The following is a 144,179-nucleotide window of genomic DNA, read 5'->3' on the forward strand; positions in this document are numbered from 1 at the left end:
TATAATAATAGCAAACTACTGATAGGGATATGGAGGTGCTGATCCATGGTCACACAACGAAGACACTATTTTGACTACAAACTCCGACAAGTCATGACGCTCTCTCTGCCCTGACTACCTTATTCATTGCCTTAACAGCATTTACAACATGCATAGGAAAGTCAAGTATTTATCCCCAGCTGAGGCCTTGCACTGGTCCTCGTAGTCACTCAATGAGGCAATGAACTCAGGGCAGCCAACAGGCTTTCCAGTATCACCTTGCCACTGGTTAAACCAGTGTGGATTCATGCAAGTCTCAGTTTCCTCTTCACACACCAGATATTAAACAGTGTGGTAAAATCTAAAAGTTATGTATATGTATAAATGCAAATACCTTATCTATTTGTGTCTAGGAATTTTTAATCTCATCAAATTCTATAATAAAACCTGTGAGTGTCTAATGCTTCCTCCCTCCTCCCTACCCTGTCACTTACCTCTATTATCCCTTTTGCTCCTTCAGATATCTGCTTAATTACCTGGCTACCATCGTAAAATATTCAATGATAAGGTCTGACACTTGATGGAATGAATGTGCACAGTATGCTGCAGATGGCCTGCTGCCCTAATTTAGGAAATAATTAGGAAATCTTATCTGTGATGGTCTGGATGGTCAGGGGTTAAAGATTAGCAATTTCTGTCTCCAAATGACAATACATTACTTGTCACTTCTTGAATCTGAGTCATTCATATCAGCCTGATAGTTGGCATTTTAAAGAATAAATCTTTCTCTGTGATTTTTTTTTCCCATCAGACACTTTCCGAGAAAAGTGTCACAGGAAAGCAATATGTGTGTACATCCTCTGAGTAACTGGGTTGTTAAGGTATTAATGGAATAGGATGTTGGCTTAGTAGACCTATGGGGAGGGGCAGAAGGCAGGGTCAGGGTAATTGAAGGAAAGAAGGAGAAAGAGACTTTGAACTCTTGGCAAAACAAAACAATATCATCAATGCTAAAAAAATTGAAGGCAATTTTTGCAAAAGAGTTAACCCTATCATGGGAAGAATTTTCAAGTTTTAACATTGTTTAACATCTTTCCTATAGTACAAAATTTTTGAATCTACATAGGCTTGAAGTGTTCTCATATGTAAAAGATTATGATTGCTTTGTGTGGAAGCAATCTAAATTAACATCAAGTAGGAAATAAATAAATTGTAGCCATAAAATAGGAGACTGTGTGTACAGATATAAAAAATAGTTGAGTAAAAAAAAAAAAGATAAAATAATGATTGAAAAATAATAAATGAGTGGATAAAATGCATATTCATTTAAATGAACCGTAAAATTCTATACTGTTTTAAGAGTTGCTTCTGAAAAATGGATTAGGCCATGCAACTGGTAATGGTGGGAAAAATATTTCCCTTTATTAACAAACAGGGTAAGCAAATATGACACTTTATTTTACAGTTAATTCTTGATGGTGGGGAAATGAGTGTTTTTAACTTTATTATCATTATTATTATAACTTTCTAAACTTTTAAAGCTATAAAATTTAAGTATAATAAATTTTTATAAATTTTAAATTTATATAAATTTTAAATCTATAAAATGTATTGCCAAAATAAAGATAAAATAAAAATATACTCAAAGAATGAGCTCAGGATCAACTTTTAGTAGTTTGCTTGGATGGGTGATGGAGATCCTGTCTCCATCACCCATCCAAGCAGATTCGAGTAGAGTGAATGTGACTCCTCGTGACCTGTCTCATTGAGCTGGGACCAGGAGGGATTTCAATGTATTCTGCAACCCAAAGTTCATGGAGCAGAAGCTGTTATGGCTGTAGGTGTAGGTATAACAAAACCGACATACTGCAGAGTACACTGTGAACCCCCAAGTAGAACCTAGCTGGGAGGATAAAAAAACATCTTAAAAGGACATTTCAGTGGCACAGTATGGAAGCACTCACGCAACTTACAAACCTGAACAGGACTCTTGGAAAGAAAAATCGAGGGAAGAAACAAGCTCCAATATTTTTTTCAGTCTACTTTTCAGTATTAACCAATGAAGACTTTGGACATAGAAAACTGAAACTTATTTAGAGAGACATAAAAGTGGGAAGGAAAAGAATAAAGGAAGCAAAGTCTTAGAGGTCAAAATAATAAGAGCAAAATAAATAGGGAAAAATATTTTTGAATATTCATGGTTTTTTGGAGATCTCCCTTTGAAGTTTAAACAAATCAAACAAATCACACATGACATTACTTAAACATTTTCACCCATTGATTGAAAGAACTACACAAAACTATTTTGAATTAGGCAACATTTCTAAATGAGTTGATTCAATTATTAATTCAAGATTATATTTTTATATTTTAAAACAGTAACATATAAGGCATATATGTGACTTAGAGGCAATTTTTGAAGTATCTCTGATTGCATAGCCCCCTTAAAGTAATTTTGTGAATCCCCACCCCCTTCGCATTAGATTGTATAAACAGTAACCTAGACAGAACCATTTTTTTTCCCATTTTTTATTTGTTCTTATTTGTTTTACATGATCTTAGGGTTCATTTTGAAATGATTATAAACACATGAAATATAATTTGCTCTATTTCTGTTCCCACTAATTCCCCTCTCCTCCTCTCCTCCCTCCGCCTGTGCTCTTTCCTCTCCTCTATTGATCTTTCTGCTATTAACATATAGCTTTTTTTTTTAAATTAATGTCTTATAGATATACATATGATAAGATTCACTGTGGTGTATTTTATATGTGCATAAGAAAGTTAGGTAACATTCATTCCACTGTTTTTCCCTTATCCCATCCCTCCTCTGCCTCCTCAATTCCCTTCCTCTACTCCACTGATCTTTATGCTATTTGGCTCAAATCCCACTCACTCCCATTTCTTTTCTCTCTCTCTCTCTCTCTCTCTTTTTTTTTTTTTTTCTTTTATTATGGACTAGCTTCTGCATATCAGAGAAAATATTCAACCTTTGACTTTCTGGCTCAGACTTATTTCAGTTAGCATGACAGACTCCAGTTCCATTCATTTACCAGCAAATGACATAATTTCATTCTTCTTCACAACTGAGTAATACTTCACTGCATATATATGTATACCATATTTTCTTTATCCATTCATCTGTTTAAGGGTACCTAGGTTGGTTCCATAGCTTGGCTATTATGAATTGTGCTGCTATAAACATATATGTGGCTGTGTCACTGTACTATGCTGATTTTAAATCTTTGGTATACATACCAAAAAGTAGTAAAGCTGAATCATACAGTGGTTCCATTCCTAATTTTTTTTGACGATCTGTGTATTTGTTTATTTAGTACCACATCTGGTAAATCATTTTCTTTTTTAATTATTTATTTATTTATTTTTTATTTTTTTTAAGACTGCATTTTGATTCACTGTACACAAATGGGGTAGATCATTTCATTTCTATGGTTGTACACGATGTAGATTCATATCATTCCTGTAATCATATATGTACCATGGATGTGGGGGAAGAGGCACACTTTTACATTGCTGGTGAAGTTGAAAATTGGTGCCAGCCACTCTGGAAAGAATGGAGAATCCTCAGAAAACTTGGAATGGACCCACCTTTTGACTCAGTTAACCCACTCCTTGCTTTATACCCAAAGGACTTAAAGTTAGCATACTACAGTAACACAGTAGCATTAATGTTTATAGCAGCTCAATTCACAATAGCTAGATTGTGGAACCTACCTGGATGCCCTTCAACAGATGAATGGATAAATAAACTGTGGTATATATACACAATGGAATATTATTCAGCCATAAAGAAGAATATTATGGCATTTGAAATAAATGGATGGAACTGGAGAATATCATCCTAAGTGAAATAAACCAATTCCAAAAATCCAAAGGTAAAATGTTTTCCCTGATAAGTGAATGATGACATATAATGGGGTTGGGGGTGGGAAGTGAGAGAAGAATGGAGGAAATTTATGTAGAGAGAAATGAGAGGGAGGGGGTATGAAAAATTGTGGAATGAGACAGACACCATTCCTAGTTTTTTGAGGATCTCCTTACTGCTTTCCAGAGTGGTTGCACTAATTTGCAGTCCCACCAACAACGTATGAATGTACTTTTTTCTCTATATCCTCCCCAAACTTATTATTTGTATTTTTGAAAATTGCCATTCTGACAGGAATGAGATGAAACAGTGTAGTTTAGATTTTCATTTCCCTAATTGCTAGAGATATTAAACATTTTTTTTCATGTATTTGTTGGCCATTTGTATTTCTTCTTCTGAGAGGTATCTTTAGTTCTTTTGCCCATTTATTATGTGGGGTGGGGTATTCTGGATATTAATACCCTATCCAAGGAGCATATGGCAAAGATCTCTCATTCTGTAGGTTCTAAAGAGACTTGACTTTGGATGTGAGATGATAAGAATGAATAAGAAAATAATAACTACAGAAATATGTAGCATGAGTTTAGGAAGTGTTTTATATAGGCCTGGAAAATGGATCAAGAAAGATTATTTTCCACATGCCAAATGACAGAGCTGGTACTCTAGTTAATATGGTTGATTCCAAAGTTTGCATCCTTCCACTAAACATACTAGATTGCTTTTTGAAAACTGCATTATGTACACAATGCTAGAATGAGTGAAACACAGTTAAAGCCAAACAGAACACAAGCCTTAAAATGAAGTCTTAAACTTTAGGTAACTCACTTGATGTATTTTTGTGATAGAAGGTTATTTTTCATTGTTTCAAGCAAGATTCTTCCTGTTAACATGAGGGTGAGTGTACATGTAAACACACACACACACACACACACACACACGCACAGTCATGCCTCCATATCCAGAAGGGATTAGTTCCAGGATCCTTCTCAAATACCCAAATCTGAGGATACTCACACTCTTATATAAAATGGTATAGTATTTTCATATAACCTATAACATTCTCCTATACACTTTAAATCATCTGTAGATTACTTTTAATACTTATTATAAATGCCACGTAAATAGTTGTTACGTTGTTTGGGGAATAATGACAAGAAAAAATGTGTGTACATGTTCAATACAGGTGTTTTTTTTTTTCAATATCTTCAATCTGCAGTTGAATATACAGGGCTCACACACATACACACACATATATACATATATATCCCTGTTTTGCCAAATTAAATGAAAAGACAGATCAGGGTATATGTGGTTCAGATGTACATTAATGTAACTGAAGAAAGGAAATCAATTAACCTGGTTCTTAATCTCTTGGTGTTCCCTACTAGGAACCTAAGCAGCTAAGTAAAGGAACTAGCATTCTTTTTCGTTTTTCTCAGACAATAAAGGCTGACCCCAAATCTATTTGGAGTTTTTTTGGTTAGGGTCTTGCATCTATATTGAAATGTAAGCACTATGGGAACAGAAGGCCCTCCATTATACTCACAACCGTATCTCCAGCACCTGATATATAGAGACTCACAAATAATTGTTGAACGAATGGATTCTGGTGGCTATGGAGGTTTCATTTATTTCCTGTTAGTACAATGTTCCTGTTAGTATAATTTACTTGGAATAATGATGCCTTAAAGAAGACCAAGATTCATCATAAGAAACCATAACTTCCCTAGATCATAGCAGACCTTCCACAGAATGCATGCTCTTACATTTCTCACCTAGTCCAGCGGGGCCTCACTCAGTGCTTTACCCAAGCCCACTGAGGCGCACCACTGTTAGCGTGCATTTACCTTACCTACACTCTCATTCAATCATCACAACACATTTTTAACCTAAAAAAAATCATGATTCCCATTTTACCACTTAAAAGACAAGACAGATTTTTTTTTTAAATACTTTACAAAGCATTTATTTCCAAAGCATTCTTTCCAGAACTTGAACTAGTCTAAATAGAACAAACCAGGTAAAAGAGAAATATGTTTGATCCCACATAACTAAATGTCCAAGGCTGGATCCAGGTTAGTTTAGACCCAGTGATTGAAAACGTTATCAGAGCTCTCAGGTGGGCTTCTTTCTCTCTAGTCCTGTAGGTTTCCCTGTCCATGAGCTGAAATGTATTCTTAAGTAAGTGTGTATCTGAAAACTCATAATTTGTGTCCACTAACTCATTTTTCGAGGAAGCTCCAGAAAATTTCCCAGATGAGCCCAGTTTGGATCATGTGTCCCACCTCACTGTGGCCATTTCAGTTAAGTACTTGCTTGGATTGCTCAGTCTGTCACATTATGGAGGAAGTAACATATTGACAATCTTATTAGGTAGGAGAGAAGTTGTTCCTAAAAGAAAATTGGTGCACAGACTAAATGTGAGGGATGTCCACAATACCAAAGTTCAGAAAAACTAAGTTCTGTACACAAAATTTCATAAACATTAGGAGACTGAACCCTTGAATACATAGCATATGAATTGTGCTGACTCAATAAACTTGAGCCTGTGTTCTAACTTCCAAAACCCATGTCTTTCCCATGATATACATATAGCTTCCCTATTTTTTGAGCAAAACACTGAACTACCAAAATTCTCAAAGTGAATGGGATTCACCATTGTAGACTGACATAGAAATTTGAAACATAAAATGGAAATTCTTGCTCCATGATACTTTTCTATTGTCCGCTGCTTTTTCTTACTCTTGGTAGTAAGGATTTGGTAATTGATCTTGCTAACTCTTTGAAAATAAAGCATCTTCAGTGCATTCAGTTCACCAACATCAGAGGCAGTTTAGCTCAATAAGAATGATAGAATATGTTTCCTTAAAACATGGGGACAGGACCATTTTGTGGTTACTATATCTGTCTGTGACTTTCATCTATTCTGTTTCATCTCCTCTCCTTTTCTCAGGTCCTACCCTATAAGGACTCTTGATTTGAATTAGTGAGAAAATGAGTGGTTTGTGAATGTAAAGTGCTTTTTTTTTAAATCTGTTTTATCTTTTAAAAATCAAAAGGATTTTTACTTTCTTTTCAAAGTGAGAGACAAATCTGAAAAGTATCAAGGATAGATGGAAGCATTTCCATTTATGTTACCAGGAGGCTAAGGTATTCTTCCAGTGTCAACAAATGGAGAGCTTTAGTTTAAATGTTGCCAGATTCTGCCTAGGCTCCATTATTCCATTCTGCTCCACTACAAAAAGGAAAGAAAGATAGATCTTTCTTTATAATCTAGGATTCCTGGGGGAAGAGTAAGGCATCCTTTCTGGCTTTGAGGTAAATGTGTGACTTTCATTAACATTAATAGGAGTGCTTCACACTGAAAGAACAGACTCCATGTTTTTAAATGCTTGAGTGACGATTCACACAAAGCTGGAAAAAGCCTTTTTGTTTTATGCAGCTATGCCCACTGCTGCAGTACTGGGATTACGAATCACAGTAGGCTGTCCTTTTAAGATAGTCTATACATCAAGTCACTTCAGAACGCTTGTGCAGAAAAAGATGTCACAGAAAAGCAGTACCATGCACCAGACACAGTTTATCACTCCAACATGAAGGCAGAAGGCTTTCTCGCAACTCTCTTTTTGGAACCTTTCTTGTAAAAAGAAAGATCTAGCTAATTGAAAAACTACTTGGGGCTCTATCTTTCCTCTGGTAGGTTCAAAGTAAAAGAAAAAAATAATAGTACTGCTTTTGCATTTGCAAAGACTGAAGAAAAACCACTGATACGTGGACACAACAAATTAATCCTGATATCTCTCTGCCTCCTGTATTTAACACACACATACTCTTTTTTCACGTTAACTTCTAAATAAGAAAAAAATTATAACTTCATAATGCTTAATAATTATGGAACAGGAAGAAAACAAATGTTTTTAAGATCCAATGAATCATAAAAACTAGTCTTTCAAAGTCATGTTTGTGAGTTACTAAAGATACAAAGAGAATAAATGACTGAAATTAATTCTGAAGACAAATCCCCATCAAAATAAGAAACAGCAATAATTTCCACTAAATGAAAGATCACTGGTGATGCATGAAATGGATAGAATGAATCAGTTTTTTAGAGGAATATAAATATTTAAAAGAGGTGCTTCCTAAAAAATAAAAGGAAAAGAACAACAGAAGATCTGAGGAGGTGGGTGACAGCCAACAGGACACCACATGTGTTTGCAGACTCGCTGGGCCTTGCTCTGGTCTTGCCAGAGTAGACAGCCCTCCACCAGTGGGTAGGTGCCTGTTTCCAGGAACTCCTGCAATCAGCTGCCATCCCAGTTAGGCAAGCATAGGCAAAGGAACACCAGGCACCCATTACCTGCTCTTTGCTTTGTAGATACCACCTCCAAAGACATTTTAGATTTGTTTTATACTTTCTGGATAAACCTGTGCAGTCCTGGAGAAAATGGAGACCCACAAGGCTATAAGGAATGTTCAGGAAGCGCTTAGGGGAGCACTGGGTGTGTTCTAGCTGACCCATGCATCCTCTTAGAGAACACTTTTAGAACTAGAAACAAGGCCAAAAACTGATAAGACAACCACACATCCGTTAGCTTGTATCAAGAAGACACTCCCATCCTGAATGTATGACCTGGAACAACTGTGCTGTCCTCAAGCTGAAAAGAATGGGTGATGTAGTTTTAGGATAACATTGAAGGTCAAGAACCTGCTGGATAATTTCCAGATTACAAAATATTCATAGTATGAAATGATGGATTCAGCAGTGATTGTCCAGGAAAGAGGGGGGAAACACACACACACACACATCATGTTTTACAGTTCCGAAAGATAAATAAGTTTGTATTTAGTTGTTTACTGGAATTTGTTTGTGTCTGGTCATAAGTTCAGAATCTTTTATCTCTTAGAAAATCTGCCAGGCAATAAAGGTGTATGGAGGAACAAGATTCTGTGAGAACTGTCAGAGATGGAAAACGTAATTCTTAGCTACCTTGAGGGGCTCCCAATGCCACCCGGGAAGATCAGACATGGACACAAAGTTTTCTTAAGGACAATTTACAATCAAGATCCAGGGTGGGGTGGGGAGACAGAGAACAAGAGAGAAAATTTTTATATATATTTCTTGAAGCCTGAGAGATTAAAAAAAAAAAAAAAAAAAAAAAAAAACTTCTTAGTATCAGAAGCAATGTAACAAAGTAGCAAAAAACTCTCCACAAAAGGGTAGGCTGAGAGTAAGCAGCTTCCTTACATCTGGACTTACCTATATGCCTGATGAGTCATTTATAAAGAGGAGAAAAGCATGGGATGAGGAGAAAGAGGAGCCTTGGACACTGGCTCAGGTCAGGAGGTAGAGGTTGTCTCCTATTCCATTTGCTTCTTGGCCCTGATCTCTCTCTACTGCCCAAACCTTTGGGAGAGAGAACTGTCCACCCTCAGTTTCTCTCCATTCTAGTTCACCTTGAATAAAGTGTGCAGCCAGTCTCTGGAAAACATCTACCCCCACTTGCAAACCTCTTCCAAGCCTTGTTACTGTTTCTAATTGGAGGAAGTCTTATATTTATCTTCCAATATCTCCAGCGTCCATTACTGTGTCTGCTACTTAAATGCCCATTAACTTGTAAAGTACCTTCATTATCCCCTGTAAATAGGTAAAGGTTCAATTTAAAAATGTAACTCTCAAAGTACTCGGTTTGATGCTTTCACCTTGTCATCTATTGTAACCTTTCTCCATTCTGTTGCATATATTTAGATTCAGATAACATGGTCCATTCACTGACTGCATCAGGCCTCCTGTTTCCCCCCTCACACCTTTCCTAGTACTGGCATGCACAACTTTTTTTTCTCCACACCTGCTTTTTTTAAGTTCCCTCTCTAATTCTCAAGTTTTAAGCCACCTCCTCCATGACGCCTTCCCTGATCACTTCAAGATGTTATCTTCTTCTTGAACACATAATTTATGCCACTCACATGCTCTTTAGAATATACTCTGGATTATAATTAGATGTGTGTAGGACAAGGATTGAGTTTTCTTCAGCATCAACACAGTAATTAACACACAGTAAGAACTCAGTGAGAATTTTCTGGAAGATAAGAAACTGAGAAAACTGATCTATCATAATACTAGGAATGGAAATTTGTGGCATAACTTTATAAAGGAACATAAAATAAGGCAGTAATCCAAAAGGGTGGGATAAATTAGGATTGCGAGGGAAAAGAATTAAAGGAACTATCATTAATTCACACTTCTATTCTAAACCACCTCCCACAAACTAACATCCTGTCCAAGGACTGACTTGTCCATTGTGTAAGGGAATGAGATTTTTAGTCCCTGAGTGACCCTTAAGTCACTTGTCACTTAATTCTGTACTCAATGTGCTGCTGCAAAGAGCCCAGCCCATTTCCTAACTATGTAATTCAATCATTTAGTAATTGTTGATTTTTTCAAGACATGAAAGCACCTTGTCTAAAATACAGTTAAAACAAAACTATTAAAACCTTAATGTACTGGAACTAGCTTGAATTCAGTAGCCTAAGGTTCATGTCATCAAAAAACCATCTATGTTAGCTTGCTAGAGTATTTTCAGGTGAAAACTTTGGGAAGTTCTGTTAGTGTTGTGTTGTATATTTGTGTGGCAACTGGGAAATAACTGAAAAATCTACCTCTGTGGGGGTTTCAGAGGTATTTTGCACACCCCAAGATGAAGCAAACAGTCCATGCATTGCATTCATTTACATTTACAACTCTGTCATGAAAACATCTGATTCATGATACAGGTGAACAGTAGAAGATCTTTCTGTCATTCATTTATCTGGCCCTAGGAAATGACTTATTAATGTGGGCAGTGAAAAGACCACATGATGTTCAAATGCTATTAGAAGTAAAAAGACAGCCAGGCACAGTGATGCACACCTGTAATCCCAGAGGCTCAGGAGGCTGATGCAGGAGGATCATGAGTTTAAAGCCAGCCTCAGCAACTTACTGAGGCCCTGAGCAACTTAGCAAGACCCTACCTCTAAATAAAATCTAAAAAAGTGCTGGATATGTGGCTCCATGGTTAAACACCACTGGGGGTACACTTCCTGGTACCAAAATAAAAAATGAAAACAAAATATGAATGTTGATAAAGGAAGTTCATAGCAGGAGTTCACTCACATTCACAGTGATGTGATTCTTTCATATCTAAATGTCTCTTAAGAACAAAATTATATTTCCATTTGTGGTAAGAAAACCTAGGAATTCTTGTCCTAAAAAATTATATAGCACACATAAAACTAGGAATTAATTGGTTAAAATATAATGCCCACATCACCCAGATTCCTTGTTATCAAACATAAGAAGTTTGGTGTGTTGAAAGGGAATGAGGGAGGTTATTCCAGTTGGATCTAAGAAGAAAATGATTCTTTCTGACCCAATAGGTGATACATGTGCCATTTGTCATTACGCTGTGGAGAATGTCAACATCACAAGAGAAAAGAAGCTACCACAGAGAAAGCTGTCGCAGTCTACAGGACAGATAGCAGCAGAGAGCTGAGGCCTCCTGCTGCCATTTTCATTAATAGGTCCCTGAGTCACCATCATGTCACAGAACATTTGAAAGGAGAGAGCATGCATGTGATAGAGAGAGAGAGAGAGAGAGAGAGAGAGAGAGAGAGAGAGAGAGAGAGAGAGAGAGAGAGAGAAATTGAAATGGGGGGAAATCTATTGAAAAAGACTAAAATCTGCACTTGAGCAAGTATTTTACAGAAAGAAACTAAGAACAATCTGAGGGGAAAATTATCATAAGGAAAAAAATAGAATCCCAAAACAGTTTTTTTAAGAAGAAAACAACCTGCAATAAAAAAGGAAGGGATCTAGAGAGAACTACATGCGTTCCCTGTGCCACATTGTTTAAGGGCTAATGACGCCTCTTCAGTGAGGAGAATTGGGGATTTGTAATCCAGTTCACTGTATCTTCTTTATAGTTTGTTGTAAATAATAGGTATGACTTTCTTTACGAGCTTGGGCTCTTATTTTACTGAAGGATTTGTACCTCTGTTAGTTAGACATAAGCAGAGGATAAGGAGTTTAAGAAAATACTTAGTGAAGGGCTAGGGAGATAGCTCAGCTGGTAGAGTGCTTGCCTCTCAAGCACAAGGCCCTGAGTTCGATCCCCAGCACCGCCAAAAAAAAAAAAAAATACTTAGTGAAAAACAAATCAGTTAATCAACAGTCCTGCCTCAGTATTACTGCAAGGTCTAACAAGATAGCTATTTCAGGACTGTTGTCTGATCTCAGTCCTATAAACTATTCCTCTTACAACAGAAGGAGGATAGATAAAATCAGGGGGTAAGAACCAAAGCTCAAGGATATATTTGCTCAAAAGGGCCTAATTGCTAAGACATCTTAAGCAAGACCCTGCAAAAACACAGACCAGAGATTTCCAAGTCAAGGAAAGTAGAATAATTAAGACTCGAGACATCAGTCACAAATTCTGTAAAACCAGTTTCAATTAGGACCTGTCAGTCAGGCCAAGATGATCAAGAGTTTCCCTTAGGTTGTTAGCTAATGTAGTCTGTCAATCCAGAGCAGAGAGGTGACACTTGGGTGGAACCTTCTAATAGTCTTCCTTCTACCCCAATAAAAGCTGGATTAAAGGAAATGAGTTGTCACTATTTCTGAGGGGACCAACTCTCTCCCTTGAAAGTATCTTTTTCCCTTTCTTCTTTTCCTTCTACTAAACTTTGCTATAATTTTACCGATCTCACGTCTTACTTGACATCCCTTCATACAGGAGCATAAGAGCCAAGAACACAACACAATTTCTGATATCACCTCAACATAAACCTATTTATAGGAAATCCAAGCACTTTACTGGGAAGGCTCTCGCTCTCTCTCTCCCTCTTCCCCCCCCCCCCCCCGAACTTGTTCAATCATCCAGAGTTTACTTCACAGGGAGCTGGGCCCTGAAAGTCACTCATATTCAGCATAGTCATTAAAGCTAGGAGGGACAGACAGACCCTGACAAGATTCCATCAAATTTGGTCAGTCCCCAAATGCTAGACCAGTCCTACCCAACAGCTCTTAGATTTTAGCATTTATCAGGGGCCAAGAGGTGGGTCTGGTCCTCCCTATGTGGTATATTGCTTTGCCAGCAGCAAACTCTTGTGGCTTCCCTTTAAATTTTAAAACTTGGTTAAGACTCTTAGTTCCTTCCCTCCCGGGAGAATTCTAGTTCCTTATGCAATAGCTTAGACCCCCCTCAACAAAAGCTATCTGCCAGAAAATAGGTGGCCTTAGTCAAGACCACACAAATTTCTGTTGCACCCTTTCCCCAAGCAACTATACCCTAGTCACCTCCATTTGCATCTTTAAGAGGGGTCCGTCTAAAGGAGGAGAGAAAATTGTACTTTTAAAAAAGTCTCTCTGCCTAGCTATAGAAGAATCAAGAATGGATAACTCTAAATTGTCTAAATCAGTCAACAATAGCATGCAAAATACAATCAATTGTATTTACTTCTCATTTCAGTTCTCTCATCCTGGATGGATCATTTCATTATCTTCCTTCAACAGCGTCCACACTCACCTGTTCTAGGTTGAACCTTCCTAAGGAAGACAGCTCCTTTTGGTGCTTAGTGTATGGGGAGGAAAAGAGTGAGAAGCAGCTGGAATGAATCTGCCTTGGGGAGCGGGAGTCCGCTCTCAGGGAGATGAGCATGCTCTAACACAACATGAACTATTGAAAGAGGTTCATGATGGTCTGTGCCAAAGTCCCTTGGTGGAACAGATTAGCCCTGTAATGTTTCTCCTGGCAAAAAGGAAAAAGTGAGTTAGAAAAGAGAAACAGTTTATGGCTGTCCTTGGGACCCTGAGCTCTGTATCACTAGTGTGCATGACAGGGCTTCCCTTATTGGTGAAGATGTGGGCCTACTGGTCATCACCAGAAGGGCATAGAACCACACAGCTCTATGCTCATGAGAGAATGAATACAAGCCATGCACTTAAAGCACCACGCAGTTCTTTAGTCTTCCCTATCTCACTCAATGGCACTAGAGTTTTCATGTTTGTTCTTTTGACATACTACTATTTTTGGGGGGGTGGGGGCAGGGCTGGGGTTCGAACCGCGGGCCTTGTGCTTGCGAGGCAAGCAATCTACCAACTGAGCTATTTTCCCAGCCCCCCAACATATTACTATTAATAGAGAAAAACTACCTCTTGGTATTGACCTAGGAATGAAAAGCTAATGTCATCACTGTTCATCAACTTGGATCTGAAATAAGATCTGGGAAGTTAAAAAAATAGGCTATTTTTGGCACTGGAGCCTGGGGTGCTGAGAAGCTGACCACAGGGTAATGTATACTACAGTTTCCACAAAAAGCAGGGAGTAGGTTGGCCAGCTGAGGTCACCCAAGCAGCCTGCCCACTTGTGGTCTCAACACCGCAATGGTAAGACTGATGCTCTTCTCATTCATTGCTATATTATGAATACAAAAATAAAAGAAAGGGGTCAGCAAACCCCTATCAGGCCTGGTGAACATGGGTTATGGGTCAGTGGTCATGCCCTACTGTATTCCCAATGGTTAGTTCTAACCTTTAACCTTCAGCTGAGTTCCTCGTATAGGTACTGACACTGTAGAGAAGAAAATGACTTGGAGAATGCCTTGTTTCTGCTTGTTGCAATTCTCCAAGGAATGTATAAGTGACCAACATAAGCAAATGTCCTGTGCTATTCCTGTCATCCAATGCAGTTTAACTTGGTTGCTGAGCCTCTTTTTTTTTTTTTTTTGCGGTACTGGGGATGGAACTCAGGGCCTTGCGCTTAAGAGGTAAGCACTCTATCAGCTGAGCTATCTCCCCAGTCCTCTTTTTTTTTTTTTTTTTTTAATTTATAAAACCAAGCCCCTCAGATGCCATTTATGGAACATTTATTCTGGGAAACTCAAACTTATTATGGGCAACTAGAACTTGAGCTTTTTTCCCACCAGGCATCCATCCTCAGTAAGGTTGAAATAAACTCTTTGTTCCATACTCAGTGTGCCTCAACTTGTCTTTCAGGTTGACAATTACTACTGCCTAAAACGGTGCCTGAAACGTTTGTGTGTTCAATAGACACTTGTAGAATGAGTGCATGAGCTCTTTTGTAAATTATTAAAACTGAACCATCTGGAAAAGGGGCTTCTCTTATGTTTTGGATATTCCTATGAGTGATGGAGTAATAACAGTAAATACTCAGACATGCCTGTGAGTGCTAAAATCAATCATTACCCTATGTATATGTATGATTACATGAATGGTATGAATCTACATCATGCACAACCACAGAAACGAAAAGTTGTACTCCCTTTGTGTACAGTGAATCAAAATTCAGTCTATAAAATAAAAACAATAAAATAACCAGCCCTGCCAAAAACAATAAAAAAGGACTTATTAATTTTTTTGTTTTATTGACAAAAAAAAAATCTTAAGATTCCTGTTTTATATTTAAAGATGAAGAAACTGAGACTCAATGAAATTAAGGACACATATCACTGGTTGGACTCAGAACCAGACCTCAAATCAAGGAGTTGGGCTCCAGTCCATACCTTGAACCTCTTTACACCTGACATATGACCTGTCTGGCATGATGTGACCAAACAACCATATTATCTGGAATTAGTCATAAGCCTATGTCCAGGGTACAGTATTACAAACACTACCCTGATTCTTCTAAGGCATTGACCTGTGTCTTCCACAATCCTTGCTCCACTGGGAGTCTGGCTGCAGTAAAACTGTCTGTTCCTTTTGTGAGGTCTCTATGTGTTCTCTCACTTCTCACAACAAAAGCACTCTTGTGTACATCATCTTCTGCTTAAAGGAGTTATTTGCCCTCCAGTAGGTCATGCTAAGGCACCATTTCCATGCTTCAGCTGGAGATGGATGCACCATGGCTCCCTATTACTTCCTTTCCAGCCTCACAAGGGGATGGTAGGAACTAATGGTGCTGGGCAAGTTCTGTTTTGTTAACACTACAACCTAGAAGGAAGATCCTACGGTAGTTCAAAATATAAACAGTTCTACAAACACATACATGCTTGACACATTTTTCTTTCTGGTCAGAAAAGAAAAAAAAAAAAAAAAGGAAAAGATTTCACTTAAATAAATCAGAGGGCAAAATGAAGAAATGACAGAAGTCCATTCTGTGATCCCATCTGGCCAGTTTTTAAAAGGTGATTTAGAAATAAAGAAGGGGGAGGGGAATGGGCTCAGAATTGCCTACCTCCTTTGAACTAATTTCATAATAGCATGATTATGATAAGAACATATTTGATAAATATAAATACACGGAGAGGTAAAAATAAGTATGGCCTATATAGCGAGTACTGAAAATATATTCACTTCCCAAATATCTATCAGTTGGTAATAATGGACCCAATAATCTTTTCACAGAGGCTCTGAGATCAAAGGAATGCAAGACTGGAGCCAAAGGGTCAAAATTGCATTGGGAAGTAACAGGCGTATTTGATGACCGTAAAATGCTTCAAATACATAGCCTGTGCAACACTACCAGTCATCACAGCCCTAATCTGTGTGAGATGTGCCCTTCCTCAGAGTTAACTGCTCACCTGTTACTTCTTTCTCCCAGCAGTGCCACTTAGTACGTTGGCTCACACTTATATAAGTAAGAAAATAATTTCCTTGTGTTCTACAAGCATGAATTCCTTCTCCTGGGGAGACCGGTCTACCCACAAGCTGACCTCTGTTCAGGAACTGTGGATTCAGAAAAAAAAAAAATCCATAGAATTAGACTTTTCTTACTCACCTTCTTTTTGTTTTTTCCCCAAACAACTACCTGTTTCCGAACATGCATGAGGTTGAACCTGGTCTTCGTGCCTACTGAGCCTGAAGGAGGCAGTTCCCTTTCTTCAAAATCATCCTAAGAGATTTCACTGGACTTGCATGTGAATTTTTTATTAGAATTCCAAATATATTTCTTTAATATTTGAGACTCTTTCATATGAAGATAATTTCTATAATTAAGTAGAAAAAGAAATCTTGTATATTATAGGGGGGTTATTAAGACTATTTCATTCAAATGAGATTTGCTCAAAAATGTATTTGCAAGGAAATTTATTTAATATGACTGAAATTGCATATTAAAGGGGTCAATTTTCATTGAAGTCTTGTGCTATAATAATAGCATAAATTTTCTGTATGCCAAAAAGAAACATCTTCCTGTTATCAAAGATAGTATGGTTTTTTTTTTCCCCCCTACAATGCATAGAGTTAGTTCCATCTGCATTTTGAAAAAAAAAAAAAATCCCTTTTGGCCAGATTCTAATATGATTTCACAGGGAAGTTCCTATTGAGGCTGACTGAATTCCAATATAATTTGAAAGCAATTAAACTTTATCAAAGGAATTATGCAATAGAATTATCCTGGAAACGAATCAGGCCCAAAGAAAGTAAAACAAGCAGATCTAAGTCTTTGGAGCAGCTCTAAGAATTTTGAGTTATATTGATTCACTTCAACTAGTACTCCAGTGGTGGGTAAATCATTGTGAGGCTTCATTCAACCTTCTGAAATGGAATAGTTTCTTCAAACTCAACAGTACATCTCTAAATGATCTTTCTTATATAACCTGAGGTTTAAAACCTCTAGTATGCTCTATTAAAACATAATCTAAATCTGATTCAGCACAAGAGTTCCCATTTAAAACCGTTTCTTCTGTGTTACTTTTGTCTTTCTGAAAAACCTTTGAAGGGTCAGCTTCAACTCTCTATCTCACTACTTTAGTGAGTGCCAGGTGTACTTTTATAAAAAAAGCACCACAGGAAATAACTCTAGACAAAGAGGAACACAGAAGAAAAGACAAGACTGTTTTTTTGTGTGTGCTTATCCTTAGGGTCACATTACATCATTGCTGTATAATGCCTTATCTTTTTCATAATACTCCATACTTTGACCCAAGACAGTGTACTTGCATTTAACTAAGAGAGGTTGCCTTTGATCATGTCAACATTTGCTTATATTAATATATTAACAGAAGTACATGAATAGCATTCTAAGGAAAGTGAGGTTTCCTGGGTGTCTGTCTTTGCATGCACCATCTTGTGATTGGTTGTGGAGTTAAGATCTAAACATCATTTACCATCGTGCACAACTTAATCACTTTTAGTTAATTAGGTAAAACAGAAATGAAATGGAAAAACAGAATTTCAGAGTAATTAATTCAATAAGAAAATGACTGATACTAAGTTTCATAAACTTTAAATGATCAAAACTATGTGAGCCTACCTTCAACTATAATGATGATGTTTGACAAATTTTTTAAAATACACACTTATTTAAGTGAAAATTTCAAAAGGAACCAATTAGTCTGACATTTTAAGTAACATACTATCTTAAATATCCAAGATTTACATCCAGGATGAAAGAATGGCAATGTGAGGAACTCAACAGACTGCTCCACAGTGAATCCTCCAAAACTGGTAGAAATTATTAAATGTGTGTGCAACGTGTGTATGTAGGTCTGGAAATTGTCCTAAGGGCACACAGAAAATGGAGAAAATTTATCCCAGAAAATCTGCTAAATATCAATAAGAACAGTGAGCATAATTTGACTTGAAACTTGATCCACAAACCCATTCCTTCCCTTCCCCTGCCACCCGTTTCCCTACCCCTACCTCCTTTCTTTTTTTTTTTTTTTCTGTGAACAAAAGACTTTATTCCAGACAAAAATTAGAATAGTTCTACAAACACATTTGCAACAAAATAAACTACTATTCAAAGACAAATTTAACCTATACACGAGACTAGAATTTAAATTAAATTCATATGAAATTATGTTCCAAATCTAGAAAGCAAGTGCTTTCTAGTTTTTTTTTTTTTTTTTTTTTTTTTCTTTCTCTTTCCTGTGGTGGAAGGGAGAAAACTGTTCCCTTGATTCTGGTTAAGTATTGTGAAACACTAAGAAAACTATCTTCAAATTGGCCATATTTATTGACTTGAAAAATCACTTAGCTTTACCCTTCTGTACTGGGTATAAGTAGAGAATTTTTCTTAAGTACCAAAAGTTTAATAGGAGATGTAGATGAACACAAATAATGGTTAAATCTTGCTTCCTCATGGGAGAAGTCTAACTTAAAAGCTAGATATAGTGTGATGACCACAGAGTAAGAGGACATATGTTAATTCTCCTGTCCTCATAAAGCTAGTCAAGGGTGGTTGTACATTCCCTGTCCTTGAGACAGCTTAAATCACAGAATTTGGGTGATATGGTTAAGTCTCAACATGCAAAGTGGAATATCATGGGGACTTAATCGCACTTTATTGGATCTTATGATGTATCAACATTGCACTAAAGAGAATTGTAAACTAAAGACAACTGTTATTTGTGATAAAGAACTGTTAGGAGACTGAAACGCTTATACATGACTCAATGACTGACTTAGGAACCTTGAATTTCCATCATGGTGTAATAAGTAACCAGAAAACAGTTTCACAATTTCCTCAATAGTTACCTTCATATGTAATTCAAAACAGAGTAGAGTTGTTAGAAGAGATGTAGAGAATATGAAAAATAACTGGTAGGTGATTAGTGTCATCTGTGTCCCAACTCCCAAATTCCCAAATCCTGGCATTCTTGCAGGGTGCAAGTAGAAGTTTTTTCAGAATCCCTGCAAAGCTTCAACCCTGGACAGCATCTTAATTGGGTCATCCTCCACCCAATGGACCTCTGATGACTGCACCCCAGGAAAATTGTCCACCTCTGATATAGCCCATCATCTCATAAACTGAAGTTTCCCTGCCCTCAGAAACGGCCCCCTACCTCCTTTCTTGGGCTGGCAGGGTATGACCAAGAAGGGGTGCCTCACTCTTTCCTCAGCTGCCAGTGAAGGGATACTAAGTTGTTGGAACTACTGGGGCTAAGTCTCCAGAGATAGTGGCCAAGAAGTCATGGGCCCCTTCCTTTACCTGGCCCCCACTCATGGAGCAGCGGCTCTACACAGCAGGCTGAAAATACTGGGGTCTGGAACACTCTTACCCTGACTCACTCATATGGTGGAGATTCCACATGGAGACAGCAAGTCACAAATTCCTGAGGCTACTAGCCCCACCCACTGCCCTGTTTGCTGAGAATGCCATTCCATGAAAAGCAAGCCACCATCCCCAACCATAGCTCTGGAGCTGTGGTTCAGAGACTTTTCACTGGGCAAAAGGCAGTAGATAGTAACAAGGAGCACCATGGCTCTATGCTAAAGCCCTGACTTTATGAGTAACAAAGTGTGACAAATTCAAGTTCAGGGATGCACTGAAAAACAATGAGGATCTTTGTGCTGATTAGGTGGAGGCTGTTAGCTATCCTAGAGCAACAAGGTAAGCTCTAGGCCAGCTAATTTATCAAGAGAGAGGCAGGGAAAAAGACCACTAAAAAGAGCCCTCAAGGGCCTGGGCTGTGGCTCAATGGTAGAGGCTTGCCTATCGTGTGTGCAGTACTGGGTTCAATCCTCAGCACCACATAAAAAATAAATAAAGAGCAAAAGGAGGAGGAGGAGGAGGAGGGGAGGAGGACAAGAAGAGGGGAGAAGAAGAAGAAGGAGGTGGAGGAGGAGGAGGAGGAAGAAGAAAGAAGAAGAGGAGGAGGAAGAGGAAGAGGAGAAGAACAACAACAAGATCAAGAAGAACAATAAGAACAACACCACTCAGGGTGCAACTAGGAATGCAGTCTTCCTTTAATCTGCCATGTTGTCAAACTATGAAACCAGCCTAGGTGTCCATCAATGAATGATTGGATAAAGATAATGTGGTATATATACACAGCCATAAAGAAAAATGAAATTACATCATTTGCAGGAAAATGGATGGAACTTGAGTCTATTATATTAAATGAAATAGGCCAAACTCAGAAGGTCAAGGGTCATAACTTTTCTCTCATATGTGCAAGTCAGAGAGGAAAAAGGAAAAGAAAGAGGCAGGGGGATTCCATGAAAATGGAGATCAGTAGAGGAAGAGGGACCAGGGGGTGAGAAGATGGGAAGGAGAGGGGAAATGCTGGGGAGTGTTATTGGACAAATTATATTGTTAATTTTGTGCATTTACAAATATATAACAACAAACCCCACCATTATATATGACTATAATGTGCCCAAAAAAAAAAAAGAAAGGGAGGAAAAAAGAAGACAGAAGAAGAAAAAGATGAAAGGAAGGAGAAAAAAGGAGGGAGGAGAAAGCAACAAGGAAGAGAGGAGGAGGAGGAAGAGAAGGGGGAGAAGAAATAAGAACAACCACCACTGCCACCACACACAACAACAAACCCCCCAAGGGACTAGAACAAACCTTAAAGATAGGCTTCAAAGCTACCCCTATGAAGGGGCTCAAACTGCATTCAATCAGATAGAGAGCAAGTTATGTCTCAGGGCATTGCAAAAAATAATTCAGCAACCAGCCAGCAACTGGCAGAACCTAATGGCTAGTTGTAATACCCGAGGAATAACACAACTTAAAATATCATCATCTCAGGGTGACTGTGAACGTGTCTAGGGATATGATCTCTGAGGAACCACGTCATAGGCTTCACATTGCGAGAGTAGTAGACTTGATAAAAATAGTGCAGCTAAGTCACTGAACAAATAAGCAAGCAAACAACAACAGATTAAAGAAAATAGAAGGAGCAGAAATGAATACAGAAGGTCAGAGAAATACGGGAGTCCATTAAGTGCAGAATGTGAGAAAAAGAGGGGGTGGTGGAAAAAAGCTATTCCAAAAAATAATGGTCCAAACTCCTCAAATTTGACCAAAAAAATTAATCTAAATCATCTAAAAAGTTCAGAAAACTCCAAGTACAAGAAACAGAATCATACACCAACCTATCATAGTAAGAATGCTGAGAGAAAAGGAAAATTCTGACCTTAGCAACAGAAAAATGATTGGTCACGTGCAAGGGAGCTCCATTAAGTTTAGAAGATGACATCTGATCAGACACAATGGAGGCCAGAAGGCAGAAGGATGTCATATCAAAAACAAAAGGTTGTTAACTGAGAATCTTACATCCCCCAGAACCATGTTTCACAAATAAAGGTAAAATGAAGACATTCCATGTAAACAGAAACTAAGAGGGCTTCCTGCTAGCAGATATGAGAAATACTGAAGGAAGACTTTGGTCTGAGGCAAAGTGATCACAGACACTAAGATGAATTCTTACCAAAAAAAAACAAAGTGTAGTGGTAAATGTAATTAGGTAACTATGAAAGAGTAGAAATGCACATTTCTTGCTTCTTATTTAAAAAGCAGTTGTATAAAGCAATATGATAAAATTGTACCCTTAGGCAAGAACGTATACAAATGTGATATACTTAACAATAACAGTACAAATGAGGTAGACAAGAGCCAAGCAGGAGCAAAGAAAAGACCAAATGAAAACAACCAGAAGTGATAAATAAGAAGGCTAATATAAGAAGCTGTATACTCAAAGACCCACTCTGTCCTTCCTTTGTGTAGCTTATTTAATATGCATATAATTATATAGAGTAATAATTATAACCATGCATTATTGATTTGATATATATATATATATACACACACACACACATACATATATGTGTAAAATGTTGTATGTGCATAACAATAATAGCACAAAAGGGAAAGAAAGGATAGAGCTGTTGAAAAGTAAATAGCTCACTGTAACCAACCTTGTACAAACTAGAAATAGATTCTGATATATTAACATGTCTATGATAAGCCCTACAGCAACCACTAAGAAAATAAACTCAAAAATGTAAAAAATATCATTAAAGTAACTGAAATATTATCCTTGAAAAATATTTATTTCATGTGAAAATTCAACAGAGGAGGAACAGAGGAATAACAAAAAGATATCAAAAGCAAAAAGCAAAATGGCAGACATAAATCCAACTATCTATGCAATTTACATTAAATGTAAATGGGTTAAATAACAATCAAAAAACAGAGAGACTGTAAGAGTGAATGTTTTTAAAAAGATCCAATTGTAAGCTGACTAAATGGACACAATTTAGATTCAAAAATATAAATTAATTGAATGTAAAAAAGATGAAAAAAATCATGTGACCAGCAACTATAAGAAAGCTGGTGGTCCTATAGTAATATATGATGAAGTATATATTAAAGCAAAAAATGTTACTAGAGAAAAGAAGGGTATTTTACGATAAAGATAATTCCATCAAAAAGATGTAACAATTGTAAATACACACACACACACACATATACACACACACAAACATATCTAACAAAAAAGACCCATAACCCAAAATACATGAAGAAAAATTTGTTGAATGATAATTCATCAATAATAGAGACTGCAATTCCCCACTTTCAATATTAAACAGAAATAGAAGACTAAAACAAGGAAAATAGAAGGCTTGAAGAACACTATCAAACAGCTAGATCTAACAGATATCTATAGAACATAACATCCAACAACAGATTATCACAATTAAAAAATATGTATAATCAATAAAAAACTTTGGGAATTCACAAATATGCAGAAATTAAAGACACTCCTAACACTGGGTCAAAAATAAGTTGTAAGTCAAATTAGAAAATGTTTGAATGAAAATGCAAAGATAACACACTGAACTATGGTTAAGAACCTGGGTAAAAAGGAAAAAAAAAAGAAGAAAACATATAAAAAATTATAGGATGCTTAAGGAAAATTTATAACTATAAATAACTTGATTAAAAAAAACTCTAATCAATAATCTAAACTTCTCCCTCAAGATATTGGAAAAACACACAAAATCCAAAGCAAACATTAAATAAGAAAAGAAAAATAAACATTAGTACAGAGATGAAGAAAACAGAATAGACAAATAATAGAGAAAATCAACCAAATCAAATTTTGGTTCTTTGGAAAGGTCAACAAAATTGGCACACCTTTAGCTAAGCTGACCAACAACAAAAATAAGATGACTCAGATTATCTTACCTGACAAAACTTCTGAGAACAATATTATTTAACACATGCAGATGCAGGTAATGTCTGCAAGTCATATGAAAAGGTACCTTTGTGGCTTTTGCTGTTTTATAAACAAGACCCACCCTAAATCAAATTTCAAGATGAATAAAATTTGTTATTTATCATTAGCTAACTCCCTCCCCTGTTTCAGTTCCCATTGTACAGCTTTTACTTTTCTTTCCCCACCTAGGATCAAAAATAAATAGAAATCAGTTATTTATGGTTTTGTTGATAAGACACATTGCTCTTTCAAATCCCTTCCTACAAACACTGGTGTTCTATACCTCTGCTGAGTAAAAGGTTTTCCATATTAAAGAATACTATCCATACAGTCTTGCACTCTTAAGTAGTTCATTTCAGAAATGCACAGAAAATAGATTTGATTGCTTCCCTCCTGCCAAAAAGAAAAGTAAAACAAAAACATTTTGGGGTATGAAATATGGGAAATTATATATCGCCATGGAGTCATTTATATTAGTTTTGTTGTTATATTTGTATGTATTGTATATTTCAAGAACAGATGACAGGAGACTGTAGGAGGCCTGAGAAGTTAAGTCCCAGAACAGACAGTGGCTGTTTAGGAGAAGAGACTGGCATCTCTGCACTGTTTTCTCCCAGGTCTTGAAGAGAGGGTCTACCAAAGGAGAACAAGGAACACCATGTGACTGGTCAGACAAGTAGGGCTTCAGATCTAATCTTCAGAAGTTAATTACAAATGAGGCTACCTCTACAGCCCAAGTTTGCACATGTGTGATAACCGTACTAGTCTATAAAGTATAAATGTTTATACCACAATTTTTTTCGACTACACTTGGTTATTTCCTCATTGGTGAATATCAGGAATTACAAAAAGCAAGTATCCAGGACCTCTCTCTGTCTTCACATGCTATCCTGCTGCTGCCCTACTGTGATCCAGGGCAACAGAGATATCCCAACCCTTTACAAGTTCTGCTTTCCTCGCTGCGGCTGCTCTAGTCCTTTCTCTTCCTGACCAGGACTCCCTGATGAACCTTTCTGCTTCCATTCTCAGTGAAATCTGGTTTTATTTGTTTTGTACCAGGGACTGAACACAGGATTGCTTAACCACTGAACCAGATACTCAGACCGTTTTTATATATCTTTTATTTTGAGACAGGGTCTCACTAAGTTGCTCAGGGCCTCACCAGGTTGCTGAGGCTGGCTTTAAACATATGATCATCCTGTCTCAGTCTCTTGAGCCACTGGAATTATAGGTGTGTGCCACCACACCCAGCTAGTATGATTTTTATTTGTATTAATGCTCCTATTAATACCACCTCTACCCAACACAACTAAAACCTCTTAACTCATTCTACCAATTTCTAACTTAGACATTTTACATCACCAAATGCCTTCAAATTGGAACTATGTTATTAAAGTCATTCGTTTTACAACAATTATAATTACAACAAATATTTATTAATTACTTGCTTTTTGTCAGGCACTCTACTTTACATAAATTACCTAATTCTGTAACATTAACTGCAACTAAGTATATACTTAAATTTGCTAGTAGTACTTAAATTAAAATAAGGATATTGTTGGTCATTTTCAAAAGAAATGTTTTTAACATACCAAAGAAGTCAAATCCATAGAACAAAACACTTTGAAGTTTTATGAAGTGTAGAGCACTAAATTAATACTGGATACTATTAAATTTATATTTCTGTTTGTGGAAAATAAAGCTATTCCTGGTACACTGTACCCACCTTTTATTAATCCCGTATGTTTCTTATACTTTTCTCAAATTCTTAGAAACCACAGCTTCAGATGTCAAATAAGTATGATTAGATTCACATATTCAATTAAATTCTTTAAGAATGTAATGTATAAGGTATTATGTTGTAATAATTCACAAAATGTTTTCCATGACAAACCAGCCTGACATTGTGGTATGGATATTGAAAAATAACATGAGACATGATTTGTACTAATCTTTCACAATGCATTTTGAAGCTCTAGGCTGTTCTTGATCAAAACTCTTATTTTATTACCAAGAATTACTCTAGTCTTGGAATAAGCAAATTTTCTGTTGGAGACAGGAAATGAATGACTGCTAATGCTGGTAATGTATTTTTCCTGTCTCAATATTAATACATAATATATATTCATATTAATAACAACTCTGAAAACTAGTTTCATTCCTTCTACACATTAGCAATAAACAGTATGTGCAAAAATATGAATACTAGCAGCAGTGATGTAGATATATAATATGGGATTTCTTTTGAATGTACAGCCATTTCTAATATTTCATTACAGCATTGTACAGGAAACTGTCCTAGAAGTCCATCAAAGCTGGGTTAGAGGAAGACAAACAATACAGGCTTTGAGAATAAACTGAAGCTGCAGTTCAAAAGTTTCCATTTCTCATCCAAGGGCACCATAGGACCATTGTCTTCCTCCTGGAGGCAAAAAGAATGAATCAATTATGTTAGTGACATTCCTCCACAGCAGACTGACAAGTCTTTATACAGTCCAACCACAGACAGTAAAAGCTAAACACTGTATAAGAAAATATAAAATTTTAAATCTTCATGTTCAAGTTCATTATCTCTGCATCTTTCCACAAAGTCTACCATGAATTCATTTCTATGACAGAAAATGGGTGCAATATTTCACAGAAACCAATAGTTTTAACTAAAAAATAAATAAATTAGTGCTTGAACTGTTTCATAAACAAAAATTTGCTTTTCGGGTCTAATAAATACAAATAAAGCTTTAAATTACTGCCATTATTTTCAGGTGTAAGAACCATGGATGGTAATCCAAGAGCACAAAGACCACTTCTTTAACCATAAATTTTACAATTCAATTAAATATGTGGACAAATAATAAATACAAATTAATATATGAGACAACAATACTTTTTAAGATAATGAATAACATGTTCCCCACTTAGGGAAAGGACATTGGCTAAGATTTTAGTTCAACAACATTCTACTTGAGTATCACCAGGGAGCAGGAACATCAACACTTCTACAGATGCCTCATATAAACTGGTCCAATTTTTTAGACAAAAAACACATACTGAAATTCAGAATGCATATACTTTTACACCTGGGATTATACTCCTAGCAACTTACAATACAGATAAAACCATCCAATCATACAAAGATTTTAAGTGAAAGGATATTCACAACAATAAAGAAGTGGAAACAAATTAAATGACTACTTTCCTTAGTAAATTACATTACAGTGAACTACTTTAGGGTGTGTATCTGTGGATGTGCTTATTCACATGAATATACATGTACCTAAGTATATATATGAACAATTTCTGAAATGGTCTATAAGAAAATATTTATAATCTTGGGCATATATTTATAAACTACATTTCAAATAAGATAGCAAGTCATGATGAAGTATTTTAAGAAATGTTAAAATTTTATTTTTTAATTAAAAAGTAAAATTATATATAATTATCATATACATTTTTTGAAACGTGTATGAATATTTCTGTGCACATAATGGAATGGCTAAATCAACCAAATTAAAGTATTACTTCACATCGTTGTCATTTTGTGGTAAGAACAATTAAAATCTACTTTCTTAGCATTTTTCAAGAATACAATATATTGTTTTTAACTATAGTCACTAAGATGTTCCTGGTCTCCTCCTAAATGAAAGTTTCTAAACTCTGACCAACCTCTTCCCAACTCTCTCTCCTGGAATCAAATCTGTACAGTTGAGCCTCAAAGAGATGCTTTCAAAGGGAAAATAGGACATTGTTTGTGAATATATTTTGACAAATCCACAAATTGTAAAATAATATAAAACTGACCATCAAATTGTAAAAATCACAGCATTTCAGAGGTAAATGTATTAATTTTCTGCAAAAGGAAATAATCCTGAGTCCAGTATTTCCCTAAAAAGCGTTCCACATAACACAAAAAGAGTTCATTCTCTCATTTATCATACGGTACCCAGTAACAGATTTATTTTACTGTTAACACTTTATTTTGCAATTAAAAATTCTATTAATTTTTTTTTTAAAAGCGTTGGTTGACAAAATGAATCCATGTCCAAAGAAACTGTGGAGACTCTGGGAAACCACTGCAGAGTCTATAATATGCTAATGTGCACTATAAATCTCCAAAAGAAGGATATTCTATCTAGAAATCTCCAGACACATGTGGACAGTCCCTCCTGATTTAACACATACCCAGTGGACCAGGGCACTACAGAGCTCACCTGGAAATGGCTGGTCTAAAGGTGCATTTTCTAATTTATGAAATATAATTTCATTTTTAATACTATATCCAAACTTTAGTACTATATCCAAAAAAATTAAGCTACCTGGATCCAAAATATCAATGAAGAGATACATGCAGTTACTCTAACCAATCAGGTCTTCCCAAAGAGGCATAAATTTAACATTTAGCATATACCTACAGGGTAAAAGACACACATACCCACCTGTGTCCCTTTCAATTTGAAGCTCAAAGGCATGATTCAGGGGGTTCCCAGCATATGCTGAATGAATTCTAATTTACCTGGGTGTATAATCTGCTGGTGAATGTAGGTACTTGCTGTGCTCAAATTTCTCTCACAGAGGAAACTAAAAAGAATACACTATGAGGTTGAGTTTTCGGCTTCTATATTGTTTAAACAGAGAAAATGACACCTCCCAATGGCAAGACTCTCTGATGATGATCTTTATATTAGCTCTCCTCCCAAAATGTACGCTTGATGTTGTTTACTGTAGGTATCAGGCTAACTGGAAATACATTTCCATCGGTCACATTCGAGGGTATGGATTTGGAACCAGGGAAACCCATGTTCAAATTTCAGATTCTCCACCAAATCGCTGTAAGATTTTAGGCAATGCATCTGACCCTTCTGATCCCCAAATAATAATACCTACTTTCTAGAGAATATGTGAGAATATGGTACCACAGTAGGTATAATATGCTGAGCACAGTACTTCGTGGACACATAAATGAGCTACTTAGAATGGTTTCAGTTGATTTTAAAGACATCTCTCTCACAGAAAAAAATATAAAACTTGTACCCCAACACGGACGTGAGATATGGCTCATTATTTCCCATGTCATTTGTCTGAAATTTACTTCCCAGTGTTTTACAATCAGTTTCCATGGGATAGGGACATGTGTGGTCTCATTGGCACCATTTTCCCAAAACCTGGCACAACATCAGATCCAAAGCAAACATTCCAAGGAAACTGTGTGTGTGTGTGTGTGTGTGTGTGTGTGTGTGTGTGTGTAGAAAAGTGGAAAACAGTAGCAACAGTAGCAACTGTTTTGAACTTTTGGTGTCAAATTTATACACACGTTTAGTTTTAAAGGTTTAAGTAGTTCTAACATTGTTACTATAAAAACTATCTTTCCCTATCCCATGTGTCCCCAATTTTATACTACTCGACTCTTTTCTTGGATTATTTTATTAATACCCTAGAGCTAATGGCATGATTGTATGACTACCATTCAATTTGTTTTCATATTATATACCGCCTTTCCCTGTGGAGGTTGAAGATCTGACCTCCTTCCCTCCTGTCAGCATCACTTATGGGTGTGCACACACCCATACACACACTCACTCCATCCCAGACACACATAAACCCCTCCTGTCACTCCATCCTCCAAACAGAGCCAAGCAGTAATTTTTGTTGGGTATTGTTTCTATTATTGTAATAACACAAATATTATTAGAACTGAACTACATGTCTTCAAAATCCATTTCCTGAACAATGTTTCATTTATGCCAGAATGAATAAGTATCTTGGGTTTTTAATATCTAGTATTCTGATTCAAACCAAAACTACTTACCAATTGCCTGACTCTCCTCTCCTGTTCAGACAAACCCAGCATCGTATAACTGGAGAAAACGAACTTCTAGAACCCTCTCCCTGGTTCACATATGAATGCCCCTGTGCCTATAGACTGCTCCAGAGTCGTCTTGGGCATTCCCCTTGCCTTTCTGCTTTGCTGGATTTCCTGTTTTCTAGAGCTCACATCTTTTTTCTTTACTCACTTCTTCACTTTGCTAAGAGACATCTAGCAAGAAGCTTCTTGCGAAATAAATTTTTGATGACCTTGATATCTGAAAATGACTTCTACTTACACACTTGGCTGGGAGTTTAAGTAAGGAATTCTTTAGGTGGTTTGGACTTTTCTGCAGAATTCTGTAGGTCATGCTCACTGACTTGCCTTCAGCTTTGCTGTTCAGCAGTCTGATACTAAAATTCTAGTTCCTTAACATTTATCTATTTCTCCCACTCCCTGTAACTTCTCCCTCAGTGTTCCGAAATATCACAATATTGGTGTCTTGATGTGGGTATATTTTGATCTACTTTGCTAGAGGGCCTCTGGGTCCTTTTAATGTGTAAATATATGTCCCCAAGTTCTGAAATGTTTGGAATGATTCTGTTGCTGTGTTCCTCACCCTCGTTTTGTTCTCTCTCTAGTTTCCCTATTATTTTAACAATGATTCACATTATTCACTAATCACATTAGTCCTCTCTTATCTTTTTCTCTATTTTCCATCATTTAGCCTTCACTATCCTGAGAAATTTCTTCATTTTTTTTAAATTCTGTAGCAAAATGCTTAAATGTGCTGCCATGTTTTCAATTTCCAAAAGCTTTTTGTTTCATGAGTATTTTTTAAGAGTATCCTGTTCTTGCCAGACACAGTGGTGCACTGCTGTAATCCCAGCAACTCAGGAGGCTGAGGCAGGAGAACCACAAGTTCAAGGCCAGCCTCAGCAACTTGGTGAGGCCCTAAGCAATTTAGAGAGACCCTATCTCAAAAAATAAGAGGCTGGAGATGTGGCTCAGTAGTTAAGTGCCCCTGGGTCCAATCCCTGGTACCCCCCGCTACCTCCAGAAAGCATCTTCTTCTTTTTACGTGGTTGCCATTTCTTTCCTCACCTCTCTGAAAATAGAACTTTTTGAGTCTTTCACTTCCTAATAAGTATTTATTTCTTTAAACTTGCCTTTTATCTGATTTGGGTATTTCATAGTACAAGCATTCTGCAAATAATCCTTAACTGCTCATATATAAGAGAGAACAACTACTACAATCAAGGGCATGGGGGAGGCCTGTCTATCATGAGCTCACCACAGGATGAATCTGGTAAGGCTGTTTTGGCCCTTTGGTCAGATCCTTCAAAGAAGATCCATCCAGCTTTCTGTCTGGGAAGTAGTATTAAAGGCTGGACAGAGAGGAAGGGAGCATGAATTCTGAGGATATTACCTATTCACCTTGTTTAGAGGGGCAGGGTAAGGTCTTCTGAGTCTCATTTGTGCCTTTGTCCCTTATTACAGAGATTGTTTTCATTCTCCCCAGAGGAAGTGCAACTCCGGGCACCTACCAGGCCTTGAGAGGGGATTTGAAGAAGTAATTGCTTCTCAAACAGCTCTCAACAAATGCAGATGATGAGAGCCTCCTTTCATTCCAATGTCCAGAGATACTCATTGCCAGTTCCTGGGACTCTGAGAGATCCTATCACAGAAACAGACCTGTTCCTCACATCTGCTACATCCATTACCGTACAACCATCTCCTTCCGGATTCCAAAATATGGTTACTATTGTCTCCCATCTTGCTATATCTATCCCTGTGGGTTTGTGCACCTAAAAATCTCTTTCCTGTTATTCTACTGCAGATTTTTAACAGAAACAAAATTAATAGTCTATATTCAATGGGTGATCATTATTTATACAAGAAGTTCCTTTTTATGCATTCTGTGTTATTTTCTAAAGTTTCTCCAATAATTGAAATATATGGAAACCAGAATAAAATCAATTAGGTAAAACAATCTAAAGAAATAACACTTTAGAGGCTGGGGATGTAGCTCAGTTGTATGGTACTTGCCTACTACGTATGAGGCCCTGGTTTGCTCCCCAGTACTGAAAGAAGGAGGGAGGAGGAATGGGGCGGGGGGAGAGGTTGAGGAAAACGAGGAAGAGAAAGAAAGGAAATGTCACTTTGAAAAACAAAGGCACTCAGGTTTACATTCATCACTTTGGGAATTCTTCCAAGTCCCCATTTATTTAAATCTAAACATGAAAATTTATATATAAAATGAAATTTTCTATTATGCAATGATCATTGTTCATAATGATGACCTTAAAGTAAGGCTATATCCTAAAGAGTCTTCTAAGTCATCTCAGTTATTTCAGTGTAATTATAACAGATGTTATCTGTCATATGACTATTTTGAACCTTAAATTATCTTCTATGAAGAGACCCTAGGGAATGAGTGCAAATCAAACCCCTACTGGGGAATTTCCTGAAAAGCTACTAAAAATAAAATAAATAAAATAAAAAACACATGTGCACACACATCCTACCCCCCAGAGGCTGCTGCAGGACACAGGCTGATGTCAAGTCTGGGAAGTCTGTATCAACTAACAACCCACTAAAAGCATTCCTCTTTAAGTACAATAATTCAGGGTCATAGTTCCAAAACAAGAGCCTTTTAGGATGGTAAAATGCCAGAAACAAGGGCTCTCTTTTAGAGTGTACTCTTTCTCCTCAACTATGAACATCTCCTTGGGGCAGTCTGCACATGCTGCCCAGGCGTGGATTTAGCTGTGAACTTGACTTGGCCCCAATACTAGAATGGAAGCTCCTTCAAGGGAGAGTCTATGTCTGCTTCTGTCTATATTCTCAGAGTCCCTAGAGTACTGCCATACACAACATAGAAGGTTAAAAATAAGTGCCCTCCTATTACAAGCAAGGGCAATGCAGTCACCTTTTTCAATAGACCTGCTAATAACAGCATCAGGACATAAGGAAGAAAAATAAAGAGAGACAGGAGAAAGAAAAAGGAAGAGATTAATAGTGCCAAGTGCTTTTGAAGATACAACGGAAAGAGTGGAAAACAAACCACTAAATTTGCAACTAGAAATCAAAGCCTATCAGAAACAGGAGAAGGATACCAGACATCACATTTAATTATTGAACATTATTCTGGAAGAACTCAGTAGTACAATGAAGTAAGTTATCCAAATTAGAAAGGAGGAGATAAAATTGCCATTATTTATAGATACTATCATGGTCTATCTAGAAAACTCAAAATAATCAACAGAAACCCACTGGCAAGCCAGAGACAAAAATGAAGAAAACATATTAACCAAAGAAAAACACAATGAGAAAGGACACTATCAAAGTCAACAATAACAATAACAGCAATTGTTCACAGTGAATGTTAACCCTCTGCCTAGCATTGTGCTGCACATTTTATCATATCTCATTTAATCCTTAAAACATCCATAGGAAGTTATGATTCTTAGTATCTACTCTTCATATGTAAGGAAACTAAGGCTGAAAGAATAGTTTTCCAAGTGGGGGAGCAGCAAGCAGAGGTTCTGTGTTCCTTGCCAAGACACACACCAGGCTGATTCTAGGGCCCAAACATGCTACCCAAAGTAAGTTCAATGAGAAAAAAGATAAAATGTATAAAGGACTTTAAAAACCTGTGGTAAACAAAGATCTATGCATTGTTCCTTTATAGAGTCAAAATTTAAAAAGATACTAATTCCCTTAAATTACAAGCAATGTAAATGACAAATGTTAGCAGGATTCTTTTTATTTCTTCTGTTTTACTTTAATTCTTTTTCTTACCTTCTTTTTCTTTTGTTCTTCTATCCATCTGATAAAAATGATTCTACACTTCGTCTGGAAAAATTAGTATGGGAAAATTCTGCACAAAATATTGTAGGTGTCTTGTCCAACCCAGCACTAAAATAAGCACTAACTGCCACAAACATTGTGTTTCATGCTCATGAGCGTACAGATTAATGGCAGAGAAGAGAAACCTCAGGAATACACCAGGACTTACAGTGAAAAGGAGTGATAATCAGGTTGGAATGATGGAAAGATTCAAATTACTAACACCAGTGAAAGTGAAGAGAATGGTTTGATGCTTGGTTAGCGGGAACTGATCAAATTTGTGAGGACAGCAATTTTTATATTTTACAATAAAACCTGGACCTGGCAATATTATTACTAACAATTTTTAGGGAAATAGGTGGATAATTAACTGAAGTATTATTGTTAATAACAATACACGGGAAATGACCTAAAAATGTACAATAATAGAGAACAGCCCTATATATTTTTATGTGTACTTTAACATACTGAATAGCTACTTAAAAGTATGACACAGTTACTCAATGACATAAAAGAATGTATCCTCACATCAACAGAAGAATAGCATGCATTGTATAATCTCATAAGGAACGTCATATATATTATATATACAGAACCATCTCTATCACACACACACATATGCACACATAGATCAAACACACAAAATAATATAAAAGTAACATTTAATGGATACTCACACTGCAGACCAAAATCACATTAAGCACTTTATTTGCTTTATATCATTGTATCTTCTCTGAGATAGACACTACTATGGTCTTCTTTTAGGAAGAGACTTAAAGACATTAGAAACTTTTCACAGCTCACGAGTGGTGGAATGAGAATGGAAGTGGAGACATTTACCCACCCCTGCCAGGGCTTCCATGTGCACCAGAACACTGGGTGCTGGTGATGGTCCTCCCTGAGAGGATTCATTCATTCATTTCATTCTGTACCATGGAGCGTTTTCCACCATAAACAGGTGTTATATTTGAAGCCAAGGGAACAAAGAACAAAGAAGAATCAAAGAAGACTTATACCACAGCAATTTCAATTGATGAACATGAATACATTTCAATAAGTGGAAGGGTAAGAAGGAAGCAATAAAGAGGTGGAAAGTATCCTGAGTCATCGACAAGAGTTGGCTCAAATGCTTTTTGCAAAATAATCAATGCTGCAAATGCAAATCAGTATACCCCTCACAGAGGTATCAGCAAATATTACTGGAAAGTGAAAGCATGTATAGTCTTTTGTTCCCAGAAGTCTTATTTCCAGAAACTTATCTAAAAGAAACAAGGAAGCAGAGATACACAAAGAAGTGCATATTTTTTGCCCTTTGTTATTTTTAAATGTGGTAGAGTAAGAAAGGTGCAGTGACTGGAGTTAGAGCTACTTAGGTTTGTGACCTTGATTTGCACTTTACTGGCTGTGACCATTAGCAAGTTAGTTGACCCTCTAAAATGAAAATAAAGTACAAGCCTTACAGTAGGACCACTGTGAGGATTAAATGAGATAAAGTACAGCACAGTGTCTCTTCCTTCTGATGCATATCACTCACTAGTTTATATACATAAACTGTGGCCCAATCTTTAGGGCCAAATCATGTAACTTAGTAATTTGTGTATTATTCTGTGCTAACATATTATAAAGCACTAAACTTAGCTTTTAAAGTTATTCAGAAGTAAGCCCATGTGATGCTCTGACACTTTCTCAATCTCAATTAGCACTAAACTAATTAACAAAACTGTTTTATACACTACAGCGAGTCACATTTTTCTTCCTTCTTTCCTAATCCCTGGTGTGTTGTAAGGGTGATTGAGTATCTAATTACTTCTTAATTGAATGCACATATTACACATTTTTCACTAGTTCAAGCTTAATGCTTTAGTCCAGAAATCAAAGTCAATGAAATTAAGTTGAATTGGGATTTGGGCAACTATTATAATGAGAGAAGGTTTGTATTGTGTCTAATTATAAGTAAATGTGGGTTTTATTCTTGTTTCCTATGGAAATATTTCAGGTACAGGAATGTGCCATAAATGACTAATTTCAATGATTAATAACATTGTTATTCTTACTTACAATCTTTATTCCCCATTACAGTGATTTTATTGCTGGGACCCACTAAATATAATCATTCTTGAAAGAAAGATACCATTAGAGAACTACTGGTTGTACTTATACTAAAATCAGAATGAACATTCATATCTGCAAAAAATTATGAGTTTCTCTATAGCATAAAGGTTAGTGGAATTTCCACATGTTGTTAACAAAAGGAAAAAAACTAATACTTAAATATAACCAATTATATTCATCAAAAATAGTTATCTATAGAAAATAAGAATATTACCATCAAAATGGCTTTCCAACACTGAATAGTAAAAGTATTTCATGAGGGTTTTATTAAAATCATTTTTTGTATTATGCACAAGTAAGGAAATACTGAAATAGTGATTCTCAGAGAACAAAGATTTTATTTGCTTCTCCCCCAACTACTCCCAGGTGTGGGGAGTAAACCTCTGGAATAATTTAGTTGAAGATCTCTTCAGGCAAAAGACTAGATTAAACAATTTCTTGAAATTCAACACCATGCCTCTAAGATGTTTCTGAAAATATTTTCTATAGACAAGCCCTAAAAACCTTTCTGAGTTTCAAATAAGACTCATAAAAGAATGAACAATAGGAATTCAGAGCAATAAGAAATGTTGAAGGGGTTGTCTTAAGAATCACTATAATGGAAAACAGACCCATACAAAATCAGAATGATTTTATCATCTTAACAAATAAGTTGTTTGGAGAAGGTATTATCCAATGGCAAATTTCTTGACTGGAGAAGCCTCCATATTGTCTAACAAATATTTCAGATTCTATCTAAAGAAATGGACATTAGCTAAATTATTTTATCTTTGTATATTATCAAAACATATTTTAACTAAAATATTTAAATAAAACTGAAATAGCTAAAAGAATGAAGCAGACTTATATGTGACTTACATAAAAATACCCCAAAACCCTATAGTTAAATAAAAAGTTTGATATGATTTTGTTAAAAAATATTTATAGCTGGAGATGTAGCTCACTAGTAGCATACTTGCCTAGCATGTAGGCCCTGAGTTTGATACTTAGCACTTTACTCATCTGAGGGTCATGTCATTGAGGTTTCTTCTCTAACTTTCTGGTATGGTCTGAATGTTTCTTTCCTCTCAAATTCATATGTTGAAATTTTAATCCTCAGGGTGATGGTTATCAGGAGCTAACAGCTTTGAGAGGTGATAAGATCATTAAAGTATAACTCTCCTGATTAGGATTAGTTCCCTGATAAAAGGGACCCCAGAGAACAAGCTAGCTCCTTACACCACACAAGGACACAGTGATTCTATGAACCAAGAAGTGGGCCCTCGCCAGGCACCGAATTGCTGCACCTTATCTTAAAGTTGACTTCCAAGCCTCCAAACTGGAGAAATACATTTTTCTTGTTTAGAAGCCAGGTGGTTTATTTTGTTATAGATGCACCAATGGAAGATACTTCACTCTTTCCCTTCTTTAGGAGAGGGCTTCCATCCCTAATAAAGGGATCTGGGTAAATTCCTCGACACTTATGCTATTTATTTTCCATTCTGAGATTTCAGGTTCTCCAAGGTTTGCTGTATGTAAGCAATCTGCTATACATAAACATGAGAATCATAACCTATACACAAATGAGAGAAAAAGACTGACAAGGCAGATTGGGGAACTTGAGTCATTTTTGCCATGTTTTTGTATTTCCTTGGGTAACTGCTTATGCCTGGCTATATATCACTAGATTTAAAGCAGATCAATTTTCCAAAATTCATGTTTCAAAAGACTCCACACTTCATAGCTAAAACATTTAAATCAGATGCCAACAAGACAGCCTCACATTGTTGATGACAATAACAATACCCCTCCCTACCAATGGCAGAGATTGCCTTTTGGTCACATCAGTCTTTCCTGCTGGGCTTACATGTGGATTCAGAATCCCTTTCAACATTCTGCAGAGAACTAATAGCAACTAATCAGAGCTGGCATATAAGTTTGAGTGCTGTATGTCATCTATGTCTTCTTAGAAATCTTTAACAGTCTCACATGGAAGACACGCAATCATCTAGATGAAATGATGCTAACTTTATGGGTTCTGAAAATGGAAAATGGAGACACACAGATGGCTTTGGGAGATCTCAGGAGGCAAATGTGCAGACATGGAAATGTTGAAGAAGTGAGCAAGCAAGGGGTCATGCCTGACTTAGATTTCAAAGTAAACTGAAAGAGAACCAGGTCTGTGAAAGAAGATCATAAATTCAATCTTGCATGTGTTAGGTTTGAGATGAATTTGACATATCCAAAAAGAAAGCTATACAGACATTTGGGCAGTCATTTCTAGAACTTAATTGAGATACCTCATTTAGGAATATAAAGGAGTGAGTCCCATGCATTTAGTAGTGACTAAAGTTGTGTGAATGGGTTCACCCACAGACATTAGGCCTGTGAGGTCCTGGACATTAAGTGACCTCCTAAAGGCCATTCATGTAGACCACAGGGGATGCAGAGGTGGTCTCCAGGTAGAAAAATAAAAAGAAAATCTGTGTTATGGACACAAGTATGGCAAGAAGGTAGTCAATGTCAGAGGCTTCTGAGAGAAGATGATGAGATCTGAAAATGTCCCTTGAAATTTACTGCCTTTAAGATACTCACCATGGGGACTACAAATTGGTGCAACCACTCTGGAAAGCAGTATAGAGATTCCTCAGAAAACTTGGAATGGAACAACCATTTGACCCAGTTATCCCACTCCTCAGCATATACCCAGAGGACTTCAAATCAGCATACTATAAGTGACACGACCACATATATGTTTATATAATAGCTCAATTCACAATAGTTAAATTATGAAACCAACCTAGGTACCCTTCAACAGATAAATGGATGAAGAAACTGTGGTATATATACACAATGGAATATTACTCGGCCATAATGAAGAATAGAATTATGGCATTTGCCAGTAAATGGATGTAACTGGAAACTATCATGCTAAGTAAAATAAGCCAAACCCCAAAAACCAAAGGCCAGATGTTCTTTCTGATATTTGGATCCTGACTCTCAATAGGTGGGGCAGTGGGGGGTTTCACCCTATTGGACAGGCTGGAGTAGGGAGAAGGGAAAGGCAATGCGAATGGGAAAGATGTACATATACTTTCAAGGGCTTCACTTTTCAGTGAGCATTTCTATCAATTTTATCAGTTGAAGACAATTTTCTGGATCTCAGTTACTTTATTGAAAAGACTTGAAAAGCAATGCCCATCCTAAAATGTTACCCCAAGGTGAAATGAGTCATAGGTGAGCCAGGGAGCATGGAGCCTGGCACAGTTACACTCCTGAAAACAAATTACTATTACTATTGGAAGGTCTTCATGAAGGGTTTGTTAGGCTTTAACTAAAGTGTAAAATAATCAAAAGTCTTTTCATTTACTCTTATCATCCTATGTCCAAATTAGTTTAGCCAGATCTCAAGATACATCCTGTATCTGCCCTTCCTTCCCTGAGCATCTGTCAAGGGTACTTATGGACTCTGATCCCCCTACATCTGCTCTGCCTATACCTCTCCACTTCAAGTCTTCCAAAATCACAACAGACCAAAACATTTACCAAAACATACTCTGCATCCTTGTGTAGCTCTCTAATTAAATAAATTCTTACAGTGCTGAATACCAGACTGTCTGGGAAACTGGCATATTAAAGGATCTCAGAAGTCTTACATTAAGAAAACCTGATACAGTACTTTACAAACTAATTGGAGTCTAGTACCGAGAAATTTATAGTTTAGTGGAGCAAGTAAGTAGCACAGTAGATGACCATAATTAAGAACTAAACTAATATGGTTAAAAAAGAAAAAAAGTAAAGACAGAAAGATTAGTAAAGTCAGTTAACTTGGAAAGCACTTCACGGAGAAAAAAACCTGGTCCTTCAAATATAAACGGCATTTAAATGGTCAAAAAAACAGGAGAACATTCTGTTCATTAGAATGGTAAATTCCTAGAGTGACCTAATCAGGCAGACAGTTAAGCAAATTCTGTGAAAATGCTAAGAAATCAGAGAAACAAAAAAGAACGAGAAGCTTAAAAACAGAAAATGAAGGTCAGGTAAAATAATACTAAAAGTTAAATAAAATTATAATTTCCCCAATAGTCACTAATCTTACATAACTGAAACAGCAGAAATTTCTGTTTAATCTTTTATAGTCTACTATAAACTCTTTATATTTGCCTAATAACAATATAATTTTTAATAGTCAATTCCTTAACTCCTTATCATAATCCGAGTTAGATTTCTAGGTACTTCTAAGCTTTTCTAATCGTAACAAGTATTAACCTAAGTAGTAATCTACTTTGATTACATTTTCCCTCTCATTTTTAAGGTTTTTTATCATAATGGAATACTGTCATATAAGGTTCTTTTTGTTAACTGTTGTTACTATAATATTCTACATTTTAAAAGGTACAGAATTAAAAAAAAAAACAGATTCATTCGGTATCTGAAAAGAACTATCTTCTTAAGCTCATATAAGTGTACATTACTTCCAATGATTTCTGCACTCATTTTTTAGCACTTTTTGGTAATTTCTTCAAATCAATCTTTTAGCTTTATCTTTCCCGGTTGGAGACTTACTAAGACAACCTTATTCATAAAGAAGCATTCATTTCATTTTCTTCCTCATTTGCCTGCTGCCTATTCTCTCTCGTTTTTCTTTTCCATGATAAAGTGAACAGAGACATAGAGAAGCATATTCATCACAAAAGCCAGCAGCCAAAGGCACCTTGGGAGGCTTCTCCAAGCATCCTCCTGTCCAGGCAGGCTCCCTCATAAACCATCCAGGAACTCAAAGCATTTAATGCCACAGTATTACTCGAAAACTGAATCTGAGGTTTAATCTATCTCTCTATTTTAAAAAGTCCTCCATGTAGCCTCTAAAAGTAATTTTTTCTATAGCTAAACCAGATCCCTTCGCTGATACTTGGGAGCCATTTTTTATATCAATACATACTTTTTGAGCCTCTACATCTGTAAAAACGTAATAGAACAATTTTAGATGACATTAACTGGCCACAGTGGTTTTATTATGGAAAATATATATATATACTCTTTAGGGATAAAATCATGAAATCTACCACATTTAAGGAATCAGAATATATTAATGCTCAACATATGCATTGGTACATGACTGCAGAATGTCCTCTTCTTCTTTCCAAACACAATTTTGTTTGAATTCATCAGGTAAGGAAAAGCTAACTCAATCTGGAATTTTCATCCATCATAAATACTCCTAAAACTAAAAAGGAAAAAAGACATATTTCAAAGCAGGAATCATTTTCCTTGTTCAATAAATTCTCAAGGGCTGGGGAGATAGCTCAGTTGGTAGAGTGCTTGCCTTGCAAGCACAAGGCCCTGGGTTTGATCCTGTAAATAGAAAACAGCTATATCAATAGAGCTTTCGATTCTCACCCTAATGTTACATGATTACACTGAGGAATGTCTAAGTTCTACTGACTGAAAATGTGCTTTGGGGCTTTTCATTTATCCTAGAAGGATAACAGCTTTTACCAACTATCCAGAATCAACATTCTCACTTTCCCCACACAGCCCCCTCCTTTTCCATAATGTTTTGTTCTTTTCTGACCTATAGGTCTTTTAGGTTGTAAAAGAAAACGTATGAAATTGAGCTAACTATAGCTTTATTCAAGCTTAGAAGACAGTATTATGAATTACAAAAGTACATGTAGGAAAGAGTTCAACACAGTCAAGGATGACTTCAAAGACCCAGAAAGAAAAGAGGGCAATTTTGACCAAGGGATATTCAGAGATACTTACACATCCTCCTCTATTTTCCTTCTTTTCACCTAATCTATTTGGGGCAAATTTATTTTTCCACTTTTAAGGCGGGGGGGAAGCAAACTAGAGAGCCTTATAGCATTGGCTTTTACAGAAAGTAAAAATTATAATTCAATATAGTTATTATAAGCATGTGACTGTTTAATGAAATTTGAGTCAGGATGAAACGGATTTTCAAACATCAGAATTGCCTGTAAAAATGGGCCAATACTTAATGAAATAAATAGGCCAAGAACCACTTTGTCACAATATTAGTACCAATATTATGAAATCAAGTATAACTTGTAAACCAGACCTAAAGTTTGGTCTTACTATTTGTTGTTATTAAAATTTGGTTTTTCTGCATCATATAAAAATTCATTGAATAAAGAATCATTTCATAGCAAGTGGCTCCCAAAAAATGGAACTACCTTGCTGAATTCAAGAATTTCTAGCACCTTGGCCAGCTACATGCTAATTCTTTAAGCAAGTACAAAACCATAGTTCATACTTCTTAAATGTTAAGTCTCAGATTGTTAGTAAATCTTGGTTATCAAAGCTCTCCAGATGTCCAGACATTTCATGCAAAAAATAAAATAAGCCCCGTCATTTTATGTCCAAAAATAAAAAGTTATTTCAGTAAAATATAGCTAAAATAAGTCTGAAATATTTTAAACATTGTTTTAGAGAATAGCTAACTACCATGGAAATTTTTTTTTGCCCTTTTTAGTTCCAAGAGCTTAAATGAAACATTCATGCATTAAATTCAAAGTCTGACTGTCAAATCACTTCACTTTAATAAAAATTTGAATTACCTGCCTTAGGGCATTATTAAATATCAAATAAAAAGCACATATCCATAAGTCTGATTTCCCAATATAAATTTTATGTAGAACTATACCTAGATTTGTATTACACATTTCAAGAAAAAAGAATAAAAACAATGTATTCATAAAAGGATCACTTCAGAATTAGAGCCCCCTTAGAAAGAATTCCTGTGCCATTCTTGCAAATCTGGGGGGAAATTACCCCTTTTAAGTAATCCCAGTCACTAAGATATGAAATTAAATCCATCCTTCTTTAAAAAATATATAAATCATAATTAATTTAAAAAATTGAAAACATTATACATTATTCCTCTCTCATAGAATGAAAATATCTGTAATACACATAATCTCATAAACAACATTTAAGTCTGTGTGTGTGCATGTGTGTGTGTGAAAGAGAGAAATTAAATGGTGTGGTTACTTCAATATTTAGAGAAGCAACTCCAGTATACGACCTGATATGGCTCAAACATTGAAGGCATAATCTTATTTTGTTGAAAGTATCATTTACAGTTACAGACATTCACAAAGAGATACCAACTGTAGACTGGAGAAATTCACAAGTTCACTAGTCACCAAGCCTGCTCACACCTCCCTGCGATCCTCTTATTGGGCCTGTCCAACCCCATCACTCTGTTCCCATCCCTACCTTCCTGGCTGCTCTCACCCTCCCTGCCACTATCCCATTTCTTATTGAAAAATAAAATCAAGTCATGGACACACTCAATCAATAAACCACCACTTCCTTCTTCCTTCTTGTTCCAGCCCATAATGTGTCTGTTCCTTCAATAAAATTCAGTCTTCCCATATGCTGAGACTCTCATTCCTTTCAGGCTTCCAGTGGCTTCACTGCTAGAGTTAGCCCTTCCAAGATAAAACTTCTCCCTTTCTACATGCTTCTTCTGCACCATGACAGACAAGTTCTGGTATTTCTTTTGTTTCCCTAAAATAATATGAAATAAGGAGGTCTCCCTCCCTCCCAGGCTGCAGCCTTCCACTAAATTGGCCGGGACATTGGGCCTTCAACACCTACCTACTATCACCTTCAGCCTGTGGCAGTATGCATCCTTCATTGTTATACTGTTCTGACCACCACTGAGGGGACCCTCTTTGACCTCTGCTCACATGGTGGTTAATAAAAATTGCCCTGCCAGTCAAGCCAAATGGGTCAGGTTCCCAGATTTCACTGCTCAAGAACTGCATTACTTTGGACAATGACCTGACTTCTGCATCTTGCTTAAATTAATGCCTCTGAAAAACCTCATTTAAGATTTTATGAACATTTAATGAGCTAATCCCATCAGATCTATTAGAATATCATATATACACACATATAAAGAGAGATCATCTCTATGCTAAATACATCCATATTTTAACCCAGATCACTTTTCTGATCGCTACTCTTAAAATTCCAATCACAACAAGCTCACTGTAGTGACACACAGGAATCTCTCTCAATGTGTTTCAACTCAATTCTTTAATCTTTCCAACCCTGAGAGAGCCTATTTCCCCAGGTTTCCAACTGTCACTCAATGGTTCTCTTAACTCACTCAATTCCTTAAGCTCCAAACTCAGCAGTTTTTTTTTGGCAGTTCTATTTCCTTGCACTCTCTCCCAATACCACCTGCAAGTTCTAGTTCCTATAAATTAACATCTCTCCACCTCTACTATTCCTCTTCTAGGGTCTCAGTCTCCATGTCTGTCACCTTGACTACTCAACAGACTTGTAAAGTATCTCTCTACTCCTGCCCCAGCGCACTGTAATGGAATGCATTCAATTCTCCAGGTAGGGCAAACTACTAAAAATATACATGGGATCAGGTCACTCCCATGAGCTCAAACACATCAATAATGAAATAAAGATGCCTTAATGTGACTGACAAGGCCCTCTGAGCTTTGGGCTTTGCTGCCTTCACGCCTTTGAATTCTACATGCCAGATTCACAGGGCTTTCTTTCAGATACCTCAATGGATCAAATTCTTACTTCTTCCCCACTGAGCACACCCTCTGGGTCTTTGTCAAAAAAGATATTCCTCCATCTGGCAGCTCTTTCCCCACATTGCTTTGTTATTCTCGTTCATGGAATTTATTGCAATTTACAATTTTTATTTATTCCTGTCAGGCTACCCACCTTGGATCCTGGGCATCATGAGAGCAGAGACCATGTCTGTCCTTTTCAGTTCTGTATACTCAAAACCAGTCATAACAATAGGTGCTCAATAATGACATCTGAATATCATTCATTATAAAGTTCAGCCTAACACACTCTCAGATTTTCTCATTGCCATATATGTATTGCTGAAAATTTCTTTTCATTCCTACCAAAGGTTAATTTGCCTGATCTTGATCATATCCAAAATTAGAAAGAGGAGATGAATGACACTAGCTAACTCGGAAAAATGAAAATGCAGTATGGGAAGGAGGTTAGCTTGGATACAACCTGCAGAGTACTAAGGAACTTCTAATTGGCCTGAATTCAGGCAAGGAACCACACACAGTGCGTCACGATGGATTCATAGTAAAATAAATGCATTTCGACCCTTAAGAAACTTGAAATAAGACAGAAAAATATAGCTGCATGGAAGAAAGAATACAAGAGGTGCAATTAGAGAGAGAAGCAGGGATATCTGGTGAGAACGGTATTGGAGCTGGGCCTTGGAGGAAGTCAGCTGGCAAAAGGATGAGAAGTTTGGGGTTAGCAAACCTCACTCACCAAAGGTAAAAGGCAGCGTGACTAAAGTACTATATAAGGATGATAGGTAAGAAAAATTGATGGGAAACATACAGAGGAAATGACCACCTTTGAAAATTCCCATGTGTTTTTGTCGAGCCTCCTTTTGTCTTACCTCCTTGAGGTAAGAGATTTCTACTCACGTATGACTTCCAAGTCCAAAGTTCCACTGGATGTGGTTTGGGGGTCTACACCTTCAATAGTTTATCACACTGTCCAAGTCCTATCCTGCCTCCCAGACACACCATTCCAGCAGATACCTTCTCTCATGGGAAGCAGAGGCCTGCAGCAATGTACCCTGATGCTTAGGCAACGAACAAGGTAAAGAAATAATCTAGCACATTGTCATCTTTGTGTATTTTCTTTTCCATGTTTGCGATGTTATTTTGTTAGCTCCTTATGGGTAAGGGAGATATACATATACTGAATTCAATACATTAACAATAGTAGATTATAAAACAATTTACCCTTTTCAGATAATTAATACATGTTTCCTGAACAGATAAAAAGAACTTAAACAGGACAATATTTCAAGAGGATCAATACAGAGGCTCACATGCTTTTCTAACCCCTTCCTTTGTGCTCTTTCATCATGGAGAGTACAGGGAAACTGCTACAGTTTCAGGAGGCAACATGGTAAATTGCTAAAGACCTCCTGGCATGGCCCTGTTCTTTGCCTCGTGCTTTTCCTCGTGAAAACCAATATTTAAAGTAAAATGGAATTAATGGCTGCTCTGGTGGGAAAATATGAGAATCATAGGTTTCAAGCACATTGCATGAAATTAAAATAACTACCTGATTTGTTATTAATGAGGCATGAGAATATGTCCTAAATTTTATTAAAACAGAGTACACTTGTTTTATTACTAAATTAGCAGGGTGATCATAAGAGTGACTTTGGGATGCTGGGTTTAAGTAACTGTGTACCTCATTTTCCCTACTTAATCTGCACATACCCTGATGAAGATGGGCTTGTTCCTGCTCTTTGGTTACTGAAATGCAGCTCTTATGACTCTGTCACTAAGTGGTTGAGTGGGTCGAAAGTTGTCTCCCAAAATCCCATCACAGCCTTCCACAAGTTCTGCACCTTTAACATGTGTCCTCAGCCTGCGGAATTCTTCTATCTGAAAACAAAAGCAGAACAAAACAGGTTCATCATATATCAGACATTAACAAAAGTGGGGTTTCATAAATGACCTAAAATATGCATAAATTACAATAATATAAGAGAAAATTCAACTTCAAAAAGAGAAAAACAGAATTAATTCTTCCAGACCTGAGACAGACATTAGACATAGTCCCTTATAAAAGACAATAGAATTAAAGATCAAGGTATTCAGACAACTCCAATAGCCATGGAAACACACTGCATTTGTGAATGTGAAAAGCATTTATGCCTGTCCATAACACAAAAGGGTGAACAAATGAATAAATATTCTTAAATGCTCCCCCAAGTATATTTTAAATTAACATATTCTGATGTAATTGCATGTAAACACTGATTGGATGCTAATTTATTAGATGAATTGAGGATTTCTTCACCAAAATACTTTGCTGCTTATCTAGTTCTTTAGAGGACACAGATCCAATGAGAATACTTTGATTATATAAAAGTTTAAGCCCAACTTCCTTTCTTAGCAACAGCAATTTTCAAGTTCATCTCCCTTTCTCTGGTTGCTTCTACAGGGCCTGTGGTTCACCTATGATTTGGTTCCCAGATACCTGAGGGAACCATCAGATGCACTACAGTTTCTTTGACTTGCCAAGTCTGAGCCTCCTAATAACCCACAGTTGACCAGCCAGAATTCTCTGAGAAGCATTTAACCAACAAAAATGTGATGCGCATTCCCCACACTCATTCCCACCCATTTGTTACCTGCAGGTCTCATCATTCATTACTTCATCAAAATGCTTTATGTCACATAAAAGAGCAATTCTTCATTCTTTACCCAGAATGGAGGAAGTGAGGCTACAGAGGTTAACAAGATCTCATAATCTACTAGTAGTGGAAGCCTGAACATTCATTCTAAGTCCACCTACTCTTATCCCAACTTCACTGCCATCTCTTTAGAAATCCTACTCAAATCAGTATAACCTATATTCTACACACATCCCAAATTTTTTCACTTGTTCTTTTTAGTAATGCATGACCACCCCAAGGTATTGAGCAAATACAATTTGAACAGTATCATAAACCAAAAGTTTATCAACTGTGTATCAAAAGATTATATCTACAAAGGTCCTTAATATGATAAAGCTCAAAGAATTATTCCATTCATAAAAAGAAAAGAAATAGAAAAGATCAACTAATTCAGGAGATCCAAAAAGAAGTCTAGAATTCAGGGATACCATAAAACCCTAAGTAATTAAAAAAAAAAAAATTGTATGTGTGCATTTTCTAAAGATGAGGTTCCCTGACTCCAAAAGAGTTGAATTCCACAAGATTCTAATTCAAGCTATTCACATACATGGTGGGACACAGATGTGAGAAAAAATTAGATCAGAAACCAGGTTACAAAGTTGGCTTCTGATTCCTTTTTCCATGTCTCCAACTCCTGACTGATTTCCTGAGGTGGGATAAGCCTGACCCAACTGGGACAGTGCTGTTTAGTTTTTTAATAATGCCTGAGGACTGTATTTACACAGCAGTGCCAGTCAGATAAGCAACTTCTATTTCAGCTACATAACATATTTTTCACTAGATCTTCTTAGGGTCTTCAAATAGAAATGTAGGTAGCATCTATTGCTTGTGGCAGCTGAGAAATTTCTAGAACTGAGGCATCATGAGAATCCCCTGTTATTTTCTACATTTACCTTAAAGTTTTCCTAAGTGTGGAGTAGAAAAGAACCTCCTTAGTCAGAGAATCCTATGTTATTTTGAAAAGAAGGTATAGGTTTTGCATTCAAAGGCTAGTTCTTGTTCTGGTTCTGCCACTTGTGACCCAAATGACCACATGGCATCAGCTTCTCAAGCCTCAGTTTTCACATACAAGCAATGGTGATGATAATTTTTTTTAAAAAATTCACAAGATAACCTAAGAAGCAAGAAAATTCATGAAAATCATTGGAATAGTTTCGAGCACATATAAAGTGTTTGATAAATATTAGCCCTCTTACCACACAACTTCTTTTAGAATCTAACCTTTAGCTACAATCGATAATAAACCAATTCACTGAGAAAACTTAAAGTCATCTCTTCTAGTATTCACTTCATACACAACCATAAGTAACACCTGCAGCTACAATCTACAGATCCGACCATAGCCATATTGATGAACAATATGGACTAGAAACCTAACTCCTTATGTGTGGTATGAAAGACTCCATTTTTATGGATTTTCAAGTTTATTTTAAAGCTAGGTGAGTTTCATATTTACATATTTTTAACTGAAGACACATTCTTCAAGCCCCAGGCCTCAGCCTGAGGCACACCCTGTGAAAACAACTTCAGGAAGAGCAGATCTAAATCAACAGTCAGCTTCAACTCACTGCTTGCTGGGAAAACGATTCCACAAGAAATGCTGTTCTCTGATCACAGCCACTTTGAAGGATTCAAACATCAACACAGATGGAGGCAAAAATGTGTATTTCTGAATTGGCAGTTTTTCTGAAGTAACCACCCCTCAAACCCCTTAGTCACTTCAAATGGTTTCAAGTGCATGCTGCATTAGCCCACAAAGAAAGGAGGTACTGTGCCGAATGAAGAGGATCATATCTCAGGATGAGAGTCTCCAATGAACTCAACTGTTAGGGCACTAAAGAAAACATCAGTATTATATGTATTTGAACATGCAATTGCATTGATTTTTTAAGGTTTCTCTACTTAAATACAGTATTTGTTTTTAACCAATTTTAGAGAGAGATTGGAGAGGTGTCCAACACTCCAAGAATAAGTCTTTTGAAGGTATTAAATTAAATAATTATTGTCTGAATTAAAGAGGCATTCCAATGGATCTAAGACATTTACTCAACCTTCACTGATTCACAAATCAGATTACTCACTAGTATTCAGCTTTAAAATTGCTTTCTTTGTGAATGCATTCAATAGGTTAATTTCCAGGGTTTACAGTTTGGCGCAAATTAACTTACAGGAGGTTCCAAATTGCTATAACCATATTTTATGTGTCGTCATATTAAAAAAGAAATAAAATACAGAAAGGCAGTGTCCTTCATGCATTCTTCTATCTGTGGACATTTGGCTATTTCCATGCCTTGTTGCAAGGAACAGGGATGGGCAGATACCTCTTTAAGATATGCCTTCAATTCATTTGCTTCTATACCCAGAAATAAGCCAGACACAGGAAGACAGATACTGTATGATCTCACCTATATGTGGAACCTAAAACAGTCAAACTCATAGAAGCAGAGGGTAGAATGGTGGTTTCCCGAGTTACGAGGAGATGGGGATGGGGAGGAAATGGCTAAAGGTACAAAGTTTCAGTTATGAAAAATACACAAATTTTGGAGATAAACTATACAACATAGTACCCCTAGCTAATGATACTGTATTATATATTTGAAAGGGGATAGATATATATTTGCTAAGGGGATAGATATTTCATTAAGTGATCTTACAGAAGAAACACATCATCATTGTTATCATCATCATCATCATCATCATCACCACCACCACCACAAAGAGTATAGAAGGAAACTTCAGGAGGTAACAGATATATCTATGACCTTAATGGTTTCATGGTATATATATATATATATATATATATATATATATATTCCCAAATTCATCTGATGTGTTTATATGCATAAAATTTATATTTAATATGTAGTTTTTATGTCAATCATACCAATAAAATGCTTTTTTTAACAAAAAGGTCAGTGCTCCCATTTTCCTTTACTAATAATGAAGACAAATGATTTAGAATAATATAGTTCCTTATATTATGCATGTTATGGTTTGAACATATCCCCCAAAGTTCATGTATTGAAAAATGAATCTCCAGTGCAACAGTGTTGGGAGGTAGGACCTAACAAGAGGTGATCAGGTCATAAGGGCTGTCCCTCAAGAATGGATTAATGCTATTATTATGGGAAAAGGTTAGTAATTGTGAGAGTGGGTTTCTTACAAAAGTGAGCTCAGTGCTCTCTTGCTCTCACCCTCCCTTGCCTTCTGCTCTCTTCCATTCCTTCTGGTCTCCACAAAGACCTTTGCCAGATGTGTGTGCCATACTCCTGGTCTTTATGACCTCCAGAATAACAAGTCAAACAAATTCATTATAAATTACCCGGTCTGTGATTGCTACAGTTCTGTTCTGAACGTTCCTGAAAGGCCCATGTGGTAAAGGCTTGGTCTCCAGTTTGATACTATTGGAAGGTGGAGGAAAATTTATAAGGTGAGGTTTAGTAGGAGGTTTTAGGTCACAGGGAGCAGGTCCCTGAAGGTGCTTGTAACTGACAAGATGTTCTCACCACACAATGCTGGATACATGGCTCAGCAGCATACACAAGGCCCTGGGTTGATCCCCAGCATCAATAATAAAATAATTTTTTAAAAAAATGAAAGAAGAAAAGAAGAGCTTTAGAGCCCATCCCACAGAATAGGAACACACATGCCCTAACTTGGTCATGAAAAGTCACATGTTTCAGACCATAGAATTATGAAATGGGGAAGGGATGAGAAGCCAAGACTAAAAAGAAAAAAAAATTAATTGGTTTCAAAGTTCCAAAAAATTCTGTGAAAAGCAGTAAACACACTCATGTTCCTTCCTTACACTGGTGTCACTTTAGAAAGAAAAAAGAAAAACCAGACAATTAATATGAGAATACAAATAAGCTAAGAAACTGAAATAGATAAGTAGGAGGGAAATGCAGAAAAAGGCAGGAAAAGGAGAATAAAGCTTAACAATGTTCTATCAATTCTAAGATGACTACTGGTTCACATTTCAATGGCTGTGAAATCAGGATGTCTTACAACTTCTATTGTCAGATTTGATGACATTTGGTATTTTTATTTTGATCTTGGAATCACATTTCCAAGCAACAATCCAGTTGAAAAAGAAAATATTTGTTTGTTTTTACTTTGATGTCCTAATCTTTAGGCCATTATTAATGTTGAAGTTATTTATTTAATGGTTATAGATCATAGAAAAAATAAAATTACATTCATTCAAATCCATCAAATCATGTTTTCCCCCCTAGTATATTGCATGCAAAGCAAGAATAATGAAAAACTCAACTAAGCAGCACTTCTAGTCCTGGATTCCAGACTCTCTACACTCAGGACAATGTAAATGCTTCACTCTGGCCTTAATTATCAACACTGTACTTCAGCAGAAGTCTCCTCCCCCTTGACCCCAAGCTACTGCACATTTAATAGGAAAGCATCATGACCCAGAGCACCCTCTTCAGTGTCATTAATACACACACTATTATCTTACAGCAGATGATGCATTTCAAGAGACCAACTGCCTCATAACAACATTCAGCAGCTTAATTACACACGTTAACCTTATGATACAGGAGAAGACATTTTCTTTTAATTCAATGCAAGGTTTTATATTTTCTCAATTTATTTAGCTATGTAGAGACTCTACCTATCATTCACTATTCCTTTTGTTAATGAATATATATAAACAAAATATAATATATATATATATATATATATATATATATATTCCCCCCTCTTATTCCCTATCTGCCTCTCCTCCCCCTTCAAGTATCTAGACCACTTTTCTTGGTTTAGATTCTAAAATCACATCCTTTCCCTTTGGTTTCTCTCATTTTACTGTCCTCTCTGGATCTCTTCTATTTGTGCCCTGCTTTCTCAGAAATTATATGAGCAGAACCAAGTGAAGCCTTCAAGTCAAGGACAGGAGGATTTACACTCTCCTGAGATCATATTGTTTTTCTAAATCACTCTAAATTGCATTTTACTATACCTCAACGTGTGTCTCTGTGGGTGTGCACATTTGTCTATATTTAACACTCTGGTCCTCTGAAGAGATGCTGCAACAGTGCCATGTGCTAAGAGCACCTAAATAATTTTTCTTGAATGATTACAGCTAATTGGAAAGTCATCCATTTTTAAGGGCAGTAGAGATTTTTCTTCTAATACACATTCCTTTGACTTTGGCTCCCCGAAAGGAAGATATGGTTAGAGTTAGGTTGCTGGCTTAACTCCGAAGGTCAATACAAACATATGTTCTCTTTGAAGCCAAAGGAGCAAAGGTTTATCCTTGATCTCAGCATAGCACATGGGTCAATAAGGTAGTAAAACATTATATTCTGTCCACAGGACTTCAGTTAAAATTCTCAAGAGTTCAGCATGAACATCCCCAGTGCTATAGCAGCAAGGAATTCTTCATAGAGGTCTAAGAGGAGAAAAGAATTTCCGTGGGCCTCCCCCCGCTGGAGCAGTGAACGCAGACAGCTGGGAGCGCCGTAAAGGAGGCCGCTGGGCACAGCGCTGGGACTCGGAGCAGCCACTGGGGCTCCGGCGGCTGCCCAGGGGAAGAGTGGCGAGGAGAACTGTGTGGACTCAGGACACCGGGGCCTGCCCTGAGGAGGAGGAGAGGAGCGTGGCCACTTGGATTCGGAGAGACTGCACCAGAGCTGCAGGCGGTTGCCAGAGGAGAAGCTCCGCGGCGAGCTGTTTGGAATCAGAACGACGCTTCTGAACACCGGGGCCTGCCCTGAGGACGAGGAGGAAGAGGAGCGGCCGCTTGGATTCGGGTGACTACACCAGAGCTACAGGCGGTTGCCAGAGAAGGGGCTGCGTGGCGAGCTGTTTGGACTCTGACCACTTCTGAACCCCGGGGCCTGCCCGGAGGAGTAGGAGAAGGAGGAGAAGGAGCGCGGCGGGTCCTTTGGACTCGCAGTGACTGCATTAGCGCTCCAGGCGGCTGCTCAGAGGAGAAGGCGAGTGGTGAGTTGTTTGGTCTTAAAGTGACAGCTCCTGAACACAGGGGGGCTGCCTGGAGGAGAAGCGTGGTGGGACGCTTGGTCTTGAGGGGCCGCACTTGAGCTCCGGGCGGTGCCCAGAGGACCCGTGCAGCGAGTCACGTAGATTCAGAGCCACTCAGAGGGACTGCTCCTGAACACCCGGGGGGTTATCTGGAGAAGGAGGAGGAACGGGGAGGGTCACTTCAACTCGGAGTGATTGATTGCCCCAGGCTACAGGTGGTTGGTGGGAGGAGGAGGCACGAAGTGAGTTTCTTGGACTCCTAGTGACCGCACCGGCATACTGGGCGGCTGTCTGGAGGAAGAGGCCTGTGGCGGGTCTCTGGGACTCAGAGCGATTGTTCGGGGCCACAGGTGGCTGCTCAGAGGAGGGGCCACGCAGCCAGGCGATTAGGTGCAGAACAGGGTCCCAGGATCTAGGAGGCTTCTGGGTAGAAGAGCCGCACAGAGATAGGCTTAGGGCGGAGCGAAGGTTCCAGGCCTGTGGGCAAATTCTCTGAGGAGGGGCAGCCTAAGGAGATTCATCTGCGAAGGGTGAGGCTCCCAGGCCCAGGAGGTAGGGCCAGGCCCCTGGAAACTTTGCAGAGGAAGGCAGCCCAGCCCAGGCAGTAGCTGTAAATTGAGGGGAACCTCTAGGAGGAAACTGACCAGCGAGACCTCCCCACTGGGTGAGTCTTCCCTGCCTGGTGAGGTTTCCCCACAAGGACGGTAAAACCAGAGACACAGGCCCAAACAGGCCTTGCCTCAGCCCACAGCCTAGGTCCGTGTTGGATGACCATTGGTCAACAAGTGGAGGCACCTCTGCCCACTAGCAGGGAATATACCCCACCTGAAGGCCACCACTCCTAGAGAGGCAGCTTCCTTGTGGATCACCGCATTATCAACTTCCTCCAAGACTTCAGCCTACTGAAGGCTAAGAGGGGATATATATAGAAATCTTCAGGGACATTGTAAATCAACAGAGGAAATCTGCAATATCTCAGCGGTCACTGATATCTGAACAATATGAGAAAACAAGGAAAGAAAATGCTGCAAACAAATCTAGATGTTACATCAATAAAACCCAATGACAGCATGGCAGAAGAAATGACAGAAAAGGAGTTCAGAATGTACATAATTAAAATGATCAGAGAAGCAAACGATGAGATGAAAGAGCAAATGCAAGCATTGAATGATCGCACCAATCGACAGTTAAAAGAGCAAATACAGGAAGCAAAAGATCATTTCAATAAAGAGTTAGAGATATTGAAAAAAAAAACCAAACAGAAATCCTTGACATGAAGGAAACAATAAACCAAATTAAGAACTCCATAGAAAGCATATCCAATAGGATAGAACACCTGGAAGACAGTACCTCAGACATTGAAGACAAAATATTTAACATTGAAAACAAAGTTGAACAAACAGAGAAGATGGTAAGAAATCATGAACAGAATCTACAAGAACTATGGGATATCATGAAAAGGCCAAATTTAAGAATTATTGGAATTGAGGAAGGTCTAGAGAAACAAGCCAAAGGAATGAACAACCTATTCAATGAAATAATATCAGAAAATTTCCCAAATCTGAAGAATGAAATGGAAAATCAAGTTCAAGAGGCTTACAGGACTCCAAATACACAAAATTACAACAGACCCACACCAAGGCACATTATAATGAAAATACCTAACATACAAAATAAAGACAGAATTTTAAAGGCTGTGAGAGAAAAGAACCAAATTACATTCAGGGGGAAACCAATACGCATATCAGCAGATTTTTCAATCCAGACCCTAAAAGCTAGAAGGTCCTGGAACAACATTTTTCAAGCCCTGAAAGAAAATGGATGCCAACCAAGAATCTTATACCCAGCAAAACTTACCTTCAAATTTGATGATGAAATAAAATCCTTCCATGATAAACAAAAGCTAAAAGAATTTACAAAAAGAAAGCCAGCATTACAGAACATTCTCAACAAAATATTCCATGAGGAAGAGATGAAAAACAAAGAAGCAAATCAGCAAAGGGAGGAATTATCCTAAAGGAATTGTCAAATAAAGGAGGAAACAAGTTGTGTCAAACAAATAAATAAACAAAATTTTAAAAATGAACCAAATGACCGGGAAACCAAATCATTTCTCTATAATAACCCTGAATGTTAATGGCCTGAATTCATCAATCAAAAGACATAGACTGGCAGACTGGATTAAAAAGAAAGATCCAACAATATGTTGCCTGCAAGAGACTCACCTCATAGAAAAAGATACCCATAGATTAAAGGTGAAAGGATGGGGAAAAACATACCATGCACATGGACTCAGCAAAAAAGCTGGAGTATCCATCCTCATTTCCGATAATGTGGACTTCAAGCCAAAGTTAGTCAGAAGGGATAAAGAAGGTCATTTCATACTGCTTAAGGGAAGCATAAATCAGCAAGATATAACAATCATAAACATCTATGCCCCAAACAGTGGCTCATCTATGTATGTCAAACAAATCCTTCTCAATTTCAGAAACCAAATAGACCACAACACAATAATACTAGGTGATTTTAACACGCCGCTCTCACCACTGGACAGATCTTCCAGACAAAAATTGAACAAAGAAACCATAGATCTCAACAACACAATCAATAATTTAGACTTAACGGACATTTATAGAATATACCATCCAACCAAGAGCGAATACACTTTCTTCTCAGCAGCACATGGATCCTTCTCTAAAATAGACCATATATTATGCCACAAAGCTAATGTTAGCAAATACAAGAAGATAGAGACACTATCATGTATTCTATCAGATCATAATGGATTGAAGTTAGAGATAAATGAAAGAGTAAAACACAGAAACTATTCCAACATCTGGAGATTAAACAATATGCTATTATATGATGAATGGATAACAGAAGATATTAGGAAGGAAATTAAAAAATTCTTAGAGGTAAATGAGAACAAAGAAACATCATATCAAAATCTCTGGGACACTATGAAAGCAGTACTTAGAGGGAAATTTATTTCATGGAGCGCATTTAATAAAAGAAGTAAAACTCAACAAATAAACAACCTAACACTACAGCTCAAAGCCCTAGAAAAAGAACAGAACAGCACCAAAAGTAGTAGAAGACAGGAAATAGTTAAACTCAGAGCTGAAATCAATGAAATTGAAACAAAAGAAACAATACAAAAAATTGACAAAATAAATAGTTGGTTCTTCGAAAAAATAAACAAAATTGATAAACCTTTAGCCACACTAACAAAGAGAAGACGAGAGAAAACCCAAATCACTAAAATTCGGAATGAACAAGGAAATATCACAACAGACAGGATGGAAATACAAAACATAATTAGAAGCTATTTTGAAAATCTATACTCCAACAAAATAGAAAATTTCGAAAACATCAACAGGTTTCTAGAGACATATGAATTGCCTAAACTGAATGAGGAGGACATAAACAATTTAAATAGACCAATTTCAAGTACTGAAATAGAAGAAGTCATCAAAAGCTTACCAACAAAGAAAAGTCCGGGACCAGATGGGTTCTCAGCCGAGTTCTACAAAACCTTTAAGGAAGAGCTCATTCCAATACTTCTCAAAGTATTCCATAAAATAGAAGAGGAGGGAACCCTCCCAAACTCATTCTATGAAGCCAATATCACACTGATACCTAAACCAGACAGAGACTCATCAAGGAAAGAAAATTTCAGACCAATATCCTTAATGAACATCGACGCAAAAATTCTCAACAAAATTTTAGCAAATCGCATACAAAAACATATTAAAAAGATAGTGCACCATGATCAAGTGGGTTTCATCCCAGGGATGCAAGGTTGGTTCAACATCAGGAAATCAATAAACGTAATTCACCATATTAATAGACTTAAAGTCAAGAATCACATGATTATTTCAATAGATGCAGAAAAAGCATTTGATAAAATACAGCACCCCTTCATGCTCAAAACACTAGAAAAAATAGGGATAGTGGGAACATTCCTTAACATTGTAAAGGCCATTTATGCTAAGCCCATGGCTAATATCATTCTAAATGGTGAAAAACTGAAAGCATTCCCCCTAAAAACTGGAACAAGGCAGGGATGCCCTCTTTCACCACTTCTATTCAACATCGTTCTTGAGACTCTGGCCAGAGCAATTAGACAAACCAAAGAAATTAAAGGGATACGAATTGGAAAAGAAGAACTCAAACTATCCCTGTTCGCTGATGACATGATTATATATTTAGAGGAACCAGGAAATTCCACCAGAAAACTCTTAGAACTCATAAGTGATTTCAGTAAAGTAGCAGGTTACAAGATCAATGCCCATAAATCCAACGCATTTTTATACATAAGTGATGAATCTTCAGAAAGAGAAATTAGGAAAACTATCCCATTCACAATAGCGTCGAGAAAAATAAAATACTTGGGAATCAATCTCACAAAAGAGGTGAAAGACCTCTACAATGAGAACTATACAACACTAAAGAAAGAAATTAAAGAACACCTTAGAAGATGGAAAGATCTTCCATGTTCTTGGATAGGAAGAATTAATATTGTCAAAATGGCCATACTACCTAAAGTGCTATACAAATTCAATGCAATTCCAATTAAAATCCCAATTGTGTACCTTACAGAAATAGAGCAAGCAATTATGAAATTCATCTGGAAGAATAAGAAATCCAGAATAGCTAAAGCAATCCTTAGCAGGAAGAGTGAAACAGGGGGTATTGCAATACCAGATCTTCAACTCTACTACAAAGCAATAGTAACAAAAACGGCATGGTATTGGTACCAAAATAGAAAGGTAGATCAATGGTACAGAATAGAGGACACGGACACAAACCCAAATAAATACAATTTTCTCATACTAGACAAAGGGGCCAAAAATATGCAATGGAGAAAAGATAGCCTCTTCAACAAATGGTGCTGGGAGAATTGGAAATCCATATGCAACAGAATGAAACTAAACCCATATCTCTCACCATGCACGAAACTAAACTCAAAATGGATTAAGGACCTCGGAATCAGACCAGAGACCCTGCAGATTATAGAAGAAAAAGTAGGTCCAAATCTTCACCTTTTTGGTCTAGGACCAGACTTCCTTAACAGGACTCCCATAGCACAAGAAATAAAAGCTAGAATCAACCACTGGGATAGATTCAAACTAAAAAGCTTTCTCTCAGCAACGGAAACTATCAGCAATGCGAAGAAAGAGCCTACAGAGTGGGAGAATATCTTTGCCAATCATACTTCAGATAGAGCACTAATCTCCAGAATCTATAAAGAACTCAAAAAACTCTACTCCAAGAATTCAAATAGTCCAGTCAACAAATGGGCTAAGGAAATGAATAGACACTTCACAGAAGAAGATCTACAAGCAATCAACAAACATATGGAAAAATGTTCAACATCTCTAGTAATAAGAGAAATGCAAATCAAAACCACCCTAAGATTCCATCTCACCCCAATTAGAATGGCGATTATCAAGAATACGAGCAACAACAGGTGTTGGCGAGGATGTGGGGAGAAAGGTACACTCATACACTGCTGGTGGGGCTGCAAATTAGTGCAGCCACTATGGAAAGCAGTGTGGAGATTCCTTAGAAAACTTGGAATGGAACCACCATTTGACCCAGCTATCCCACTCCTTGGCCTATACCCAAAGGACTTAAAATCTGCATACTACAGAAATACAGCCACATCAATGTTCATAGCTGCTCAATTCACAATAGCCAGACTGTGGAACCAACCTAGATGCCCTTCAATTGATGAGTGGATAAAGAAACTGTGGTATATATATACAATGGAATATTACTCAGCCATAAAGAATGATAGAATTATGACATTTGCAGGCAAATGGATGAAATTGGAGAATATCATGCTAAGTGAGATAGGCCGATCTCAAAAAGCCAAAGGACGAATGATATCGCTGATAAGTGGAGGATGACACATAATGGGGGGGAGGGAAGGGTTAGAGTTAGGGTTAGGGAGGGGGGCAAGTATGGAGGAAGGATCTACTGTATAGAGGGTAAAGAGGGGTGGGAGGGGTGGGGGGAAGTGAAAAAAAATAACAGAATGAATCAAACAACATTGCTCTATGTAAATTTATGATTACACAAATGGTATGCCTTTACGCCATGTACAAACAGAGAAGCAACATGTATCCCATTTGTTTACAATAAAAAATAAAAAAATAAAAAAATAAAAAAAAAAAAGAATTTCCGTGGCTTGACAAGGTTGAACTCAACCAACTTTCAATAAAATGAAACTTGTAGTTACAGAGAAAACGCATTTATTTCTCACTAAAAGATTTGATATAGTATTACAGAATTATCCCTCAACAAAGTAAAGCTGAACAAATGTCACTACAGAAACTCAGTTGTTCTACAACATTTCCAGGTCTAAGACCTCTCCCTGGGGCTAAGCCCAATTCATGCATTTCAATCCTTAACTGAAATGTATTCAGAATCTGCAACTCATGGTCTCTACTCTCTCATTCATGAAACTCACCTCTCCCTTGGCATGCAGACATCCCATCTGCCTCCTGACTCTCTTGCTTCTCAAGCCAATTCCCTGGAACACCTCTTACAAAGCAGGCCCCTGGTTAGCTGCCACTTCAGAGTTCCCAGGATCACCTCTTTTCTCTCCCTGAAGGGTTTTCTCTTCCACACTTGCAGCCTCACCCACCATGTATAAGCTGTACCCCTTTCTTGGATATCTACAGCCATGAGCTCACAATTCTCCATAGAACCTGTTCTTTTTGATCCCCTATTATGGTGAAAAATGACACCTAATATTCACCAAGCCACACCCAGAGAATAACACAGGAGTCTCTCCTCCCCCAAATCTCTCCTATGTCATCAGCCACCAAGTTTTGATTTTACTTCCTTATTATTTCTAAAGCCATTCCCTTCCCTTCATTTCACTGCCACCATGGTAACTCAGAGCCACAGCTTTCTCTGCAGCTACAGAGATGTTCGTCAAACTGAAACCTGGTCATGTCTCCACCTTGCTGCATTCTAGGAATTCTGTAGCACCTTTGGAATAAAAAAACACCCTCCACAACACAGCACCAGGCTCAATGACAAAAGTCAAGCCCTGCTCCCTTCTCCAACCACCTCTAGTGAACAGGCCACGCAGGCTAACCATGGGCACTCCTCAGATGCACTCTGCTTCCTGCTGGCTCCAGGCCTTTGCAGATGCTTTTCGCCTGCTGGCATCATCCAACAATACCCAACCCAGGCCATGGTGGCAGCAATCACTCACTGATTTGATCACTTAATTCATTCTTCTTGAACATGACGTGAAAATGCAATTTCCAGCTTCCCCCAAGGTAGGTGTGGTCATGTGACTACCTGTAGCCAACATAAAGTAAGCATAGGGGAGTTTGCCATTTCAAGGGCCAGTCCTTGAAAATTCTCTCTAGAGATCTTCACTCTTCCTGCTGGCTATGAGCCCCTTCCAAGAGCAACTTTGAAAGGAAGGTACTGAACATGAATGAACTTCTTGCAACCTGGATTCCTGAATGGCTGTACAGAAAAGCCTCCACCACGTGAATCAGAAACATATATGTTGAAATGTTTGCATGAAATAGATATCTGAAGTAAGTCACTGAAATTGTGGGTTTTTTCTGTTTTAGTAGCTACCATCTTTGTTTGAAATCTCAAATCTAGATATCTTTAATGCAAGCCTCTATTCTTAATATTAAACTCCAGTTTCTTACTTCTTCACTCTCCTTCACTAGACTTTCTAATATTTTTCAAGAATTATTCCCCAAAACTTCCATATCCATTTCTGGAACACCTTACTTACCATTATTTTGACTGTCTATATAAGCATCTTCCTCCTCAACACTGTGGTAAAGTTTTTGAAAGTGGAGACCCTGGTTTAATCTCTGAATACTCTATGCCAAGCTGGCACTCAGGAATAGGTTTCTTATAATAACAAATAGATGAATAAATAAATAAAGTTATTAGGATTTGTCATGTGGAAAATATGAAGACTCAGAAGTAATATGATGAAAGTTCATAAAGCAATGAAGAGTATGGAGAAGAAAGGCTGCATGAAGAACTTTTAAAATTAATCTCTAGAAAAGAAGAAAAAATATTAAATGCTCAAAGAAGGATTTTAAAGATTTAAGGACAAATAAAGAAGACCTGATTGAGTTGTTAGGAAACTTGAGCTTCTTAACTTCTGAAAATGAAGGGAGATATAAAAAAATGTATAAAATATTACTACAGAAAACAGTTTGTTCTGAGTATTACCCTTTTAGCATGATCATAAAGGGAAAATAGCTTTCTAAAATATGTCTATTGGATGGATTCCTGAAGGTCAGCAGATATTTAAAGCAATTTTTTGTAATAATATCAAAATCATTGTGTTTTTTGAATGTTGTTTTTTTGTTTTGTTTTGTTTTTTGGTGCTGATAAATGAACCCAGTACCTTGCACATGCTGGGCATTTTTTCCACTGAGCTATATTCCTAATCCCCTCAAAATCACTATTCAAATTCCTTATGATAATGTTGCCTCATGTTCAATCAGCTAACATCCCAGTGGCAATTCACTTGGGTGTTCCCACCCACTGTGCATTAGCATTTATGTATTTATTCACTTATTTAGAGATAACATCTTGCAATGTTACCCATGCTGGTCTTCAACTTCTAGGTTCAAGCAATCCTTCCACCTCAGCCTTCCAAAGAGCTAGATTACAGGTATATCCCACTGCACCAGAATGCATTAGCATTTAGAGCACTTTACAGAGCTTCAAGGCCTCAGGGGATGACCAAAAGTAAAGCCACAGAACAATCTAGAGCATACCAGGGCATTCTTTTGGCCCCCTGACCTCTCCACATATAGAAGGCTCCTGTTCATGTCAGGGAAGGAGTAAGAGGAAGCTGACAGAAATAATCAGCATTCTCACTTTATTCCAGACCTTTCTTCTCTCCACACCTGGGAAAACCCCATAAAGGAGTAACTAGACTAATCACAAGTTTGGCTCTTTCAGTGACTTCTATTTACTCTGTAAAAACTTTTAAAATACAGATCATAAATGAGTGCTGGATTTTGTTCATCTTTGACCTTTCCATTGCGTTCACTGGCTTGAGACATTTAACTTTCATCCGAAAAGGTATGACTGATCTAAAGGGAGCTAAAACATAAAACAGACATTTTCCTTTTATAGAAACAATATTTAACCTTTAAAGCAGAACTTCACTCTGAGAGATTTAAGACTGTGCTCACCTGTAGCTGGGATATAGTTAAAGGGTATCGGAATAATATCCAGGTAACACCTTCACTGCAAGGTGGGATGGTGAGAGAGCCTTCGTACACCCAATAGTCCCGCAGCAGAGGGTCTGTGCAACCACGTGGACATGTCAGGAAAAGGCAGGTTAATTGACAATGATCTAGAAGACTCCAACAACAGTGTTCAGAAATACAAACTGTCCCTATGATGCTTCTCAGAAGGGCATATCATTTTTAAGTCAGAGCCTCACGGGTGGATTCTTAAACTAATCATCACCAAGAAAATAACTAATGAAAAACATGATGAATGTTTATGGTGATTTCTACATGTGTCTATCAAGTTTAATTAATCTAGGAAGAATACATCCATGTTTCTGTTTCCATATTACAGGATTTACATCTATGTTACAGGACTCACACCTAATACTTATTGAACTACATGGCAGGTACTATTCTGAGCATTGTACATCAATTCATTTAACCTTCACAACAAACTAATACTCTAGATACTTCTATAAGCCCAATTTCTCAAATGGGAAAATTGAATCATAGGAGGTTAGTAATTTGTCCAGGGTCACTCAGCTAAAAACTGACAGAACCAGGACTTGAACCCATGCCTCACTGCATAGCCTGCGCTTCTAACCATGGTTCTAGCCTTGTCCATATAGTTTCTTCAACAGCAAAATATTAAAATCATAATATAGAAGGAAATATTTCATTCTCATTAAACCATTTAGCTTTGCATTAGAGGAATTCATGATTAAATATAATGGGAAAATGTTTAAATTTGACAGAAATTGGCTTGTTTGTAGAGCAATTAAATGTAGAAAGCAGGACAAAATAAATTATCTGGTTTTGTTTGAAACACTATGAAACAGAACATAATTTAGGCAGAGAAATGTGAAGACTGAAATTTTATATAAAACTACCTTGAAATCCAAGTTTTATTCTGCATATTTTGTGCATAAATACAATTAGAATAATATCTAAATTAAAGTATTACCACAATAATCTTATAAAATTAGATATAAAGTTTATTTCACTCTAGAGATTAATAAAGATTCATCAAAGTTCTGTATCATGTGGGTACTTTACACACTTCTATAAATGACAGTCATGAGGAAGTTCTTCATGGATCAAAGGAACTAGCGGCAAAGTACTTTTTTATTATCGCAAGGCTTTATTCCTGCATTTGGAGTAATCTGAAGTGGAAAATGACTATAATCCCAGCAACTTAGGAGGCTGAGGCAGGATGATCACAAATTCAAGGCCAACTCAGCAATTTAGCAAGGCCCTAAGCAACTTAGTGAGACCCTATCTCAAAATAAAAAGGACTGGGGATGTGGCTCAGTGGTAAAGCACCCTTTGGTTCAATGAGCAGTACCAAAAAAAAAATTATGCAATCAGAGAATTGCTTACCTGGTAATAAAGTGTTAGGATTAAAGCAGGGTATTGTCTTGGACTTCCCCTGGGGGGAAAAAATTTACTCCATGTTAATGTAAAATTTCTTATTTTTTTTAATAAAAATATTAGAACTAAAATTCTAGATTGACGTCTTTCCTGAATGGCCTCATTGGGTCCTCTAGCGTTGCAGGTGTATCACTGTTTTCTCATCAGAACAAGATCTAGATGCAAACAAGACATTTCGACTCCTCGTACAACTATTTTCTTTGCTACTACAGTACAATTTCCCTATGATTTCTGGTGGGGATTTACAATTGGTGTCTCTCTGACCCATATCAACCACTTTTTATGTTTCAATCACACTCAAACCTAAGACTTTGGCTGAATGCTTGGAATAAAACACCTGAGCCCTGGCTCGGACTTTTCTCTTGCCTGTTTGGAACACAGTTCCAAACCTCTTTGGCATTACAATCTGGCACCCATTTTGTCATTTTGTCCCATTTGCAATTGGAATTTCAGCTCTAGGAACTATTCTGGGTGCTCTTCTCATTCAGAATGAAAGAGATGAAACTCAGATATGAATGTTTTCCAATCAGCATTTTTCAAAGTCAGATTTAAATTTTAAGGGAAATATCTGTGCCCTTATTCAACAGTTGACACTTATGATCCTTATTTTAAATTGTGTCATTCAAATGCTCAGGCCTTAGAAGCAGGCAGACAGTTGAGTTTCTCTTTTAAAACTGCTCTATTAATACACAGGAAACAGTAAAAGTTACTGCAGAAATCTCTTCTTTCCTTCATGGGATTATTTTATACCTTAAGGAATCCAGCCCTCTTTGCCCTACCCCAGATTCTATATTCCATAATGACTGATGTCCTATTAGCTAAATAAATGAGGGAACTGCCTCAATCCATTTCTATTGGAAAATGTCAGTTCAAAAAGTATCCTCACCCCCTTTATACCTGATTCTTTTGACTAGTCTGGGCTCTGCAGTAGCTGGGTTCATTCAGAGCCCACCCAGAAGACCTTCAGTAAGATTCTGCCTGATTCCAGATGGCTCAGGTGGTCTCAGAGATCTCTTATACAACCAGTCTTTCTATTTTCTTTTACATATAATTTTACCTCATTCTGAATGTCCTGGAGGTTCTTAGTCACAACCTTTAGGACCACCTGTTCCCTCTTATGCCAGTAGAGAGCTAATCACACTTGATTCTCAGACTGATCTCAGAATAGGCACTGGGTACTTGTAATCCCTGAAGTCAGGCAAGTTCAACTCCTGCTTTGTATCTCCAGTAGCCACACAGGACTAACTTACTACTCAGCTCAAGGTCACTCACATTCAACTCAGCACAGGCATAGAAGGTCATGTTTATAACAGGGCTTAACTTCTCAGCAATGCCGTGCCATGTCATTACAGGCTCATGTTGATCTAAATCACCTTCTCTGGGATGTTATCATATGGATTATGTGTACTTTCACTATCATTATTATTATTACTTAACATACATACTTTGAAGTCTGTTCCAAAAATTGCATTGGTTTCATTTATAATGCTTTTCTATAACAAGTGAATAGTAAAGGTTAACTCAGAAGGCCAAGGCTGCCCAAACCCAGCACATCCTGCCTTCAGGATTAACCCTTGGCTGGCCCCATAAGAGACCTGAGGGTCTGGGTCACATGCTGTATTTATGGTGAACTACTCATGATACCTGGGGACTTGGGCCAAGCTGCACCAGTGTGACCAAACAGGTTTATCCTGACAATGTAACTTGTGGATGCCTGGTTTTTCTGGGGTGTGGGAAGGAGGCCTGGGGTTTGATGAGCTGAGACAGCTGAGACAGGTCCTTCCTGCTTACATGACCGATCCCTAATAAAAGCTCTAGATGCCAAAGCTCAGGTGGGCTTCTCAGGCTGGCAAAACAATACACATTGTGACACAAGGTTGCTGGGAGAACTGGGGCATCCCCATGAGACCTCCCTGGGAGTGGGCACGTGGGGGTTTTGCTGATTTTTGAACTCTAACCTTGCACTATCCTAACCCATAAATAGAACAACTTTTCTGAGTCCTATGGGTTCTAGGGAATGATCAAGAGGTGGTCCTGGGGACCACTTAGACATGAAAGTTTCTGTTTTAAAGAACAACTTACCTTATACTGAATATCCTGGAGGATCTCAGTCACAGCCTTGAGACCCACATGTTCTTTCCCTATCTGAAACATATAAAGCAGAAACCAAAAACACAATATTTTTAAATTCTTGACTTTTATTTTAAAGAGCAACCAGAAGTGAGGTTCCAGTTCACCTGCATGCCCTTCCTGGGGAATTAAATGACCTATCCTTTCATGTCCAGGTCAACATCTCCTAAAAGTAATTAAAGCCATAACAGCTAGTTTAAAAATTATTAGTTCTCATACCCAAGAACCTGTTCCACTTCATCTTTCTATGCACAGGTGTCGCTCACTGTGCCATAATTCAAATACCAAATCAAAGAAGACCATTACATAAAATTGCCAAGTACATTTTTTTAATTAAAACTACTCAGCACATATTCAAGTTCTTGCATTCTTACCTTCAGTGTTTATAGATCATTATTTAGGAATATTTTCTCAAAGTTGAAATTTTTTTTCTGAAAAGTGGGCATGTGATGTCCTATATTAAAGTTATCAAAATCAAGATATTTCTTGATTACCACTGATCGTAATCCTATAGCCATCATTTTATTTAATCTTACATAAGAATATGCTTTCAATAGCTTTCTATTATGAAATATTACATATTCTTGGTGTACAAAGTACTCCAAAGAAATTTGAGGTTTGAATTATATTTTGATAGTTAACATCCCTGACATTAAACATTGCAAATCGTTAAGTGCCAGCTGATTCACACTTTCAACCAGCTTTCCATAGTCCACGACAATGGAGAAGAGTAATAGCAGAGATCATTTAGGACCTCAGAAAGCAATCACTGCTATCCCTTAGTTTTTTCTCTTCCACATACATTTTTGAAGAACGACCTATAAGAAGTTTGACTAACTGTCAATGTGCACACATTTTCTGTTTCTCTCAATATTAACCTACTGTAAAATATGCTATGGAAAAAATGACAAGAAATGTCTAACATAATATAGGTCAATCCTTTCAGTGTAATCAGATTTCCATTATTTTCAAAGGGTTTGCAATTCCTGAGATAGGGTCTAAAACAGAAAAGGAATTTAATGAAGTTAAAAGAAGAAGAAAAAGAAAAAAAAAAAATGTCCCTATGAGTATAGGAGGTTGAATCTTAGGCAGAAGACTTTGCCCAATCTTCAGAAAAAATGGCCTCTCCCTATCTAACTGGTTTAACTTGGAGGTAGCATTTGGATGCCTGCACCTCTGGCTGTGGTCTGTTTTCTTCTAATGCAGCTCCTGCCAGATCATAAACTCTTTGAGAAGATTCCAGTCTGAGTACTATTAGGCCACATAACAGAGCTCCTTTGCATTGGATGCACTGGGTTCTTATCATGACTGTGACTTTTCAGCAGTGTGACTTTGGGCAAATGTACTTAACCTCCGTGTCCTTCAACACCCATAAAGTGAGAAGGATAAAGTGATAGGTTGATGACCAGATCAAATCAAACAACTTAGAACACGGCTTAGTGTACTGTCATTCAGTGGATGTCACCCATTATCCTACTTAAACCTGAGTGTTGTGGTACAGCATCAAATAGAGATTCAACATATAGTGGCACTTAATGACTATTCTTGACTCCTTCCATTCATAAAGACTCTTCATTTTACTGGCAAACTTTATACCCTGCAACGAACTCCAGTTATTGCTCTGTCACTTTCCTTCTTTACCAATTTCATATGTGAAAAGTTCCATAACTGCCAAAACCCAAGTACACATGACAGTCTCCACATCCAATTGCTAAAATCCTGCAGCAGCTCTGGTGCCAACACAACCTAGTGAGTCCACCGGGACTGTGAGATCTATCACTTTCTTACCTCTCGCCTTTGCTACCTTGCACCACAACCCAAAATGCAAACCACTCTGGTCAGCCTCTTCTCCTAGAATCCCAGTCCTGTTCCACCTGTTTTTTCCCACTTCTGTCTCACTCTCACCTTACTGTCCACTGTGCTTCTAGGACACAGGATGGCAGTGTCCTCGACAAGCTCTCCTAGCATCTCCTTGTCTATGTTAACCCCTTGGGTCTGTCCAAGGCTACAGCTCTCAGGCCTTTCCAGTGGTAACCGGGCAGTCTCCCAGGATGGAGGCTATGGTCAGTGCCCTGCTGTCACTTTCAATTTAGTATCTTTGACCTGCATGCACAAGGCTGTCCTCCTCTGAGTGGACTGTCCCCCTCTGATGCCCTCATGCCCCGCTCTTCACTTACTGACACACTCCCTCCTAGGCATCACCTCCTCCTGTCATCTCTTCTACCACTCTCGGTTCTTCAGTCCCTTTCTCCCAAGTCATCTGCTCTGCAATGGATCAACACAATTTGCTAGGAAGCTCAACTCCTCTCCGTGGATAGAGAGCAGTTCATCATACACTGTCCAAGACAACCGTGACACTCCACCTCGGGTGGGTGTCCCTCACTCACTGCCACGCCTATTATCAATCCCCCTGGGCATTTCAAAGCCCAACCCACACTCATATTTCCCTTGCTTTGTAATAATTTTGTTCTGCAGGTCTCAGAGATATGAAGGTCATTAGGCAAGAGCCCCTAATTTGCTGCTTATCTGCACCTACAAACTGGCCACTTACCTTTGTGCCATTCTCTCTTCTAGCCCTCTATTTCAGGGAAGGGGTGGATCAGGCCCCTACTGTCAAAGTTAGTCCAGCTACATCACTCTCCACCCCAGGGCCTCCCATCTCCTCCAGGACTTTTCAGTTATCTCTTCTCTTCCCAATATTTTCTAACTCTATGTCTGCACCAGTTTTTCTTCCTCAAATTAAAAACAAAGAACTCCAGTATCAAAATCACCATGAGTTACGGACTGCCCTGTCCTTCCTTCCTGCAGTCAAGCTTCCAGGACAGGTACGGACACTCTCACTATCACCTGCCCTCCCTCCAGTCTTGCTGCTCCGGCTCTACAGCCAGCCCAGACCCTGGGGTGGACTCTGGCCTTTTTCACTCTGCTTGGTTTGACATTTGATGCATCTTTTCTAAAATGTGAAAGTTCTCACAGCTTCTGTAACATTACTCTCTCTTGGGAAAGGTATTTTCACGTAGATAACCTGAACCTTTCCTCCCAGGAAGCCTACAAAGAGCAAGACCAAGAGTGCAAGGTCCCGAGGACAGTGTTGCAACTTGCTCCCAGAGACACTGAGGTCAGTTCCAAGAGGCCGGGTTTCAGTCCAGGGGCCTACCAGCCCACATCACCTGCTACACATGAAGAATCAGTAATTGAGAACATGAAGTTATCACAGCTAATGCAACCCACAAATATGGACCAAGCACACTCCAAAGAGGAAGCTAACTTGCTCCCTTCCCTTGTGTATATGATTACTGTTTATCTGCATCCTTATTTATATTATTGTTTTATTCTTGTTCTTAAATAATAAGATATTGTCTTCTACTGCCTTGACATCTCCGATATGTTCCTGTATTGATTTTTTAGGTTACCAAAGTGACTTTTTAAAATTATGTCTTCAAAGGACTAAAGAGTATCAAAATGTATTACTACAAATGTTTTTCATTGGTATTTTGTGATCCCACTCTATTTATACAATGCAGAAATAAAAGAGAATGAATATAGGGCTGTGCCTGTGGGAAAGTCATGAAGTAAGTAGTAAAAAAGTATTACTCTTAAAAGGTAAAGATTTGCTTTTTAAGATCAGTTTTAAAATATTAAGAGGCTAAAACTGAATGACTAGTTTCAAACATCAATACAGGAAAACTTTAGAGGTGTAATAGAAAACTGTTGCAATTAATAACATTTTTGGTACATACACTACAAGGAAGTATATTTGAAAAGACTCAATGCTCAATCCATTTTGGAAAATTAAGTAACAAAAAACCATAGCACTACTCTTACGGCTTGAATCCAGCTTATACAAGAGGCAACGCAGATTTGGATCTCTGAGTTTTGGTCCTGATTGGTAGAGTAAATTACTGTGTGACTATAAACAATTACTTGACCTCTCTGAGCCTTGATTTCTTTTAAGATTGATGGTCAAGGGATGTCTAAAATTTCCATAATCTCTTTTATATCTATATCTTTTATCACATCAAGTAGATAATAAGAGAAAATTTAAAAGATTCATCTTGGTAGAAACTGGAGGAAAATTTTATCTGTGCAAACATATTGTCCATTTTTGTATGTCTGGATAAATTTATATACTATTTTTTGCCCACTACAGAACTCAAATCTAAAATTTATATTAAGTAAATCTGCCATCTTTGCTCTTATCAGTGTTCTCTATAAAGTATTTCAAATCATCCTCAAGTGAAAATTATTAATAACGAAGAGCTATAAGTAATCCACTACATGATTATATTATTGATTTTGCTTAGATTTTGCAGTAAGCCAGGGTCTAAAAACATTTTCTAAAATGCTTTTTCATAAATAAAATGAATTCTGCCTTCAGGAGACATTTTCTAAATAATTTCTCCAAAGATGCTGAATGCCACTCTGCAGAAAATTTCTAATAAATAAATGAACTCTTTTCTATCAAGGAATATGGCTGAACTCTCATGAACTCCAACGATCAAGTTTTCTATTTTTAAATTATGGGTGTTCTCTGTAAATGTGTTTAATTTCACCTCTAAGTAATAAAACTGGAAGAGAATGGAAAACCATCTTACAAAATGACTCAGAAAGCAGCAGCGCTGAACAGCACAATAACCACAGCGGACCATTTACCTGAACGAACAAGGCGATGATAGCGATTCCATGCGGCTTCCCAACAGCCTCGTCGATGCTGCCAAACAGGGTGGAGTTCCAGTGGATCAGATGGAGCTGGTGGGCAACAATGCAGAAGTCATTCCACTAATGTACCTCTCTTCAGAAACACAAAGCTGCATCACCATCTTCCCTGCATCTATAAGGTCTCATATGCAACAAGGGGGTCACTGATGCATGCCGGCTACTACTGCTTCTCAGGAGTTCCCTGGAGGAATCCCTTCCTCTTTTTTTGCATTTCTGAACATAAATAATGGATCGCCACCTCTTGAGCTCCGTCTTAGTCCTGACTAGGGGAAGCTCACAGATTTCACATGGATTTAGTTGTCTTTCCTTAGATGCCATTCCCTCCTGAGCTCAAAGAAACAAAACTCCAGATCTGGACACAAACACAGAACTCATTCGAGGATTGGAACTGCCTAATCAAACACTGCGACACCAGTAATGTTTACATCAGGAAAGGTTCAAAGCCACTCTCAAATTCTGGTAAAATATTATAATACTAAAATTTTCCATGGTAAAATAATGAATGCTGATGTAAATCTCCAAAAGAAGTTCTTTTCCTACAGTTGGGATAAAATTGTATCTATGAAGAAAGGACAATCAATACTGAGGAGTCCCTTACTCCTAGCTTCATAAAATTTTGCAGCTTTTAAAATGATCTAGAATACACACTTGTTCCTACAGCACTGATTAAAACACTTCCAAGAAGTCACATCTAGTTCCCACACTAAAAATCAAATGGCCACAGAGATTCCTGGTGTAGGAACAGCTAGGTAAAACCTTGTGCCTAGAATACCATCTTCCCTAGTATACCTTTTAATCAAGTTAATTTCTTACCACCTTAAAACTTTGTCCCATTTAAAAACTAGATCCTAATCTAAAGAGACATAGACAAAATTCAATCTCTATATATTTTAGAATCTAGGCTAAAATTTTTTTTAATTATCACACAGATCCTAATATGAAAAGACATAGATAAAATTCAATCTCTATGTATTTTAGAATCTAGGCTAAAATTTTTTTTTAATTATCATACAGATTGTCAAACTTCCATGTTTTCACTGCCGAGTTTGTCCCAGTAGAATCTGAAATTATAAAACTGACCGCTAGAGGGAGGTAATGAAGTCCATCATAGAAACAACCAGAAGAAGAATACACCAAGGCCAGGCTGCAGAGAGCTCACAGGGACTGCAACCAGCCAGTAAATGCTAACTGTCAAGGCACCGCCTTCAAGATAACAATGTCCTATGACCTCTCAATTAATAATAAAAGACTAACTTTATTATTTCCTTTTCTGGCAGCAACAATAGCACAGAAGTCCTTGTCGTACAGATAAGAAGTGACTGCTTTCATTAAATCAACAAAGAAGGTCTAGGCTCAAGGTTGAGGAGTTTTGTTTTTTTTTTGTTTTTTTGTTTTTTTTTTTCTCCAACAAATGACAAAATTCAAACTGACATTTTTCTTCCTTCTCAAGCAATATTTTTTTTTCTTTTCTGAAACAAAACATTAATAAACCAAGAAAAGAAGCATGTTTTTCCCCGACCGTTCCTCGAATCACAAAAGCTTGAATTATTCAAATCTACATCTGTTCTCCTGTTGCCGCTTCTTTATTCCTATAATTTTATCCTATTTTGCCTTTTGTTAGTATTGGTTCCATTCCATAAGGAAAAGCCACAGAGGTAGGAAAATTATGAATGCATAGGAAGAATTAACTATGAATGCATATGTAAGTCTGTCCATGACAAGACAGGAAGTTGAAAAAGTAGAAAGATCAAAAGGCACAAAGCTTTAAATGCTGTCACTATTGGATTTTAGAAAAACTAAAGCAATATATGATTGCAGAGTATTATTACTTATGCAGCCTAGTATTGATCAAGCTTCCCCATAACAACACCCTTCCTTTCAAAGGTTCTTTTTAGAGAATGAGGAGTGGTTTTAGAGGTTGGAATATAAGCTAGGCACTGCTAGAGAGGTATCAGTAGAAAAACCATGATAGGGATATGGGGTTATGTGTCAACTTGGCTAGGTTAGAATAGAACACCAGTCTAGGTGTTGCTTGTGAAGTTCGTTTTTAAATTTGATTAGCATGTAAGTCAATAGACTGAGTAAGGTTGACTAGCTTCCATTATCTGGGTGAGCTTCATCCAATAAATCGAAGGCCTTAGAAGCAAAGATTGAGGTCCCTCAAAGAAGAAGGAATTCTGTCTCCAGGGTACAAGATAAGAACTCCCCCAGAGTTTTCAGCCTTCAAACTGCAACATCAACTTTTGCATGGATTTCCAGCCTTCAGCCTGCCCTGCAGATTTTGAACTTGGCAGCCTATAAAAATCACACAGACTGACTCCTTAATTTAAATCTCAATCCTCCTTCTCTCCCCCTATCTCCTCCTGTTTTCTGAAGATCCCTAATACAGGTTGCATAAATAAAAATGTATGAAGACCAGTGAGAAGTAAGACAGAAGAAAATAAATATAGGTATAAAGAAGGCAAAAGGAAGGAGAAAGAGACTAAAACTTTAATCTAAAAGCCTTGTGCTGAAGTTCTTCATACCTTCACTCCTAAAGCCAGTTATTCCCCGAGACCCATCACTGACAAACTTCTAGAAATCCACAAATCTTCACTCATGATCTTAAAGTTAACAGAAATCACCCACTTATGAAAATTGCCCTTTGCACTGTTATGAGCCCATGAATTCATGTATTTTTAGAATAGATTGAGCAAGCAGACACAAAACCCAGGTACTTACTCAATGTATCTATTGATCAGATAAATGGAGAAGACATCAACCTAAGATCCTGAGAATTGCCAGGTCACCATAAACCATCTTACAATCATGAGACGTATGCCATCCGCAACTCAGGACGTCAGGTTCTTGACATAGGTCATTCTGGATACTTCCCATGCACACCCCTCACCAAGTTTCCTTTCGAGGAAGAGCCCAAGACCCCCACAGTGCTTCTCTCTTGATATGGCACACATTCCCCTGTGAATGCATCCTCCTTCCTTTCCTAATAAATTTATTTGCACCTCTACGTGACATGTCTTTTCTATGATGTATGTCAAGGACCTGGTCACCCTGAGCTGAGGTCCCCTTCTCTGGGACCTCCTCAGACCCCTCTGGTGGCAAATGTAGGTTCAAGTCTGAAGAAGGCTAATAGTACAGGAAGAGAGACAAAGGACCCTAACAACTAAAGTGAACATTTGGTCATTACTCCCCTAAGACTAGACTGAAGAATAAGGAAACAAACAACCCTCAAATGATCAGAAAGAACACGTCAGAACTTTTACTTTATTTTTATCAGATGCCTTTTATTTCAATTTTCCTTTGCTTCACAAAACACATAATATGTGTAGTAGTCCTCCCTCCACTGTCAATGTTACCACTTTCCTCAGATACGTACAGTCAAAATATTAAATGGATAATTCAAAAAAATTCATGTTTTGAATAAATAGTATATTATTATAATTATTCTATTCTATGATTAGCTTTTATTAATCTCTAACTCTAATTTCTATACATGCTTTCACAGGTATGCATGTATAGAAATAAACATAATACAGATAGGGTTTGGTATTATCTGTGGTTTTAGACATGTACTGGAAGTCAAGGAAAATACCTCCCTTTGAAAGAGGGGATTGCTGTATGCATATTAATGTGTGGACACATTATTTTAAAATATAGTTATAGTAAGGATATCTCCTCCGAAGTTTATTCCATAGAAGTGGTTAAACAAGAACACGTGGAGACAAATATCTGGGAACAGAAAAGCATATGATACTAAGGATATGGTTTAGAAAATAATGAAGCGAAGTCCAAGGGAGGGAAGCAGTCTTCTCTAAGCAGTTGGCTATTACCAGCCTCGGGGACTCAGAGGACCAACTTCAAAGCCCAACAGGGCAGACTTGCTCTGGGGCATGGCTGAGCTAGGGCACAGCAGAGTGTAGAGGCGGCCACACTGCACACCTCCCCAGATCCCCTGATGATTCTCAGAGGCACCTCCGAGTTAGGAGTCACGGGTCTCAGATTCTCATTTCAGTTCCACGACTCTTTAGCTCTGTGAACTTCAGAGTCACTAACTCCTTTGAGCATCAGTCTCTGTAGCACAAGGAGAACAGCATCTTATAAGCCCAGTCCATTCACTCCCTGCTTGTCTTCCTGCAGTACTCTCTTTATCCCTATATTCCCATCGCATTGGGCTCACATTAGCATTAGTTGTCTGTGGCCAGCAAAGACATGCAAGCAGGGGATGAAATGTGAGAAGGGACAGAGGTCGACGAGTTTATAGTGAAGACCGAGGGCATCAACGCCGCTTGCCGTTGCTAAGGGAATCGAAGGGTTGGACGGTGTCGCCACCGTCTCTGCCTGGGTGGTTGGCCCACTGTGCAGGGCCACCTAACTGCTTCGGGGGCCACTGAACCGAAGATGCCCTGGGCGGGACTCAGCCTCACCAAGGCCAGCAGGAACCTGGACCTTCTGCTGCCTCCTGCAGTAACAGTGGTTGAGAAATGGGGGGTGAGAATTCTCCGACTGGCCATCAGCAGAGTCCACACTCCCCAGTGACTTTCTCTCAAAAGACAGAGGTTTTGGCCTTCCTTCCAAAATGAACTTGTCAAAGGGAAAAGGGGTTTTCTCCAAAAATGTCTTTCCTCACTCCTTCCCACCTCTCTCCCACCCTCACCACTCCTCATCTAACCCCAGTTTCACAAAGAAGCCAGGATGCTGCTACAAGTGGGATGACCAGTCGTCATGCCTTTTTATTAAAAATCACACCAGACAGGCATGACCCACACCCCTGGAATCCCAGGGACTTGAGAAACTGAGGCGGGAAGATCACAAGTTCCAGTCTCAGAAATTTAGTAAGATGTCTCTCAAAATAAAAAGGGCTGGGGATGTAGCTCAGTGGTAGAGCACTTGCCTAGCACGTCCAAGCCCCTGGGTTCAATCCGCAGTACAACAACAATCACAAAAGATCAAACCACAGAATAACTACTATAAAGTGCCCCCTGACAGTTGCAAAGAAAATCTTTTGCTGTAAGGCTCACAAATTCAAATTTCCTGCCATTGATTATGTGGCTTTATCATTAGTACCTGGGAAACGTTAATCTTAATATACTTGCCTCCCAGCAATAGATAAATTTGTCCAAAGTTATGAAACTGTGACAAGCCATAGCCTTATAATCACTTATTTGTCACTGAGAAAAGTAAGTTTGAAGATTTTGTGGCAGTTTAACAGAAAGCTATCTTCAAGATAAATGAGGTTTATTATTAACATAAATAACATGACAGCATTAAAGTACAAAAGAATGAATCATGAGGAATGGAAAAAGTAGTAAAAACTGAAAAGGCAATCATGACTCACGAATTTCTTTCCCCAGCCCTATGCAAGCACAGACGTTCGGTGCAATCTCCTATCTGCAAATGCTTAATGACATTTCCTTTCAGATGTCTTCTTGTCACCTCAAGCTAAATACTTCTAGAACTGACATCAATTCCCTTCAAAGGTGCCCTCTCCCTGACTCTTCAAAGACCTCCCAGGCTTGAGACCTCACCCACCCTGTATCTCCCACTCACCAAGGCCTTCCCAGGCCCTCTGGTCATTTGCATTACAAAGCCCAACCAATCTCTCTTGAACTCAGCTTTCACCACATTTCCTCTGTTCAAAAATCTCAACTTTCCTTTATTTCCTACCATAATAGCCTTGACTGTCTCTAACCCCATCCTGTCCCCATCCAAACTATGCCCCAAATGCTCAAATCAAGTGTGACCCCAACTACCCAACCTCCCCATTTGGTTTATGTTCCACTCACTGAGAACCCCTTTCCCCACCCTGTCCTGACACCTGTGCAAATGTCCCTTAGGCTTTCACAGGCATTAGATGGACAGACTGGAAAGGAGGCTGCAAAGTGGACATGAGCTGTGAGGGATGGGGGATGGAGGGTGATGGGAGATAGAGAGGTAGAACTTGAACCAACAGATACCCATGAAGGAAACAGAAGAAGAAAAAAGGGTAACTTGAATTTCTACCAAAATTATATCAAAAGTAAGGCAAGTTCAGTTTTAGATTAGAGTTTAAATCTATAGTCAAACTGTTGCCCCACTGTTATGGTTTAGATGTGATGTCCCCCCAAATCTCAAGTGTAAGAAAATATAAAAAGATTTGGAGGAGAAATGACTGGGATATAGCCTAAACCTAATCAGTGAATTCATCCATGATGGGATTAACTGAGTGGTAACTGGAAGCAGGCAGAAGTGGTTCACTGGGGATGTGGCAATGGGGTATATATTTTATATCTGGAGAGTGGAGTCTCTCTCTCTCTCTCTCTGCTTTCTGATCATCTTATGAGCTGGTTTCTACCAGCACACTCTTCCACCATGATGTTCTGCCTCACCTTGAGCCCAGAGGAATGGAGTGTGCTGTGTATGAATTGAGACCTCTGAAATGGTGAGCCCCCAAATAAACTTTTCCTCCTCTACAGTTGTTCTGGTCAGGTCCTTTAGCCACAGCAGTGAAAAAGTTGACTAAAACACCCACTCAAGGGAGAGGCATAACTAGAGCTGCTTGGGAAGAAGAGGCTAAAGGTGCAAGCTGCAGATGTCCCTAGAGAGATGTGGTTTACAGCATCAGTCCACTTGTGGACCACATTGTGAGACACGCCATGAGCCATCAACGAGCCATGAGCATGGAACATGGTAAGATGAAGGAAAGGGGAAATAACAAATACACAGGAAGAAACTCAGAAAATTCCAGAGTGCTAATGGGACAACTGAGAAGAAAGTGTGGCTATCTTAGCAACACAGCTATGATAGCTGCAAAGAAGCAAAGGAAAATGAGGTCAGAAAAAGACTTTGCAAGTACTATTTTTAAGACTACTGAGAAGACAGTTTCAATACAATGGAAAGCACAAAGGCAGAACACGAAGGCATCAGGATGAAAGTGGCACAAGGCCACTTATCCTAGAAGGTGGACCAGATTATCAGAAACCAGAAATCAGAAGGCAGTTGAAGTGAGCCCTAATTGACTTTTTCAAAACTAAGGAAAATGAGTATGCCTGAGGTAAAGACAAGTGTACCTTTGACGTTTACTTCTGTTTTCATCTGTTCTTTTAATCGTCCAAAGTACTGTAAATGTAGATAAGTCATAAGTATTCAGGGCAACGTATGAACTCTGAAATAATTAAACCGGAAATGCCACTTTTCTGCCAATCTGCAGTCATTAAGAACTTTCCTCTGAGCTAGGCCACCACGGAGAAGAGATTCAAAGAGGAAGAGGAGCCATCAAGGCTAGGTTACGGCTTCTGTGTCCTGATTTGCCTAATTGTCTTTCTCAGAACTAAAGAAATCTAACTACAGAGAGTGGTAGCTGGTCTCCAACAGACTGCTTCAGAAGCCAAGTTATCTCACTCACCACACTCTACCACATACAAAACATGCAATCTCAAAGCACTCAGAAAGAGCTGTTGGGGGGAGGGGCGGGGATCAAACCCAGAGCTGCACACCTGCTAGGCAAGGAGAACTGTGGACTTTTTTAAAAAAGAAAAAGAAAAGAAAGTTACATCTCCACTATCCTTATGATACTGGAGACAGAAAGGAAGAAGATATTAAGCATTGGAATAAGAAAGAAAAGAAAATTGGAAGTTAAATGTTTGAATAACAAATTGAAGCATTAAATAACTGGAAAACAGTTAACAAAGAAAGTGACATTTTTCTCCAATTCACTCTTAATTATGTGAAGCAGCCCATTCATCTGGAGATAAATCGAGATTTAGTGCATATTATCTGCAGGTGCTGCCGCACTTTAAGATGTCATTGTCAATATATTATGCAGCTATTATTCAGAGAAGGACATTCAAGGTGTAGACAGACAGAATAGTGACAAAGTGCTCTAAAGCATGGAATGGAAAATGAATTATTTGAAATTCTATCTCTAGCTGTCACCTACTTGTTATGTTTGCCCAAACTTAATTATGTATCGTTTTACATGGGCAAAAGAGAAATAGGAGAATGTGTCAGGGTGTTTCAGAATAACTCCATCCACTGATATATCAATACCAAAAGGTACCCGTAGTAACTATTCTTAGGGCGCAGACTTTTCAATTAAAAATACACTAATTCTACATAATGAAAGATTTTCTTTCAGAGCAGAATCTTGTTCTCCCTGAATGCTGATTAATTTCCTTTCATTTACTTTAATTCTGTGCCTTCTGAGGGCATCATAAACTGGAGGGCTCTTCCCCCAAGAATGAACCTTCCTTTAGGAAATTCAGAAAGCCTTGTTGGAGGAGTGGTATGAGTCAACTAAAGATAAAACTGCATCATTTTAAAATATCTTATATTTATTATATGATCAGTGTTATGGTTTGGATATGAGGTGTCCCCCTAAAGCTTCTGTATTAACATGGGAATGTTCAAAAGTGAAACGACTAGATCGTGAGAGTTGTAACCTAATCAGTCCATCCTTGCTTGAATGAACTAACTGGGTGTTAACTTTAGGCAGGTGCAGCATGGCTGGAGGAAGTGGGTCACTTGGATGGTGCCCTAAAAGGGTTCATCTTCTTGGTGGTCCCTTTCTCTTGCTCATTCCACTTGTAGGATGCCATAAGGTAAGAAGTTTCCCTCCAAAATGCCCTTCCTCCAAGATGTTCTGCCTCATCTTAGGTCCAGAGCAATGAACTTGTCCAACCATGAACTGAGCCCGAATAAACTTTTCTTCCTCCTCTAAGTCATCCTTGTTAGGTATCTTGGTCACAGTGATGAAAACCTGACTAACACAATTAGAAACAATGGAAACTGATCATTTGACACTGGTTTCTTGGGTTTTTCGGGAAATATCCTATGTCTTACTTTCTGGGGGAAAAAAATCTAAACTGTGGGTTATTGCTGCAATTAATTGCTGTAACTTAAGTTCTCTGTACTTAATGTGTTATTCCGTAAAATAAATAATGCAAAAGGACCCTCAAAAAGGGTCTTGGGGTTGTAGACCGTAAGTCATTTATAAGAGTGGATCTACTCGTTTTGTGTAGTAAATCAGTGCAATCAGGCTGCAATCCCTCTCTTCCCACCTCAAAAGAGAATCACATTTGACAAGCGAGTTCTGAAATAATGGCAGCATTCCTCTACACATTTATTGAGCACCAACGGTATCTAGGATGTTAGTGGTTATTCCTTTCAACATCAGAAATATGAAGACCTCAAATAATTTTTGTAAAAGGATTTAGGGTAGGCAAAAGTAAAAATATGAATTATACAGCCCAATGCAAGAAACAGATGAGTACAAAGGGTTAGTATGCAATACAAACAATGGAGGATGCCTGAGTATTGGTACTGATTTAAAGAGCACGGACATTGCATTCTCTGCCAGGCATTGCTCTTTGTAAGTATTACTTCATGAAATCCTCATTCACATCTCTATAATGTGAGCATCTATGAATATCATTGTTATGGTCTGTCCCCTCTGAAATGCATTTTGAAATGTGATTGCCATAATGGTGGTGGTTGGGAGGGGGGCCTGTAAAAGATGACTAGGTCTGTAAGAGGGATTAATGATTTGCTTGTGGATTAAATTAACTCTTTGAGTAGTGAGAGCTCTTTCTGCTAAGACTGGGAGAGTCCCTGCAAGAGCAAGTTGTTATGAAGCCAGGGCACACCTTGTACTTTGCCTCTTCACACATAACCACTTGGCCTTTTAACTCCTGTCATTGTAACATGCCACAAAGGACTTACCAGAAGCTGAGCAGATGCCAATGCCATGTTCTTAGACTTCCCAGCATCCAGAAATGTGAGCTAAATAAACCTCTTTTCTTTGTATATTACCCAGTCTCAGGTATTCTGTTATAGCAATAGAAAATAATCTAAGACAATCATCAACACCCCACTTTAACAAGGAGGTAATGAAGGCATAAAAGATAAAATAACCTTCCTGGGGTCAAAAAGCTATCAAGTGACAGAGTCAGGACTTGGACACCTCCTCTATGCTACCTTATCCCAAACAATGAGCATCAAGAAAGACTTAGCAGAGTGGAATTCAGAGTGAATGTTCACATAAAACATGGATGAATGACAATCGAAGTTCTCTGTAGAAATAAGAAAAAACAGAAGAAGAACTGGAGATTGTGCAACACAAGGAAGACCAGTGATCCAGGAAGACTGTGCCAGACTCCAATGGCATGCCCAGGGTGAGCGGACACTCTTGCTACCAGTTCCTAAGAAAGCTACCTGGGATCTCTTTGAGACAGCCACAAAAGACAGACCAGAATACGTATCGTGCAAGGGCAAGGAATATTCTCTGGAAAGCTCCTAGACTATATAGAATGAGTATGTGCTGGACAGAACTTAATTAGAGTGGGGGAAGCAGTAAGTGACAGCAGAAAGGTAGAGTGTTAGTCAGTTTTTCATCACTGTGACCAAAACACCTGGCAAGAACAAATTAGGGGAGGAAAAATTTATTTTGGCCCATGGTTTCAGAGCTTCAGTCCATGGTCAGCTGACTTCATTGCTCTGGGCTGAGATGAGGCAGAATATCATTGCAGAAGGAGTGACATAGGAAAGCTGCTCAGCTCACGGCAGCCAGGAAGCAGAGAGAGAGAAAGGAGCCAAACACAGAGTTCAAGATCGCACCCTCCAGCCATGCCCACCTGCCTACGGGTTCTACACAGCGATCATGTAAATTACTAATCCATCAAATGGATTAATCCACTGATGTGGTTACAGTTCATAATTAAATATTTTCACCTCTGAACACTGCTGCTGCATTGGGGACCATGCTTCTAACACATGAGCATTTGGGGAATTCCAGATTCAAACCATAACAGGCAGGCAGGATTGTTATTATCCATAGTCTCTGAAGTCTTTGAAGACAGAGGTGTGCTCACTTACCTTCCTTGGATATTTTCTCAAGAGGCTGTGTGAACTAACTTACTTTCTTAAAATTTAGAGATAACTAATGATGCTTGCCACTATAGAAAGCCAGGCTACCTCCATCAGAATCAAACTTCAAATGCCTCCAGGAAGCAGGGACGGGGAGGGCTGAGAAAACTGCAAGAATGGAGCCATGTCCCAGGTGTGGTATCTGGTAAAACACAGTGCCAGTTGAAGCAATCCTTAAATCCAGTCCCTGAAAACCTACCACCAGATATGATCACGTGTATCATTAATACTTGAACACCAAGGCCATTTACATCTCAGAAAACAAAGCCACCAGTATGATCTGTCTCCGCTTCCCACCAGAACCACCTGCCCTCCTTTCCTTCAAACACTGCCTCTGCTCTCTGCTCCAGTCTGCTGCCGCCCACTTAAGGGTCTCTGGTCCATCAGTTCTTTTCTGAGTTTTCAAATTGATATTACTCTCTCTGAAAGTTTCTTCTGACCACCATTTAAATATGCATAGATATTTCTTACCCTTAAAAAAAAAAATACTGTTTTGACCTCACATACCCTCCTACTAGCTTATCTTCACAGCAAACACTTCAAGAACTTATTGTATTCCCCATCACCACCTCCTCCCTGTCCATTTCCTCCTAGAGCCACTGCAATCTGTCTCTCATGGCTATTACTTTAGTGAAACCATTCACCATGTTCACCAGGGCCTTCTTCCTGCAAAATCACAGTGCTAGCCGGGCACACTTGCCTTCTGTGTATTATCTATTCTCCCAGGCTTCAGTCTCACACTACCCTTCGTCATGGCGTTCACTCCCTGGGCTCCTTCTCCTGTCTTGGACTCCTCTATGGTTCCCTTCTCCCAATCCCCTTCAGTGGTTCCATCCTCCCATCTCTTCTCTTCCATTCTCATTAAGCATATTCTTCTTGTGTGATTTTCTTTACTCTCATGTCTTCAATTGTCTCCAAGATGCTCATGATTCCAAAATCAATATCATTCACCAAAATCTCTACCTCCTTTTATTAAATTGCTTACTGAAATATCTCCAGAGAGATATTTTTAGGTGGTATTCCATAGCTGAATTCCCTCCATTTCCCTTCCCAGCCTGTCTCTTTCTGTGCTTCCCAGTTTCAGTAATGGAACCCAAATCAGAAATCTTTTCCATCATCTTCCCTTTAAAAAACCACCAAGGGCTGGGGCTGCAAATTAGTGCAGCCACTCTGGAAAGCAGTGTAGAGATTCCTTAGAAAACTTGGAATGGACCCTCCATTTGACCCAGCTATCCCACTCCTTGGCCTATACCCAAAGGACTTAAAATCAGCACACTACAGAGATACAGCCACATCAATGTTCATAGCTGCTCAATTCACAATAGCCAGACTGTGGAACCAACCTAGATGCCCTTCAATTGATGAGTGGATAAAGAAACTGTGGTATATATATACAATGGAATATTACTCAGCCATAAAGAATGATAAAGTTATGGCATTTGCAGGCAAATGGATGAAATTGGAGAATATCATGCTAAGTGAGATAAGCCAATCTCAAAAAGCCAAAGGACGAATGATATCCCTAATAAGTGGATGATGACACATAATGGGGGGAGGGAAGGGTTAGTGTTAGGGTTAGAGTTAGGGTTAGGGAGGGGGGCAAGTATGGAGGAAGGAAGCACTGTATAGAGGGAAAAGAGGGGTGGGAGGGGTGGGGGGAAGGGAAAAAATAACAGAATGAATCAAACAACATTACTCTATGTAAATTTATGATTACACAAATGGTATGCCTTTATGCCATGTACAGAGAAACAACATGTATCCCATTTGTTTACAATAAAATAAAATAAATAAATAAAAATAAAAAAAAAAACCACCAAGGGCTATGTCTACCTCCATAAAATCTCCCAAATTCACCCACTTGGTTTAGTTCCATGACCAATTCTTTGGCTTGGATATCCATATCTATCACTAAACTTGCTGCCTAAGTCTCTTACCTAGTCTCCTTCCTCCAAAGTTGTTTCTTAAATTCATTCTCTGCCTTGCAGTTACACAGTGCAAATCTGTTCATCAGATTCCTGACTGCCTGCATGGTACAGTCTAACTCCTTAACATGCAATACACCAAACAATGTCTCTCTACAGTCTTTAGGTGTGGCAAATATGGTTTATTTTATACTGTTTCAGGTATGCTGACAATAATTATAGTAATAAGCTCATTTTAGTAATAAGAATGCATATAAAGCAATTTAATTGGATTTAATATCCAACAATATTCCATTTCCTTGTGAAATACCATTGTCAGTTTTTACACTCTAACATTTGGAACTCATATAAATCTTAATAACCTGATTTTCAGGAACAGTATTTTCAAAGCCAAATTACAATATTCAAAATATTATAACTTATAATAAAATGCATTTATCTTAAAATATTGAAAAAAGAAAACATTTCATTTTAATTTAATTCTCATTATACTTGGAAAGGTAGTTGTCCATTAACATAGCATACTAAGGGGCTTTCACTTTTTGAACTGCAATTATCTAAAGCAAAACTCAGAACCATTTTTAGAAATATGAGAAAGCACAGAGGGTAGAGGAAAGAGAATAATACTTGGTCCAGGTATCAGCCATTATCTAAGTAACCTTGGGCAACTTATTTAATGCCTCTTGACCTGATTATCCAGCTGAAAAAGAGACATAACACTATCTACCGAGAAGGGATTAAATAAGATGTGGCATGTGCCTGGCACATAAGCATTAAGGCTGTTCCCGCATTCCCTGGGGATTGCAGTAAAATGAATCTTGCATTAACCCCATGGCCATGAGACAATACAAAAAATACGAAACTTTCCAACAATATAAACCCTTGTATCTTCAAAATATTTTAAGAGTGAACTCTGACAGGCTAAACAAGTAAATGTGTATAAAATAGCATATGTAGAATTTTACCAAAAAACATTTCCTCTGGAATAGAGATATTTTCCTCTCTCCCTACAACTACATGAAACTGAGGAGGGCTGCCCTGATCTGAAAGACAAAAAACTCTGTAAAAATCTTTACTTATGCATTTCCCACAAAGTACTTCCTTATTTATGTAAGTTTTGTAATCTACTTTAAAATCATAACAAACTAATCCAACTCACTTGTTGCTCAAGAGTTGCACAAAGAATCATTCTTAGTAAACTCGCCATGAACCACATTTACAGGTACTCCCAGTGTTAATTAAAGGGGACTGTGCTTCCCTAAGATTTGGTGGACTCTCCTCCTGCTCCTACAGTGCAACAGGCAACCCAAAACTAATCAAGTTATTTTAAACATTCTAGGAAACTGTCCTTTAACACACTACTGACCTAAAACACAGTCCGGTTCCTGTTCAATGTGACGATAAGCCAAAGCAGCACTTTCCTTGACTGAGCGGGAACCTGTACCAAAACAGCTCGGGTAAAAGTAAGGTCAACTAGGAACAGGAAAGGCATCAATGGGCGTGAACCAAAAAAGACACAATTCAGATAGGAAATTTTACCTACGTTTTTATGGTGATACCTCTCCATTTTGTACATTTCATACTGTTGTGGGGGAGGTGGACAGGAACACTTCTAAAACAAGATGACTGCATCTTGTACACAATCCAAAATGAATCATCATCATGATCAACCCAAGTGCTTTGCACATTCAGAGGGCAGATGTAGGAACAGCAATCAGGAAATGTTCTGTACTCACGCCTGATCCTGCCTGCCCCGGGCCTGCTTCCTCAGATCCAGCTGGAGTCTTCACTGCATTTCTCAGTTCCCCTGGCCTTTGTAGTCGCAGTTGCCGAGCTAGTACATATGCTGCCCTAATGAATCCCTTTATTATCTTAGCTATGCAAATCATTCTCATAAAACCTACATAAATTTAAATAACAAAATTATAATTGTGCACCCCAGAATGACATTTTAATCAATGATGGACAGCATATAGGACTGTAGAGCTGAAAAATTCCTATTGTTTACTGATGTCATGGCCATCATAACGTCACACCACAATGCACTACTCACACCTTTGTGTTGGTGCTGGTGTAAACAAATCTACCAGCCAGACATAAAGGTGTAGCACATACAGTTAAGTGTGGCCCATAATACTTGATAAAGAGAATAAATGTGAGGAATGTATGCATTTATGATGCTAATTTCTTATTGTGTTACCTTGTATTCCTCCTACTTATATTTAAAAGACAAAGTTCACTGGTAAAACTGTATGCTGTGTTACGCCAGCAGCAGCCTCACACATCTCATGTTTGCCATGTCTCCTGACTGCATGAAGAGACCGTGCTAGTGACTGGCCTAGACCAACCATCTAGGTACATGCAAGTACACACTATCAAGCTGACAAAATAACAAATGGCCTGCATGCCAATGTATTTCTCAGAATGAGTCCCCATCATTAAGTAATACATGAATGTATTGTTTTCCAAAAGTTTTTATTATGGATTGCATATTGGCTTTAGACAAATGAACTATTTCAACGAGCAATGCAATATCTTGACATACATATAATCATAGAGATAGGTCCTTTAGAAAAGCAAGAGCCATCCTTGCTCTACAGGAATATAATTCAGAAGATAATTCTGAGTGACTTTATCTTTGCTTTTATATAATGCATTATTAGATATTTTTAATTAATATGTGGTTAAGATTTTTAAAAGAATGCAAGTCTTTTTAAAAGATTATTTCTATGGGAAAATGATAACCACTGTATGGTATACTCCTGTAAGGAAGATAAAAGTAAGGACTAATATACTGTACAAAGGCAGATATTCAACTTATAATAGCAGGCATAAGGAAAATATAATGTTAGAAAATTTTAAATAAGAAAACCATAGCTGGGTGTGGTGACACGCACCTGTAATCCCAGTGGCTCAGGAAGCCAAGGCAGAATTGCAAGTTCAAAGCCATCTCAGCAACTTAGTGAGGCTCTAAGCAACTTACTAAGACCCTGTCTCAAAAAAATGAAAATAAAAAGGTCTGGGGATGTGGTTCAGTAGTTAAGCATTCCCAGGTTCAATCCCTGGTACCAAAAAAAAAAAAGTAATTATTATAGAAAATATTGATTTAGCACTTACTCTATTTACAACCCTGAAACGAAAAGGCCAGGTAGTTTTCAAAATAATTCCAAAAGCTCTATCTGGTAAAGTCACTTTTACAGAAACACTGAATATCAACTCTGGATATTCCTTCTCCGCACACAGGGTTGACTCCTATTCACTATCCACTCCCCTCCTCTGACCTTCATGCTATCAGAACCCCAAATGCATTTGATATAATCAGAGGCCAAGTGCATACAGAATGCTAGACCCCTTCTCAGCCCCACAGGGTGGGTCCTGATGAAGCCGTGACTGGAAGAGCCGCATCATTTTCCTTGAAATGACTGTAAAGAATCTGCACGTACAGAAATTCTGGCTAATGACATATGAGAACGATTCTATGGAAAATGGGGTAAGAAGGACTTTGGGGGAAATGAATCATCCTTCTTAAGAAGATTCATAACACTGTTAGGAATGTGGATTGATGCAAATACTTGGGTCAACTATTTGAACTGAACTATTCCATAACCTAGGCTCCAGTTTTTGGTATATATCCACTAAAAGGCCTGGATATTCAGAGAAACTCTATTCTAGTGGATGGGACCTGAAGGCAGTCTAAATGTTCATCAACTGCAAAATGAATATACTGTGGAAAACTGGGGCTGGGGTTATAGCTCAGTAGGTAGAATGCTTGTCTCGCAAGCACAAAGCCCTGGGTTCAATCTCCAATACTGCAATAAATAAATAAATAATAAATATACTGTGCAAAATTCACATACTGAAAATAATACACATGAAAATTAATAAATGAAAAGCACATATCACAGGTTGGGGTTGTAGCTCAATGGTATAGCACTTGCCTTGCATGTGTAAGGAACTGTGTCCGATTCTAAGCACCACATATAAATAAATAAATAAATAATCAACAACTAAAAAATATTTAAATATTAAAAAAAAACAAAAGCACATATCACAACATAAATGAATCTATATACACAATACTGAATGACAAAAGACCAAACACAAAATAATGCATACTGCATGATTCAATTTGTATAAGATCCCCAAAGAGGCAAAACTTACCAATGATGCTAGATGTCAAGATTGTAATTGACCTTCGAGGAAGTGAGAGGGAGCTGCAGGGATACTGGCTGTGTTCTGGTGTAATGCTGGTTTCAGAAGTATGTTTACTTTGTGAAAATGCAAGCAACTGCATACTCATAATTTGGGAAATTTTCTGTGCCCAAATTTATCTATCTATAATAATTTAACTTAAATTTAAATTTATTTATAAAAATTTAACTTAAATTTAAATTTATTTATAAAAATTTAACTTTAGAAAATAAAGATGGTTCCAAAAGAGAGTAATTTGGAAGTCATCAAAATAAAAACTTTCACATTTCAAGTAATACTGTCAGGAAAGTGAAAAGGCAACCCACAGAATAAGAGAAAATGTTTGCACGTTGTATGTCTGATAAAATATTTGTATCCAGAATAAAGAATTCTTACAACTCAATCATAAGAAAAATAACTCAATTTTTTATTTCTATTTATTTATTTGTTAGGTGCTAGAGATTGAACCCAGGACCTCATTTATGCTAGGTAAGGCACTCTTCACTGAGCTACATTACCATCCCAAACTCGGTTTTTTTAAATTGACAAAGTTTTTGAATAGAAATATACATAAATGCCCAATAAACACATGAAAGATGCTCAACATAGTTAATTATTAGGGAAATGCAAGTCAAAACCACCATGAGCTATCACTGCAAGCTAGCTACTAGAATGGCTACAATCAAAAAGACAGGCAATGGGTCAGCTAGGATTTGGAGAAACTGGAGCCCTCATACACTGCTGGTGGGATTGTAAAATGGCACAATCACCAAGGCAAATAGATTAGCAATTTCTGAAATATTAAATATACATTACCATGTGACCTAGCAATTCAACCTCTGGGAGTACACTCAGGAGAAATGAAGGCATCCATCCACCCAATCCATCCACCCAAAAACTTGCACACGATGTTCACAGCTACATTATTCATCAAAGTCAAAAGGCAAAAACAAATCAAATATCCAACAACTGATGGATGAACCAGTAAAACATGATGTACTCATGTGACATGATATGCTCCAAGAACAGAAAGGAACAGAGTGCTGACACAGGTCTCAACATGGAGGAATGAACCCTGAAGGCCTTACACTAAGTGAAAGGATGCATTCAGAAAGGGCCACATAATACATGATTCCACTTGTCTGACGTGTCTAAAACAGGCAAATCCAGAGAGATGGAGTAGTAATTACCTCAGACTGAAGGAGAGGGAATGGAGATAGACTATTGCTTTTGGAGGATAATGAAAGTACAATAATAGAAGCAAAACACTGAAAATATACTAAAACCATAGTGTATAAATGATATCTCAACAAAGTTAACTTTTATAAAAATGCAAGAGAATAGAAGTCCTTCCTCTCACAAGCTTTAACCATTAATTTGTCAGGATTTGATGCTTACAGGTGATGGAGCCATCTTGCAAACACAAGTAAACAAAGCAAATGAGAAAAGTCAAAGTGTTGAAGTGGCTTAGAAGAAAACTAGAAAAAAACTGGGCTCTTGGGAATATGGCTGAGCAACTGAATTAACCAACCTTGAACTGTCCTTCAGGAGTTCTAATGTGGAAAGGAGTAGTTCTAATTATTTTCCAATTGTGTCTTCTATTACTTACCGGAGACCAACACACTCCTGCAAGAGATGTAAAATGATGAGCAAAAGCACTCCATATTCAAAAGGTCCTTCCACCAAATCGTATATGCATGCATAATTAATAACTTCATAAATAAAAGAAAAATTTTCATTACAATCTAAATGAGGACTTCTGATAGACAAAAGGTAGCATTATTGAAAATATAGTTGTATCTGGAGTAGACCAGGAGATCCAGCTTTTTGCTCTGATTTAAAGCTTCTCTCAAAGATATTCTAAAAGGCATTTTTTATATCACTACTTTAAGATATAAAAAAAGTTCATAAGAATGTTATGAACAGTTATTGAAAACCATAAAATATATCATCAACTAAGGAGATTTTAAGAGTGTAAATCTAATACAAACCTCTTATACTGTATCAACATTCCCTAATAATCAAGCATTATATTTTATTAGCAGTAGTTTATTATTGGGAGTAGCTTAATATATTTCAAACATGGATTGATTATTGATGTGGATAAGGACAACATATGCTACTATTATAGATACAATCACAATACGGGAACTAGGGACATAAAATAGCCATTACCCAGGATCAGGAAAATAATAGCCCTTTGATAAAGTACTGACTGCATGATTAGGCTAACATAGGAACAGTACATATTCCTGTGAGACTGATAGGCATTAATGATATGACACCAAATTAAAGTTTCAACTGTTACCCCACAACACTGGATGAAGGAAAAATGTTATGTATTACCTACAGTCAGATTAAATAGATAAAGAGTAAATTTTTGTTGCTACAGTAAATCCCAGTCTCTAACCTCTCTTCTGAGTTACAGATCTACAATATCAGCCCCTTTCTGGGCATTTCCACAGGATGAATGGAAACCATCAAATTCAAAACATTTCAAATCACACACCATGATAATTTTCCATCAAAATAGACCCCTTCTGGCATTCCTTAAAAGCACCATAATGCTTCCATTTTCCAAGGCTCTCAGCTTAGAGGAGCTCCTCTTTACCCGCTTTCCACACTACCAAAGCCTTCTGTGAACTATGGAGCTTCTCTCCCCACTCCCTTCTCTTCTTTGTCAAGGCCATCATCCCAACTGAGGTCATCTGAACAATCACACCTGGCCTTTAACAACAATTTCCTAAAGGGCATCCATCACCTCTTCGATCAGGGAAATTCACTGTACGACTGTCTTCTGGTAATTTTTATTTCTTTTTTTAACTGATTGCTCCCAGCTCCTAAACTCCACAGAACACAGGGACTCAATAAACATTTAATGAATGAAAAAGTCGATCCTGTGAAATGCTGAGCGGGGACACCCCACAGCTCTTGGTCAAACCCCACCGGCATAAACAATCTATATCTGACCACAACACAACTTCTCAATGGAAACCTGACATTCAGAAATTTCCATTATTTGTCCTCAGCCTGCTATTCCATTTTATCTCCAGCTACTAAGTTTCCAGATTCCCTAAATTCCAGTTACAATAGATCACTATAAAATAGTTGCTTTTATGTTGATAAAATGTAGCCTATACATAAGCAACTATGTAACTATGTATACTTACATGTGGTTATATTTCTATTTATGTACCATTAAATTACTATAAAAGGTTATGGAAAGAAATAAAACAGAGAAGAGGTTAGGGAAGTTAAGGTGTGTCTCACTGATTATGCAACCTTTGAATAGAGACCCAAAAATGCTAAAGGAGCAAACCTTGTGACTACTGGGGGGGAGAACATTCCAGACACAGAAGATAGCAAGGGCAAAGTCCTCCAGGTGGGAGAAGGACATTTTTGTCTTCTTTGTCTCCTCAGCACCCAGCCCTATGTCCAAAGCATTCCCATCTATTCTTTAACCCCCCTCTTTGTATTTAATGAGAGCCCATGACATATTAGGAGCTGAAATTCTAATAGAAGTCAAAGCGACCTTCCAATCTGAAAATTCCTATAACTGGCTTCTGAGGTTAATTTCATAAAAGTCACTATCAATCTTAACTTCAACATGACTGTGTTTGACAACTTTCCTCCAGTTCCCTTTGCCTCCTGACATGCCCATGTCATTCAACAACACACAACGCTTCCAAGTCTCACACTTGAAAATCTCAATTCATGCAGAAGACTACAAACATGCTCACTGAAAATCATTCCAAAAATAACATAAAGTATTTGGTCATCCCAATTTTATACCTATTGTCTTCTCCTAGATCCTCCAAAAAAAGAATGTTCTGAGAGGAGTCATCTGAAATTTTCTCAAATCGTTGCCTGATGTAAAACTCAATATTCATTCACTAACAGACACAATCTAGATGCTTTTGAAATTAGACTCCAAAAGTATAATTCTTCCTGTAAGGAGAATTCAAGTATAACTGAAATATAGAAGCAAAAGTCGAGTTATCCAAAATACTTTTAGCCCACCCCACATCAATAATACCACTAAGATAAATTCTAATCACCTTTAAAAAAAAAAAAATCTGTGTTATCTGGCACAAAACAGGTTTTCACTCCAAAGACAAAACTAAGGCTCTATAAAAATTTAGATATATGTGAATGTAGATGATTCATGTAATTGGATCTTCATTTGTTGCCTTCACAGTCAATATACTTGATACCTATTTTCTACCATTTTTTTAATTTATAAAAATACAGAAAGTTATGAGAGCACCAGGTGAACTGACAGGATAGAAACATATATGTTCAAAAATATAATAGGCAATGGGAAGTGTATGACAAAAAAAAGAGACTGTAGGAACAACAACTGACAATGGCGAGCTGCAGCAATTTCAGGGAGCGTGAATCTCAACACAAAGGTCTTCAGAAAACACCACCAGATAAAGAGTTTCTGCTGTATGTTGCCTAGGAAACCCGAGCAGAAATAAATATTACCCCGTGAAAATAAGTAAATTAAGACCATTGGACTAAAAAGGGACTAGTAATTCCAAAGCTGAATTTTTTCCCCTAAGAATTCAAATCAACTCCAATTAACAATAAATAAAAGCTGAAATCTAGTAATCATTAGTTTATTTCACTCTTCTGCGGGATGGAGAGAGATGAGTGCTATTCTACTTAAGACTCAAATTATTTAAGGCTTAGTATAGCTTCACACATTCTTATCTCCCCACCTTACCTACAGTTGAGGGCAGTTTTATAAACTTACCAGGAGTCCAACTATGATTGTTCTTTACGTAATCTGAAAGCGTGAGGAAGCAAAAGTAATGTGGACAGTAACAGGGTCAAGTGACAACAGTGTCCAACTCTGAGACAAATTCATCAGCTTCCCTCCACTGTGGCACTTTCACATTCTGATTCCCTTTTTATCGCCTACTACAAGTTGAATATCCCTAAATCAAAAAATCTGAAATCCAAGGTGCTCCAAAATCCAAAACTTTGTGAGCATCAACATGACACAAATGGAAAATTCCCCACCATGAAATGTTGTTTCATGCACATTATTTAAATTATTATGCAAAGTACCTTCAGGTTATATGTGTAATGTGAATATGAAACATAAATGAATCTCCTGTTTAAACCTGGGTGCCATCCCCAAGATATCCCACTATGTATATACAAATATTACTAAATTTTTTAAAAATCTGAAATACTTCTGGTCCCAAGCACTCTGGATACTCAGCTTGTAATTCTACCATCGTGATTCTAATAATTTCATTCCAGTAATATTCCATTATTCAAGTTTCACTTCACACTCATCCAGACCTAGGCATCTATCTCTGCCAAGCTTCTCATAACCACCTCCTCTTTTTTCTATGCTTTTTTTTTTCCTCCCATTCCAATTCTACCACCCTAATCCAGCCCTTGACAATCTACTTGCTTAAAAGTGCTAGCAGCTGAAGATGTGGCTCAGTGGGTAAGCACCCCTGGGTTCAATCACCGGTACCAAAAAAAAAAAAAAAAAAGAGAGAGAGAAAAGAAAAGAAAAAAAGAACTAGCAGTTCCTGGTGTTGTCTCAAGAAGATGAAGTCCAACTTGCAAGCAGAAGTAAGTCCCCTCCCCAACCAAGCTCCACAAGACTCCAGTGCCCTTTCCCACACACTGTGAGGAGCCCAGCCATTCTGCCCTGGCTCATGCTACTCTCTCACCCTGGAATGGTCTCCCCAGCCTTGCTTACCCAGCCAACTCCTGCTGCATTATCAAGACCCAGCCCCCAAGTCCATTCCTTTCTCTGAGCCTAACAGAAATCTATTATTCCATAATCCCCGTTCCCCTTGATAGTCCCATCCCCTGAGGCCTTTTTCAGATCTGTTAACAGGTCTGTCTTCCTGTAGTGAGTATGAACTTCTCATTCACTGTCACACCCTCACCATCAGGCATCACAGCAAATACACAGTAGTTGTTTCCTAAATATGCTTTGAACTCATTCACACTTTCATTTACCCCTCAGTCCTGATTTTTCCTCATGTTTCTTACTTCTACCTCTCCAACCAGACTTTGGAGTCATCAAAAACAAATGCTGCTTTCTTACACTTCATGTTTCTCCTACAGTGTGGCTTTAAACAAAGACACTTAAACATTTGTAACTGAATGGTATATTCTACTCCACTATCTTCCTCCCTTAATACACTCAAAATTCAGTAACATCTTTCTTCGCACTTGCTCATGGGGAAAAGAATCTCTGGAAAAGTTATGAAGGAAGCAGCCTGATGGAGCTCAGCTGAGGAAGGCCACAGACCACTGCCAGTGCACGATGCCCCACGCTGTCGCTGTTCACAGGATGCTTTAATGCAGTGGAGCCCTAGATCAGTGGGGTGGGGGAGGGGGACAAAAGCCGTCAGGGCTGATTAAGTTAATTAGGAACAATGGCCACTGATTAAATCTATAATATTTGTTCTCCATAACAGGGTAGACAAGTTGATATTTGTTTTTTTAAAATCATTGCTAAATATTTCCAGGGTTGTGCAAACCAAATTTAGAAGAGGATTAGTGATTTAAGTGCTGAACTAGGGTCACAGTGGTTGAAAAGTAAATCGTCCATAAACTACCCTTAGTTATGTGTGTGGTTCAGTGATTGGCCCAGGCTGAGGTGACAAATTGGGCAAAAATTCCAACGAATAAATTAGAAATAAAGGGGGGATCTAAACACTGGGATGATTCAAAACCCCTGCTCAACCTCCCCACCCCCAAATCTTTTTAGAAAGTGGAAAACTGTGTGACTCTTACATACAAGACAGCAAGTAAGAAGGGATGTGCATGGTCCTGGATAACTGAGATGAACCCAACTGTAATAAAACGAAATGGGATTTGTTTCCTCATTCGTTGTCCTCTTGCTAGTGTCTAGTGCAGAGTGGCACAGGCCTGTAATTCCAGCAATTCAGGAGGCTGAGACAGGAGGATCAAAGTTTGAAGCCAGCCTCAGCAACTTAGAGTGGCCCTAAGCAACTTAGAGACACCTTGCCTCAAAATAAAAGATAAAAGTAGCTAGGGATGTGGCTCAATGGTTAAGCATTCCTGGACTCAATCCCTGCTACTAAAAACAAAAAGGTAAGGGGAAAATTTTTAAAGGGTGTCAATGTCTCTTCCCTATTCCAGGTTTTTACAAAGAGGGATTTTCCCTAAACAAAGTTCTCCACTCCTTCAACTAACTCCTCCCTTTTTTTCTTTTATTTCTAATTCTTATGAAATCCCGGCAACTCCTAGGGAAAAGATTCATAACTCCTACTTGGGACAACCCCACTCCCGCCCCATTGCCTGTGACTGTGGGCACAACTGCTGGATTCTGGGGAGACCCTTTCCTCTCTCTCTCTGAGCTGTCTCCCACATATCCTACTCACAACAAAGGTGGTGTTCTGCTCTCCCTCTGAGGACTCTAGTTATGGCCTATTTCCCAATTTGTTCAGAGCACAGGCTAAGGAGAAGGGATTTCTTTATTGAGTCTCCTCAAAGAACTCACCAACGTACAGTTCCCAAGGAATATCCATGGGCAATACATTAATGCTGGAGCCAAATAAATCAGTTCCACTGAATGAGTTCATTCATCCAGAGGGCAAGTGATTCGTTAAGCTGGGTTCAGAGAATTTACTTGCCTTTGGGTCCTCAAGTACAGGCATTAATGGACAAAAGAGGTTGGTTCTTCATTTGTCAAGTCTTAGAATAAATGTCTTCCTTCTATGCTTAATAATGTCTTTACATATCATGCATGAAATGTGTTATTAAATAAAAGTGGAAGTTTCTCAATTTTAATAAATAAATAAATAAATAAATAAATAATGTCTTTATATTCAACCATTTAAAATCCTGATTTCTTTTTCCTAAAAAAAAAAAAAAAAAGCCACAATAACCCTATTGCCCTGTTATACATTTTACACCCAATATACCTAATTATGCCCATAAAATGCTTTTAGAAAGCACTTTAGTGAATACCAGATTTTGTTTAAAAACAACATTTTCTACCACCATATGAGAAATTGGTGTAGGGTGTTCCTAATATTACTCTATTCATTTTTAAAGCCTCTCCCTAGATTTCATAAGGGTAGGGACAATTTTATTATCTTTATATATCAATGAAGAAATTGAAGTTAAGCCACTAATACAGAAGTCAGATGGCAAATATCATGGAGAAAGGCAATCAGGATACAGGTCTAACAATTTACTCACCACAGCAGCCTGCCTCCTATGGAACTACATCACAGCAAAGTCCAGTGTCTCCCATGAGAACACATGGTTATGTTGTTCTAGGATTCTATAACACACTTTTGTTGTGCGGAGCCCTGCAAAGCTCAAAGAAAAGGTGTATTCAAGCACATCAAAGCATTAACAAGAAAGAACACGAACATCCCTGAACCAACCCCCACCCCACAGTGTTGGGGATCAAACCCAGGGCTTTTTCCAGGCTGGGCAAGCATTTTACCACTGAGTCATACTGCCATAAGTCACAGGCAAGATGTCATTCCTAAACACTGAAAACAAAAAACAAAAAAAAAACTTCCATGGCTGTTATACTGGCTAAGGTCTTACAGAGTTAAAAATCTCTTAACATCATTTGATTCAATTAAAAGGGAAAAAAAAAAAAAAAAAACTTCACACTGTTTCCTCCATTCATATTTTCCACCTTTTTTATTTGTAGCAACAAAAACTTTTTTTTTAATCCCCCTTCAGGACATCTTCACAAGTTTTTTTAGCATCACAACCACAATCTCCCCTTTGATGCTTTCCATCTCTTCCTCATCATAGAAAACAGAAGTGTTGACTCCGCCCACCTCAGTTAAGTGCTAGCCATTTTTATAGGTAGGAATGTCGAAGTCAGAGAGGGTTAATAGGTTGCCCAAGACTGCAGAGCCTGGATCAAATCTCGGTTTTCTGACTCATTGCCACACTGTTTGCACTGAGGTGGTTACACTGAGCCGTTATTTCCTAGGACATTCCAGAACCCACATCTTTCTTGATTCTTCCCTGTTATCATGGTGTTCCTAGCCTGTGTCTCACTGGTTCTGACTGTTAGGTTACTTGAAATTAATCTAGCCAACAAGAACCCGTGAGTGGGTTACATATAGCACAGTGCCTCTGACTTACTAGTGGACAAATATTTCATGTGGTTGACAATCATTTGCATCACAAATGACATTTATAGTCTAATAAATCTCTTCAAATCTCCCTCTTATTAACTTTTACTGACCACAATTTGCATATTCCATAGACAGGTTGGAACACAGAATCACTCAAATATATCTTCTCAAGACTCACCCATTTAGGAAAAATAACCTCTATCACTATCTCCTTAGTCAAAGGCCTGAACAATAGGCTACAATGACACAGTCTTTGAATGGAGGGATGGAGAGATGGATGAATGGACAGACAAAAGGATATGAGTTTAGAGATAGCCACACTGGTATAGATTTCATATTCAAATCAGTGTGTTTATTATCTGAAAGCATATTGAGAGATTAGGTATTTTATGGTAGAATTTAGATCTGTTAGAACCCTAGCATATAATTACCCATACATTATATCATATTCGCTTATAGTAACTAATTTTTAAATTTAGTACAAATTTGTCTTATGTCATAAAACCAACTATAATAAAAACACTTCTTCCAAATTTAGTTTGTCAAAACAACCTTTTGTATATCTTCAAGTGATGACAAAGAATGATCTACCAAGGAAATACTTACAAAAGTGAAATCAAAGGTGCCTGCAAAGTGACTGTGCAAAGGTCAAACGGGCCTCGTTCCCCTCTCCCTCTGAGTGGGGATGGCAGACTGCCCTGTCACGTGGCATAGCTAAAAGAACATTTCTGTTTGCTTAACATCATAATTTATTTTCTATTCAGTAAACTGTTAGGTTTCTGCATAAAATTCATTTTAATAAATGAAAAATAAACATGTTGAATCAAAGCAGGAACCATGATTTTTATGCAGTAAAAATGCAAGTGTTCATTAGAATTCAGGAAACATAAAATTTGTTTTTTGTTCTTCATTCTTTTCTTCCTGCCAAGATGAGAGGGAGTTTCCACAACTATGGCCACTAGAGAGGTTCTAATTCCTTCCTCCGCTTAGGCATGAGGTTCAATTAACCAGCCCAGCGGGATATTCCAGAGGACCAACAAAAAAATCATAATAATTATTATATTAAGAAATAGATGTTCCTCTTTTTTGGTGAAAATAATAAAACTACACAGAGAAGCTGAATGTTCAAGTTGCAAATTGTTTCCGTTAGCCTTAATCAACTTCCTCTGAATGGCAAATGCTTTTTTTTTTTTTTTTTTTTTTTTTTTGCTCTTTTTCTTCCCCCAAAGCACTTCATTTCAAAATAATAACTACAGGTACAAATAGAAACTCAAACTAGAGTTGAGTTTCCTAGGAACTGATTGGTCCTAGAAAGTTTTTTAAAAAATGTTCTTGGAACAGAAGTCAGCGAGCGCATGGACCATTTTGAGGGGGTATGACTCTCAGCTAATGGTTTCCCTCTCTAGTCCTGGGTGAGAACCTAGGTAAAGCAGGTGAGACTAAGATGACCAGTGTTCAGGGAACAGCAGGGCCCCACCTTAGTGACATCATACCCCAGTGCCTTCACAAAGCCAGTGTCACTGTTGCCTCCTATGCAAGGCTAAGCCCCCTCTGCATCTGGGGTACCTACAGATGTAATAGCCCATCACATGGGCAGTAGGCTGAGGATTCAGCCTGTTGAACCCAACAGGCTGTGTCCATCTGGATCATTAGCAAAAAATAGCAGCACTAGTAGAGGTGATTCTTCCTTAAATGGAATACATAAGTAACCAGCCCACACTCTTCTTCAATCAGATCATATATTCTGGTTTCCCACAAGTTGTCCAATGAGGCTTGACCTTTCAACCCTCGAATTTCTCCTATGCTAAATGGGTGTTTGGACTAGGTGATCTGGAAAGTTCCTTTTAAATCTAAAATGCTTACATTAGGTTATCTTATATGTCTAATTCTCATGATATTCTGTCTCATAAAGTCCTCATATGACAATTTCATTGGAAAGTCAATGGAAGGATCTCTTTAGAAAAGATCACAAACCAGAATGCTCTATTTGAGATGTTACTAGAAATAAAATAACTTTGAGAAGGTCAGAATTTCAGTATTAACCAGGCAAACTATTTCTGGGATCTCCTCAGGGCAGTAAAATAAGTAACAAAAAGAATAAATTCGTCGCCTTCTGGTGAATATGCAAATGACCTGGGAAGCAGCAACTGTAAAGACCAGGTCATTTGTACCAAAAGAACACTTCACAGTAGACACTCCCACTTTCCTGAAAAGAAGAAATGAGAACATGTGGAAGGCTGGCACACTTAGGGTAGAGTGCCAAATGGAGAGGGGCAATGAAATATTTAGGATGAACACTCTTTTATGAAATATGGTCATCATCATTTTTTTGTTGCCCTATTTTGCAACCAAGCCTGGATTCTTCACAATCAAAGGACGCTGCTCTGCACAAGAAACACCTTTATTGTCTATTTACCTAATGCACTCAACCTCCCATAAACAGCTGGTATGTGGCTTGTTTATCTCTGAGCGCTTTCAGAGGACACAAAGCAATAGCAACTCTTCAAACACAATATAAATATAGATAAGCAAGTGTCCTGCAACAGAACTGGATCTCTTACTGGATGAGTCACTCTTAAATAGCAGGTATTTTGGCCCATAGGGCAAGAAAGTCGCTCCCCACACATGATCTAGTCTGTGGGTAGGATCAATGTCCATCCCTAACAAACCATCATGTATCTGTAGTGAAATGAGCAAAACAGAAATGTCATGACTTTTTAAAAATCTTAATTTATCCAACGTCTAGGTTATAACTGATTCTGAGACCATGTCCTTCCTACATTTGGTTATTAAAGAACCTCCCTTTATCAAATGATGAAGCCAGCAGAGGGTGAGCAGTAGACTTACTGAGAAAAACTAAAATCTAGCCATGCCATTGGTCTTCCCCTCACTTTAAAAAAAAAAATTAATGAACCAGCATAAAATCTAAATACTGGGATGCCCTCTCCTCTCCCCTAAAGTTATGAGAGTAGCTCTTTAAGTGTAAAAACTGGTCATCATTTATGAAGAATTATGTAAACCACAGAGCTGAGCTACTTTGAAGCAGCAAAAAAAAATGATGGTGTCCACAAATTATAGAAGTACAGTCTGAATGTATGATGTGAATACCCAGAAGCTCCAGATGTAGAATAAAAATTCATGTGACTGGAATAAATAACCCCAGTGGAAAGGTGGATGCATAGAGCTGACTAGTGAGAGCAGAACAGCCAAGTTCATAGCACTGAAGTTGAACTTCACAAGTTAAGACATCTAATGATGTCCAAAGAAAATAATTTTCCATGGTCAGAAGAAAAAACAGACAAGAATTAGTTTTAGTTGATCTCAAACTTGTCTTAAATCAACAACCAAAATGCAAAATACTCACACATTAAGGGAAAAAATTCCAGCTGGTAAATACAACACAGACATTCGTAAGAAAATATTTAATATGTGTACATCCATTATGTCTTCAGATACCAGGTTGGAAAACATGGCACAGTTGTTTTCTCTCAGTAAGGCACTGTCATTTAGGCATAAACCTAAAGAATTCATAACAGAATTCAGGTTTAAGGTGAGAGCCTGACAAGAAGCTTCAGATGGCTGTGGAAGCATGCGTGTTTCTGAAAACCACAAATCTCAAGAAAGGGAAGCACAAATGCAGGCTTTATCCATCTTGTTACTGAAAGAGCTGCACTGAAATGGCTGGAATTCACAAACTGCTAACTTTTGAAGCAGTGTTGGTGCTGATTCCTGGTAGTGTAAAAATACATTCAGGGTTGTTGTTATAATTACAGTAAATAATTTTAAAAAGTCAAGGGGAAAGAGGTTGATGGATTTCTGTTAAAAGTTGTTCTTATATGCTACAGGTTACAGGCATAATAAATACTTGTTTATACCATTTGTTTAACAAACCAGACATTCCATTATAAGTGAAATCAACAAAAAGGAAATCAATGAATGGGCATGTGATTCTGACATTAAAGTTGGTCTTAAAATATAAATAAATATGGACACTGTACTCAAAAAGAAAAAAAAAAAAACTGAAAAAAGTCATGAGCTCAAAAAGATACCTAGTCCGAATCCTCACTCTCCACCATCCTGTCGGCCACATTCTTGGGTTTAAGGTGATCCTGGTGGCTGTTCAGGACCAGGAGACCAGCCGTCAGCTATCTAAGCAACCCTGTATTTGCCAACTCATTATAACTTCTGAATGTTCATGCACCTGGAGCCCCATTCTCTGTCATTACAATATATATTCACAGCTTCAAAAAAAAAAAAATGGTTTGCAGGGATCTCCCTCTAATTCTGCACCCTCACCGTATTTATGCATTCAATCATGTATGGCAATGCACAAATGTCAGATGACTGATAAAAAGTATTTTCTCTAGTGTTATATCAAGGGTAATCTGGGATAACAAAGAATATAAATATTACTCATTACCTATTTGGAAAAAATAATCAGAATTCCATTATCCTAAATATAAATATTTCTACACAAACAAAGCCTCACTACCAGAATTTAATCTTCACTCAAAACAATCCATTACCTGTGCTTAATGGTCCGGAGCAGTTAAAATGCCACCCAGTAGCCAGACCAGTCTGAACATTTGGTCCGGAAATTCTACCTGACAACACAGCAAAGATCACAGGTCACTGACTCCCCTAATCTAATTAAACTTTCTCAAGGCTGTAAACTCTGTGTCACAAGCAAAGTCCCCAAATTCTCATCCAGAAGTTCTTGCCTACCCCACAATGCCCATCTCTCCCTAAAAGTCAGGGATTATTTGAGGACTGACTGGGACAAAAAGAAAGAAATGGCCTTTGAAGCCCAAAGAAGAGGACACGGCTTGTCCGGCCAGACCCCTTGCCCTCCACCACCCAGCAGGTTCAAATGAACTCTTTCCTCTTTGATGTGTTCTGGTGTGGATGTTTCCTTCTCAGGTTGGCTGAGGACAGAGCAGTAGCCAGAGGTGATACAGGGTTGTTTTAACACAGCAGAAATAAGAGAACATCTCTAGGCACTGAGAGGGCAGCTCCCTGCAAGGCAGCACATCAAGACCTTCAGCACTGAGGCCTCCAAGGAACTGTCCTCTCTCATGGTCCTCACTCCTCCTTCATCTTCAATAGACTTCAGTGCGGTTTTCTTCCCCTTCATTCCTAAAACATCTCACATTTCACTTTTAAGACTCTTTAATAAAATGGATATCCTGAGCTTCAAAAAGGATTTGTAAAAATTAGTACACTAATTCCAAGAAACATTCCAATGTAATCCTTTAACATAAATGTATAGTTTATGTAAAATTATACAATAGTGATTTCCAGTCACAGAGGTGGTACTGCACCTGCTATCTGATCTGAGCAATTCCATGTTTAATATTAAGCATATGTGCAGATGGGAATGACAGAAAGAAGACTGGCATTCCTGCAGCCCCCACAGTATACTTTTTTTTTTTTTTTAGGGATGGATCATTTTGATCCATCATCTCTACTTGGCACCCAAGTCAGAAAACCCACTAGACAGTCATCTATTTGATTCTGGATCGAGATTAAAATCTGGAGCTGATATAATTGAGAATCAAAGTCTTAGAAAAGATGACCCAGAAAATAGGAAAAGAGGAGGGAGGAAAGGAGGGTGGAGGAGGAAAAGGGGTAAGGAAGACAGGTTGGTGGGAATAAAGAAAACACGCTCGTGCGTGCTTCTGAAGGGCTATTTCCTGGGGAGAATTGAGGTTCCTTATAGAAAGAGACACAGACAAGGCCTGGACCAACAGCGACATCCCCTCAACCTCACCAACATGGAATGCTTGTCTATGATGTGCCTATAGTGAGCTAAACAACAGAGTTGACAGGGGAATGAGAGGGAGACAATCCGAGGTCAGCAAGAAAGACACAGGGGACATGACATGTGCCAGTCCATGGGTTCAGTGCATGGAACTGACCTATCATGACCATCTAGTACATTGGGCAGGGGGCAGGGGTCGGGGGTCGGGGACACAGAGAGTGGGAGATAAATTCTACCTAGGGAAGGAACTCAGAAGAAGTTCCATAAAAGATATGACACTGGGTACTGAAGAAAGTGTAGGAGTCAACTAAAAAGGTAAGTGGAGGAGGGAAGACTGCAGACAAAAGAATCACTCTCTATAAATCCCCCTGTCCCCAAAAGCCTGGGGACCAATTTTAAATAAGCTAGAGTTTTAATTGTTCCTGAGCTTCTTCCAACAGTTATTTGTTTCCAGCTCATCACCTTCCCAAAGCTACAAAAGTGACCAGATGAATGTGCCAAGACCACAGCATGTCTACAGCAGTAAGGATACTAGCATGGATCACCGTTAAGGCCAGCTACCCACCTGCATGCTCCCAGCCCAGTAAAGCAGGTGGGGAGTTTCACTTGTTGCCCCCAATCTTATATTTCATTAAGTATTTTTTTATCTTAGTATAAACTGACAAAATTCAAGAGTTATGCATCTTCTTCTATACTTACTCATTCTCAGCAGATCACTGAATACTTTTCTGAATAAGACTTTCACACAATGATCATTATTCTTACCTCCATGGGAAAAGCCTTGAAATTAACTGTGTGCTCGGAACCACGCTGGTTTTCTCTCCCCCAGTGAAATCTAACTTCATATAGTTCAAATTCATGCCCCTGAGGCAAAGGTCCTCCTGAGAGAACTGAAAAATAAATTTTATTGAATTACATCACAAATGTTTTAGTACAGCATTATAATCACTAGAGATTTTTCAGGTTTTATTGTTAGTGTTTGACCAAAATGCTCTTATGAGCTCCACAAATTAAATTTATAAAGGAAAAATGAGAAATATATCACAACTCTGAGGCAAATTTACAATATTTGAGTTGGTCCAAACTTCTTGCAAGTGCTCATTCAGATATAGTAGAAGTTCAAAATCCCTAAAAAGTTGGGAAATAGTATGTATGTTTTAACGTCTCATGTGTTTTCAGTCCAGGAATAGACAAGGAAAGCCAACTCCTCCTGAGACTTAAGCTTAGCACTGGTCAGGTGACAAAAAGATGATCTTAATCTCAGAATAACCAATAATTTGCTGTAGATTTATCAATAAAGTAAACCACACTTACACATTACCAATTGGCACTAGCAGGCTATTATTTAGAGAACAGGCATAGGTTAACAAAATAATTCACGAACAGAATAAGCACTGAGTCACTTAACAATGAACTCACACTTATAAAACAGATGACCACTCATTATCATATAGAATGCAAATGAAATTTAATCTTAATAAACTAGTAACAATACTCAAAATATTAACAACAGTTCTACAGGGCTCTGTCCCTCTTCCTTATTTCTGGATATGATCCAGAATTTCATCCCAAAAAAGGACACATCATATGATAATGAAAAGCACATTTGCATAACATGTTTTGAAGACATAAAGTATTTTAGCTAAATGCTCCATGATAGCATATGTAAAAACTTGAAATAAAGTTTATTACAGACAAATGGGCCAGTTTCAACACAAATAAAGGTGGTTTAATTCCGGGCACGTTTCCTCTATCAACTTCCAATTCTAAACAGTAGTAGCTAAGAATTTTAGGTTATTTTTGGTCAAAGAGCTGACAACCTTCACCACCACCACCACCACCATAGAAGAGGGATCTTTGAAACAGATTACTGTTCACACATAAGTTGCCTCTGAGGAAGAAAAACGAGAGCCCTGTCCTGGAGAAACAGCTGTCCTTCCTCAAATTCGATGGACAAGAAAGCAAACTAATGAAGGGATATTTATTTGTTTGATTGGGTCTTACCTAATAATTTATTCTAAACAGGATTTAAGGCTGATTATATCCACAAACATAAAACATAGTCAGAAAGTGTAAATTATGTAGAAAAACAGAGGGAAATAAAGAGGCCAACAGAAAATAGATGGAGAAATCTATCATAGAAAATGAAGGACATGAACTCCTTATTAACCATGCCCTAAAAATTTGGTTCTTAGCTTTCCAGCAGCTCAAACCAAAAAAGGAATACAGCGTCCATAAGAAAAAGTAACTTTAATTTTTAAAGTTGATAAACGTGAGATACATGGCCATTAGAATCAGACCACCCCACAGGATTTCAGTGTTCCTGCTCGTGCTTGGCCTGCTTTAGGTCACACAACAAATCCCAGGGGTACATGTTGTCATCCCCATCAGCAAAATAGAAAGGTAGGCTGAAGAGGGCTAAGTGTGACCTGCTCTATTCATCCAGCTAGCAAACCCAGGACAGAGCCCAGGGCTGGAATATCCTGGTCCATGTCCCCAGGTGAGAATGACAGGAAAACCCAAATGTCAGTATCTTAAATGTGAAATAAAAATGAATTCTTGAAGCCTAGATTTCTGAACTACAGCTCCTCCTTTGAGAACTACATTTCATCCTATTTTCCAAGACAATCCAAAAAATATCTAAATATGTGGATCAAAAAGGTTTACAGATATTCATAGCTATGGTGCAGGCTCACTCCATCTTCCTCTTCAATAAACATTGCATGATGTGGATTTAAGAATGTGTGAATTGTTTTTATTTCAAGTAGATGCCACAGTTTCTGTTTAACTTCCTCACCACCTCCTTTGCCAATGGCTGTCCAAACTTGGTCTTAAGAAAAACCCAGAAGGAGACCATAAGTCTACCTACTGCATACTGCCAACCAACTCAGAAAGAAAAGAAAGAGGGAGAGGATTTTTTCTTTCTTACAAGGCATCCCAGCCTGTATCAGTGGAAGGAGTAAGCACACACACAGCAATGACCTGACCTGGGGCTTCAATCAGTTAATTCTGAACCCTCTACTTTTAAAAGGCAGCAATAAAACTGTCTTACAGGAGGCTCAGCTCCATGTTGCTAAGAAAGAAGAAAGCAGCATGAAAATGAATGAAGCACATATGAAATGAGAAAGAGGATTTAAAAAATCGTCCCATACACTATTGTGAGCATTCACACATACACATGCTCTCTCCCTCCTCTCTCTCTCTCTCTCTCTCTCTCTCTCTCTCTCTCTCTCTCTCTCTCTCTCTCTCTCTCTCAATATCTCTATGAAACAATTACAAAATCTATCAGTACTTTGTAATGGAAATGGAAATATAGTTGGTCTTAACAGCGATTTCAGGGGACCAAAAAGAGATCTACCTTACAAAACTATACTCCCCATTTGACATCCCAATGCTTTTCTTTAAAAGCAATAGGCCTTTAAAACATGGAGATAAAAGCTTTTATTAGAAATACCTGGAAATTCAAGTGACACCGATCCATGTTTTGATAGGGAGAAGTCCAGAGCCCCAAGAGAGTTCATTTATAAATGTTTTCTGATCATCTACTACACTGTGCCAGGCACTGCATGAAATGCTTGACACACTGATTTTGACCAAACAGACAAAATTTCTGCCTTCATGGTTCTTACATTCTACCGTGTTGATATGTAAAATCATTCACTTATGAAGACCAAATTTCACTGAGTGTTATTCGGTCTCTGTATGACAAGTCTACTAGTTGCAAAGTTATTACATTCAATAAAATTACAAAACAAGATTCTTATGGATCTTATATTCTATGAGGTAGAAGTGGACACAGAAAAGGGAAACTCTTTGTCCAGGCCTGGTCCTCCAGGAAGAGGGGACAATGAGGTGGCTTTCAACTAGGAATTAGAGCCTGGGTATCTTTCATTTTGCTGCAAATGAATAATCTAAAGTTAAACCATACTAAAATCATGTGGCTATACAAAGCCATTAAAAATGAATATATATATGGAATTTATAGTTCTATGAGGTGCTAGGTAAAAGTACTACCTGTTCATCCCCCAATAGTAATTATTTATAAAACTAAAAATGCATTGCAGCTCACTTTTATCCATTTGGCAACATACCCTTAAAATATTATTCTTCCTTTTTACACCTTATATCATTTTTGTAAAGAAACCAGTCATATCAAAGTGCTGCTCTTTTCCTACATGAATGAATGCCAATTTTTGGTGAACAATACTTGGTTACTGGCAGGTTTATTAGTTGTGATGACATTATGTTCAATAAAATTATAATGAAACAACATGCTAAATATTCTTAAAATAACAAACTTGTGAAAAGAATTATACAATAAATGGATGTCTTTGCCACTACCTACATTTTTTTTCAAATGCTCTTTAATAGCATGACTATTAAGCTTATCAGGCATAAAAAGAGAAGTTTCCCAGAGGAAACTCCTGCAAAATTTGAGAATCCCAAACGACTTGGGTGTATGTACATTTACCTGAATCTAAGCTCATATAATCCTTTATTAAAAATAAATTTACCAGATAATTTGAAGTCTGCTGCTCATTTCACTTGAGTTCAACACACAAAATGAGATCAACTCCATGCCTGGTCCCGTGCTGACCATTGAATATATAAAGTGAAGGGATCCAGTCTTAGTACTGGCCAGGCATTTTCACTGATGAAGAAATCACACTTAACAGTCCAAGTAGGATGCATCTGGGACAGAAAAGGAAAGTGGACAGGTAGTAGGAGAGAAGCCAGCCAAGTCAAAAACAAGTTCAGGAAGTTGGGAAGACTTTCTGAAGATGATGATAGCCAAGCTAAGAGAAGTAAGAAAAGTACAAATGAAGCAGAGAGAAGAGGCTTAGAAAGGCTCAGAGATGTGAAATAGCATAACTTTGTTCCAAGAATAAAAAGAGAGGTTACCAATGGTCAGAGGCAGGTTCATAACAGGGGCCTCAGTAGGAGACTTGCAGCCTAGGAAATAGAATTAATTCTGCAGGGAACCACTGAGGGCTTCTGTGCAGGAGACTAACATGATTGTCTTTGCCTTGTGAAATACTACTTCAGTGTCTGCACACATATCAGAACAGCAAAGGGCAAGCCCCACCAGTGAGAAAGCTGCTGCCATGGCCCAGGCGAAGGTGGCAAGGCCAGGAGAAAAAGGCTGCTAAAGCCACACTCCAACCAGAGGAGAAACACTAATGGGCCCCTGACATATCCCCTAAGGGACCCAAAGGCCCAACTACTTTATTCTTAATAGGTTTGAAGATTTTAAAACTTCAGATTAACTTTTAAGAAATCCCAAAGGCATTCATAAAACATTCCAAAAGAAATATTTGTTTTCAACATTTTAAGTCTTCAAAGCAAAGATCAATATTTTTACTCTTCTCATTCTTTCATATATAGTTCTATTTCATATAAAGAATAAATATCTTCAGCTCTTAGAGAAAGGCCCTATCTGAGTCTTAAATAAGGACTCCCAGGATATTTTGGTCAAAATCCTCACCACTAGTTCATCAGAAACTATGGATCACCCTCATAGGCTTTGAGACATGCTTTCGGTTGTTTTCCTAGAAACCCTGAAATTACCCTAAAACCTGAATGCACTGTAGAACAGAATGGCCAATGGTGGCAGAATTGACATAGAACTATACTTCATGGCATTATGGGAAACACCTTTCAACCATAGCAGTAGCCTATGGTATTTAATAAGGCTTTATAAGCCCATTGTATTTAATAAGGCTCTATGTGGTGTTGTAATGTGCTCTGGACTATCAATGGGGCTTACAATTCAAAATCCAAATACTGTCCTGCAGAAAATCTTAGCCAACATTGTTATGGTGTCCAAAGAGATGCTACTGTGATTGTAAAAAGTCCAAGTGATCCAAAATCAAACATTTGTAAAAGAATGATTTGTTTGGGCTGGGGAGATAGCTCAGCTGGTAGAGTGCTTGCCTTGCAAGTGCAAGGCCCTGAGTTCGATCCCCAGTACCACAAAAAAAAAAAAAAAAAAAAAAAAGAGAGAGAGATGAATTCTCAAAAGAATGATTTGTTTGGAAGAAGACAAAATCCTCAACAGTAGTCCAAATTTCTTTAAAAGCCATAGTTATATGCCAACAGGCAATATTTGATTAGAAGGCAATAATCTACAGAATTCTACAAAACCCAGGTGCTATGAAGCTACTTCACATGGACTAACAAAAGAAGGAAACTTCTTTAAGATTTGGCCTCTGACTGATTCTGGGTTTGCATGTGATAGCCTGAATGGCCACAGATTTTCTGATGACTAGTAAGCATTTATTCTTTTTTTTTTTTTTTCCAGTACATTTATTCTTATGAATTAATTACTCTTCCTATTCAAGGGAACTGATAACTGCTATTAAAAGCATGTACTTACCAAGAAACTATTTGCTGATTAATATATATATGTGTTATGTTGGCATACAATTGTAATATTACCTTAATATATTTTTAACTTCTGTAGGGTATTTTGATAGCTCCCTTTCCATTGATATTAATTTTTGTGTTCTTATTTTTTTCTTAATTTAGACTTATTTTTAATCAAAGTTTAGCTGTATTATTTCTTCTCTATTTCACACATTTCTGCCCCTACTCTTATTTTTTCCCTCCTACTACATAATTTGAAAATATTTTGGTTGTTATTCCAGCTTCTTTCTGATACAAGTACTTTAAGTTATAAATGTTCATCTTAATACTATTCCATCTCAGAGATCCTGATATTTTAAGCTTTTATTATCACTTAGTTCAAAGCACTTTTTGATTGCTTTTCTTGTGCTTTCTTCCATGACCTCTGAGATATTTGTAAGTGTGCCATTTCATTTTGAAATAATTGACATGTCGGGGTGGGGTTCTATATATCTTAAAGTGATTGATTTCTAATGTAAAAAATCATGCAGGAAACACAGTCTACATGATTTCAAATTTTTTAAAAAGTAATGTAAGTGCTTTTTATATTATTGTATTGATTAAATACATGTCAAAACTGATCAAATTACATTCTTTAAATAAAGTACTTTATTGTACTTCATTTTACCTCAATTAAGCTGTAGAAAAATATATATATATGTGTGTGTGACTACACATACACACACACATATATTCAAGCTCTCAAAGGTAGAGATCAGGGCAGGAATTGTTAAAGAGTATTTGCCTGGATTCATGAGGTATTTTCAGGTTGCATTCATGAGACCCTATGTTTGGTACCCAGCTTTAAAAAGGTAGAGATCACAGTAATAGCACGGAGAGTAGGTCAGTCAGTCACACTGAGAAAAGTAAAGCAGATTAAAGCAACTAAGTAATTCAAGTTCTCAAAACAATAAATAAGTTAGTCATGAAGAAATTTAACCCTGACATCTCATATAAATAAAAAACATAGGACCTCTTCAGCAAAAACAATATCAAGATGTCTTCAATAATTTCATCTTTGTATCAGCAAGGCTGCTAAGAAACAGTATAAGAAGTTGTCATGTTTTGGGGGAGGGGTGTGATTAATACTTATCCTCTAGCCTAAAATTAGTATTGAGAATTATAAAAGACCCAGAAGTAAAATTTCCTAATTAAAGTTTCTATAATAAGTTTCCATGAAGGGCACAAATGACCTATCCTGAACAGCAAATTCTCCCACCGATGGCCCATTAAAAATGTCATTACTTTAATACACTCCTGATATTCAGATGGAATGACATGCTACTGCACAGGCCTGGGCAGTTCCCCACCTTCTCACTACCTAAGTATCTAATCACTCAGGCTAGAAATCTACACACCAGTAACCCTCATCTGCTGCTTCATTTTCTGTGGTATCAATTACCCATGGTCAAACACAACTTGAAAATACTGAATAGAGAGAGAGAGAGAGAGATCACATTTACATAACTGTTATTGTAGTATATTTTCATAATTGTTCTATTTCATTATGATTTATTGCTGTTAATCTCTTTCTATACTTAATTTATAAATTAAACTTTATCATAGGTATGTAGGATAGAAATAAACAGTGTATACAGAATTTGGTATAATCCATTTCAGGCATCTACCAAGGGACTTGGAACATACCCCTAAATCAATAAGTAAGGATTACTGTAATAATATTTTTGTATTTATGCTACTGTTCATACCCTAAATATGTTCAATTTTAATTTGTATGTAGCCTTAAATGTTAAGATTCCTGCACACAATGATTCACCTGTCCTCTGAAAAATAAAATGATACATGGTGGCAGGTTTAATTAATGTCTCCACATTCAAGGCAGTGGTGTGGTTAGGTCACACCAAGAACACAATGCTTGGTTCAACTCCACATTGGGAGGGGCTGTCTCCCTGAAAATATGTCTAGTGTGGAACAAAGGCAAGGTGGCAAGACCCAACAGGCAGCCACCTCTAACAATTCCTTTTTCTCCCTTCTCCACATGGCTAATTCCTGGAGTTCTATGAACTGCTCCTCAGAAATCTCCATCACCCTTCCTTTTCCACTGATCCTGTGATGGCTTCAGTCTTGGATTGTTTAATCTCTTGAACTGAACTTCAAACTCACTCTCAGACACCATCTCATTCCATGTTGTCAGGTTAATTTTTCTAAGGCAACACATTAATTATGACTTTATTCTACAGAGAAAAAAAAGACTGTATTCTTTAGAGTCTATTCAGGGCCCTCATGAATATGCCCCAATACACCCTCTCTATTACATTTCCCATTAACACCCTTTTACCTTGAATCTTCCCTCCAAGCTAAAGGATCTTCCTTTCCTCATACCATCCAGATCTGGACTCTTCCACATTCGTGTCTCTTTTGCATGCTGTCTCTTCCTCCCATATGCTGTTCACACATTTGGATCACTTCAAATGCTACCTTCTCCACAAACCCTTTCCTGATAATTCCCACCAAAAATCATCTTTCCCTGTATACCTATCTTCCATGACCTTCCAGTGTAACCTCCCAGAGGGAAGGTTTTAGTCATGATTTAGGTTTACCTCACCCAAGGAATGTATGACTCCTTACATAAGGTAAAACAAAGATTGCCAGCTCTACCCTTCAGGCCACAGGAAACCCAAAAACATGCAAGTCTGGAGCACAAGTGCACAACTCCAGCTTCTGACAAGTCAAACAACTGGAAAACCAGGCATACTCTCCGCACCTTGCCCATTTCTGACAGTCCCCTCTTAGCCATACTGACTCCCAATACCACAGATGAAACAGACGGTCAGTAGCTATTTTCAATCTTCTTCCTGGCTGCTGATATTTATACTGTATGTCTGATTCTTAGAGATAAGCCCATTTTTAACTCCTATTAGTAATTTTTAAGGGGTGAAGGACCATCATATTAGTTGAGTGAACAAAATACATGTCAGAAGGGCAAAAAGTGGCAACTATGTGGTACCATGACAATGGTCAGTATTGGATTTTGTGTGGGAGTACAGTTATATTTGTTCTATATAGGTCCAGAGTCCTAAAATAGAAAACAACGGCGGAGATTACAGAACTTTCTGACTTTTGTAATTGCTCAAATGCCAATGAATTTCCTTCCCTGAGATGTTCAAACTGATGCTGTACAAATCTTGCCCGAAGGTCTGAGAAGGGAGGCTGGATTGGCTGCCCTCCAGGAACCCATTTCACAGGGAGAATCTATGACCACAGTCCCTTTCCTAAATGCTTTGGCTGTACAAAGGAGCACACACTATGTATGGGCATGCTGCTTATGGGGTACATGCAACACGAGAAGAGGGTCAAGGAGGAAACGCTGAGGAATCCCATTATTAAGGATCATGAAGGATGAAGAACTGGCAGAAAAGAGGCAATCAAAACTAAGAAATGTCAGAACGTTATGTGTCACAGAGACCAACAGGAGAGGAGTTCCAAAAATTTCATTTCTAAGGCAGTGGAGTTAATGTACTACAAGATTTTTGAAGTGCCCATTGGATTTAGGGGACAACAAAGTCACCAGTTACCTTAGCCTGAAAAGTTACAACAGAATCACAGGTAGTTGGATGGAGCAGCAAGCACATGCTCATGAAATACCTCAAATATAAAGGCAGTATCTCCAAACCAAGCTGTAGTTTGGTAAGTATAAGCATTTAAAGTACACTACAATTGTTGTATCCTTTTAGGTAAATTTCTATGATTTTTTAAAATATAAACACAAAGAAAGAGAAGAAGGGAGGGAGAAAGAGGGAGAGATGAAAGGAAAGAAAAACTAAGGCTCCCAGACCACTGAAGCCTCAAAGGGGCCTGAGTTTTCAGCAGAGTGGTGTATACAAATTCAGCCTTAATTTCTTTTTAAAAAGCTGTGCATATTTTATGAATTTTTAAATGTAAAAAGGCAGCATACTACATTTGAAGTGGGTACCTCCAGTTAGACAAGGAAGACTGTACTCCAACATTCATCTTCCCACCTTTCTTAATCCTCACTAAGTTAGAAGAATAAAAATTTGCATAAGTAAAATGGAGAAGAGTGGAGATAGCAGAAGAGAAATGCAGAACACAAAACAAAAAATGCCAGAGAGCTGTTAAGTGGCCTAAAAGGTAGTAAATGATTTGGCAAAACAGAAGCTATAGGACGGGGAAGCCCACAGTAGGTAGGCAAGTCCTACCACAGAATCTGGTCGCTACGGTTTGTTGTCTTCTCCCGAACACAACAGCATTAAAAGCTAGAGCCTACAGAGGTAATCATGAAGTAATCAGGTCAGGAGTTCTGTGCTCATAAATGGGATTAGTGCCTTACAAAAGGGTTCCAGGGAGCCCATTCGCCCCTTTGCCCCTTTTTGTCTGTCTGCCACATGAAGACACAGCCGTGAGATGTCCTCCATGGATCAGAGTGAGTCCCTACCAGACAGTGTATCCCCCTGCACCTTGAACTTCCCAGACTACAAAACTGTGAGAAATAAATCCTATTTGTTTATAAATGACCAAGTCTGAGGTCTTTTGTTATAGCAACCAAATGGAGTAAGAAACCAGGAAAGACGAGAGGTAGAAGCATTAGGTATTTCAGGATATGGAGGTACACAGTAGGAAAGAAAAAACAAGAAAGGGGATTTAAATCCTTTAAAAAAAAAAAAAAAAAAAAAAAAGCAATTAGGCCTCTGGATCTCATTCCTATGGCCAGGCAGCTACCCTTCACCTTCTCTGGCAAAGGATGAAAGGAATGTGAACATGCCAGTGACATTCTCCAGTCTGAGGCCAACAGTCAGAATGTGGTTAGTCAGGTGTGAGTCAGCCCCCACCCCAAAATACAAGCAAAAGGTAGATAAATTCCCAGAAAGTGACAGAATCTACGAAGACTCCTCCATGTGGGCAGGTCCTTGCCTGATCACATTACCAGAAGTCAATCCAGACCTCAATCCCTGATCATGTGCACTTTTTAAAACTCCTTCTTAAGTATGAACAAAGAACCAAAATCACTAGATGTTTGACGAGCACCTCCAAAATGAAAGAGAAGGACAAAAACAAACAGAAGAATCCAGAATTAACAGAGACACGTGGGACTGAGGAAAGGAGCAATACAGAAATCAGTGAAGAAAGAGCTTATATTCATGAAATACAGGATGCTGTATTTTAAAAATTGAAACTTTTTTCCATAAAATTAGCACAATTTTTTAGAAATTAAAAATATGAGGACAGAAAAATAAAAGCTAACAGAAAAACTAAAAGGTATAAATTGGGGAAATGTAACAGAAAGCAGAAGAAAAAGGTAAAAAGAAGTCAGGAATAAAGGGAAAAAAATTAAAACTTATCAATGAAATAATACAAGAAATGTAAGAAAATTTCTGAGAAATAAAGATACAATTATTCTGATTGAAAGGACTCACCAGGTGCCCAGTACAGAGTGAAAAAAAATAAAATAAAAAACACACACTAAGGCCCATGATGGAAATTGAAAAGCAGATGGCACTAGATTTTTCCACTGCAAGACTGGAAGCTAGAAGGCAAAGGAGCCATGATGTCAAACAACAAATGACACCAGAAACTACTTCCAAAACTACAGCCATCCCAGGCAAATCCAATCAAGTGTGAGGAGTAAGGACACCCTGGCAGATACACAAAGAATCCAGTAGTTCCTGGAAGGTGAACATAAGAGGGAACAGAACAATAAACTCCCTGAAATGACAGGGCAGTCCCAAAAGAGGATGACAGATGGCACAGCCTTCAGGAAAGATGGGATCCAACAAAGAAAATAAAGGGACTTTGAAGGTACAAGGTCCTAGTAGAGCAAGTGATGGCTGTAAAGAAGGCTGGGGAGCCAGCAATTCAGACAAGAAGAAGAACAAGGAGCCAAGGAGCAAAAGAAAGGACAAGACGCAGGAGTACTGACTTTTGTATGTTTTTGTATGTCCTGAGAGAAGATCTGTGATCTGTCAGAGTTTGAAAGTGAATTTATGATAAATAAAGGAACAAAAACACATTAAATCCAGGAAAAAAAATATGCATTATTTTATAAAGGAAACAGAATATAGTCTCGGCAGTAAATAATCGTTACCTAATCAAAATAATAAAAAACACTGAGTATTAATTTAAATAAAAATACAACTTAAGTATACAAGAGTAGGAGTGAAATCACAAGAAGAAAGAGAAATAAGAGAACTGGCCTTATCTTCCATAGTAGGGCATTCAAAAATATACTAAACATCAGAGCATAACAGGATAAACATGTTATTAGGAAATATGGAGGTGACTACATGAGAAACAGCTAAAAAGGTTCAAAGCAGCCATCACTAGAGAACAGAAGTTGCAGTGCAGAGGGTCAGGGTACAAGCAGAGACAGACAGAAATATAGTAATATTCGGTTATTTAAATTATGTCTATATTCCATTTTGATGAAGAAAATTTTTTTCAAATACATGAATGATAGGGTGTTCAGGGTTTACAGACTTTTTCTTTAAGAAGCATAAATCCCCTAGGAAAAAATAATCTACTGGTCAAGATGTGGTATTTTTAGTTTGTTTTTGTTTGTTTGTTTGCTTGTTGTTGTTTGCAGAAATACTGAAAGGGAAGAAACAATGAGGAAGAAAGCATTGAAGAAGCAGAAAGGTGACAGGGCATCTAAAGGAGGAAGGTCTCCAAGGAGGAAGAGTTTAAGTGCATTCACATTAGCAGAGACAGAAACACAGAGTTCTTCCTCAGTGGACAGGGGTGGAGGATGGAGGAAGGGAAAATAAAGGTAGGTGAGGAAGAAACTTCTCATGGCTAGACAGTGGACATGGCCACGCAGTCTCCAGCTGGGGGTGAATTAAGGAGTAAGGAAGATCACGAATTTTTAAGAAGGCACCTTAAGAAAATGGTAAGTCCAGTCAGTTATGGAGGTGCCCACCTATAATCTCAGCAACTCAGGAGGCTGGGGAAAGAGGAACCCAAGTTTGAGACCAGCCTCAGCAACTTAGCAAGGCCCTGTCCCCTGTCTAAAAATAAAACATAAAAAGGGGTGGGGATATAGTTTAGTAATGAAATACCCCTATGTTCAATCTTCAGTTACAAAACTAAAAGTAAGTCCAATTTGATGAAGTAAATTTGATTTTCAAGCAGGACTGGACACACTCAATGTGGCATTTGTACTTAGTCATTCTCTATGCTCCAATATTTTATAAAAGGTTCCTATCATGTTTACACTAGAATTGTAAACAATTGTGTTTTCACTAGACAATGAGTCCTCAAGAATGCTCTTAGCCATTTGTAGACAACCAATACTCATCCTGGTGCTTAATGCAAAATGCCTTTTGTTGTATGAATCTATAAACATTTATTTCCAGAAATACAAATGGATATCTATTCAGATTGTCAGCAATCAACAAACACATCATGTCATATACATGTAGTACCTTAAAGTGTTTTTATATGCCAGAACAGTCATCATTCAATAACTTCACAATATACTTAAAAATAATATACACTGTCCCATCATAGATAAACCTTCCCCCCAAAATTCTGACTTACATTATATATGTCTCTTTGACTAAATATATATAAAACTAAGGATCTCTCAGGGTGATGCCCCCATCTTGGCTATCAAGACAACAGGGAAGACTACATGAATCTAAGACTCCCTCCTGGGTTCTAACTTAAAGCTCAGAAACATTCATGGTGAATGAAAAATCCATAGTTGGAGGGCTGAAGTTGTGGCTCAGAGGTAGAGCATTTGCCTAGCATGTGCAAGGCACTGGGTTTGATTCTCAGCACCAAATATAAACAAATAAAAAAAATAAAGATATTGTGTTCATATACAGCTAAAAATATTTTTAAAAATCCATAGTTTAGGGGCTGGGGTTGTGACTCAGTGGTAGAGCACTTGCCTTGCATGTGTGAGGCCCTGGGGATCAAATCACAACACCATATATAATTAAACTAATAAAATAAAGGTCTATCAACATCTAAAACAATATTTTTTTAAAAAATCCATAGTTGGAAATCAATACCTGCCTTACCTAGTAATAAACCTAAATATTGTATGACTTGAAATATCAAACTTGTTGATTTGGAACTAATTCAAAAGTTTCTGTTTATCAAGCATGACCTATTATTTGAAAATAATTTTACATTTTTTCCAAGAGGGAAAGATAGTTATTTTTCACTATTAAAAAAATGTGACTGGCTGGGGATATAGTTCAGTTGGTAGAATGCTTGCCTTGAAAGCACAAGGCCCTGGGTTCAATACTCAGCACCACAAAAAAAGAAAAAAAAAAAAAAAACAAAAAAAAAACAAAAAAAAAAAAACAAAAAAACAAAAACATGATATTAATGCTAATATTTAAATAAACCTGTTTTCCCTTCCCCTAACTTTACACTAAAAACTGATTTCCTTGAAAATTACCCTTTTCCATAAAATATTTCCAATTCATCTCAAAGAGGTTTGGGGATGGAGGAGTTAAAAAATAAATAAAAGCAAGAGTTTCATTTGCCACTTAAATGTTCTAGTTTAGAGGATTTTTAGTGCTATAATTAATATTAATATAGTAGAAACAATTAATTTGCAAAGTCTATCTTAAATGCCAGATTATGTCAGTAAATTCTATCTTCAGTTTCACAAAGTAGCAAAACAGAATTATAAGTATCTAAATGATTTCAGCTAATTAACAATTTAGAACAAAATAGAATTGGTACACCTTTCCTTATATTTCACAAAGTTCACAAAACTAAGGTGGTTCCAGTAACACTACACAAAAAAATACTAACAACTGAAATCTTCATAAAATTTGACCCTTTTATCCTTTCAAAATTGTTTCAGAATACTCCCCCAAAAATGTATCTTATGGTATAAAAAGGTGTCCTGAAAATAGAGCTTTGTTAGCTGTAACTTTAAAATCAAACAAGTTAAATCATTTTCCATTAAGTTCCTGAAGACTTCTAGTTTACAAAAGGGCATGAACATGTTTTCTAAAATACCTGATTTTGACTTCAGAATAACCTGAATAGTATGTCCATCATTGGTGACTTCACAGTCCCGGCAGACCACATAATTTGGAGAGAGGCGGACATCCAGCAGCGAGGGGTCATATCTAGCTTCTCTTGAGTTTAGGTTAATAGGAGACTGATATTCGCCATTAGCATCAGGAAACACCAAGCCCCACTCAACACCTAAGGACATAATGAAAAAATAAAAAAATCAAGAACAGGTTAAGGAAAAAAGTAAATTAATGTAGAATTAAACACGTGAAAACTAGTTAAAAACTCTCATGTTATGAAGAGGATTTTTTAAAAATTTTATACACATATATATTTTAGCTGTTGATGGACCTTTATTTTATTCATTTATTTATATGTGGTATTGAGAATCTAACCCATTGCCTCACACATGCTAGGCAAGCGCCCCAGCCTTCACAAAGAGTCTTGACTACCACAACTCTACAAATGAAATATGATGTGTGTAAATTTTTGCACTCATTATATAAATGAGCTAATATTATCAGATACACATACAAAATCCTTAACTAATGAAATATCCTATTTGTCTGCATTTGTCCACATAGATATAATAATTAATGGCTCTGGAAAATTAAAGTTATCTTAAATTAAAGTAAAGTTTTATAAAGTGATTATAAAAAAAACAACAACAAAAAAAATTTCCTGTTCAATTATGTTTAGGACTTAAGAAATACCTGTAACTTTCAACATGCTTAGTGAGAGCTAAAAACTATCACTGTCGTATCAGAAATGCATATGCAGTAAAGTGTGCGTAAAGATAGCTAGATATACATAAACGTGCTCCTTCCAAATATTTTACAATTAAAATTGTACATCCTGTGTTTCAGCATATGTAGTAAACATCAGCACTAAGACTTAGCTATTGGGAACCATACGCCTTCAGGGATAAATTTTCTGTTTAATAAAAAGTCAACCCAAGCCCACTGATTTAGTTTGAAACTTAGGACAAGTTTTATAAAGAGTTGAGCGTTGATAGTATCCGTCATGAAAAGAATACAAAGTAAGAAACTAATAGTTTCCCGGCCACCTCAAAATATTAACGCGTACCGCGGCTCTTCCTGGCTACTCTTTTGAGTACCCGCCGCCTGGCAGCAGCAGGTGCGAACAGCCGCAAGAGGGTCAAACCCCCACAGCCGCCCAGGTCGCGAACCGAGGCAGCGGGAGACCGCAGGTGGCGGGCACGCCTCCCTGGAGCGCCTGGAAAGACCTCAGAGAAACCGGAAAGCAACAGAGACTCCTGTGGGAAGGAGTGGATGTGCTCGACAGCCGCAGGGCGCAGGGCCCTGAGCTCCGCAGGACACTGACGCGCCGTCCCGTGCCAGACACCCCGACACGCGGTCTGTTACCTTCCTCGTAGCCCCACTCCACGCCCTCCTCCTCTTCCTCTTCATCCTCCTCCTTCTCTGGGAAGGCGACGGTATCTTCGATGAAGCTCAAGTCAGCCATAGGAAAGTCGCGGGTGTCTCAGCGCTCTCTCCAGAAGTGACTGCGCCTAGCCTGGATAAGCGCTCCGGGGTGCGCGTGGGAGTGTGAACGCGCGCGCTGCGGTGCTGCACCGTAGGAGTGTGAGCGCGCCGCCGTGGGCGTGGGAGCGCGGGCAAGAGAGTGCCCGAGGCGCTGGGCCGACGTGCGTACCGCCAGCGCCGAGCTTTGCTGCAACCCGCCGCGGCGCGCGTCTGCACTCCGGGTAGAGAGAGGCAGGTCCGGGAGTAAGGAACCGGCGATTTATAAACCCGGCCGGGGCGTGTTTGCACGCGAGGATCCGCCCCCTTCGCTCAATGGCCTGGGGACCCACGGAGCTAACAGCAGGAAACAGGGCTTCGGGACTACCTGGCGAAACCACAGAAGAAACACGGGCACCCCATGCTCTCCCGTGAGGTCGTCCGCACCATCTCTGGCTGCCCTTGCCCTTTTCACCCTTCCAAAGCCCCGCAAGTCTCCTAAGGTCAGCCCTCGGGACCCCACACCCCAACCTGGAACACGCGCTCTCTCCATTTATTTATCTTCATCTTTATTCCAGGAAATGCTAGAAAGAAAGAGACTTGGAGAGGAGAAAGATGGAGGGGGGAAAATTAGAACTTGCAGACCCCATAACAAAATTTAAAAAGGATTTCTCCCCCGGAATCTTTTGATTGCTCAGTATTTACTTTTTAATTCGTCCTTAGAACACAGTGAAAACGAGCGTGGAAATTTTCTGAAATAGTTGGAGTTCCTAAAAACATTTCAGGAAAAACGATTGTTTTAATGTCGAGATGTAGATATTCTTGGGGTGAAATTGTGCATAGAAAAGTATTATTTCAAAGGCAAAACTAGTGAAAGGCAATAAAGAGAGGGTACTTGCTTGTAGCTTCAGAGTCTGCTGCTACAGGCTCACCTTGCTATGTACACAGCTCCCAATCACTTAGTGAAATCGTGTAAATAATGAAATGCACACATTGCATAACAGGAACTTTCCTGATCCAAAGAGGTCACACTGTTACCTCTTCAACATGTTTAATAATTTCAGCCCCCTTTTCCAATGCCCTATTTGATAAGCCCTAAACTGGTTAACTCCACATTTTTAGAAAGATTTATGTGCATAATAGGCTCAGATTCTAGCCTTAAGTACAATTTGTTTTTTATATGCCCCATGCACACACCAGAATGTCTGTTAGTAGTTTGAATAGTCTGTTGTTCTAAATCATGCCAACCTTATGAATGCTTAATTCTTCAAAAGGATGGATATGGTTAGTTTGGGGAATGTTTGCGTTCTGTGCTCCTGTCCTCCAATGCCTACTCAGCACCTTCACTTTAATAAAAAATAAATTTTAAGTTTTATCACGAGCCTATTACAAACCCCTACAGAAAGTGGATTGGGTCTGAAAGTGGGAAGAGGAACTCAACTCAATCAATTCTACCACTATCTGGAAAGTTCAGTAAAGTGAAAACTTCTGGCCAACTTTAGCTTTGAAGATTTCAAATATTTGTGTAATTTCTCTTTCTCCTTAACGCAGAGACCCTAAAGCTGGCTCCACCGTTCATAGACCCAAACCACTCTGGAACTGAATCCACTCTCTATTCACTGTCTTCAGGTTCTTCTTCAGCAGACAGTCTCTCTCTTCTTTGCACTTTAATAGGCCTGAGATTGGCAGAAGTCTACCCTAAAGACATATAGCTATTAAAACTAGTAAGAATTACCAAAACCACTTTCCATGGAAGTTCTTCTAAAAGATTTCCTTCTTTTCCTTTACTTAAAAACTTTTTTTGCAATGTTGAACTTGTTTTGAGTTTCTTTTTAGAAATATGTTCACACATTAATCAAGTCCCACAACTAATGAAGCCCATATAAAGGAAGACCTCAGAAATAAAGTCACTTTACCACTGAACTTATTCAGCAATAATAATTTCCTTCTTTCCTCAAGCATGCAGATGTGACATTGAAATCATTGTGTAACCACCAATTACATGTAAAGTATCACATAAACATAAAGATGCTTACCAAACCAGAGGACAGCAAAATCACCAAATCAAACAACTGGGTTTACTGAGAGCAACTGGTTATGTGCATATTTACAAAGAACAGGGTGAAAGACTGAATTGTTAATATTGAATTTTGTAGCTAATAGACAATTTTGCATAAAACTGGCAATGCATTGCCATTCAAAAATGCAGTTGCCTACTAGACAAACATTTGTTGACCCATATTTGTTCTTTCTGGACTTTTCATCATCATTTATATAATGTTACTCCTGTAAGCAAGCCCAGGATACCCTGTCCAGCCACATATGAGCCACTCCACTCTGCATCCAAATATTCAATTAACAACTTTAATTGCTTTGAGACAGTGTGCTTCAGATTTCTGCTAATTAACAGCACCTTAAGACCTTCTCTCCTTAGGTCCCTGTACTATATTACCACCAAAGATGGAATTTCTATTTCTAGTTATTATAAGGTGTCTGTCACCATAGAACCTAAACACACAGATCAAAGATATAGGCCAATTCTTGGACTTACAAAATAGAACAAGCACATCTAAATCCAATATCAGAGAATCTAAAAATATCCATGCTCTATATTATGAATGTAAGTATTCCACATATCCCTTTGTATGATTTTTTAATCCTTTGTAATGTAAGATCATATGTGATCCTTTAAATTATTCTCTTATTGCTCACTTTCAGTTTTGCATAACGAAGGTCAAACTGCATCAGTGGAACAATTTCTTAGAACTAAGCCCTATATAACTAATTAGCATTATACTAAGAGACTATAAATAGAAATACCTAAAAGGGACAAACTAATCTAGATATCAGAAGAACAGAGGTACTAATAGTGATTCAAAGCAACTGATACCTACCCAGCCCTCTCCTTCCAATCTTTTCTCACCATTTCCTACCTTACCAAGGTTTTCTTCTCCCAGTAGTGAGTTTGGCCCTTGAGTAATCATAAACAATGATTACCTTCCTCTCTCTGTTTGCACCTTATGTTCTGGGAACACCTGGAGGATAGAGGAGACTTGTGCGTGTCAAATGTGTTCTATCCAGATTATAATTCATGAACTTCAACCATAATGAATGGCTGTGTTCCTTCCTGTGCACTGCTCTTCACTAGACACTAAAGGAGACCCCATACTGAATAAAACTCTTTCTACCTGCCAGGAATTCAGTTCTCTGGTTGAGTGGAAAGTGGATGTAAATAATTAACTGCAACACAAGACATGTGAAATGTGTTATATAGAGATGCAACTACTACTAAAACTAAGAAAGATGGGAAAGATCCAGAAGGGTTTCCTAGAAAAGATGGAGTTTAGGAAATGTAAAAAGGTGAGTAGAATTTGAGTTGGCAATAAATGAGTACAGAACATTCCAGGCATGAACAATGATTGTGGATCATGAAAGTGCTCAGTATGAATGCATATTCTCCTTTAAATGCCTTTTGTGATCCACCAAAATCAATTCAGACCCTATGCAAAATATTTCCCTCATTGTTCATTAGTCTGGTTTGTTGCTGTTGGTTTTGTTTGTTTTGTAGGGAAAGATCAAAATTTTCCTTGGTATAATTTCTATTTCAATTTCAAACTCTGTTCATAAGAAGACGATTCTTCCTTTTAGATTTCTTCAACAGGTTATAAATCTCCTTTTGTTTGACCTCTTCTTGGTCTTTGTCTTCAGAAACATCAGCTTCTGATCTCAGGGTTGTGTTGCTATGGTAGATTTTTTTATTATTCCTCACATTTGCTGCCCCTTCGCTGCTTGGTCATGTGACTTTCTTTGACCAATTAATTATAAGTAGAAGTAGCACGTGTCATTTTCTTGAGCAGGAAGCTTTAGAAATTTTTGTGTTTTCAGCATTTTGTTTGCCCTCTTAAAGTACCCAATAGAATAAAAGCACAATTCCTTCATCTAGAACCCTGGGATGAGAATGTTCATCAATCAAAGCCACAGCTGACTAGAAGTTGATGTGTAATGCCAGTGAGATATAAACCTTTTTGGTAAACCTCTGAGATTTGTTACAGGAGCATCACTTGGTAAAAGCTAACTGCTATAGTAGCCCATCAGGTAAAGATGAGTTGGAAGGTAATTTGTTTTTGCTCAAATTTTTTTGTGTGTGTGCATCTGTCTTTTTTCAAGCTAAATAGTCTAAAACAATGTCCTTATGTTCACCTTGCAAATTTCTTAGAAATTCTGATACTAACTAGGAGTTTCATAGCTTCCTAAGAGAGTGGGAAAGCCCTTATCCATTGAAAATCCTTGTCTCCTCTAAGGGAAAATGGGCCACATTTCTCACTACTTCTCTGACACCACCAAAGTTATGCCTGAGGCCAGTACCCACCCACTTCAGCACCAAAATGACTTGTGCTGAAGTTGGAATGTTTGAGATCATGACACCAGTGACTGATAAACGTATGATTTTAGCAAACCAAACTTTCTCTGGGAGCCTTCTCCCTTCAGAAAATTTCAAATTCCAACACCTGAGAAGCAGCTTCCTTCCTACAAGGTTTCTTGGTGCTGTCCAAATGAGGAATTTCTGTTCTTGAGTTAAAATGCAGATCTGGTGTTTAAAAAAAAAAAAAAAAAAAAAAAAAAAAAACCATCCTACTGGTTAAAGTGTCTCTTCCTAATGCTTGCATGATACACAGATTTCTAGCCCTGAAATTAAGATTATATTTTAAATACTAGTTTTCTGACCACCTTTGTTAATAGACAATGAACTTCTCAAGAGCAAGGGGTTCATGTTATTTCTCTTTGTATCCCTCTTGCAGCACAAGGTAGGCACTTAGAAATTAGTTTATGTAACCAGCCATTCAGTGATCTGATTAGCCTTTATAAATATATGAGTGCAATGAAAGTTATGGTTACTAAGGTGGAGGCTTTCTGGGTGCAATGGGGCCTCAAAAAAGGGAGTGGTCAAGTTTACTTGGTGGCTGGTGTGTCAATAGGGGCTTCATCAAGGAAGTGACATGTGAGCCGTCTTGAAAGATAAACAAGAGCTCCTTTACCCACAGAGGGGGAAGGAAGGAAGGTAAGAAGGACATTCCACTCCAAATGAAAAGCAAACAACAAAAACTTGAATGCAGCAGCCAGTGTAAATCAAACTTCTTTGTTTTAATGGTGTTAATAAAAGAGAGAAATGACAAAGTAATTTGTCTCTCTTAGTAATATTTTTAAAAAGTCTCAAAATATCTCACAACATGAAATAAATTATAAATTAAATGATATGCTTATGTGAATATACATTGTTGACAAAACAGCAATACTAAAAATGTACAGAGCCTTTTTTGACTTTCAGAGAAGATGCTATGCCCAAGTTAGACTGGCCCCTTGGCCACACCCATTTCTTAGTTTCCACAGGAACTGGAATTCTTCACTGTCCAATTGTGCAAGATGGCAAACCAAATCCCAGGGAAATAATAACCTGAGCAATGTGATCACTTCCAAAGATGGCTGCCATATTTCTTCCCTTTAATCAGAGCTGGTTTTATGAATTGTTTGATCCAATAGACTATAGCAGAGTGACCATATGCCAGTTTCAGACTGAGTCTTTGAGAGGGCTGGTCACTCCTTTGCTCTCAGAAAACAGTCATCACATAAGAAATCCTACCATCCTGAGACTGCCATGCTGTGAGAAAGTACAGACCAGCCACAGGGAGAGAAAACTCATGGAGAGACATGAGGCACATTGGTGCAAGACCTTCCACACAGTGTAGCCACCAGCTGAATGCAGCCAAGTGAGTGACTCCAGCTGACATGCTGTGAAAGAGAAAAAAGATGCCTATCTGGATCATTCCTGAGTTCCTGGTCCACAGAATCATGAGAAATAACAAACCAGTGTTTTAAACTACTATGTTTTGGTTTATTATGCAGCATAGATAACTAAAGCAATTATTATTATATACCAGATACCATGGCAAGCACTTCACAAGTGTTTCCCTTTAACTCTCACAAGAGGCTCAGTAATAGCATCCAATATTCAGAGGATCAAATGAAGACTCAGATTTATCCATTGCCATCGAGAGAAGCAGTGGGTAATCTGAGGTCCGTCTGACTGCATAGCCTGTGCTCTGAGCCTTGAGTGGGTGAAATGAACCAATGTGCTCAACTCCACCACCAGGAGAGTCTGGCTTGTGGAAACACTATCACCTATCCAAAAGCATACTCCAGCCCTAGTGCATCCTTCCTCCAGGCAAACCCTGGTATATGATGGACCAGTCTTCACAGCTAGGGTCAGAGGGGTCTAAAGAGAAAGAATAAAGGAAGTTAAGTTGGAAAAAGTACAACCAAAACTTTTTTAAAAAAATTATTAATAAGCTTTCTTTTAAAGCAATTTGTTGTTACAGAAAAATTTGAGCACAAAGTACTGAGAGCTCTCCTACACCTTCTTGCCTCACTCCAGTTTTCCCAGCTGTTAATATTAGTGCAATGCATTTGTTACGATTAATGAGACAATATTGTACATTATTGTTAACTAAAGTCCATGGCTTATATTAGGGGTCACTGTCTACAATGGATATTCTGTGTATAACTTTAAGACTCTGTTTAGATTTACAAAAGGGAATCACTGACTAGAAGTCTTTGTTGAAGAGATTTGCTCCCAAACCAACCCTCCTCTGCAAGCATACCCTAGTCCCTCTCTGCCTGCTCTGATCTTACTTTTTCCATCTCAGTCCTTCAGGTCCTGCTCATTTGAACATCACAAGATTACCTGTCCACACCTTATCTCCAATCTCAGGCTTGTCCTGCTCAGACCAGCAACCCAGTATTTAATTTCTTGATAGACTGTGATATTTTTATATTGGCAGGTAATTTATTAAATCAATACTATATATTATGTGCATAGCATGATTTCACTCATTAATTCATAAAGCATGAGAAAAGGTAATTTTTTATAGTTAAAGAAACTGAAATTCAGAGAATTAATTGACCAAAGTCACACAGCGAATAAGGGAGGAGTATAACTCTGATCAGCTCCAAAGTCAGATCTCATTCCATGGACCCTCCAAAACCTGCACCTCGGAAGCAGGTGTTAGTCACCATTATACCAAAAAGCCCATTCAAAGTGTCAGTGGTTATTCATCCATTCACATTTGCTACCAATTCTCAGCTGGACATCAATTGTGAAGTGCCTTTTTAGCAATCTAAAAGGCTACGCCTCAAAAATAAAAAGCATTCAAGATGTTTTATGTTAAATATTTCTAGAGTTTGTGTAATGAGGAGGAACCAGGAACAATAATGAAATACACAAAGCAATAAACATTTTGAATGCTAATGGCGCACAGCATGTTTACAGAATGGAACCCCTTGATTAAACTTCTCTGGCTATTACTTTTAGCATCATTATCAGTGATAGAGGAGAAAGGTGAACTTTATTCTAAATATATTTAGCACTAAGCAAGACCAACTACACTACTTTCATCTGGACCTCTATTTTAGAGGCAATAACAAACAATACAATAACTTTATATTCCCCACCTTGCCAGAGAAGATATCAGAAAAATAGTCTATAATTACAACATGAAAACTTTAAATAAGACACAATGATTATCACATTTTAAGAATTATTTAAAGTGGACCTTTCCAAAATAAAATCCAACTTCAAAGTCTGGTGAAAATACTTATTAAATGTATTATCATCATTAGTATAATATAGTACATTGGAAGGAGTATAATATCTTTGTTGCTTAGTAAGTTTTGATCTTTATCAAGACTTTTTTGCCTCAATGTGTTCATTAAAATGAGAACAGTAACTGCACCAAATCAAAAGGACTATTGGGAGGCTTAAATAAATTAATACATAAACATCTGAAATAGTATAATCAGGTCCATTAGAATGCTTGTTTTGAAAATGCAAATTATTTCCAATGAAATTAACATATTAGAGAACAATTTGAGCACATTGTCATCCTGTTTATTTATGCCACTTTCACATGTTAAAAAACACAAAGGAAACATAGAAAGCCACACCCATTTGAACTGAGTCTGTATGGAACACGCAAAACACATATGTATGTGCAGTTCAAATAGCCACAACTACCTCAATTTATCCCATGCTGCCGGTCATCTCTGTCCCCATTTGGTGTTACAACTTCTCATCAGGTTGCAGGCAACCCTTCTTCCACCCCTTCACAACAACACCCAGGCTGTGACCCTCTGACACTCACTTTCACAAGCAAGTGCCAAGTTAAAATGCCATACTTATTTGATAATTTATGATATTTTTAACCATTGAACGTGTGTTAAAATAAAAACCTATGGCATTTTATTAGGTCCTCTGTGTGTTTGCATGTGTGTGTGTGTTTAATGTATTATTGATAAGACTTTTTTGGAGTTACTGTGCCACTAAATCCATTTTCCTCATAAGCACTGTGGTGGTTATTGCCAACTTTTCATAGCATATTGGTTTTTAGAAGTGTATATGTAATGTTGTAGCAAAACTGACCATATCTGGCATTTAATAAACACTCATATAATGTAATTATTATGAGAAACTAACTGTTCATATGGCCTGTATATTTTTTCAGATGACTTTTTGTTTGATTTAACTTTATCACTATCAGTTTGAATACTGTCTGTGTTTTTATTATTACTGTCTTATATTCAGGAATGTCTTCATGATTTGTAAATTTGTGAGATTGCTCAAAGCGTACAAAACAAGAGTTGTCCATCACTTAAGAATTTCAAATGTACTGAGTGTAAAAAAACACACTTCATACCCAGGCAGGGGTTGTAGAAGAAGTTATGTGCATATTTCAGGTACTGTTGGGCTTATTTACTCAATCCTCAAAACTCAGTGATGTATTATCTCCATTTTAGAGATGAGAAAAATGAAGCTCCAAGAGTGTGTGTGACTTGCCCAACATGACAGAAACAAGTGGTGAGATTAGAAAATGCGCAAGATGTGCTAGCTTCAAAGATCATAAGACTTCCTTTATTCCAGTGATAGAGTTCTGGGATTCCAGAAGCATGATGGACAATCCATAAATAGCTGCTTGACTGAGGGTGTTGTTCAGTGGTAGAGCACATGCCTAGCGCATATAAGGACCTTGGTTTGATCTTCAGCACACAAAAATCAAAACAAAAAGAAGAAGAAGAAGAAGAAGAAGAAGAAGAAGAAGAAGAAGAAGAAGAAGAAGAAGGAGAAGGAGAAGGAGAAGGAGAAGGAGAAGGAGAAGGAGAAGGAGAAGAAGGAGAAGGAGAAGGAGAAGGAGAAAAAGAAGAAGAAAGAAAACTTGAAAAATAAATCACTGCTAATTAATGGGTAACAAACTAAAATCTGATTTTCAAAAAGCGATTTGACATTAAAAATGTATTAAGTCCCTATTGATATACAGTGTAAAGAATCAGGATGCTAGTAATTAGACTTCATCATTTCTTGTTCTGACTACTATGATTACCTACTAACACATATCCCTCTCTTCAGTTTTCTCCATTTTGAACTTCCTGTATTCTCAAATATCCCATGTTCTGCATACAAGATTGATCTCAACTGGCTTGAACCTGCCTCTTCCATAACTCCAAAACCAGATGCTTGTTGGTCCCAGATACCATTTATTTCCAATTATGTGTATTGCTCATGGTGTTCCTTGAGCCCAAAGACAGAACCCTTGTCACTCCGATCCTGCTCCCCTCCACAACCTACCTTGGCCAGTCATTGCCTACAAAACTGTTCAATTTATTTCTCCTTGTAAAACCTTCCCAAACTTCCACAGTCTGCAGGTGGCTTGCTATTCTTGAAGAAGTTCCAACATAATCCTTGCTTACGTGACTTCCTGTAGCACTTGAGTATAAATTCCCTAAAGACAATGACTACGTTTTATTCATCCTTAAATCCCCATTGTTGGCATTCAATAAATGTTTATCAACTAATTCACATAACCATATATTAATCTAAAAAAAAACTATAACAAATCTTTTGGAAACTATAATTTGACTCTCTAAAATGAAAATTGTGGGTTTGCTGAGAATTGTTTAGCTAGCATTTGAGCAAAAATAATTGAAATACATTGCTTTGCATGCTATGTATTTTAGAGTACACAGTTCCATTCTTAAATGGCATTTCTAGGTCATGATGGATATGAATTCATCCTTTTTGTTAATGGAAAGTATAAGCATAAGAAATTTTTAATTTACATTTTTGAAACTTTCTGTATTTTCTATTTTTAAACCATTAATTTTTGTCCTACTTGGGAATTTCTCCAACTTGAATCACCTTCCCTCTGCAGAAGCCTGATGAGGACCTTGTGCTCCTGGCTTACATGTGAATCCAAGCCCATCCATATTTGGAGTTGATGGAAACCTTGTGCTTTTGATAACTGTGGGAAAATGGTCCCTGCTGTGTTCCAGAATGTGCTGCAAAAAAGAAACTTTTGTTTCTTGGTTACATGAAAATAAAGATCTGTCTTTCTTTGCATCAACTGAAAAGAACCTTTTGTCCTCTTGGCTATGAAGAATATCCAGGCCTGTCTCCTTTTCCCCCATACACTGAAATGCAATTCTACCCACCCCACCTTTCTCCCCAACTATCCTTTCTCTGTCTCTCCCTCTCTCCCTCTAACTACTTTGGTACTAACGAATGATTTTCATGCAACTAAACCAAAATAATTTGTGCAAGGAAAGTAGCTTTGGGAGTGTAGGTTGAAAAGGAATTCCCCATGGATACAGACAGATATATCCATCCAAGGGATAAAAACCAACACACAAGACCCTAACTAAAGTTTCCAAGGTGAACTGATTAGCGTCAGCTTGCTTCAACAAAATCCCTGAGATAATCAACTTACGAGGAGAAAAGAACTTACATTTTAGCTCATAGTTTCAGAGGTTTCAGTTCATTGTCTCGGTCACACTGCTTTGAACCTCCAGTAAGGCAGAACATCATGGTGGGGAATATGTGGTGAAGCACAGATGTCCACTTCATGGTGGCCAGAAAGCAAAAAGAAAGAGTGAGGGAGGGGCCGTGTTCTAATATCCCCTTCAAGGGTATGCCCTCAGTGGACCTCACTTCTTTCCATTAGATTCCACCTCCTCATGTTTCCACCACTTTCCAATAGTGCCACAGGCTGGTGACCAAGCCTTTAACACATGAGACTATGGGGAACACTCCAGATCCAAACTGTAACATTCTGCCACTGTCCGCCAAAGGCTCACATCCATCTCACAATGCAAATGCACTCGGTCCTTCTCTGAGAGTCCCCAAAGGTTTAATTGTTCCAACATTGCTGAACAGTTTGGTCCAAGTCTGAAGCCTCCTCTGATTTGCAAGACAAATTCTTAGCTGTGAACCACTTTAAAAATCAAACAATTTAGTTACATACTTCCAACATACAAGAGTGCAGGGGAAATATTCTACTGCCCAAAGGGAGGAATTGAAAAATAGCAAGGAGGAATCAGATCCGAGCAAGATCAAAACCTAGCAGAGCAAATATTAAATGCTGTCACTCCATGTCTGGCATCCAGGACACATGGTGACAGAATTTGGGCCTCAAAGGGCTTGGGCAACCCCACTCTTATGACTTTGCTAGCTGCAGCCATATGTCAGCTTTCTATTGGCTATATTAAATACCTGAGATAAATCAATTTAAAAGGAGAAAAGGTCAATTTTGGCTCACAGTTTCAGAGGTTTCAATTCATGCTCAGTTGACCCAGTTGCTCTGGACCCATGGTGGCACCATATATCATGGCAGGAACTGTGGCAAAGGAAAACTGTTCTCCTCATGGCAATCGAGAAGGAAAACAGAGACCAGATGGTGCTAAGGTCCCAACATCCCCTTGAAGGGCATTCCGCCAATGAACTAACCTACTTCTGTTAGACACCTCCTAAATGTCTCTCTGCTTTCCAATAGTGCCACAAGTTGACCAAGGTTTTTAATATATGAACCTTTGCAGGGGTATTTAAGATTCTAATATAACAAGGAGATATGTATACACATTCTATTTGGAAAAAAATGTGTTGTCAGTACATTGGATATTAGTCATGCTTGCCAAGTCCTGAAATAACAAATTTATGAATGCTCCTCTTGGAGATCAAAAGGTATAGTTTTAAGAAAAATGGAAAGTATTTTATGCAATTAGTAAGCTTCAAAGAAATTATTATGCAGGTTGACAAATTTATAAAGAAAGATATTAATAAATTCATGGTTTCAGTAGCTGACAGAAATGTTACAAAAGGAAAACATGGTGCTATTTATACCTCTGTATTTTACACATGAGAAAGTGTGTGTGCCACCACCAAATGCTATTTGTAAGAATGCAATATCTTAAACACCACCTTTGACTGATCCTTACATTAATTTTCATATATGTTCAGTGAAATGTATAGACATGCCTCTGTAGAATCCAAATAAGATATTAGGAGCTCAAAAATAAGGTCCAAATATAGAGGAAATATTTAGCAAAGACTGAGAAAAGGCAGGATCATTTGGAGTCAACCCCAGATGTCTCAAGTTCACTGCGTGAGGACCAATACCTCACAAAACTGAGTGACAAAAAACAAAAATATACATCCATTGTACAAAGAAGCAACTCTCCTCTCATGTGTAAATACCTTAGGTTTGTTTAAACCATTGGTTTTTAAATTATGGTGCCTGGACCAGCAGAATCCCCATCAGCTGAAAAATGTGGCTCACTGGTAGAACACTTGCCTAGCATGTATGAGACACTGGGTTTGATTCTCGGCACCACATATAAATAAATGAATAAAATAAAGGTCTATCAACATCTAAAAAACATATTAAAAAAGAAATGCAAATTCCTGGGCTCCATCTCAGACTCAGGAAATCAGTTTTTGATTCCAGCAATCTAATAATTTCAGTCTGAGAACAAGTGATCTAGATCTGTGCTGTCCAGTAAGAGAGCCACCAGTGGCCACATATCATTATGAGGCATTTGAAATGTGGCCAGTTCAAATTGAGACATGCTGTCAAGTATAAGATGTACAGTGGATTTCAGAAACTTAGTACTGTCAAAGAAAATATTAAAACAAATTTAAAGATCTTCATTGACGATTTTATTCTAGAATCGCACACTTTACTCATAAAACAGTAAGTTCTACAATAGAATGAGCAGAAAAACTTGGTATTATAGACAGAAAAGAGCTAAAGAAAGAAGAAACAAAGAACAAAAAGCAGATTGATTATTTCTATTTAGGTGGAGACAGAGAAACAAAGGAATAAAAAAATTGGCTCCTTAACATCAGGTTACTTCAGGTTACTTTGTTTTTTTTTTTGTTTTTTTTTTTTTTTTTGGTAAGCATTAAAACAGAGGGAATTTCATTATTATGTCAGTTATAATTGGCCTGTTCGGGAAATTTGACTATTTTTTCCTCTCTCTCTCTCTCTCTCTCTCTCTCTCTCTCTCTCTCTCTCTCTCTCTCTCCCTCCCTCCCTCCCTCCCTCCCTCCCTCCCTAGATTTCTAAGGAGGTCAGATGAAAAATGAGTGGCAGTTTGATAATGCAGAACTTCAGCATGGGTGACTCCATTTTGATTTTTAGTGTGATCTGTTGGGGCCCCACACAAAGGCTTAATAATAATGGTGTCCTATAATTTTTGCTTAGCAGTGAAAACAAAAAAGAATATACAAAATTTTATTATTTTTTGAATTATTTAAATATTGAAATGGTAATTTGGATAAATTAGGTTAAACAAGGTATATTATTAAAATCAATTAATTGGTTTTTTTTTTTATTAATCTGTCTACAAGAAAATGTAGTTACATCAGTAAAGTTATGCAAGTTTATGAGCAGCTCATGAAGTTATGAGTTACATTATATTTCTATAGGACAATGTTTCCCTACTCCAGACTCCTTAAAAATATAAAAATCCCCTCCACAACGTTTCTACAGAAAATTTTATAATTTTTGCTTGGATTTTTTTTTCATGACAGGGGACCCACAAATCAGCACTCTCATTTCTGAACAAGTCTTTCACTTGTTAAAATCCACTTTGGTTAACTTCCACCCCAACTCTTACCAGACCCCACACTACTCCTGCCTTTAACCCTGTTCTAACATTTAGAAATACACAGAATAAGGATAGCCCTTTGCTTTATGATAATTCTCCAGTATTTCACAACTTGAACCAATGTCATCAATGTGTCTTGTCTTTGCCAGACAGAAAATAACCCCAGTCCTACAATGTGTCCACATAAGGCATGATTTTAAGAGCTTCTGCTAACCCAGTTACCCTCTGCTGAAACTTGTCCTCTTCAGTAACATCCTTCCTATAGAAAAATTGGTCCAAGATTTGGAAGTGGGCCAAAGTAATTCCTGGTTTCCTTTCAGGGAAGTTCAGGACATTGTTAGTAGCCCCTTTGGGGATTATCTAATTCTGTAAGGTATGCACTTTCTAGATTGCCTTCGACAGACTAGGCAATGTTAAAACTGTAGGAAAAGAGTTTAACTTATAGAAAATGGATAATAGTGCAAATGCTTTCTGCCTGTAGTTATGCAAAAGGATTTCTGTTGATGACAATTCAAATGAATTTTGTGTCAGAGAATATAGACCTCTGCAAGTCAAAAGTCTCATTTTAAGTGGATTCTAATTAGTGAGTCAAATTAAATATTTGACACATGTCCAATTTTTTTGTAATTTTACCTTTTTGAAAAATTATGTTCTACCACTAATAAAACAGGGTTTCCAGAATATAGTCCAACCCACCACATATAGTCTAAGCTTTGTAGACCCCTCCATGCTGCCCATTGACTGCACACATCCTAACTCTAGAGCTTTCAAATAACCACATGAGCACTACTGACACTTTGAGTTTGTGGTGAAACTAAAGACTTAGCTCATTTCTTCATAGATGATACTGTAGCCCAGTTTCCCCTGTGAACTGAGGTTCTCTGAAGAAGCCACATCTATATTAAAGATTCTGAAGACTGAACTTGGATGACTAGACCATAGTGATTATGGAGAGATGGAATGTTGCAGATCAAAAACCAAAATTATCTTGATCTATCTTAGTCCCTTGAATAACCATTTACTTTCAACCCCTGTATCTGACCTAATATAACTATAACTATTAGGTAAGACTTGTGGAATGTATCACTAACCTTAGCAGACCTCTAGCCTCCACCAACCCTAAATCTAAGAATGCTATAATACCTGAAAATTATAGAAAAAAATTCCCCCTTTGCTATAACCCACTTACCTAATATCCCCACCGTTATATTTGGTAAATATATTGATTTATGACTTCCTTTTTTCCCCTATGACTATAAAAGTTCATATAACTTCTTCCATAGTAGAATGAGTCATTCATAATTCATATTTGGCTCAGAATAAACTATTTTCTTATTTCTCTTAAGGCAGAGTTGTTATTTTGTGTTAACACCCCCATCATGTACCTTTTTTAAAAGGGCACAAATGCTAACTTTTATATCTATCTTTTAAATTTAGTGTTGAGAATTTGAGCTAATTATGTCAGCTCGGGGAAGCCATAATCACGTCGTTTATGTCTTTATCAAAATGTAAACCAGATACCCAAACCACTCAGACCTCAAGGAGTCAATCAGTAAACTGCATCTGCTTCCACAGTTGAGATTGGAAAGAATGGAGCACAAGGGTTTCTCTATGGAAGCAAGGTGGAGAGAAGCCAGTGTACATACTGTGCAGTTTTAAACAATTAGGGAGGTGGGAAAAGAATAATGCAAAATTGTCCACTTTTAAAAATGTCATATTATACTTCAATAAAATTACTCTCCCCCCCCCCAAAAAAAATATAAAATTAATAATATAAAATTACTAGAGCCCCTTTAAGGTTCATGCAAGGAACATGTTGAAAGTGAAGACCCTGAGCCCGAGTTTCTTTAGCTTCCTCATACATCTGCCCTGAAAGACAGGGAAGATCCTCAGTACCTAGTAGTGCTGACGTTGTGCACATCTCAAAATTTGATGTAATTCATTTCTGTGACTCCCTACATTTTTACAAAAGATATGTACGAGTTTCCATGTCCTTATTTTTATAAGCATCTATTATTGTTGTTGTTATACAGCCCTATGACTTCTTATGTCATTTCAAAAGTAATTTAGAGAATTAGCAATCATGATTCTAACAAAGATAAAGTTTATAAAAACTGTTAACACAAACAAAAATCTATTTTCCGTGCATCTATTTCTTTAGAATCACTTTAAAATTATTCTGAGCTTATTCTATTTTCCCTTTGAGATGTTTCAAAGATACTGATATTCTTTTCTTGACCAAACTTGGATTAGGCTTCTAAAACTTCTCCTAGACTATTTGTGTACTTATAAAATCCAGTTTCAGTGAAGAACCTGATAAGATGATTTAGCATCTTATTTACCCTCAATATCTGATTGGTTTCTTCATCCTCCCCTGACCACCAGGTAATGTCTAAACACCCTGGCCTGTGTTTGACAAGAATTCTGTAAGGATAGTTTAGCCAAAATCCGCTTTGTCACTCATGTTTCTTTTTAGTAATTTTTCATCTACTGAATTCCCCCTCCCTGCTTAGGATATGTGTGTTGATGATTACTTGATAGAATATTATTATCATTGCTGCAAAGTGAAGGAATAGGTATGTAACCTCCCCAAACCTGAGTCCATTTTTCAGCTCAGTCCACTTTTGGAACATTTTATGACTCAGGTGAGCACTCTTTGCAAATTCAACCCCCCACCCCCAATACCAAGGGAAGCAACCCTATAAAAGTCCGCAAAATTATAATGGCCATAAATACTTAATAATATGAGTATGTTGTTCAATAACAGTAATTTGAAAAGTCCTTCCCCTTTGCCCCCACTGTACTGTCAGATGATATTTAATACCAAATCCCAACTTTACCACTTGCTAGCTATGTAAACTTGGTGATTACATAAGCTTTCTAAGCACTCATTTTCTTATCTGTAAGATAAGGGTAGAAGCAGAATGTTATGTTACCTTATGTGTGATTATGGAAATAACATATTTAAAGAGTTCAGTGCACTGCCTAGCATACCCTTAGTACTCAGAAGGTTAGCTACCCTTTATAACGTCATTTTTAAAAATTATAATGCCTTTTTAACAGCAACATTGAAATATAATTTATATAATACAAAGTTTACATGTTTAAAGTGTACAATTCAATGATTTTCTATATGTACAGAGTTTTGCAACCATTAATTTTGGATTTTTGGTTTTACATTTTAGGGGTGCTTTACCACTGAGTTATATCTCCAGTCCTTTTTATTTTCTATTTTGAGTCAAGGTCTTACAAAGTTGTTTAGGGCCTCACTAAATTGCTGAAGCTGGCCTTGAACTTGACAATCCTCCTGCCTCAGCCTCTCCAGTTGCTGGGATTATGGGGCTTGTGCCACTGTGCCCAGTTAATTTTAGAACATTTTTATCAGTCTTTTACCATTCAGTGTGATTGCCACTGATGGTTTTTCACAGATTCTCTTTATCAATTTGAAGAAGTTCCCTTCTATTCCTAGTTTTCTGAGTGTTTTTTTTTTTATCATGAAAGGTAGTAGATTGTATAAAAAATTTTTCTATATCTATTGGATGAACATATAGTTTTTGTTTTTAATGTAATATATCATATTATATTAATTGATTTTCTGATGTTAAACCAATCTTATACTCCTGGGATAAATTCCAGTTTCTCATAGTATATAATAGTTTTATTTTTATGCAACTAGTTTATTAATATTTTGTTGATGATTTAAAGTCAAGATTGTATACCTTAATTAGGTCCAAATACCTAGGACCTAACACAGGCTGTAACATATGTCCAAAGGGCTACAGCTTAGGGAATTCACATTCTGTTCTCAATGAAGCATGCAGAAGCCAAACTAACTTATGGCAAAGAGTCCTCCCTGGACTTAATATCTTGTAGAAATCTGCTGTGTTTTGTATTCTCAAGACTACTAAGTACTACTTTCAAAACTGATGTAAATAATTGTTATGGTTTGGATGTGAGGTCCCCCAAAAGTTCAAATGTGAGACAATGCCAGAAAGTTCAGAGGAGAAATGATTGGGTTGTGAGAGTCTTAACCTAATCAGTGGATTAATCCCTGATGGGATTAACTGAGTGGTAACTGGAGGCAGGTGGGGTATGACTGGAGCGAGAGGTTCATTGGGGGCATGGCTATGGGGTATTTATTTTGTATCTGGACAGTGGAGTGTCTCTCTCTCTCTCTCTCTCTCTCTCTCTCTCTCTCTCTCTCTCTCTCTCTCTCTCCTTTTCTCTCTCTCTCCTTTCTGATCACCATGATGTGAGCTGCTTCCCTCTGCCCCACTCTACCATAATGTCCTGCCTCACCTCGAGCTTCCAGGAATGGAGTTTACTGTCTATGGATTGAGACCTATGAAACCATAAGCCCTCAAATAAACTCTTTCTCCTCTACAATTGTGCTGTTCGGATTCTTTTAGTCACAGCAGCAAAAAAGCTGAGTAAAACATAATATAAAGACATATTTAGTAAACCAAGAAATATATACAGCAACATATGTGGGCTCTCCCTAAGTATTGACTGATGATGATGAAATCATATCATATGGGAAGAAAACCTTTCCCTCTGCCCTCTTAAGCTGGATAGCTAGGTCTGTAAGACAGATTGACAATGGGCAGATTTAACAGAAGAAAAGGCATACCCACTTAATTTTCAAAGTAAGTGCATGGGACATTCCAGGTGGGGAAAAAAAATGTGAATACCCAAAAATGTGAGATTTGAGAGCTTATGTGCTATATTAATAGGGGAAAGGAAAGGGGATGTAACCCACTTAGGAGAAGCATATGATTTTGGGGAAAAAATGACTGGGCCCTTAGCAGAACAGACAGGAGATAGAACAGCTTGTGACTAAACTTTTCTAAGTCTGGTGTCAACTTCTGGTGTACTCTCCTGCAAAAGGAGTTGATCCCCAGTTCACAAAACTCCCCAGAATGGATTAAAGACAATTGACTTTCTTTGGAACACCTGACTTTAAGCAGATAGGAGTTCAGAGAAAGCATCTCCCTATATTTGCTGTTCCTCAAGTGCCTCCTGCTTAAAATAATTAATATACCAAGTGCTATATTTTGGGGTGAAGAGTTTCAAATTCCTTTACAATCACGTGACATATTCTGTTCTCTAACAATGTAAAGGGAAAAATGCATGAGAAAAACAAAGAAATGTCTGGGCCTTAAGAAAGACGAACAAATAGTGATAAATCAAACATCTGCCCTTTTTTTTTTCCTTTTTTCCTGTTTTGGTACTGGGGATTGAACTCAGGGGTGCTTAACCACTGAGTCACATCCCTTGCCCTTCTTTTATATATATTTTATTTAGAGACAGGGTCTCTCTAAGTTGCTTAGGGCCTCACTAAGTTGCTGCGGCTAACTTTGAACTTGTAATCCTCCTGCCTCTGTCTCCTTAACTGCTAGGATTACAGGCACACACCACCATGTCAGGCCTGCCCATTCATTTTATAAGCATTTGTTGATCATCTTCTTGTGGCCATATGGGAACTGAGATACTAAGCTTTTATCCTTGTCTCTGAGGGTCAGGTCTAGTGTAGAAGGTAAAGCAATAAACAAAAATCACATTGCAGGGGCAATGAGCAGAAAGTGAGGAAATATGCAAGGCTCAGAGGCTGCCCAGAAGTGGGTGTGGGGAAGTAGTGAGTGAGAATATGGAGAAATTGATCAAACAAACCATAGAAATGTTTTCCATAATTTTTTTTCCATAAAAAAATCTAAAACTTTTTGATTATGTTATGCTGAGTTTTAGAAACTTTTTTTTAACCAACACTTATATGGTACTTCATTGCTGCATGTCTGTCACTGCTCTCAACATTCTATAATTATTAATTTGATTAGCAAGGGCTAGGATGTAGCTCAGTGATAGAGTAGTTGCCTGGCAAGCATGAGGCTCTGGGTTTAATCCCCAGCATTGCAAAAACAAAAACTGCATTTATTCAGTTAACAATCTAGTGGGATAGTATCATTTTCATTCTGATTTTATAGATGATAACACTGAGTCTCTAAGAGGTTAGATTTAAGAAAGCATAGCTCAAATGATAGATAGGTGGTAGAGACAGGATACAAACCTAGGTGTTCTAGCTTTTATTTCTGTGGCACACTGTCCTAAGCACTGGAGTTTTAATCAAACATATTTCTAGAGAAGAAATTCTAGAACATTAATGTGCATACAGATTCAGGTTTAGTATTTTGGTTTTAGATCTGAGATTCTGCATTTCTAATAAGCTCTCATGTGATACCAGTACTGGTGGTCCAAGGACAACACTCTGAGTTTCAGGAGTCTAGGATCAACGATAGACACTCACTTATTTAAAATACGTTATTCATAGTTTTTTTTTTTTCTCCACATCTTCTACTCCCTCATGGGAATTGGATGCAGACAACATATTCTCATTACCACCATGAATATTTGTGGCATCAACCAGTAACCTCTGATGCCCGCATATCTGTGTGTTAGCCATGTCAGTGGAGCAGGGGGTTGACTGGCTTTGGTTAGGGTCAGCAAAAACAGCAAGCAAAGAATAAAGGGGGTGAAGAAAGAACCAGGGAAATAGGAAGAAAAAAAGACTGGGAGCAGATACACCCAAGCTTCTTAGGAAAGTGGGGTGTGTGTGTGTGTGTGTGTGTGTGTGTGTTCTGCATTTTTATTCCAAAACAGAGATTAATTTCCAGTCTTTATAAATAAAACATTACATACATACACATTTCTTAGACCACTGGAACTATTGTTATTAATGACATTTATGAGGAGGATGTGAATATCTATGCCTCATCACTGGGCATATATTCATCTCCCTTTTGTGGAATAATGAAACTTAAATTGCATCCTCCTTTGACTAACAGAATGGCTTTTCCACAATGCCTCATTTACTTTACAAATTGCAGTTCTTTGCAAGTTCAATAAATGATTCTATAGTATCCTCATCTCACCTAGGCAGTTTCCCTTTTCCTGGGGTAATGCAGGATGTATCTGACTCAATGAATCCAAAAGACTTCTAAAGACTTTGCAGAGAAAAGTATTATTTTGAGAAATTGGAGTGTATGGATCTAAGAATCCATTCTATGCTGGTGAGCTGTTTGACAATTAGTGGCAAATCCCCCACATTTAAGTAAGAACATAGTCCCAGCTCAAGAAAGTATTTTGTACCAAACAATATTGTGGTAATAGTAGCTATTAACTTATGCCTCAGCACCTGCAGGAATGTGATCCACAGACCCTGATTTGGGGGCATCATAAAACAGTTATCCAGCTCCTCTAGTCCGTTTAAATAGGGACACATGTTCCTTGATTCAATTACAACTATCATCATCCAAATGGAGCCACAGAATGGTGGAGCAAATTGCCCAGGGTCACACAGATGGCAAGGGATGTGACTCAGGGTCACTCAGGTGATAAAACTTGAGAGCAAGAGCCTGAGCCTGGAAGTAGATGCAGAGCCAATCTCCCAACTATCATGATTTATTGCTTTTCAAAAGTGAACTTTGGTGCTGGAGTTGTGGCTCCGTATTAGTGTGCTTGCCTAGCATGTATGAGGCACTAGGTTCAATCCTCAGCACGATATAAAAATAAAATAAAGATATAAAATATTTTTTTAAGTGAACTGTATCTGTGAAAACTGTGAAAGAGCCTTTATCAAAAAGAGAAATGATGGCCTCATTAAGAAGTAAGCTATGCTTTAAAACCAACAAAAGTACACTGTTTAATGAGACAGCCAAAAGTTTTGCTAGTCAGCTGCAGAAAATGGAGCCACTGTTTTTTCAACAAGAGCAGCACATCCCTGTCCTCAACCTGTGTTCTGATTGAAGGGAACTTAGGAGGAGGACTGGGGTCTCAAGAGGAAAACTGGATAAGGTGTCCTTGTCTTAGGAACTGTTCTATAAGAAATGGAAGTGTGTACTGTTGATGGTCTAATAAGAGTTTCAGGTTTTAAGACTTTAAGCCATTGGAGTTGGAGAGTGTGTTAATCAGTTTTCCATTACTGTGACAAAATATCAGAGATAATCAGTTTATAAGAAGAAAAGATTTTTTTGGCTCATGGCTCCAAAGACTTCAGTCCATAGTTGGTTGGATCCATTACTTTTGTGGTGATGCAGAACATCTTGGCAGGAAGCATATGATAAAGCAAAACTGCTTACCTCATCTCATGGCAGCTAAGAAACAGATAGATAGAGGGAAAGGAGTCAGAAGCTGACGTTCCAATAAGGCACTTGCCAGTGATCTAACTTACTTCTACTAGGCCCCACCTCTTTAAGGTTCTACCCCTTTCCAATAGTGCCACTCTGAGTATCAAGCCTCCAATGCATGGGACTTTGGAGAACATACCAGATCCAAACTATGGTAGGAGATTAGACAATGAATAAGGAAAGCTCTGCCCTGAGAAAATTTGACAGATGAAGCCTCCTCTGCATAGAAATCCTCTCTCTCACTATTGTCTTTTCCCTTGTAAACTCTTTTGAAATCATGTCATGCTGGTAAACAGTAAACATTCAATTAATTGTTCAGATCCAATTAATCATAAGATTTTGTTTCAGCGAGGTTTGACCAGTGGAAAGTAGGGAGACCAATATATGAGCAGCACTAGGAGACAAAAAAGACTCTTGTCTTCACTATCTACTGCCACATAATAAATTACTCTGAAATGTAGGGGCATCAAAACATTGATTATCTCACAGTTGCTCTAGTTCAGAAATCTGGGCATGGCTGGGGATGCACATCTCTGTCTCATGGTCTCTTCCAAGGCTGCATACAAGCTGTGGACTGGGGTTGCATCATCTCTAGGCTCAACTAGAAGGGATCTGTTTCCAAGTTTGTTCACCTGGCTGTTGGCAGCCCCAGTCCTTAGTGACTTTGGCCAGAGATGTCAACTCCTTTGCATGTGGATCTCCCCATAAGGAAGTTCACGAAATGGCACCAGCTTCCCTCAGAGGGAGAGGGAGGGGATCGTGAGAACCAAGATGCATTCTGAGTCATGACTTAATCTTGGAAGAGGCATCCCATTATCTCTTCCCCATTCCATTGGCCAGAAGGAAGTCACAAAAGCCAGTCTAAATTCAGAGAAGGGATCACACAGGATGTGGATACTGCTGGGATATCTCAGAGGAAAGGGGAGACAGGAAGTGGCAGAATTCTGATAAGGAAAAAATCTCATCCAAACTTCAGATCATGACTCTTGATATAAAATCCTTTCTCTAGATATCTAAGTCTCAAGAAGTCTAACAATCAAATTACACAAATAGGCAAGACAATGCAGTGACATTTTCTTCGCACAGGTACCACTGCTTGCCCAAGTGTTCATTTTTCTTTCTGGTTGTACAGTTCCAACCCTTCAGAGTCCTCAAACTGGTGTCCTATCATTGAGTATGCTGCCAGATTTTGGGACACTTGTGGGTGTAAAGTGACCATTTGTAATTATTGGGATGCCTTTAGAGTGAAGGAGCACATTTCCAATTATGCCTGGACAGTAAGCAAACCAGGATGCAAGTCATCTTCCTCCTAGGTCAAGTCCATCCTCGAGGACTCCCCTCCTCCCTGCCCTCCATCCTTCTCTCCCCCTCACCTTCCATCTCACTTCTGTGCTCTTCTTCCCTCATTTGCTCTCCTCTCTCTCTCCACACCAGCCTTTGCAGAAATTAGCCAAAGACAGAGCAGCCTGACAACAATGCTCCCCTGGCTTGTACCCTGTGCTGGCCTCCCCTGTTTTGGGCAGACTTTATCTAAGCTTCAGTGGAAGGGAGGAGCAGCACACATTCTGTTCCCTTTTAGGACTTGATTTCCAAGCCCCAGACAGTCCTTTCCCTGCTCCTGTTTACCTGGTGTTTCTGCCACTGTGTCCTCCTCCCCACATCACCCATTCAAATTAGTCACTGTGTGTGCGTGAGTGTGCCAGTGTGCAATGTGTGTACCTCTGTGTGTGCTTCTTGTCTGGTGTGCTTATATGTGTGCACCTATATGTATGTCTCTGTGGTGTGTGTGTGTATGTGTAAGTGGCTTGTGCCTGTGTCTTTGTGTGACTTGTGTATTGGTGTATATATGTCTCTGTGTATCTGTACATGTGCCATGTACATGTGTGTTTATATCTGTGTGTTTATATATCTGTGTGCATCTGTGTAATATGTGCATTTCTGTCTGTGATATATGCATGTGTATATATATCTTATGACATTTGTATATGACTACATGTGCACATGTGTGTGTGTGTCTCTGCATGGTGTGTGCATGTACATGTGTGTCTGTGTCTGTGTCTTATGAAATAATCCCAGTCCCAGAGTATCAGAAATCAGAAAGGATTCAGAGTCAATGTGTCAGAATTGAGAGGCTAGTTTTTGTTCTTAGAAAGCAATTCTTAAGCATCTCTTATGTACAGAACATGTTCTGTCCAAAGACCATCATATTCTGGTATTTTATAAATAGTGAATTTAGAAATTTAAAACACATCACTAAAAATGTTATATGCTGTGGGGTTTTCCCCTAACTTAACAGCAAAAATTTCATTTTTCTAAAGAGAATATCAAGATGAAGGACAATTGACATTACTTGCCAAGTATATCCAAGTCTCATCTGTCTCTAGAGAAACAGATTTTTATAATCTCTTTCAACTACCATAGACAAACATTATCCATATTGCTTTTAAACAGGTGGAATGAAGGAAACTACATCTATCAACTAAGTTATTAATTAAAATAACACTGCTTCCCATTTATTATTATTCTCCCATCATTTTTAGTGAATGTCCTACAACTCATCCTCAGAAAGCATGTCCGTGAACATAAGAATATTTCCCTAAAACTGAAAAGGAAATTTCTTATTATTTTAATAGCAATGATTTCTGATCCTAAACACAGGAGCCATCCATATGGAAAGCAACAACTATGGTTTTCTAATGAGATGAAGAAAACATATGTCTTTTTAACTGTTTAGTCATTCGGGATAGATGAGCACAGAAGTGAATATTCTTCTTTTTCTCAACTCATCCAAATTGAATTGGCAACAAATATGAAATCCATTTTTCAGAGCTATTACAGAGTACATGTACAGTATTATCAAATGCAGTCTAGACTGCTATTAGTTTTGCAGCAAAGAAATGTTCCTATCATATGGTTCTTATCAAGAAAATTAAATAGAAG

The 144,179-nt window shown here is 37.9% G+C and overlaps 1 protein-coding gene across 1 annotated transcript; it reads right to left on the minus strand.

Annotated features, from left to right (window-relative positions):
- Window positions 1-20,433: 20,433 nt before the first annotated feature.
- Window positions 20,434-119,340, minus strand: CA8 (carbonic anhydrase 8). The gene is made up of 9 exons (XM_079156175.1): window positions 118,975-119,340; window positions 117,590-117,781; window positions 102,992-103,116; window positions 70,266-70,361; window positions 65,565-65,627; window positions 63,432-63,480; window positions 62,010-62,122; window positions 45,836-46,003; window positions 20,434-26,231 (listed from the first exon to the last, which is right to left on the minus strand). Exons 1-8 carry the CDS (start codon window positions 119,072-119,074, stop codon window positions 45,869-45,871), a joined length of 873 nt encoding a protein of 290 aa, XP_079012301.1. The 5' UTR covers window positions 119,075-119,340; the 3' UTR covers window positions 20,434-26,231; window positions 45,836-45,868.
- Window positions 119,341-144,179: the final 24,839 nt, after the last annotated feature.

The sequence above is a fragment of the Sciurus vulgaris genome (genome assembly GCF_902686455.1).
Source record: "Sciurus vulgaris genome assembly, chromosome: 1".
Lineage (NCBI taxonomy): Eukaryota > Metazoa > Chordata > Mammalia > Rodentia > Sciuridae > Sciurus > Sciurus vulgaris.

Excerpts from the sequence above, each read along its gene's own strand:
- CA8 (XM_079156175.1), bottom strand. The coding sequence starts at position 119,074 with ATGGCTGACTTGAGCTTCATCGAAGATACCGTCGCCTTCCCAGAGAAG. Across the intron at positions 103,117-117,589 it reads TATTCTGAAGTCAAAATCAG|TTCTCTCAGGAGGACCTTTG; the intron begins GTATTTTAGAAA and ends TTTATTTTTCAG. Across the intron at positions 70,362-102,991 it reads TCAAGGCTTTTCCCATGGAG|CTCCATCTGATCCACTGGAA; the intron begins GTAAGAATAATG and ends GTTGCCCACCAG.